At 41.5% G+C, this 128,813-nt stretch overlaps 1 protein-coding gene across 1 annotated transcript; it reads right to left on the reverse strand.

Annotated features, from left to right (window-relative positions):
- Window positions 1–233: 233 nt before the first annotated feature.
- On the reverse strand, window positions 234–84,938 carry KDM7A (lysine demethylase 7A). Its single transcript, XM_048212799.2, has 20 exons — window positions 84,675–84,938; window positions 46,138–46,223; window positions 40,670–40,787; window positions 36,559–36,719; window positions 34,596–34,737; window positions 34,099–34,285; window positions 32,730–32,892; window positions 29,222–29,309; window positions 27,858–27,964; window positions 24,953–25,044; window positions 22,655–22,744; window positions 15,732–15,941; window positions 14,148–14,272; window positions 13,782–13,936; window positions 12,442–12,539; window positions 11,810–11,958; window positions 11,465–11,673; window positions 10,027–10,112; window positions 7,537–7,810; window positions 234–6,890 (listed from the first exon to the last, which is right to left on the reverse strand). The coding sequence occupies exons 1-20, from the start codon at window positions 84,866–84,868 to the stop codon at window positions 6,796–6,798; spliced, it is 2,829 nt and encodes a 942-aa protein (XP_048068756.1). The 5' UTR covers window positions 84,869–84,938; the 3' UTR covers window positions 234–6,795.
- Window positions 84,939–128,813: the final 43,875 nt, after the last annotated feature.

Raw genomic sequence — 128,813 nt, forward strand, 5'->3', positions numbered from 1 at the left:
AGTGCTCTTAAATGTCTGTCAGTAAGCAGCCACATCCCAATTACCCTCTTTGTGTTCGTTCTTCTCTTTCAGCAACTCCTTCCCCAGCAATACTTTTCATAAAAGAACAGGGCACATTACTTTTCACATTTAAATCTTCAGAAACAGTAAGAAGCGTTAAGTTTGACATAGTTTTTCACATTCTCAAATCTCCTATGAGTTAATAAGCAGAAAAAGGGAACGGAAAGTCAGAATTGGATATAGAATTCAGATCTTTTTTTCTTTCAAAGACACATTTTATACAACTTTCAACATTTATACTTTCAAACAAAATGAGCAAAAAATACACCGAGTGCTAAAAAAAAATCAAAACAGAAGTAATACAATTTTAATTTCAATATTTTAAAATACAGAAATTGGAAAGTAAGAATACTAAATACAACTTTAAACAAGTCACTTGTCCTCCCCTATAATAACCAATGTAAGCTACTTAAAGACTTACAAATTTAAAAGAGAAACAAAATAAATACTGTACACTTTCCCTGCCTGCAGGCAAAAGATGGGAAATACTGTTATGAACTTAAAAAAAAATGCTCTTAAAGCTTCAGCATCCCATTTCCCAGCCACACCCCACTCTGTTGTCACACCGTGTGCTTCTGTATTCAAAGGACACACATGTGCACACATACTGACTGCCTATACAAACAGACAAGACACTACTCTGCAGACACCCCAAACAAGAAGGGTAACAGACACCTTGGACCATGGGCATAAAAATCAGTTAAGGAAAGTCAGTCAGGCTAGCAAAACATTACTACAAAACTAGTAAATACCATAGCCAACAACTGTCCCCTTTTCAAATTTCACAGATTTAAAACCCCTAAAACCAATACTACCCCTGCATCGCCACCCTCTACACCCCCATCCCCACCCCCAAAAAAACCTGCTGAAGCACTGGCAAAGTTAGACATTTCACAGTAAATGTGAAAATTCATATTATATAATCTCTTAAAATGAACCTTTTCACCCTCTTTCCACAGCATGAAACTGTTATGGCTTAATTTATATTAAAAGTAGAAAAGTCTTTTCGGAAGGAAATACAGTCTGCAAAGATGCATATGTGTTTCCTGATCAGTGCTATTTCATATCTAACAACTGCATGACTTGCTTTTGCAGTCAGAAGCTGTTTTTGAAAAATTGAGGTTATAGCTTTTGATTCAGTCTAACCATAAATGTAAGGCCCTTAGTTTGGTTTAGGTTTCTTTTGCAAGATAAAATAACCTTGGGGTTCACTTATCAAGTTACACCTCAGGTCCCTGACTATAATGTGGAAGTTTATATGTATGCTTTGTAAAAATAAAAGGTTACTTATGAATCTTAGAGGGAAGAAATGATTCTAGGCAAGGAATCAACTCCTCATTATATATCACACTTAATGCTGGTAACTGTTACCAACCAAAATCGACCAAAGAAATACAAGAGTATGTCTGGGTTACTTTATTCCTGCAAAATATTATATATTTCAGCACTTATGATCATTGTTTTGGTGAAAAATCTTGGGGGAAAAAGAGCTGACATTTTGAAAAGGAAATGGCCAAAATAAAACTGGGTGGAGGCAAGGTTTATCTTTATGATTAAGTTCCCTTTAGGACTGCTTTCTGAAATAAAGAAAAGTGAATTCAGAATGTCACAGGTCTTGCATAGGTAAACTACTTGGAGGTCAAGGGCTACGTGGTAGCCAGGGTTTATTAGTGAAATAGTGCAGAGCGGATAAACTTGGAAGAATCACTGAATACAGTTTCAAAAAGGTTTTAACAAAAAATTTAATTTTGCACTTATTAAGACAAAGCTTTAGGACACTAGCAAGGGCACCAAGGGTGAGTGTGAGAGTCTAAGGGGTAGAATGCAGGCAAGTGAGTATTATATTCCCTACCCATTACAAAGGGAAAAAATACCGTAAAAGAATAAAACCACAGTCACGACAAGCTAATTGCTTTGGAAATAGGCATTTGTCTTCTTAACGAGCTTACTTTAAAATTTGTTTATGTGAGGCTATCAAATATTTAATGATGTTCACTGAAAAACAAAGTAAAAGGGTTTTTAGTAAGGCTACAGTATTAAAATTCCATTACATTCCTCAGCAATGTAGTAAGTCCATTATTTGCACCCCTTTCTTTCCACCTGCCTCACAGTAAGCGTGTGACCATTCACCGCACTGGATGAGCAGAGCGTGTACAACGTCACACGACAGGGCCGGTCTGAGGAAGCAGGGTACCTGAGCTCTAGGGTCCACTGTGACCCCAGGCGGGTCACCGCGCTCCTGGCTTTCATCTGTCTCCTTTGTTTGCCGAAAACATTCTTTTCCTAAGCTCATGATTTGAAGCTCAACCTTCTCAAGACTGCTTTAGATAAAGGCCCAGGACATCTGAAAATGGCCCATGATTTTTAGCTTCTCTTTTTGGAGGGAGCAATTAGCTTAGTATTTACTGGGGGAAAATGAGCTTTTGAAAAATTTCCAGATTTACATTATTAAGTCCTCATTTCTTAATATGAAATTGCAAAATGCTTTACATACTGCAACAGTTACTTCTGGCAGTAGTCGAGTGGGCTGTACAATTACGCATCCACTCTTTGGGGAGTAGCCCTAGCGCTACAGAGAGCATCTCTTGAAAAGGGCAGAACGAACCTTCACCTTCGAAGATGTCAAGTCTCCTTTCCACCGTTACAGGGCTTTCTCCCTCTACCCAGCAAGCTGCTGGTAGCTAACCCTGAGCTGTCTTTGTTGGTTCCCACCTTCTGACCACCTTCTATTTTTTCCCTAGCTCCTTGGGTAGTTGCTCCATCATTTTAATTCCATGACTCACCTTACCTTTACCTAGTGCCTGGAGAGTAGGCAGAATCTGTGCAGCAGTACTGTCCTAATTCCTCTTCAAGCAAAACCTAAAACCATCCTGGAATTCCTTTAAATCATCTTGATGCTTACTTGGGGATAAACGTTCTCACTCTTATCCATAAACTATCTCCCTTCTTTCCACCCCCCCCCCCAACACTTCAAGCATGGACTCTGATTTTAATTCAACACCTTGTTAGAGGTCTTCAGATGTTTTAGGTAGCATGCTCTGGGCAGATACTTGATATGAAACAAATTTTGAGTAACAGTTTTCATTTAAGAAAGCATATAAATGTGCACTGTCCTTTGTAACTTAAATAATGATAAATTCTCTGCAAGTATAAAGTGTTAGTAATTAAGGAACGCTTTTCTATGTTTTTCTTAACCACATTTTTATCCAAACTTACAAATGAAAAAATCAAGACTCAGAAAGAGTAAGTGACCTATTTACAGTCACACAGCTGATACATAAATGACAGAACTTGGACAAAAACCCAGGTTCGTGCTCCCTTCCATGCCATATACCACGCCCCTCTATTACCAACATTAAACTATTGACTTTTGAAATGTTTCTTAAATTTTAAAAATTAAAAAAAAATTGACTTCCACTTCTACAGTTGTACATTTCAGTTGAAACTAATAAAGTTATGCTATTTTTCTTAATACACGGGCCCTCTTTTGCTTCAAGTTTGCTTAGAAATGAAAATAATACTGCTTATTTCTTGGAGAAGATACCTTCAAGAGCAGAGACCACAGCATCAGCTTTATATTCCCCCACAGTACTAAGCAGCGCTGGGCACACAGTCCTCTGCAAATACGTGCTGCCGTCATACGAGTCAATACAGTAGAGCTCATTTGAAAGGCAAAAGTCAGGATTATTAAAAAATAGATCAGATTTCAAGCTAAGTATTTAAGTCGTGACAACGATGGTCTTGTTTTCTCTGAGTTTCTATGATTTCAGTTGGAATTTTTAATTATGCTTAAAAATTAACTGATGCTTACGAGATTCAGTGTATTTCTAGGATGCTGAACTACTATAAACCGCCAGCTTTGGACTTTTTACATCATCAATCATTTCTGGAAAGCATATTATATGACATTATAAGTTACAGTACAGGGGATCCCAGGTTAACAGAAGTCACTTATTTGAATCAATACAGAAAATCATTATCTATTACTACTACTAAAATAGCGTATGTTAAGTTGCAACTGTTTTACCTATTTATCTGCACATAACTAGCTAAATGCCACCACTGTTGTCTCCTTGTCTAAGCTGCAGCACCTGTGTGGGAGAAGAGTTTATAAAGGAGACTGAGGAAAACATGGAAGGCTGTCTATTACAGCTGCATCCAGATCCTGGCTGCAGTCACCTCCAAGTCCAGCCACTTCCGTGAGATAAAGGGATGCATCATGGTCAGTAAGTTTAGAAGAAATTTGACTAGGCCACTCACTGGGCTAGTAGGCTGAATTTTCACCAGTTTGGAAAAAGATACAGGAATTGTTTCAGTGGTCAGATTATCTTACTGAAAGTTTTTTTTAACTTAGCCAGTTCATGGGCTAAACCTGCCAAAAATGAATCCACAGTACCTTCACTTAATACTTACATACTGGCTACTTAAAATTAGGTTTATTGGCCTAAGTACACAGGGCAGATACTGGTCACCATTTTAATTCATAAAAATAAATTGATTTTAATTTTTATAGCTAAAGAAAAGAAGTCAGGTACTTAAAAATACTTAGAGCTATGAAAAATGTAAAGAAAACAAAAGAACCCAGATCATGATGTAGCTGGAAGAAGGAATTATAATTCTGATTTCTTAAACCAAAACAAAATCATGTGAACTCTAACGCTAAAACGGTGTCTACAAAAAACCCAAACCATCACAATAATATATTGGGAGGTAGGAAAATCAGTCAAACCCCAACTTTTGACATCCTGAGATCCAATGACCAAGCAAATGACTGATTATACCCATCTCTTAACCAGTTTTGGCATAGTGTAGACAGAGTTTAAGTAGGCCCTTCACAGACATTTAGTATTTCCATAAAAATTATTTTTCCTGACACCTAGATAAGACCCAGAATTTGGTCCAGTCACTTGGACCAAAAAGGTTAATCCATAAGATATCTTGTATTTATTCCATGAGATATTGGAATGGAGGCAGAATAAGAAATATTTCTCTTTGAAAATACACATTTGAATGCAACCATGAAAGATGATGGCATAAATTTTTTTTCTTAGCGCTTCAAGTGATACTTAATACAGAAGGGAAAGTCCTGCTACCTTGCTGAGTAAAAAAGAGACAAATCCATAATATGGCCATATTACTTCTCCATAAAAATAAATTTAATCCTATTTGCCTCTATTTTCTTTGTAGAATTTTGTAAAATGTTCTTTTGTCAAATTTGGGAATATCTTCACCCCAGCCCCAGAAATCACTTATTTTTATGCCATGGGGAGGAAAAGGGTAAATATAAGCTATTACAAGCAACTGAAACCTGGCATTTAGTAAGAACTGTGCATATAGGAGAGAAATGATTCCTTAAAGCTCAACCAGATACTTAATCTCAATATGCACTGGTTAAGTTAGGACAGATGGAAGAAACTTAAAGAAGTACCCATTTTACTCCAAATCCGTATCTTAAGTAATTCTTTAGAAGGTTAAGAAATAAGAAACTAAACACACATACACCCAAAAGATCTACTCCAACATGCTTGCTTCTACACAACTTAATATAGTATAGTCCTATTATATTACGGCTTATTATGCAGATTTGAATATACTAAGTCAAACCACATCTCATTATTTTCCAACAAGTTAGGTACACAGAATAAAAGCATCATAAAATACAACCTCTGTGGCAGGTGCTCGCCCTGCCCTCCAACACCAGCAGTATGAAGAAGGCCCTCTGGAGTTACAAATGTATTTGAAAAACTATAAACATGACAATTTAACCAAACTTATAATCCTTTTCCCACAAGTAGGAAAAAGATATTAAAGCTGTTCTCTTTGGGACCCAGATATCCTCAGCAAAAATGAAAATGCGAGAAGCCTATTTTTACAGAATTAGAAGAAAACTGCAATGTCAAACGAAATGAGAAATGTGGGATCTTTTATGTAATTCTTACACATTGGCTGTGAAAGTGTTTCCCTGCAAAGAGGAGTCTTGTTGCGTCGTCACAAAATGATGGGGAGTGCAGAGGGAAGGTGGGATATACGGTGATCAACCTGGATAACAGTATGCACCTTGGATGTTAGCAAAAGCGAAGCTAATAGCTTATAAAAAACACATGAAATATATAAAATAAAATGATTTTCATATACATCTTAATTTAAAATAATTAATGCATCAAATCCCTGTTTAAGACTTTAACCTGAATATCAAATTTAAGAGTCCAGACTAGTTACTGTTACTGTGGCTCTTCCCCACACGTAACATACACACTATCAAAAATAATTTAAAAACTTTCACATTCTTAAATCTAAATTAGTGAGATATTTCTCCAGAAATCTTCCAAATAAATAGCTTTAAAAAAGAAAGAATTTAAAAGCTGTTAACTTTAAAAAAAAAATCTGTTAAATAAATTATTGATAATTCTTTACCCTACCACTGAAAATAAATCAAGACACTACCAACAACAAAATGAAATTCAAGCCCTGACAAGAGACCTGTTCCAGTTCAAGGTCTCTTTTTAAGGTTCTACCCTCCTTCTTCCTCTCCCCCACCAGGTCCCAAGCGGTTATTGCTGAGTGGGTGTGGCACAGTGAAAATGCAGCATCGGGTTCATTTTGTTCTTCAGGCAGTGTTCTCTACTGTACATGCAAACTGCTTCGGGCGGGGGCGCGGCGGCAGCTCCAGGCTCCCGCACCCCCCCCCAAACTAGTCTGTCTCCAAAGGAAAGAGGGGCCGCAACAGCAGCCCCGTCACACAAAGAATCGGGCATGGCCATTTCTGTTCAACTTCAGGATCTTCCCAAGACGTTGTTTGGCTGTTGCCATTCCTTTTTTTGGACGTTTACCTATAAGACAGCAACAACAGTGTAAATAATAGTGAAATCCATTCGTGACCAACAGCACCTGCAAGACTTAAAGGAAGAGCTGTACGGCAAGCAAGCCTTTCAGGTGGCCAAAGCGGCAAAGTCACACTCCTGGAATTCTGTTTCAAACCTCCCAGCTCAATCCGTGAGAGATAAAGGCCAACCTCCTTCACGTGACTTACCAGGCCGACCCACAGTCTGATCCCAGCCTCTCTCTCTTGAGCAGGAGCCCTGACCGAGAGTATCTCGCGTCAAACTGTGCCTCGGCCACAAAACTGACTGCAGCTTCTTAAATCGCCCACGGACTGTCTCTCACCTGGCTACCGTGGGCCATACTATCTCCCTGACCTTCAGGGCGGTCTACCCTGTCACTTCCCCAACCCAGCAGGGCTAAGCCCTTACCATCCTGGTCGGGACCTACCTCCTCCTCCTCTAGAAAGCCACTCCCAATCCTCAGGACTGACCTAGGTGGCCTTCTCTGTTCCCACAGTGACCTGTGCATACTGCCATCCCTGCGCCGTCCAGAGCGCATCAGGCTGGGAGCAGCTTGAGGGCAGAGACTGAACTGCCGCCGTCGCCGTCATACACGGTCAAAAATACCCTCAGCCTACAGACGTGTGAGTGTTACCTTTTGTTGCCTGGTTGCTGACAGGTGGTGGATTTGATGCAGGTCTCTTGGTGGGGTGAAGGGGCACTGAAAAGGAAGTTTCACCAACTGGCCTTTCTGGGCTTATGCTGCCATTATTTATCTGGCACGCCCCCGAAATCAAGCTTGAATTCTGCGTATACTTCCCATTTTGAGGGCCTGAGCCACTGCTGTCCACAGAATTCCTACTTTGTATCTTCTGACTGATTTCTGATGAACCCTCCTTTTTGATGCATTTCTGGCCTCTGCTTAGATCCTAAAAAAGGAAGGAAATAAGGCTGGATTTTTAGAGTTCCTTTAAGATAAGTGAGGTATTTAACCTCTCTATGCAATAGCAAGTCAAGAGAGAAAAGAAATAGACTACTGAACTTTGGTTTTCTTAACATGTAGCAGCCATAGACGACCACCCCTTCAGGATGGTCGTGTCATTCCAAAACCCGACAGCACGAAAGGATTCAAGCATTGAAGTTTTGCATCATAACTTAAGTCCAGAAGAAAACATTTTTGCTTGTGTGTGTGTGTGTGTGTATATATATATATATACTTTACATATATGTAAATTTGTATATTTATATATAACTATATATAATATCTAACATATATTGTTTATTATAATATGGCATTCTCCACATGTCATGACATGCCACAGAAGGAACACGTGACTGGGACGTGTGGGCCGACCATTTCCTCAGCATGTCACAGCTCCCGTGTTATCTCTCACGGTGTAATCCACTATCTTTTTTAGAATCTAACTTCTGTTAAGGTTCATCTCCACTGTATTTAAATTGCTTGCTAAAAAAAGCACCTAGGTGCTGAGCCCTAGGCCTGGTTTTTCTCTGACAATTCTTCCTTCAGTCCCTTTAAGAGATCACCGAAGGAACCATCAGGAAAAAACAAACAATGCTACTGATGGGTAGGTCTTGAAACCAATGGAAAGGGTCATGGCCAGAATTTTTAAAAAAAAGGAAAATACAAACTTAAAAAGAGCATGCTGAAGATGTGATGTTTCATGAAACTAGCATATGTGTGTGTGTGATGTAAAATAAATCCCGGATTCTGTAATGGTCAAACAAGTTTTAAAAACAACACTAGAGGCAAAAGAAATCTGATTTTCTCTAAGGTGATCTTGCTAATTATCTGTCCTCTACTTCTCTATTTTCAAAGACAGTTATAAAAACAACAGCTAGATTTAAATAATAGCTTACTTTTCTTAAAAAGATTTTATTTCTAAGTAATCTCTACACCCAACATGGGGCTCAAACTTACAACCCTGAGATCAAGAGTTGCGTGCTCTACCAACTGAGCCAGCCAGGCACCCCGATAATAGCTTACTTTTAATACTGAATCCTGTAATGCTAGTAAGTTATAAATGTTATGACCAGTGAGAGACTATAAAATCATATAATGAATAAATGAATTACTAATATTAAAGGATTCCTTCCTTGACCTTTGATTCTGGAGCATATTCTTCTATTAAAAGAACTTGTACTTACAAAATCTTGCCTTAAAAAAATAACTTGGCTCTTTTCTTACTGTAAAATGTGTAAGTATTTAGAAAACGTAGATAAACCAAATGAAGAAAATGAAAACCACCCACAAGGGGTGCCTGAGTGGCTCAGTTGGTTAAGCGTCCGTCTCTTGATCGTGGCTCCATCTCAGGGTCGTGAGTTCACGCCCCGCACTGGAGCCTACATCCCAGCATGAAGCCTACCTAAAACACCTGAGTCCACTACTCAGAGTACGCTTGGGGAAGAAGAAGTTAGGGGACTCTACTATGCAGCATGGTAATTTTGATCCTTTGGCTGGCATCTTCCAAAGTTTGTAGGAGGATGTCATATTGCTTTCTTGTTTGGTGCTACTGGTAAAGCTGTGGCTTTCCAAAAAGCTCTTTGGGGTTCATCTTGTTTGGTATAAGCATTAATACACTGAGATCCCAAGGCTTCAAGAGTCTTCTCTTAGAGCAAGGGCTCTTAATCAGGATTCAATGGACGGTCTGGTGTAAGGGGTGGGGCACAAACCATAAGAAAATGCTACGGAGAAATCAGTATTCATGATGAACATTTTTCTGGTAAGACAGTTGATAACTGTCATCAAATTCTTAAAGAAATTTACTGTCTAAAAATGTTCAAGAAACAATGTCAAAGATTAAAAAGAGATCCTTGTGGTACTTTCTTTTTTTTTCCTTCCCTTCTAGTCAGACATAACCTAGAAGTGTTGGCTGCCAGGAGTTTTTAACTTTCCTTGAATAAACTATTCTTTTCCAGATCACAGTCTATCCGTGAGCCTTGCGTTAGTTGTTACATCAGAATTCCTAAAAACGGATAGCTGTTCAAAGGTGCATTTAATTGTAAATTATTTTTTAGCTTTCCAGATCTAATGGTTATTTACTGGTTGCAGTAAAAAAATAGAAAGCAAAAAGAGAGTTAATGATGATCCTAAATCTTCTTTTGATGTTTCAAGCCTTGCATATACCTGAAGATGAAATCTGGACGTTGTATCAAACTGTTTAATCCAGGAAGAACTCCTCAAGTCTTGATCTTCGGTCTTGACATGGTACCCTAAACAGAAGTTTTAATTAAATTATCTCCACACAAACTTGATCGTAACTAGCAAAATTAACCTAATGTTTAAAACTAAAAGTACATTTAGGTCGACGTTTTATTAAAACACGAATATGTTAACTTATTATTTACTCATATACTTTTCACCACACTGCTTTCCCTCTCAAAAACAAAAGAGCACCAGCTCACAATCTAACATTTAATTCTTTCAAGTCTCTCAGAGACTGTCTTTATATGACAGGTTTTGTGCCAGATGCTGGAAGATCCAGAGTCAAATTCTATGGCCATCTGTTGTAGATGGAAAAGCCAAATGCAATATACTCTCTCTAAAACTGGTATATTTTTCCATATAGAATAAAGGCATATGTTTGCCTGAATTCTGTGGTATTTTCATAGAAGCCTTCTTTTCAAGTGAGGACCAAAGAAATCACAGGGAGAGAGAATGGTGTGGACAGACAAACCCAGACCTGAATTTGAGTTTTTCCATTACCGATGCATCTTTAGGCAAGTTATTTAACCTCTCTAAACCTTGGTTTCCTCTTACACAGTAAGTCAAGATTTTGAGATCAGACAGTCCTGGATTCCAATTCCAACACCACTGGAAAATAATAGCTAAGTAAGTACGGGCAAGTTCAATTAGCTTCATTAAGTCTCCTTGCCTCTACCTGTAAAAGTCTTACTACATACACCAAAAATGTGGTTTCAAGAATTAAGTGAAATGGAAGTCAGGTTGCCGGTATACAATTCACACAACTAGACCAGAATGAACACAATTTCTACAGCAGGCATTTGGTTTTAATGTGGTACCATCTTCTCTCCCATCCTCCTCAGACTTTCGGGCAACAAAATTTCTCCCAAAGGCACAGAGAACAAAACGCTACATGGCCGTCATTGGTACTGTCCCTGATTCTTCTCTTTCCAATACTTCTTTTTCAAGTAGGAGAGAGAATGTCCTCAACCAGAAACAGATCAAAACTTGTTTTCCCTCCCACAAAAGGAAAGAGGATTGATGGTTCAAGCCTAGTGGACCATGTAAGACATCTCAACACTCCTTCCATTCCGAAAAGCTTATGAAAGGGAATAAGTACTAAGTTTCTTGCAATAGCAGTGGTAGGATTACGCCAATGAACACAATTCTCTAGCCATTAATTCACATTTTGAGTTCTTATAACCCGCATCTTATATTTGTCAACATTATGTATTTTTTGGGCAACACGCTTAACACCATTTCCAACTACAGATGTGCAATTAACAGTTATTCATAATGTCTAACCTCAACTATGATTACAGAGCTCTGAAGCTGGGGGTCCTATGTTACTTTTTAGAGTCTGATCATTTACGTTTCTTACCACATTCCACTGGTTTATCACAGCGATACACCTGTCTAGCCTCCTGGTTACTGCTGTGGCAGCTGCCGGGATCCTGGAGAGAGTCTCTTTCGCCATTGCACTCTGTGCTTTGTATCTGCCTCTGTAAACATGTGGAGTAGTGCAACCCTGCCATAGACAACATGCCCTGAATAGCTTCTTCCTCTGTGCTCGTCGAGGTAGGACATTCCCTAAAGAGAAGGTAAGCAAAAGGACAAGAGCTTATTTCTTCTTTTGATATCTACGGTAAAATTTAAAATTAAAAAATGTTTTCATATAGTTTTTACATCACAATGTAATAAGACTACTAACCATCAGTAAGCCTACCTTTTAATTGGAATTTCACTTCTAGATGACTTCTGGCCCTTCTGAAGGAAGTTCCTCATCACAGTAGAGTCCTCCTTGAAGTTTGATGTTATTTCTTGTTTTTTTTCATCACCTGAACTTTCAGACTCTTCAGTGGTAAAATTATTTTTCTGAGATAATAAATAATTAAATGGAAGCAAATCTACGTAAGAAATCTGAGTAAGTCTCTACTAACCAAAAACATCGTATCAGTCTAGGCAAAGTTAGAATCTTAATTATCATGGAATTATTTCTGCATTTCCTATGACAGAGTTAAAATCTCTAGTAATTATAGTACGTAATTCCCTAGTAAAAAACATACAGTACAGGTTTTCTTTAAAGTAAAATGAAATATGAGAAATGTAAGAACAGTATCTCCATCTTCCCTCTCTAAAACCAGACAAAAGCTATGTTAATCAAATGTAAACAGTCAATGACAGGGTGCGTGTGTGCATGTGTGTGTGTGTGATTACCATTACAGGGAAGACCTTGTGCCACAAAGGTCATGGAGACAGGCTTTGGGAAAAGCTGTAGTTTATATTCCCCGCAGGTGAAGGAAAGGAGGTATCCTCTTTCCATCAAATAAAGCACAAGTCACAGGGGTTCAGGCCTACCAGTGCAGTGCAGTCAGGTCCAGAGTCTTCTGAATCAGAAATATCAGAATATTCTGATGATCGATTCCTGAGTTCTGATTTCACACTTGTAAAAAACCCTGCGAAGAGAAAGGAAGAGAGAAAAAGAGAAAGTCAGTGGAAGCTTAGGAACAGGGTAGTACCTTATGTCGGACTGGCTTCCGTGCAGGTCTCGACTTCTCCAGCTCCGTCCATTTCCAGTGCTTTCATCTTCTTCGTTCCTTTCTTCCCCCAAAAACTTTCTCCCAAATTGACCAAGATACAGATTGCATTGTACTCTTAAAACGTTCGTGGCATTTACTGAACATGATGATACATTCCTCATTTGCGTGGAAATTTTTTATTTCTTTCCAGAAAAAAACCTCCAACACTAAAATTGGCTACAAGATGCTCTTCACTTTCCCTCTTGCATTTTTTTCTCTCAACAGAAAACAAAAAAATAACTCTCCTAAACCTCAGAAGCACTCAAGTAGATGGTGAAATCCACAAGCTTCAAAACCAGGCTTTACCACTGCCCTTCTCTCCCACGTGGCACTGCCAAGTAACAAGTGTTTGCTAACTCCACTGACTGGCTGCCTTTCCCCTGGCACGTGACACATGCAGAGTCACCAACGACAGCAATACCCAATTTACTTAGAATTAGCAGGAACGGAGGTATTCAACACAGATGAAATGTTAATTTTTCTTGTCAAATTATCAAAGTATTTAACCACTTTTTAAAACAGAAGGGTATAAGAAGGCCCTGAAGAATGCTAAGAAATTAAGACTTCTCTCAAAGAAGAAGGATCTCAAGGAGGAGGAGGTGTTCCTATTTGTCACACTGATGATAACCAATCAGTTAGCAAGCAGAGGTCTTCCTGTCAACAGGCAATCAAACAGAACAATACACGATTACTAATAGCTTCAGATAGCTAATTATAGATGTCTCCTAATTCTGAAAACCATATACATGTTAGCTAAAATTATATATGAAACTGTATGAAACTTCTGACTATTTTATTTGGAATAGAGGCCCATAAAATGCACAAGCTATCATGTGACTCTTGTAAAAACTGTCATCTGACAAGGGTGTCACTGACCAGCACATACCCTCGTCACTAAAAAGACCTTCCTTGGGCACGACACCTCAGCTGGCATTCACGTTCACATTTCCCTGATGGATAAACTACTCAGAAATACTGCAGATGTTTCAAAAGAGTATTAGGGACATGACAATTTTCAATCCTACTACAAACTTAAGAACTTTAAAATTAGCAAGTGACTTTACATATTATCACATAGGTATAAGCAGACCTTTCAAAAGACCATTAAGACAAACATACTGTTAAGTGGTTTTTGAGACTCTTCATTCTCCATCCCCTCTATTCCCGAACTCTCTTCCAACTTCATTTTTGCCTTTTTTGTCCTTCTCTTGTCCTCCTCATTTTCACTATCTGCTGTATAAAGACTTGGATCTGCAAAGGGTTGTCTCTCATCCCTGCACATAGAGGGGAAAATAATCAAGTCACAAAACAGTGCAACATCACAGCCAAGTTCTATACCGTCCCCCTTAATCTCCAGTTGGAGTGCAGAACTGAGACACTTTCCCCACATCGGAGTCAGATGTGCACGGGTGGGGAGCAGGGATTAAATGAACAGGGGAATCAGTGAAAACTCATCTGTATGACACTTTTATCTGCTTTACGTACTTAATTATCCTTCCATTTGTCAGCAGTAATCGTAGATCATTATCTCTTGCCCTCCATTCAGGTACTGTGGAAGACGGCTGGAGATGTTTGTTAAATTTTCCATTCAGTTTAGAGCTCAAGATGTCCTTAAAAATATAAAAACAGAACTTAACTTACCATCTGCCCTCAGATATACCTGCCTGACTAAAGAAACCTGGTAGAGCGCCACCTCCCGCCACAGCCCTGCCTCCCAAGCTGCGCACGGTGTGCGGCTCTGACGCTAAGTGGGTCCTAAAACCAAAGCATGACTATGGTTCATCTTTCTGTACGGCCATTAACAATAAAGCAGAATGTAAATTTTACATCAAGTAAATTCAAAGACATCTGACTCTTGCAGAAAGCTGAAAAGCTGGAGGAGCAGCGCCTTAATGTGCTGGAATTCTCTTTTCCTTGTTCCTTCCCACTGAAGCACTAGCTGCTGGGTCCTTCCCGGTCATCCTACCCTTGACCTAAGCCCTCGTTCTTCACACGAGGCACTGTCAGCAACTCCTAGATCACCAACTGCTAGCCCTGGGGACAAAGGCCACTGTGTGACATAAAAGCACAACAACAGCTGGTTTTTAAAAAAGAGTATTTCCTTTTTGTGGAAATTTTTTTCCTTAATAATAAATAGAACCTTCCATAAGCTAAATCTTCTCCCAGATGGCTATGGGTTAAAGAGGTTCAGAACAACAAAAGCTTAAAACAATGTCAATACAATTATTTAAATGTAAAACCTTTAAGTTACCATTTCTATAGAATTTCTTCAAATATTTTAATTCAGAAATAATTCCATCTTATTCATTTTAAATTATTCCTGTCCTTTACTTAAGATGTGAAATGATGGATGATATGTCTTATCACAAACTCACTACCATGTTTTAAAAAGGCCCCGCCCCTCTCCCCTTTGTCCATTAAGCCAGCATTTCCCAAATTTGAATGTGTTTATTCTAACAGTTTCCCAGTCCAATAGGTGCCCATGCTAGTATTGCTGGGAGAGGAACAGGCTTTCTGCACCTGCTCTCCCCTCTGTTTCCTCAAAGCTTTGTATCCACTTGACTTCTTCCAGTATCCGTCAGCTCAAACGCCGCTACCCGCGAGGCCCTCTGACGGCCACGGCTAATGTAGCTGACCACAGCCCAGCCCCCTTACTCTCTCTCCCTCTACTGTTTCAGCTTCCTTCATAGTACTTATTATCGGAAATTATTTTAGTGTATGTCTTGTTTCCCATTCTTCCAACCTGAGCTAGAATGGAAGCTACACATTGGCAGAGACTTAAGTTTCGCTCACTCTGGTAACTTCCCCAGGGCCTAGAAGAGCACAGGGTTATTTAGTAAACACTCAAGATATATGTCCGCAAAGAAAATGAGATCTACTCAGCCTACTACACTGACGCCTAGAAAGCTGAAGCGTGTTCCCTGTCACGGACGTCAGTACTGTTGGCCCCTACAATGCTAAGCAGAGATTAGCAAACAAACATCACCAGACGATTCTTTTTATCATTTCTTTAAAGACCTTTCAAGAACAACCAAGTCTCTTTCTATAACCATGAAACATCATACTTGCCTCTTCCCATGGACACATCTCTAACCTCCTGAGGACCTCCCTTGTATGGAGCTCTAGGATGTCTAGGTTAGAAGGAGTTCGGACATTATGATCTCGAAGTTTTCTCATCTTTCGTCGGGAATGGTATGGGGAAGTTGCTTCATTTGAGGATCGTGAAACTGGACACACAGTAGGAATTCCCTGAGATTTAACTGGTTTGCCATTTTCCTCCTTTAAAAATTAAATTCAGAGTGTTTTTATTACAAGGGCACATATATACCTGACTCAATAATGGGCTGTAAAAATATTTTAACAAACAAAAACTATTCATATAAATAACAAAGACCAAATAGTAACACTCGTAAGATTCAACATAAGCTTTGCTGAGACCTTTATTCCCCTCTCTCCCCCACATAATATACTGTGAACATGTTTCTTTGATTTTAAATATCATTTTAAAAGCTGGGTAGTATTCCACTGTATAAATACAGCATAACTTATTAACCCAATACTTACTAGTAATTATAGGCTGCTTCCAGTTCTTTCCTATGATGAACATTCTTTCACATATATATTTGCATGAATCAGTAATTGCTTTTTAAATCAAAGTCACCAATCTGTGTAGTTTTAAAAATTAATTCTGTAAATGTATCATGAAAAGCAGCGGTATACTCTTCCCCATCCCTGATTCCCATTCTCCAGAGGCAGCCACTTGCAAGTTTCCTTTCATTGTAGTGACATAGACATAATTTTATGGCACATATGAGGTAACATGTAACTTACCATTTTAACATTTTTAAGTGTACAGTTCAGTGGCATTAAGGACGTTTCACACTGATATGCAACCGCACACCACCATCCACCTCCAGAGCTTTTTCATCTTCCCAAACTTAAACTCTGTGCCCATTACACAGTAACTCCCATTCCTCCTTACCACCAGCCCCTGGCAACCTTCCACTTTCTCTCTCTATGAATAGGACTCTTCTAGGAAGTTCATGTAAGTGGAATCACACAATAGTTGCACCTTTGTGACTGGCTTATTTCACTTAATGTAATATCGTAAAGGTTCATCCATGTTGTAGCATGGGTCAGAGTTTGCTTCTTTTTGCAGGCTGAATAATACTCCACTGTATGTCTATTATGTATATACCACTTCTTGTTCATTCGTTCCTCCATCACGGACAATTAGGCTGTTTCTACCTTTTGGCTGCTGTAAATGCTACTGCTACGGACACATGAGAAAATCCTGCTTTCAATCCTTTTGGGTCTATACTCAGCACCTGCAACTCTTATAGCTGTTTTTGTTGGTGGTGGTAAATTTGCCTCCAAATTTCTTTCTTTTTTTTTTTTTTATTAAAGATTTTTATTTATTTATCCGACAGAGATAGAGACAGCCAGCGAGAGAGGGAACACAAGCAGGGGGAGTGGGAGAGGAAGAAGCAGGCTCATAGCAGAGGAGCCTGATGTGGGGCTCGATCCCAGAACACCGGGATCACACCCTGAGCCGAAGGCAGACGCTTAACTGCTGTGCCACCCAGGCGCCCCCTGCCTCCAAATTTCTAGTATGTTTAAACTGTTATTTCTTGGTTTTCCAGCTTTATTATTTTTTTTAAGATTTTATTTTTAAGTAATCTCTATATCCAACGTGGGGCTCAAAACCACAACCCTGAGATCAGGAGTCACAGGCTCTACTGACTGAGCCGGCCAGGCCCCCTTTCAGCTGTAGACGTCACCGAACTCCTACTACACAAGATGAAGTTTCAGTCCTCGCACACTGCTCCTAAATGTACACATACTTCCTGTTCCTTCAGTAAACTGAACTCGGTAAAAATTATTTACAACCCAGTGCCACGTAATATATTATTACATTTCCTTTCTTTTACATCTTGTCTCAACTCTACAGCTGCTTTGTTTTCTATGTATCTATCACCAGTTAATCCCAAAATTCTTCACTGGGAGAATGCAAACATTCAAACACATTAGGTAATCTATCAATTTTCTATTTTTCTTTGGAGGCATTCCTCCTAGGCAGGAACGCCAGCTGAAGTACAAGATGCCGAGCTAAATCTGAATTTCAGATAAACAAGAATTATGGAGCCCTTCATCCTCCTGATCCAACCTGGAATGGCTGTTCTACGGGCCTGCACAGGTCATCAGAAACCTTTCCTGCCCCACTTGCACTCCACCACTTAAAACTGCACCCCCCCCCCATCGCTGGCTGTCACTCCGTATCTTTTCCCCCTTCTATATTTTTCTCCATAGCATTTGTCAATTCCTGATACATTAAAATATTTATGGCTAGCCTCTTCCTACTCCGCTCCATGAGGGCAGGGCCTCTATTTTCTTCAGTGCTCTCTGCCCATCTGGGTATTCCAAATTTGTTGGAAGAATTCCAGAGCTCCTTTTTTGGCTTATTTCCCCTCTTTTGGAACAGCACCCCTTCTAAGAGTTTCTTGAGAAGGGATTCATGGGAGGTAAATTTTTTGAGATCTTGCCTCTTTGACACCTTTTTTAAAGATTTCGTTTATTTATTTGAGAGAGAGAGAGCACAAGCAGGGGGAGCAGAGGCAGAGCGAGAAGCAGGCTCCCTGCTGAGCAAGGAGCCCGCTGTGTGGCTTGATCCCAGGATATACTCTCTTACACGTATTCTAAAATGTAACCACTACGTGGCACAGGTCTCTTCTCACTCACTGTACTGAGCATTCTGTAGGCAAGATGTGCCCTTCAATTCTAAAACATTTTCTTTGTTTATTCCTCTGATTATCTTCTCCTTGTTTTCTATGTTCTCTTTCTGGACTTCCTATTATTTTGATGGTGACTATGTAAAATGACCTTCAAATTTTTCCGTCCTATTTTAGTCTTTTTTTTTTTTAAACTTTGTGAGAGATTTTCCCAACGTTATTTTCCAATGATTTTACTAAATTTTTTAAGACAGAACGGAGTTTTCTTGTTTTTATTAAGATTTTATTTATTTGTCAGGGAGAGAAAGAGCACAAGCTGGGGGCAGAGGAGCAGAGGCAGAGGGAGAAGCAGGCTCCCCGCTGAACTAAGAGCCTGATGTGGGGCTCGATCCCAGCACCCCGGGATCATGACCTGAGCCGAAAGCAGATGCTTAACCGACTGAGCCACACAGCCTTCCCTATATTTTGTTTCTATTATATTTCTAGTTTCCAAGAACCCCTTTTCTTTCTTCTCTGAATGTTCCTTTGTTATAGCTGCCTCTTCTTTTTTCATGGAGACAATATTTATGTACTTTTTTCTCTCAAGGATATCAATTATATTTGGGTTTTGAGCTAAAGAACTTATTTCCTTCAAATACTTTTTTTTCTTTTTCTCCTTTATTTTTGGTCTTTGTCTTCAAAACTCTTCTTGGCTCTCCATGCATTTTAAAAGAGAAAGTATTAAAAAGCTAATTGGTTTCAAGAAATGGTGGTAAGAGAACTAGATAAACGTATGGGAGGAAAATAGTGCCTTAAATTTACCTTATGCTACACACAAAGATTCAAGATTAGCCATGCACCCAAATGTAAAGGCTTCCAAGGGCGGGGGAGTATCTTCAACCCTTGGGGTGGGCAAAGAATTCTTAAGAGAGGACACTAAAAAATACCAACTATAAATAAGAAAACAAATTTATAGATTGGACTTCTTCAAAATTAAAAATTTCTGCTCGTAAAAAGACACCATTAAGATAAAGAAAAGATAAGCCACAGGCTGTGGGTGAATATTCACATGAATGCGTGCATGCCAAATGACAAAGAACTTGTGTCTAAGATATATAGTGAACACCTACAAATCAATAAAAACAACATAATTTCTTAAATGGACGAAAACTTCAAACAGGTACCTCATAAGAAAAGATATACAAATAACCAACACACAAAAGGTGTTCAACATCATTAGTCTTTAAGAAAATGCAAATTAACACCACACTGAAATCATATTTCATACTCGCTACAAAAGTAAAAATTAAAGAGATGGAAAACACTGAACACTTGCAAGAATACAGAACAATGACAACTCCTACACACTGATGGTGACAGTGGCACAACCATTCTGGAAAACTGTGTGGCAGATTCTTATAAAGTGGAAATTCACTTAGGACTTGCTTGCTAACTCTACTCCCAGGTACTAATTACCCCCCAAAAATGAAAACATGTATTTTCCACAAAAAGACATACAAGGCTGTTTATAAGTTTTATTCATACCGGCCACATCTGTATATGACCCAAATATCCATCAACAGAAGGAGGGAAAACAAATCACGGTATATTCATTCAATGGAATACCACTCAGCAACAAAAAAAGAACTACTGGCAGATGCAGCAACATGGATGAATCTCAAAATCATTCTGTTGAAAGAAGCCAGACACAAAAATAGGATACACTGTATGATTGCCTTTATTTGAAATTCAAAAACAGACAAACCAACCTGCAACGAGAGCCACACAGGTTTGAATGGTGGTAGTTTATGGCAGTCTGACTGACCAGAAAGGGGAGAAAGGACTTTCTGGGGGTGACAAAAATGATTTATAGGCCTCAATGGCAATATTCGTTACACAGGCATCTGAGTTTCTGTCAAAACTCATGATCTGTGCATTTCATTGCATGTAAAAAGAAAAAAGCTAACTGGGAGCTCTGTGTGAGCAGGGCTTTGTCAACTGGTGGGTTTCACTGCAGGAAGCTGCCTGGGTGGAAACCTCCATTGGAAGGTTCCAAATGGTCACTCTCAGTGGATCATCTTCTTGGCCTGGGAGGTATAGGCCAGGGTGCCAGTGTTTGGAAAGTCAAGTGGAAAAAGAATCATTCACTATGTAGACTATCACTCAATCCTCTTGTTTTCAGTATGGTACCCATGTCCCTCAGCTGGGTTCAGTGTCCCAAAGTCCAGTCTCAAGTTCAATCTCTCAAACAACTAAACCTCTAGAGTTTTCAGCATGTGTTAAGATAGGGATTTGGAGATCAATTTGTTTCTTAAACAGACCTATAATCAATCCTGTTCTCAAGCCCACCTCCACTCTTACATTCAGAGGGTCCAAGCATCCCTAATTCCTGGCTTTTTGTTGGTTCTCCTGTACAAGTAAGACCTGCCTCTGGGCTTCTCCCTCTGCCCACACAGATTTTGGCTCTCTCTAGCCTGCTAAATCTGTGATCACTTGTATATTTGCTTTCCAGCTTCCAAAACTGCGCTGGAGTTCATCTCTATTATTCTCTTTGTCTTCAGGAATACCTTTTTTATTCTTTTTTTTTTTTTTAAGATTGTATTTATTTATTTGATACAGAAAGAGAGAGCAAGCACAAGCAGGGGGAACAGCAGGCAGAGAGAGAGAGAGAAGCAGACTCCCTACTGAGCAAGGAGCCCGACGTGGGGCTCAATCCCAGGACACTGGGATCATGATCTGAGCCAAAGGCAGACGCTTAACCGACTGAGCCACCCAGACGCCCCAAGGAATATCTTTTTTATTCTTTTACTACCATTTTAGTTCCAACAGGTGAGAGCAGGAAGCAGGTATGGTCCATCTACCAAGTTTAATTAGAATCCTCTTATTCATTTTATTAAAGGGAAAATGCTCAATTAAGGGATATGCCATTTAGAAAGCACAAACTAATTTATATTTCCTAACCAGGAGGACAAGAATATAGAATGTTATCTCTGTCCATTAGATAAATGATCATATGAAATCATAAATTATTTGGCAAAATGTGGCTGATACTTTTTCACACACTGAGAACATTTTTCATATCTTTATTGGATTGGCATTTCTATTTCTTCTTTAGTGAAATACCTGTTTATTTTCTTTGCACATTTTTCTACAGCCATTTTGCTTCCTTTGGACTCTCAACCCTCCAATTAAAAAAACAACAACAACACATTGTTGGCTACTTTTGCCCAATTATTCTTGCAGGTATAACTCAGCATTTTAAATGTGTAATGTTAATTTAGAATTGACGTACTCTAGAAATGACATTTATTCAACTACTGTTTCACTTCCCTTAGTAAAGATTTATAGTTTTTTTCATACAGACCCACACCTTTCTTATTGAGTTTACTCTTAGTTTTGGTTGTGATATTGAGATTTATATATTTATACATCTACATATATGTTTAAGATTATATATGTGACTTTTGATTTAAAAATCTACTTATATGCAATCACTACTACTCTTTAAAAATAGAAAATATTTTTCTGCCATATCTGAATAAACTGAAAATTATATGAAATATTCTATCCAAGGATATTAAACACAGCATTTCATTATTTCTTAGATATATACCTCCTCCACTCCCCAAACACAGCCCTAATCTGTTAAATTACCAGTTAGCCTCCATTCCTCCACTTAATTTCCTTTCAGTTCAAGCTAGACACTAACAGAACCACCTTCCTGAAGAATTATTTTAATTAAAATCTCCTTTAATACCCAGAATAGTTCCTAACTAATCAATTAAAACACCTAATCTCAGATTTGATGGGCTTTTATCAAGGGGTATTTACGTAACCAAGTTGTTCTAATACTTCAGTCAAGGGGGTCTCCTTGCCTCACTCCCAGCGTGAGGCATCCCAGGTTCCAAACCAGCTTCACCTGGCTCTACTCGCCCCACCTTACATTTTCTCTCTTCCTCTAATTCCTTAACACATATTCATCTCTGCACAGCAGAAATGAATGGGATCTGAAGTTTTGTGTATGCTGTATTTCTTATTCTTGGAGTAAGCTGAAGAAACTGAAGTAACTGGTAACTGCTTCCTCATTACTTCATTAGGATACAATACTCTCAATTTCTCTGTAGGACTCTGGAAGCCTGAAAACCTGAGATTCCTTTCCAAGATGCAGCTCATTCTATTTCAAAGACTATAAGGACTTTTGAATGTTTGTAATGTGATGGCAGATCCATTTGCTTCTCAAAGCAGACAGTAACCAGGCATTTAGATGATAGTTTCTACTCTTACCTCTATTGCTCGAATGACTTTTGAAAGTTCTTTAATAAGATGTCCGGGTCTGACATTGTCTGGGATCTCAAAGGCATGTTCAGATACAAGCTATATTTGGATTAACAAAGATAAGACAACCAAAGTTATTCACACTATAATAGATAAAAACTATTTACTAAACAAATTTTGGATTCTCTAGATTTTATAGACATAGCAAAATACTCGTAAGCCAGGTCTCAGAGCTCATGTAGTTGGTACAATACTCTTTAAGGCGATCCTTATTAACTTACAAAATCCTCTTAGCTTAAGTTAAAGATGGACAGTCTCACAGTGAATTTTGCTTTATACTGAGAAGTAACCCTGTACTCTATTCCTCAAAGCCTCCTGTGATTCTAACTACTACTATAATTAGTAAAGTAAATAAGTCCAACATTTAATTCATAATACATAAGGATTTATAAGTGGGAACACAGGCACTAAAAAATGATCGTATTTCCTATGGAAGGTCTAATTTTGAATAAATTTTTGTAAACTTTTTTCTTTTACTAGGAAAAAGATCCCATCAATAGGACAGATGAATCGGTGAGTTACCATATCTACCCAAATGCAAACTACTGTCATTATTTCTTACGTCTATTTCTAAATACTAACCTTTGTATCTAAGAACATTTTAATTTTTTAGACGCATTTAATATGCTAGTTTTTACTTTTGCTTTACATTTTCTCCTTGGTTTTAGCATAATTTGTTAAAACAAACTAGTAACAACAGTAACAGTAAGTGCTAACTGTGAACCGGTCAAGATTCTATACTGTTAAGCACTTAACGAGTGTTCACTCATTAGTCCTTTCAACAACACTATGACAGAGAGACTACTATTATTCTCATTTTACAATTGAGGGAATGAAAGCACAGAGCTTGGCTAGTCTATTAGCAGCACAGCTGAGGTTTGAATCCAAACATCTGACTCCAGAGTCCATGCTCCTGACCACTATGCTGAGCTGCTTCTCATGGTAGCACAAGGTGAACAGAGAGTTAAATGCAAACATGCTTTTAAAAGAGCACTTCAAATGTCATGATTAACAGTACTCATTACTGACAAATTTTACTGTGCATCAAAATCACCTACAAGGCTGGTTAAAAACAGAGGTTCAGATCCCACCACCGGTCTATTAAATCAGTATCTCTCAGGGAGGATCCAAGGAGCTTATTTTTTAAAAGATTCTGACAAACACACAGGTCTGAGAACAACTTACCTAAAGCCTTCAGCAGGTAACAAATGATATAGTTTTTGCAACACAGACTTTACTTTGTTATTACCCGGTTACACAGTTCTGTAATCTACTTATGCCTTTACTTGTCAGCTAGATGACGATGCCTCTGACACAGGAAGACCTGAGTTTTACTTTCCTGAATGCTTCCACAGTGCCTTGCTCTAGTGGGTACATAAGAGCCATGATAATAATGTGAAAGGAGTAAAAAATTACTGGGAGGGTAACCTATTAATAACTGTCTCCAGTATCTCTTAAGAGCAGGATTTTTATTTCAAGTGGACATTCAAAACATTAGTATGGAAATGTATTTTCATCAGCATACATATCTATCACTTATTAAAGAGTTGCATGTGACGTTCCAGGAGGGAAATAAAGAGAAGCAAGTCCCTGGTCTTTAAGAGCTCATAAACCTAATGAGGAGATAGGACATTACTTTTAAGTCCACTGGCACAGGAAATGTGCTACATAAGCATAAGGGAAGGACACGGACACGCTGACTCCAAATGGGGACCTGGGATGACCTCTTGGAGGTAGTAGGATTCAAATGCAAACATCACATTTATTAGTGAAAATGAAAGCTCCTGCTTGAACCCTGACCTCCCTTTCCCTTCATTTTTTATGAAAGTCTAGCAGATGGAAAGGCATACAGGCTTTGCAGTCAGAGGTCAAGCTTTAGCCCAAGGTCCGCCACAAGATCTTGGGCAAGATATAAAATTCTTTGAACCTCAGCTTCTCCATATATAAAATGGGGATAACGAAAGCAGATGTGAGCTCAAAGTTATTTATTATTATCCTATATCTACGTGTTCATTTCTTAGTCAATACCCTAAATCTACTTGAATTACTTTCTTTTAATGAATATAAACATACGCCAGCACACCCGTATACACTGTATAATAAAATGGAGGTTGTACCAAACCATGACTTCCATTCCCTCGACTGCCACCACTCACGTGCTGCCAAAGCCGCCTAAGGACTCTTGTTTCTGATCTTCCCACAGAAACGATAACAATAACAATTATTTCTCCAAAGAAAATGACTTACTTCTTTCTTCATCCATAACTTTAAAGCAGCATGCAGTGCTTTCACTCCCTGTACTAGGTAAGTTTGAGGCTGGAAACCATCTTCTCTCAGCTCTGTGGGGATGGAAGTGGGGTGGGGAAAGGAGTTAAACTGCCCCGAAGGTACCAGGGTTAGTTTCAGACGCTGAGCAACCAACAACTATCACACTGTGTAACTTCCAAATTCCCAGAGAGGGAAAAAAGTGAAATAGAAAGAATGAAAAAGACATGGAATGACATTAAATGTGGTTGTACCGAATGCTCCAAGTAAAAGGAAGCTCACAGACAGCGCTGAGTAAGAGACAAGGCATGGAACAATGTCTGTATGGATCTATTCACACGAACTCTAAAAACGGAAACCATGAAGCTATTTTATCATGTGTGACACAGCTGATAAAACTAAAGAAAAGGATTACCACAAAACCAGGATAGGGGTTCTCTTTAGAAGGTAGGGAGGAGGGTGCAATGGGAAAAGATGACTGGATGTTTCAAAGGTACTGGCAAGGCTGAGCCAGTGGTACGGGTGACCCAGGTGAGCCTTATAATTAATACTGAAACTATTAGGACCGTGTGTACGTACGCAGTGTGTGGTCTATACAGTCAGCTACAGGCATGGCAGAGTTCACGAATGTAAAGGCAAACACCCCCCCAACACACACACACACACACACACACACACACACACACACACACACACATCTTCTCTGGGTCTTTAAAAATTATCTGAAACTAACACAAAATATATTAGATACGGTCTAAAATAAATTCAGGTAAGTCAAAGCAAAAGCAAAAGGTTTCACTTCTGCTAATTCACTTACATACATCCAAAATTAGTTCACTGTTTTACGATTACTGACACTAAACACAGTTAAGTTTCATACAATCTATCCTCATTTAACCCATCATATAAGCCTTATAACAGCCTGAGAGCTGGTAAATAACAGGCCACAATGGGAAGTTAAAAGATCAGGGACAAAAGAGCATAATGTGGCATAACGAGACTACCATCCCTGCTTCCAGGATGAATGCCTAGGATGATGGCAATTGGTACAATGCTCATTTCGCCCCAGCCTTAGTGGGACTGGACTGACTCACTAGTATTGCCAGGTATCCTATCCTGTACTGACCCAGCTGATGAAATAAAAATATTTTAAAACCTGACCTACGAATATCCTTTTACAGTAATCTCTTTGAAGTCGTTAACGTATAGGATCATGTTTTCAATCAGACCTCAATATTTCTGAACTCTTAATGGCCTAAAACAAAGGCTTAATTATTATTCTAAGACTAAGCAGTCTGCTGTTTGCAGCTGGAAGAGGAACAGCAAGATTTTACCTTTCCGATAAATTCTTAATTTGTTCTAAAAAAGTTGATTGATGAACCCCTCTTGGACATTAGGAAAAAGCATCACTTGAGGGGTGGGTCTATGTTAGTGAGGAAAGAAAAGACGGAAAAAGGCTCTGAACTTTCTGAGTACTGAATTGCCAATCTCTTATCTGGAGGATTCATTAACTGGGTTTTATTTCCAAAACACAAGAACACTGATAAATGTTTTTGTAAATATTTGTAAGTGTTCCTGTTTTTCTAGGCTTCTACTTGGACAGGAGACTGAAACTTTACTGCCCAGTACTCTACTGGAAACTACATATGGCAATTTTACGTGTGGTCCACTATGAGATTCCTGCAGCCAAGACACCAAGACACGCTCACTGAAGATGAGGTGCCTCAGCCTCGCCAATACCTGAAAACACCGAGTGACTCAGGGACTCGGGGTAAGGATGCATTTCTGGAGAGAGAGTGGGCTTGTGGAGAAAGCAGCCAATCCTCTTCACCCATGGGCTCCTTCCTCCATCGTATATATATATACCTGTACCATGTCAAGACATTGATCTCTCTACTGCTGCAAGCTGTGCGATGGGGCCCTACTGTTCCTTCCAAAGACAGTGAGGTTGCTTTCTGTTTTTGTTGTTTGAGGAAAAAATCATAAATGAGTTTTATCATTTAACTCTGGGCGTGCTTCCCTGGGAAGTAAGTTACTGATTGTTTCTTTTCATTTTACCTTTTCTTCCTCTGCAACTTTTAAATGGGAAAAAAAAAAACCATATGTTTAGAACAGACTTTACTGTTTAATCTGTTTATATCTGTTCTTCTGAGAGTTCATTATAATAGTAGTCCGATTTGCAAACTGACTAGAAAAGTCAGACAACACAGAAACCAGACAAACTCTATTCTCATGGGCACAAGCGAAAGAACAGATAGAAGCAGACGTGACAATGTCTCCAACATGACTACTCGAAGATTATTAAACCAAAGATAAAACACCAAAATCTGAAATTCCACATAAAAAAAGGTAGCTAAGCTTACATAAAAGAATGTCCCCTCCCCAAAACCATTTTCTTCAACGGACTTGTAGCCTGACCTTTAGCTGGTCTGTGCTAACAGGTGCCTTGGACCGGCCAGCATCATAGTCATAATGGGAATGGCCAAGCACTCCCTGGTTCTCTCAGGACAAGAAAAATTCCCTCAATTTTTTAAAGGAAATGTTTGGGAACACATACGACAGTAACAGCTCCATAGCCTGAACCGTACCCTTGTGAGGGAGGCACTTTTACATGTCTGACAATGTGTTCAGGCTACTAGAGTCCAAGGTGAAATGAACATTTTTCAGTATTACCTGTGCTGTTCTGATGCAGCTCTTCATAGATCTGATTTTTAAGGCTATGGACCAGAGACTGATGTGCTAAAAAGGTTCCTGGCAGGGGGAAATCATGCATTTTAAAAAACAGGGGCAATAGCTACACCATAATGAAAAAGGGCCCCTCTTTCTATCAGTGGTCTTTCGTGAATTTACAAACATCATGCATCATAATGTACAGATTATTAATTACCTTTCAAGGTTTCCAGCAAATTTTTGGCTACAAACCAACATATGGCTTCAAAGAAAGGGAATTTGAAAAGATCTGGTGTTTTTAGCCTTTTCTCCATCTCATAACACCTAAAGAAAATTTGAAGAAATTTAGTATTAATATTAGCATTCAAAGTTAAATGGAGGCAACCAACTTAAGGAAAATAAAAGGAGCAGGCCACAACATGTAAGATCAATCAGGTAGTGTACCCTAACACCACCACATCTGAGTAAGAATGAACTGTAATCTCATCCAGGTGTGACCTTAACAAATCTGACAGTATACTGAAGATTTACACTGGTCTTCCAAAAGATCAGAACCTTGGGATTACATCGTGGTTTTAGCAGAAGGAATTTTATTTATTTGTTCCTAACAAATAAAACAGTATGTGTAGAAAACAGCTCCCTGTGTTAGCACCACAACACCCACTCAGGGAGTTTTCTTTAGGCTCTTCTAAGCATTCCAGCTCAAGGACACACTTGGTGCTGGTCAAGGTGAGAAGACAGGAACCAGAGCTTGCCACAGTGTTATTCTTCTGTGGGAGTCCTGGCAGCAGTCCCTACAGCCAGTAGTCATCTTTCCCCCAGGGACACTCCAGGTAAAGGAACAAGATTCACATTTGATGGGTGTGGGAGGTGCCCTGGCTTTGAGCTTCATGTCACAATTTCTCACAATACCTCCAAAGACACATAGCTTCCAGGGCTCCCCCCGGGGCATGCCAAGTTACAAGAGTCATCACATTCAGGAAAGCCCAAAGACATGGCTTCCGACTAGGTATCTCTAGTTCTCCCAGTCCTGATGCAGTTAATCAATCAGAAATCATTTTACCTTAAGCAGTGTTGCCTGGTAACATTCTACTCTCTTTAGGCTACCAGGGGACAGAGTTACCCAAAGGTCAATCTCAGACAGAAGGGAAAATAGCTGTTAATCCTTTACCTGCAGCAAAACTAACGCAGGTGTTCAGACAGCAATCCTAACTTAGGATTACTTTCCCCCAACACCATGTCACACCTGAGTCCGGCTGGATTTGGTTCATTTCCCTAACTGTAAAAACAGCCAAAGGATAGAGCACACATATTTTTATAAAATTTTGAAATTCAGGGATACATTTACTGTCAAACTGAATAAATGACTCTTTGTTTTTAGGGTTGAAATGCATCAATGAGTCTTCCTGACAAAATAGTAGGATAATACATTTGGTTTAAAGGTCCTATGCCTAATAACTCCTCAGGGCCTACCTCCATGAGATCGCAATTAAAATATATTGCTGAATTTGTATGAAACTTTAAAAATGATGTCTTATTTAAGAAAAAACAAAAGATCCTTTAAATACTGATGACACAAACCTGAGCTGCATGCCAATGTTAAGGTTGTGCAGAAAGTTCCCCCCAAAAGCCATACAGTCCTGAGATGTGAGCACAGCATGAATCCACCCTGGAATAGTTAAAACATACATCAGTGAGTTTTCAATATTTAAACCAAACAAATGTGATATCTACCTGTGAAATGAGAAACTCAAAATACCAACATCAGTTTACTTCATACTCCACCAGAGCTAGAGAAGTTAATGCCTATTATAATCTGTAGACACATTCATTCAAGTATTTATTAAATACCTACTATAGGCCAGACTCTGTGTGGAGTCTGAGGAAACAAATGCATTGATCCAATCAGACAAAATCACGGTACAGGATAGGTGATGGTTTTTGTGGTTGTTGCTGTTTTAGTTTTTTAGTTTAAAAACACAATCCAACTTCACACTGAAGAGGTTATTCTGAGAGGAGTCAAAAACGTGGTAAGAGTGAGGTGAGCACATTTCTGTTAAATGAACGTGGGACTGGCTGAGTGCTTCACTTCTTTAGTGTCACCCTGAAACGAGCAGTGCCCTGAGGCACTAAGCAAGGAGCAGGAGTGGAACTCAACTGGAGACCTGGTGCTAAGAAGAAAAAGGCAGATCACCCACACTTCACTGTGGAGGGCTATCGGTCCTAAGATACAAATGTTGGCAATTAAAATGATGTCTTATTTTCCCATAAAGATGTTTTCAAAGTAAGAATCATTTCTAAGAGATGATGTCTAACTTCTGAAAAAATATCCATAGACTGAACATAAAGCCTTCGTATAAATATAAATATATACACATGTTGGCATGTAAAACTTAGCTATTAAAATAGACCCCATTTTCTTAATAGTTTTCATCTTTTGCTCCCTCATTGTGCCGTGACGCACATGAAAAGAATTCCGTTAAAGACTGACTTTCAAGTGGTGCCCTCTGTGTGCTCAGGGACACAAAGCCTCCAGCTGCACCCTGAAATCACAAATGAACAATGTCTGTCACCTACAAATCCTACAGATCAATGGTTCTCAACAAAGGCAGCACTGCCTGCAAAGGACGTTCTGGAAAGTCTGGAGGACTTTCTTTGATTGTCTCAATGATCAAGAGGCTTTAGTGTCATTTCACAAGCCAGAGCCAGGGATGCAACGAGCAGGCTACTCCATATAGTAAGAACCAGTCGTGCATTACTCAGGACTCTCCACTGGGCATTTGCACAGGTACAAAATCTGTCATGAATGGTCTAAGTCTAGAAACTCTAAGTCCATTGTATGTGTAAGCAAAGTATTTTTTGCACAGTTTTGGCAAAATTTTCCAGGAATACAACTACTCTGTAAATTGAAGGAAACTATAGTTTGTCTGGAAATGTATCAGTTGCCAGCTACCCTGGGAAAAAACAACAGTCCCTAAGGCAGTGGTTCTCTAAGTGGGGTTCCCAGACCGGCAGCATCAGCCGGCAGTTGGGAACCTTTAGAAATGCAATTCTCAGCCCCCCGCCTCCCAGATATACTGAATCAGCACTGCTGGGACGAGGGCCAGCAATCCATGTTTTAATAAGCCTTCCAGGTGATTCTAATGGTCACTGACATTTGAGAACCATTAATCTACATCAATGCTATAGAATTTGAGTTGCCAATCACACACCCGTATGGGCAGGCACATTCTGAAATAGTATTTTATTATAAATTGCTTTTTAGTTTCTTCTTTCTATTCTAGTTAGATCATTATATCAATTTCAGGGGAAATAATTGGTATAGGAGGTTTTATCATGAATGAATCTGAATTCAAGATTTTGAAGAGAGCATAACAAAATATTTGTTACAAAAGGGAGCCCTGGGAAGAGGATTTAAGGGAGGAGCTGAGCCCACACACAATAAAAACACTGATACTTCTCTAGACTTATAAATTCTGGTGGTTCTAGGCATTTATTCAATACATATTTATTCTTACCCCAGAGGCAAGGCAAGAAAGCAAGGCCTGCAGCAACAGATCCCTGTGAACTCTGCAGCCTTTAAGGGCACCAATATCAGAAAAACGTAATGCTCAAACCAGTGGCTGGGAGAGTCCACAATCAGCATTCAGTCACATCTCAAAGTGACACGCCTCATTCCTATACTTGAGGCTACAGCTAAGGCTGGTATCAGTCCCTTCCCAGGGTCCCTCGAAATATACCCACTGCCTCCAATGTTCCAGGACAGCAGCCCAGATTCTTATAGCAGGCTTGGCCCTTTGATAGCAATGTAGAGTCGACCAGTTAAAACTGAAAGCATGTCATCAAAATTTTAAGATTTTGTGCAAAGGACGTTACAAAGAACATATAAAGAAAGTGAAAAGATAAGCCCCAGAATAGGAGAGTTACTTGCAAATCATATACCTGGATATGTCTAGATCATATATCTAGTATACAGAATATATCAAGAACATTACAACTCAACAATAAAAAGACAACCTAATTTGAAAATGGGCAAAGAATCTGAATAGACATTTCTCCAAAGACAGATATACAAATAGCCAATAAGCACAAGAAAAAAGTTCAGCATCATTATTCATTAAGGAAATGCATATCAAAACCACAATAAGATACCATTACTTCACAACTACTAGAACGGTCAAAATAAAAAAGATAATTACGGTGTTGGTAAAGATGTGGAGAAATCGGAACACGTATACATTGCTGGTGGGAATGTAAAGTGGTGCAACCATATGGAAAAGAGTTTAGCAGTTCCTCAAAAAGTCAAACATCATAAACTCTATGGCCCCACAATTTCATTACTAGGTATATATATAACCAAGAGAAAATGAAAACCACACCTCCACACAAAAACTTCTACACAAGTGTTCAAAGCATCACTATTCATAATAGCCAAAGAGTGGAAACAATCCAGTGTTCATCAATTGATGAATGGATAAACAAAATGTGGTCTATCCATACAGTGGAATATCATTTGGCCATAAAAAGTGAGGAAGCACTGACATGTGATACAACACGGATGAGCCTAGTAAACACTAAGCTAACTAAAAGAAGCTAAACACAAAAGGCCACGTATTTCACATATTATACGTGAAATATCCAGAATCGGCAAATCCACAGACAGAAAGTACATGAAGTGGTTGCCAGGGGCTCAGGGGAGGGGGAATGGGGAACGCCTATTAACTGGTAGGGGTTCCTTTTTGAGGTGATGAAATGTTCTGGAAGTGGTATGGGTGCACAACTTTGTTAATCCACCAAAAAACCACTGACTTGTACACTTTGAAAGGGTAAATATTATGGTATATGAATTTTATCTGAATAAAAATTAAAATGAAGGCAAATGACATAAAACACAATTCCAAAACAGGTCCTAACTACAAGAGAAGCCCTCTAAGGGACAAAGCAGTGAAAAGTCCAAGATCGGAATTATCTCTCAGGCTATGCAAAGCTATTTCCAACCATGTTAAAGCCAGAGGTTCTAATAGAAAGCCAACTCCACGTGACTGAGGATCAACTATGGGGAGAGGGGATGGTGGGATGAAAGCCTTACCTGTAGGAACAAATAAAGTATGTCCCTGCTTTACCACACATTTGTAGCATTTATCCACCTTATCTCCAAAGAACACCTCACTCTGGGTCACAGATGAACTCCAAGACTCATAGAGTGCCAAGTTTTCATCTGTTGGCTTTATCAAATAGAAAATCTTCTCACCCTAGAAGGAAGTAATCACACTATTTTTGAAAAAAAAAAAAGCCACTCTTAGGATGGCCTACATGGATCAATTTGCCAATATAATGATCTAAATTAAATCAGATAATCATCAGATTTTTTTAGGCTCGAGAGGACATCTTTCACAAACCTGGTCAGTTAACTATTGCCCTTAATAAGCATCTTCACAAAAGCTAAAGCTCCCCCTCCAAAAGACGACCAGGGGTCAGTAAAGTAGCTTTGGAGAAACAGTTACGAGAGAGGAGGGTAAACAATCACAAACATCTTAGTGATCTCATTTTCAAGGTATGGAAGCAAATACATGTTAATAGGCCCAGGTCACAGAGTCATCTCTGCAAACGTTGCCCTTGCCCCTAAAATCTATAATATGTTATTTTTTTAAAGACATGTAAATAAACTTCCTTTAATCAACTAACCCTTTGCCTTCTCATAGAGAAGAGGAATAGGAGCTCAAGGACACAGCACAGAATACAGTCCAGAGCATTGCAGAAGCACAGACATTGTATATAGATGAAGATCTAGTTCTAGGCCAGCATGTCCAATAGAACTTTGTGTGATGATGGAAATGTTTTATATCTGCACTATACAATACACTAGTTGTAAGCCACATGTGGCTACTGAGCACCTGAAATGTGACTAGTGCAAATAAGGAACTGAATTTTAAATTATATTTAATTATAATTACTTAAATTGAGCCACATGTGGCCAGTGGCTACTGTACTGAATAGTGCAATTCTAGATAAAACAAGGTGAATATAAGCTGCCAAGAAGAATTAGTATTTTCATGGGCATTTCTGACTTATTCAACTAGCTGTCCTGGCCTACCCTTAAAATCAGAAGCAAATATTACTGTAATTTTGCTGTAATCAGGTATCTGATTCAGGGATTAACTGACAGTTGGCTAGGGTGAAGAGGAAACAAAGAGACAAAAGGCTACAAGAGACCAATTTATAAGATGGGCACAAAAAGGGGAACCTAAATATAAATTAAAAACTCATGGTGGCCCCTCCATTACGTGAGATTAAAAAAAAAAACCACATAATGCTTAAAGATAAAATGCTGGATCCTACTTAAAAAGTACAAAAACTTCCCTCTTAATAAATGTCATTTACAGCAAATGAATGGATTCCTGGAAAAACAGGACTAAATGTTTCGTCAACAAGAGAACAAACAAATACCCCAATCTTACCCAGAGGACATGGTACCAAACTGAAGTTCCACCAAAGTCAATGTGGAAATCTGTGTAGCTGTCTTGAACTCCCATTAAGCAATATTTCTGAACAAATGGCTTGGGAAAAACTGAATCATCTGGCCAATAATTTTCCACCCAGGAAAGTTTTCTGGCTATATCAGGGACCTCCACCAATTCAGACATCCTTTAAAAAAACAAACACACGTATACGCACATACCCACATCATGCAAATTAAAAGTTCTTAAAGTTTCATCTCCCATCTCAACCCAAACCAAGAAATTAAATGGAACTCTAGGTTAACAACAATACTTAAAAGTTTAAAATTCATCATATTTCTAAATATTCTCTGTGCGTGCCAAAGCAAAATGTAAACATTGCTATTACTGGACCACTTCAGAAGTCATAATTAGGTTTCTTACTAAAATAAATTTATCATTTAACTACATTTAGCTAACACTGAGAAGACTAAACCAAAATGTCCAGAACTACTCACTTTGTATCTGAAAATTCAAGGCTGATCACATTTAACACTTTGGGTCTGTTAGGATTCGTGAAGTATTTAACATAATTGTGAAGTGTCATTTTGCTGTCTGCCTGCCTTGCCACATCAATGACATCTATCACTTTGTCACCACCTGCAGAGAAAAATTATAGTCTTATTATTGGGCTTAAGAGTTACAGCAATAGACGCCCTAAACAAAAATATTTTAAAGACTGTATTTACTTAAAGCCAACCATAAAACTGCATAGCCTAGACAAAGATTCTGCCTGTATCCTTACTTTTTAAGTCCAACTGGAGCTTTTGAAAAAGGGGGCCGCTTTGGAGGGAAAGAATAAAGCAATTAAGACAGAGTTACTAATTAACACGAGTGTGAAAACATAAATGTTTACAAAGTTTTCTACACACTAATGATTTCTCATGTGCAGCTCACGCTGACAAAAATGCCTTATATTGGTATGTGTGGACTGTGCCACGTGTTCTGAGTTTCCATGTCCTCATGCATAAAATGAGGGGACTGACTTCATCCTTTCGCTTCTATAACACCTAAGATTCTATCATTTAGAAAAACCAGTCAGTCACTGCGGAATTAGTGAACAACGCAACCATGACAATTTCTGCTTGCCAGGCAGTATCTTCTCTTCTAATACTCTGCTTCAAGAAAAAAATCAGTGGTTAGGAGGCAAAAATCAGTTCATATTAATGCATGTGAAATGAGTTCTCAATTGGGATTAATTTAGAATTTTCCTATAAAACCATGAGGTGTCTTTTGTACATCACTGTCCTGTCACCCTAGAAAGCATATCCAGTTTTGCAATGTCCTATAGGACAAATGGAATTCAAAATATGGTAACAATAAATCAGTCTGAGAGAGAAATCAAATACATGCCATTTTCTCACTTTAGTGTAACTTTATATTAACGCACTGCCTTTATACTTAAGAGGCAAAACAGTTCTGTTAACTGGAGCATTTTGCAGTGCTAAAAAGTAAACTAGGCATCTGAGTATTTTTTCCTATACTTATATTACACTAGCCACTTATTTTACAGTGCTACTGATGCAGACAGGCTCAGGTTAAACCTCAGCCTCATCCCCTAGTTTGTCAAATAATTCAAAATTAGCTAAATGTGAAGTCATGACATTAAACTCGCTTTCCTCAGTGAAGCAATTATCAATGAAAACCGTCACCCAATGGCTCAATAAAGGGACAAGTTCTCAGACATTTTATACTCAGGAGATAACGCACTGCAGTAAATGTACACTTCGGAGTCAAGGTCAGGTTGAGATCTAATCCTTAAAAAATCTCTATCTACAGCTGACAAGGAATGTGATCTACATATAGTCAGTTTCAACTATAGATACCATGATGAGAATGAACAAAATGACTGAAAATGTCAAGAAGACTGCAACAGAGAAATGGTTTTCTCCCTTGGTTCTTATATCCTCCTGGGCCTCCAAACCACACACTGAGTGCGGACACCATGAAGTGGCAATATCATCAAGTCATGAATATAGAAACGGGCTTGAACATGGTCTCCTCTTTCTTCCAGCCCTTCTCTAGGCACCAGAGGTCACTGACGCAGGATCCAGAAACTGAGCTCCTGAATGCTACAGAGTCCTAGAACCAGAGTCATTGCCCAGTGTCTTCCTCCTGGTATCTGCAGTTACGCCTCAGCAACTGTTTCTCCTAAGCAAGTACCAGAAAATTTGATAACAACAACAAAAAAATGGCAGGATGACACTGAGTAGATAAGAGATCAACGGTTTCATTCTTTTTCTGACAGTTGTAGGTTTGCTCAGAAGAAACAGTTTTCGACCTAGGTGATACTGAATTTCACTTCTCCTGACCCAGAAAACTAAACTAACATCTCCTCACTCAACTTCTAATGTAATTAGAACAATACTACGACTTCATTCCCCGCATTTTCCCAAGTACTTAAAGGAATCAAGTGCGTACCTACATAGCGTTCCACATCCATGACAGAAAAGGTAGGTGGAGGGAGCCTGAGGCCTAGGTCATCTAATTTGGGGACCATAATAGGAACTTCAAATCCATGTTTCTCCAGGTATCTTTGTGTCAGCTGGCTGCCATGCATCTTCACAATCATTTCATCGGCACTGAGGAGAACATATAAGAGTAAAATGTCATCTTTGCTGATAAGTTCATCTTTAAAAAATAGTTCGGTAATGGGCTGAATCATATACTATATTATTGTCTGTATCAGCAGTTCTCAATCTATCATACCCGATTCTCCTTTCTAGAACAAATGTTTTATCAAGTCCCTTTTACTCTTCTAAAGTAAAAGTCATAGATAATTACTTGAATACATATAATTTGAAAAATACATATATATTATATTAAATGCCTTCACCAAAACAAGAGAAAAAATTAGTTATAGCAAAATATATATTTCAAGATGTAAATGTTTAGGTAAACTACACTAGGAGAGATAATATAATACTAGGATGATTACAACATGTAATAAGTGACTGAGTTTAAGAGAAGTAACTAGATCGGAAGCCACCAAACACAAGCTGTGCAGGAAATCAGAAGAGCAAAAGGTAAGGGGGCACATTAGAATAAAAATTCTAATCGTTGGTGGGAATGCCAGTTGGTACAGCCACTCTGGAAAACAGTGTGGAGGTCCCTTAAAAAGTTAAAAATCGAGCTACCCTATGACCCAGCCATTGCACTACTGGGTATTTACCCCAAAGATACAGACGTAGTGAAGAGAAGGGCCATATGCACCCCAATGTTCATAGCAGCATTGTCCACAATAGCTAAATCGTGGAAGGAACTGAGATGCCCTTCAACAGATGACTGGATTAAGAAGTTGAGGTCCATATATACAATGGAATATTACTCAACTATCAGAAAGAATAAGTTCTCAACATTTGCTGCAACATGGACGGCATTGGAGGAGATAATGCTAAGTGAAATAAGTCAAGCAGATAAAGACAATTATCATATGATTTCTCTCATCTATGGAACATAAGAACTAGGAAGATCGGTAGGGGAAGAAAGGGCTAAAGAAAGGGGGGGTAATCAGAAGAAGGAATGAAGCATGAGAGACTATGGACTCTGAGAAACAAACTGAGGGCTTCAGAGGGGAGCGGGGTGGGGGAATGGGATAGGCTGGTGATGGGTAGTAAGGAGGGCACGTATTGCATGGTGCACTGGGTGTTATACGCAACTAATGAATCATCAACTTTACATCAAAACCAGGGATGTACTGTATGGTGACTAACATAATATAATAAAAAAAAATTTAAAAAAAAAGAATAAAAATCCTTGTCAGGATAAGTAAAACAGAGAAGATTATATCTGGCTACAAAATTCTTTTTTTTTTTTTTTAAAGATTTTATTTATTTATTTGATAGAGACAGCCAGCGAGAGAGGGAACACAAGCAGGGGGAGTGGGAGAGGAAGAAGCAGGCTTCCAGCCAAGGAGCCCGATGTGGGGCTCGATCCCAGAACGCTGGGATCACGCCCTGAGCCGAAGGCAGAAGCTTAACGACTGAGCCACCCAGGCGCCCCTGGCTACAAAATTCTACACAAATATTTGTTAGACATCTCAAGTCTCACGGACATAGAACAATTCACTGTTGTCCTGCACAACGAAGGACGACCAGCTCCCATGATCCCCATCCATTGAGATAAATGTAGAAAACGAACTTCCGATTTATCAGTTACAACCAGTATTTAAGTTTCAGTAAGTGGTCACCTTAAGCCACTGAAAAGGGATGCTCAGCCCCAGCTGCCCGCTCCCATAAGTACACATCATAAGCATCACACTTAAGTGTGGTTTGTCCCTTTCCACTGTCCTCTAACTATAAATCAAAGATCTCTTTTAATGGGGATGTTCTAGATTTTATCTCCCAATTGCTCCCAGAATGCAGCTGTTGCACAAATAAGTACAACACCTGCTTTACAGGTTAAAACACAACAGTTTCCATTTACACAATCAGAGCTTAACTGTCTTGCTGTCACCCGCAGCCTCGGCACCAAGGAGAAGACAAGAGGTACTGGTTCTCTGATTTACTGGGTTCTGATCTGTCCACCTTCTCAATGAGAAAAGGTCAGTTTGAAGCTCCCCAAAATGAGACAGACTTTTTCTGGATAGTCTTATATTTGAAGGGTTTAGATCTCCCTCATCTGACTCACCGAGTTCTGTACTGCCCTTTAGTTTCCCCACAAGCATATACCAGTCTCCCTCCTTCCCCAGGCTCTGAGACTCAAACAACTCAAACTCCAATCTGAGGGAGAACTTTGAATCACCTGTACTCCACGATCTTTAATGTTTGGTGTTTTACTTCCCCTGTCGATCAAAAATATACAAATACAAGTGCTTAAAAACATAGGTACATCATTATTTACAAGAGAAAAAAATTGGAGACAAACTAACCATAATCGTGGAGGGATGGTTAAGTCAATTATGGTGAATACACACAACCGCCTACTACAGCAGTTAAGGAGGGAGGTTAATGTGCGCATGCGTGGGCAACGATACCGATGAAACAGAACAAAAAAAGCAAGCTGCACATCATATGCATAACATAACCTCACTTTATTTTTTAAAAATTAGATGCATATATATATATATACACACCACATCCATACATCTATATAGATAAATATCTTCAATGTAATTATTTATGTAGAAAAATGTCTCAAAAGGCTCACACTAAGTTTTAAAATGGGGGGGGAGTTGAGATAACCCATTCACTTTATTTTATACATTTCTGTGTTAATCGCATCAAGTATGTGTAATTTAATTACCGTCACTCTATATATGGTTTTAAATGACGTGCAGGTTTATGGAGTACCTTTAATTCACGGTAATTACAGTTGAGACATGTGTGACCATCTCTATCACCTGCTCTCATTTGCTATTACTTTGGCACAGAAGCCACAGGCATCGCTCGCCAGGATTTTCAACACTGTTCTTTTGGATCACAAGCCTATTTGAAAAGAATAAAAGCTATGGCTCTTCTTCCCGAAAAATGCACCTTCACACATTGACACTAAATTGTTTATGCAGCTTTAAGAAACTCACAAGCCTGTCTGAAGCCAGTTCACAGACCCAGGCTGAAAACTCTGGCCCTAGGCTCCAAACCCATCAAGGAAAACAAACATTCCTCCAACCACTTTGAAACTGATAAAAGAGAGTATTTGAGATGAGGGCCTTTAATATCACAAAAGTCATGTGGAAACCAGTGTGGAAAGCTCAGCAGACCTGAGGGAGCCAACACTAGGTGCGTATCAATTATATGTTTCTGTTTAAGGATTAAGGGGGAGAGGGATAGACAGGAATGTTAAAGACTGAAGAAATAGCAAGGGTTTTATAGTTACAGGATCTGAAATAATTCCGTAATAGGCTGCATGTGATGTTGAGATTTAAATTTAAATTGTGCTTCCCCTCTTTAACAAGACTGGATATGATCTTCTGTAAAAGGCTATTAAGCATTATCGCTCTAAATAGATGTCAGGCAGCGAGCAGGAAATGATCTAAATTAGCATGATTAAATGCTGTGTAATACTTTTGACTCTCTCTGAGCCACAGATAAGTCAAACACTTTCCATTATCTTTTAAAAATCAAAAAGCCCAGTCCTGCTGCCACCAGAGAGGCTGAGCAATGGTTATGGGTACTTCTGACAGACCTAGCGTGGAGAGAAAGATATGAAAACAACATAAGAAAAAACTAGTCTGAAAATCAGAATAGGTGAGGTAGAAGGGGAAAAGAAGCAGCAGCTGCGTATCATGAGGAAACCAGTACTGGCAACAACTGCCTGAGATTAGTGTATTTCAAATGTTCTGGACAGAAATCAACAGTTAATGTATTTTTACAAGGTGCCCGGTACACATATATAACACGACAGTTCCATGAAACTGTGCTATTCACTCCGATTACTTACAATGCGCCAATATTTTCTATTTCATTAAAACAAAAAAAAGTAAAAGGCTGAGAATGGGTTGCAATCTGAAGTCTGAACACATTGCTTTAGATAATGCCACTTTATTAGGTAACATTCTCAAATTTTCTTTGGTGAGAACAAATTTCCATACCTTGGGAAGACTCGAGAACGTAATTCCTTCACAAAAGTTCTAGTCCCAGCTTGCACTGGTTTGGAGCCGTCATCGATTTCTGTGTAGTCGTGCCTGTGCCAGTTCCTCCTCTTTTTCACTGGGTTTTTAGAAGATTAAAAAAAAAGAAAACAGTTGTGATAACTGGTGATACCATGTACTTTCTAAAAAGTATATTCTATATGATCAAAAATAACAGCTATAAGTACAATAAAAACACTCCCTTTTTAATGCATTTCCAGGCTGAAGAGGTAAATTTTATATTGCGTAATGCCACAATTATAGGCAATTAACTGTGGATTTTAAAAAATCTACTCTTGTATGTTAACTAACAAGAATTTAAATAAAATTTTGGAGAGCATAAAAAATTTTTTTGAAGTCTAGTCTTTTTATTTCAAAAAAATTTTAAATCAACAAATTCAAATTAGCAGATGGTGCCCATTATAATATCCACACTTACACATACTGTAAAATACCACAATTATTTTAAATCGTGATTTTCACAAGACCATTAAGTCATAGTATGATTTTTACGGATCATCCAAGTTATTGACCCCCCAACAGAAATCTATTTTAACAGCACAGTTCCCTTCTCTTTTATGTCAAGATCTATTCCCAAAATAAGCATGCTTACACTGTCACAAAGGAAGAGCAGGTGGCCACACCATAATTAAAAGAAGAAAAGAGGAATAACAGAACAAATAACCTCACGATTAGTTCTAATGCTCAGATCCTGTGATTCTACAGCTCTGGGCTGCTACAGTCTTGAAGAGTCATGGCAATCAAAATCAGGAGACTTGGACTGGACTCCTAGTTCAGCCATAACTTACTCTGCAACCTTGGGCAAGTCATGTGACATGTCTGGGTCCAGTTTCCTCAAATGGAAATAAAGGGAGGAATGCTGCGTTTCTTCCTTCCTTCCTTCTCTCCTTCCTCCTCCTTCTTTTTTTTTTTTTTTTTAGGAGTGCTGTGTTTTAAACCATGTTGAGGAACCCTTAACAAAGGGGAAGGTGGGGAAGAGGCCAAAAAAGGAACTGTGGATCTCATTCTGCTTTCCACCAGGGCAGCACCACCTATAGCCCTTTCTCGAGCTAGCAATGTAAGATGTCAGTTTTACATCTTTTTTTAAGTTTGAAAATCACTCTTAAGGGACGCCTGGGTGGCTCCGTTGGTTAAAGGTCTGCCTTTGGCTCAGATCATGATCCCAGGGTCCTGGGATCGAGATCCGCATCGGGCTCCTTGCTCAGGGGGGAGCCTGCTTCTCCCCCTCCCTGCCCCTCCACACGCTTGTGCGCATACTCTCTGACAAATAAAATCTTTTAGAAAAAAAGAAAATCACTCTTAAGCCTAAAACCTTCACGATTCTGGGAAATGTACTAAAGTCTACAACTAGCCTATAAATGCATCAAAAAATAAGATGGATATATACATAAATAGAGGGATAGTTACACAGACTGTGGTAAAGCAAATAATGTAAAATATTAATAGTAGACTCTACATGGTGAGTTTGGAGGTACTCCCTACAAAATTCTTTCAACTTTTCCCGTATGTTTGAACATTTTCCTAATAAAACATGGGGCGGGGCAACTCTATGAGTCTAAATTATTCCAAACCTTCACCCTTAAAGATCATAACACTGGATCCTCATATGGATAAGGAGAAGTCACACTAAATAACCAATAGGGGAGGAGATTGGGCTTATTCATACCTAAGAGTTTAAAACAAGATTCTCAAGTAATTCATGGCAGTCAAACCCTCAATATGGAAAAGAGTAAATCCCATTTTTTAAAAGTCTCATGAGAAAAACTGAGACTCATAAAGCAACCTTTCTAGAAAATGCCATTAAGGCATCCTTCATGTGTTATTTTTTCTCATTTAAAATCACTTGTAAAATTCAAGGGTGTTTCATTCCAGGCTTCTGTTCTGCATATATATAGATACATAACCCCATTTTATTTTCAACTGGGATCATGATGTTCATCTTGCTCACCTTTCTTATTCTATCATGAGCATTTTCTCCTCATTAAATATTCAAAAGCAATTTAAAAGCAGCCTAGAATTTTAAGACGTAGATATAGATGCATCACTTTATAATCCTTTTTTTGATTTTTAAGCACTTAGCTCATTCTGAATCTCTCTTCAAACAAAGTTGAGATTAATATTCATATACATAAATCTGTTTCCCTCATTAATTCCTCAGGATAAATTCCTAGAAATGCTAGAAGAAAGACTCAGTATTTTTAAGATATTTGCTACATATTGCAAGACTGCCTCCAAAAAAGTGGTAGGTAACTCACATTCTTACCAGTATATATAAGCAGCCTATTGCAAAGCCCTGGGTCAACAGTGAGCATCACCATTAAAAAAAAAAAAAAAAAAAGGTGGGACGCCTGGGTGGCTTACTTGGTTGAGCATCTGACTCTTGATTTCAGCTCAGGTCATGATCTGGGGATCTCAGGATCAAGCCCTACATCAGGCTCCCCACACAGCAGGGAGGCCTGCTTGTCTCCCTCTCCCTCAGGCCCTCCCCTCACCGCTTGCACGTGCTCTCTCTCTCAGATAAATAAATAAATCTTTAAAAAATTAAATTTAATTTAAATTTAAGAAAAGAAAAAGAAAAAGCTACCCATTTGCTAAGTAAACTACAGTATTACATTGTTTTAATTTTCATTTTGGCAGAATAGATTAGAATTAGAACAGATTTGGGATTGGAAAGCTATGGGCTCAAACTCCAGCTCTGCCAAGTAACTACATGAAAGAGCTAGTTAGATAATTTTTCTCCCTCAATGTGTTACAAATATCGAAGGAAATAACATAGGTCAAGTACATCTTAGCATAGTTTCTGGGGCATCCAATAAGCTGCCAATTACTCTCTTTCCTTTTAAATGAGTAGATTTGCAGAATGTTAACAGAAGGCTACAACTGTCCTGTTAGGCCAACATGCTTAACACATAAAATCAGCCACTGTAAGAAGCTGACTGAATTTCTTGAAGGAAGGAATATTCTAGTAGTGCTCATAGGGAGAGAAAATTTTGAGTTTGGATTCCATGTGCCTGAAGAACACTGAGATATGTGTGTTAAGTATGGGGCTTTTTTGATATTTGCCCTTGAATAGAGTTCTTAACTCCCATTAAAAGGGTCAAATCTAAATTCACCATATCAAGTGAACATTATACTGTCTAAATAGTATCTACAAATAAGGATTCCTGGGAAATTCTGAGAGAACAGGAAGCCCTAGGTGGCAAGAAAGAGAGGCTTAACAGCACAGGGAAAGGGGCCAAAAGGAATGACCCAAGTTGAGGGTGGAGGGTGAGAGGCAGGGAAGGTGAGCCTTAAATCAAGATAAAACAAATTACTGGATCTTGGACATTTTCCCTGTGGGTATATAGTCTTGGACTTTTGCCCACAAGATAACCAATTCCTGATCTTATGGTATTCAAGCATGAGAAGTATACAAAGGGCCATGCAATAGTCAAGCTTCTCTCTGAAGCATCATTATTCAAAGTGCAGGTCGTGATCCATTATGGATTATGAAATCAATTTAGTGAGCATGACAAGCTTTTTAAAAAATTAAATCATATAGGAAAAACAGAAAACAGAATGCATCATATATCATAGTGATTTAAACACAACACTGTTCCATCTCATAGTAACCCACTTAATATTTCATAGAAATTAAAATGAAATTATTTCATTTGGGGATTACATAAATTCTAAACTAAAATTGCTATAAACTTTAGTTCTGTTTCCTTTCTTGAGATAACAACCCAATATTATTTATTTCCTCCAAGAATTACACTTGGTCAATAATTATTCCAAGTTATATACCACATACTTCACTGCTACATGGAAGAAGAACCTTTAAAAACATTTATGACAATAAACTGGCCAATTACACTAACAATTCTACCAATTTGCTAACCTCAGATTTTATACTGTGTAACTAATAAAATGGATAACCTGTATTTTAACATATTATGAAATTTAATGTAATATTTTGACATATTCTTATAGCTTGAATTTCTAAATCTTTTACAAAGAAACTAGGTAAATTACTAATATTTCTAACAGATGAGCAGTCAGTTGCTCAGATAAAAATTTCTATTTAAAAAAAAAAAAGTACTAGGGGGGCTACTAGGTGGCTCAGTCAGTTAAGAGTCTGACTCTTTATCTCAGCTCACGTCATGATCTCAGGGTTACAAGACTGAGCCCCATGCATCAGGCTCCTCGCTGGGCATGAAGCCTGCTTAAGATTCTCTCTCTTCCTCTCAAAAAAAAAATTTTTTTTTAAATAATAATGTAATAAAATAAAAGAGGTTGTATAGGCCATCTACGTCTCACCTAAATGTGTATCAAAGTACGTTCAGGAAAAGGTTCCTTCAGTTGTAAAATGACTAAGTCTATAGTTCTTCCCTCTACTTTTATGAACACAAAAATGTTAGCTTGCAGTCTAAATTTTTTAAAAAAGAAAGTTACAGTATCCTTCAAAGTTTTTTTTAAATGTTATCTCTACTTTCCAATCTACTCTTCCGAAGCATCTGTAAAAGGCTAAGGATAAATACCATCTTAGGTGATACTGGGACACCCCAGAGGGCGCACGAACTTCCCAGCCTGCCCCTGGGGCAGAATAATGCAGGCACACATGTGCTCTGGGCGTCTGCCTTCCCGACAGTGGGACTGGGATGGGGGTGTGGTTTCAAGTTGGGCAGAACTCTAGGCCATGCTCAAACTGATGACCAAATTCAGAAAATAAAGTAACATTTCAGCATAATGATACTTGAATTTCCTCCTAAAAATATAATGCATGTGTGTGCATTAAAGTCTTACCCTATACACTGTCCCAAGTATTACTGGAAGTTTTTTTTTAATTTATAAAGAGATAAAAACATTTGAAATCAGTTTCCAGAATCAGAAAACTTTACTTTTCCACACTTCTCAAATTGAAAACTTTGAATATACGTCCTTAAGTTTAGAGACTTTGCACTGGCAATTAAGAATGATAGTATTTTGGGGGCACCTAGTTGGCTCAGTCGGTTAAGCGGTTAAGCGTCTGACTCTTGATTTTGGCGCAGGGGTGATCTTGGGGTTGTGGGATCAAGCCCCATGTCAGACTCTGCGCTCAGTGGGGAGTCTGAAATTCTCTTCCTTTCCCTCTCCTTCTGTCCCCCCCACTCACACATACTCGCTTATTCTTGCACTCTCTCTCTCTAAACTAAATAAATAAATCTTTAAAGGGAAAAAGAAAGAATGACAGTATTTTTTCATTTTATCTTCTTGACTTATTAAATGTTATTCAATAATTCAGAAAAACCGTATTCTCAGTATCTTCAGAAAAATATTCCCTATAGTTCTTGTTGGGTGCAATATAACTAGTCAAAGCATTATTAAAATATTGTCATATACACATTAAATTCTAAACTTTGTTTTTTATTTAAGTTTCCAGTACTTACTCAAGGAGGAACCATGTAGAACTGCACAGTTGGGACAGTGATAAAGGTCAATGTCAACAGCATGATGTTCTTCTACACCAACACAGCTAAGATAAAGAAAAACAGAGTCAATACGTAAATAAGTTGAAAATCTTTACAATAGATGGTCAGAATTTAGCTGGGAAGTGTACAACAACCTCACCAACAAATTCTATAGATTACAGAAACATATGCAAAGATAAATTTTATTCTCTTCTCTATACACTTACTAAATAATTATGGGGAAGAATATGCCCAAATACACGGAAAGTGATTCACTATTATCAACAGTAGAGACATCAGAGGTAATGTAATTATAAGCCATAAGACCCTCAACCATTATGTAAATGCCACCTAGTATGGACTCATTGTTTGTATCCCCCCCAAACTCACATGTTGAAGCTGTAACCCCATCAGTGTGGCTGTCTTTGGAGATAGGGCCTCTCAGGAAGTAATTAAGATTGAATGAGATCATAAAGGTGGGGCCTTGATACAACAGGATTAGTGTCCTTAGAAGAGACACCAGGGGCACCTGGGTGGCACAGTCACTTAAGCATCCAACTCTTGGTTTTGGCTCAGGTCATGATCTCAGGGTTGCGACCCTGGGGTCATGGGATCGAGCCCTGAGAAGAGTTCCACATCAAGCCTCCAGGCAAGCCCCACATTAGGCTCCATTCTCAGCATGGAGTCTGCTTGAGATTCTCTCTGCCCCTCTCACTCATGCTCTCTCTCTCTCTCTCTCTGTCTCTCGAATAAATAATAGATCTTAAAAAGAAGAAGAAGAAGAGACACCAGAGAGTTCTCATGCTCTCTCTTCTCTTTCTCTCCCCTCCTTCCCACCTCTATCCCCCTATCCTAGCATTCTATTAACCTAGCATTCGGTATTCAGTTAAAATATGTTTCAAGAAGGAGAGTGGAGAAGTATCTTAGTCAACCAAAAACTGGGAGTTCCCCTCCAGCTAACCCACAGTAAAGGAAATGCAAAGGACATACTGCTGGCAAAAGGAAGATGATCACAGAGAGGTCTGATGCAAGAGCAAAGCTTAAAAAAGTAAGAAGAGATATATGGGTAAATTTACATGGCTATTCCCTACATAAAATAATGTCATGTGGGATTTAAAAATGCACAAAGAACTTAAAATACACGACAAGAGCAGCATCTGAGTCAGAAGAGAACAAGTGGAGTTATAGGGTCCTAAGGCACTTATCCTGGAAGGAGAGGAAAAGGTGATGATTAACACTGGACTCTGTAATAAGAATGCCTACTAGAATCTCTCAGGAGACAACTGAAAAAAAGGGAAATAGAAAGTGTAACTTCCACACTATCACCAGGGTGGGGACAAAGAATTTATTTTAAAAATCAATTCAAAAAAGGAGGGGAGAAAAAAGAGAAAAAGAAATGGAGAGACTAAAATAAAATGGGAGGTATAAATTCAAATATATAAGTATTATAATTATATCATATGCAAATTGATTAACCTGCTCCAGTTTAGAGACACAGATTACCTGGCAGGACTTAAACACTACAATTCACTGGTTATAAGAGACACACATAAAACAAGGACACAGAAAGACTGAAAGTAACAGGATGGGCAAATAGTAATTTTAAAAAAGTACAGCTATCTTAAGATTAAGCAACAGAAAATCTAAAGTAAAAAATATGAGATACACATATTCAGTTTAAAATTTTCAATTTCCCAGGAGGATATAACAGAATGACTATAGTCGGAGATTTTGACAACTCTCTCAGTATCTGACAGAATAAGCAGGAAAAACAAAAATCTATGAAATATACAAGATCTGAATTTCAAGATTAAAAAACATGGCCTATGAACACATGGTTGGCTCAGTCAGTTGAGCATCGGACTCTTGGTTTCAGCTCAGGTCATGATCTCATGGGTTGTGGGACTGAGCCCTGCACTGGGCTCCAGCCCAGCACCGAGCTCCACACTCAGGGGCGAGTCGGCTAGAAGATTTTCTCCGTCTGCCCCTCCCCCAACTCACATGCACTCTCTCTCTCTCTCAAATACCTCTTAAAAAAATAAAAATAATAAAAAATAAAAAACATGGCCTAATGGACATTCATGGAATAATATACCCAACATCTACAGAACATACTTTTGAGCATACATGGACCGACCATTCATACCAAGCGACAATACACTGGGCCACAGTCAAATTCTGAAGGTCTGAAATCCAGAACTCTCTAGCCATGGTTCAATTAAGCCAGAAATTAATAACAAAAAGTTAAATGGAAAATCATGTATTTAGAAATTAAGAAATAAACTGCTACATAACCCACGAGTCAACAGATAAATCACAATGAAACACTGAAAATTATCTTGAAATGAGCACTAATAAAAATGTTGCATAACAAAACTTGTGGGATGCAGAGCTTAGAATCAGCCTATCAGGTTCCACAGATTTTGACTGGGATTAAATTGAATCTGTGAATCACTTTGCAGAGAATTAGTATCTTTACATTATTAACTTCAAATCCATGATCATGGAACTTAAAAACAGAAATGTACAGTTTTAAAGCATGTATTAGAAAAAGAGGCTGAAATCAATAAGCTAATAAACATCTGCCTGAAGAAGTTACAAGGATAGCAAAATAAACCTTTAAAACATAGAAGGAATAAAAAAGCAGAACTGATGACACAGAAAACAAACCATGCAATAGAGCACCAAAGCCAAAAATTCTTTGAAAACACACAACTGGCAAACCTCTCTAGCAAACTGAAGAAATAAGCCACGAATAACCAAAACTGGGAATGAAAAGAGGTACAGAACTATAGATTCTGTAGACATTAAAGGCCAAAGAGAGCATTATGAACAATTTTATGCTAAGAGACTAGAAAATATAGATAAGATAGGCAAACCTGAATCACAAAGAAATAGAGTATTTGAATATTCCTGTAACTGCTACTTTGTAATTTTAAAAATTGCTCCCCCCAACACACACAAAAATCCCAGTCCCAGATATACTCAAGAAGTAAGTAATTCCAATACTATATAAAACTTGCACCAGAGACTAGGACAAAAAGACTTACTCCCTAACTCATTTAGGATAGCACAGCCTGATACTAAAACTTGGAAAGGATGATACATTTATGTATCATTTATGAGCAAAGATGCAAATAGTAAGTTTGATCTATCTCAGGAATGCAAGGTGGTTTTAACTCTAAAAATTTTAATCAGTAAAATTTGCTACAGTAACAGGTTAAAAGAAAAAACTCTTGTGACCATTTAAAAAGGTACAGGACAAGTACTTGACAAAATTTAACATTTACTTATGATTAAAAAGCAAAAATTAGAAAATTAAGACTAGAAGTACACTTCCATAATGTGTTAAAGGGTGCTTCTAAAAACTTCTATGCAAATGACATGAAATTGGTCTGATAAGAACAAAAGAAGAATGTCTGATGTTACCAGTTCTATTGAACACTGGCTAATATCGTAAAATAAGAAAAAGAATTAAAAGGTACAGGAATTAGAAAAGAAAAAAAGCTGTCATTTGCAAATACTATGCCTACATATGCAGAAAACTCAAAAGAATCTATAGATAAATAATAATCAATAAAAAGGTTGCTACATATAGTATCATCACATAAAAAGTAATCATATTTCCACATACAAACAATATAAAACTAAACAATGAAATAAAACACCATGTACAATTGGATAAAAAATGTCAAGGAGCACCCGGGTGGCTCAGCCAGTAAAGCAGCCTACTCTTGATTTCGGCTCAGGTCATGATCTCAGAGTCATGAGAACAAGCCCCACATCAGGTTCCACATTCAGTGTGGAGTCTGCTTGAGATTCTCCCTCTCCACTCCCCCCCTCCCCGCTCTTCCCCGGACTAGCACTCAATCAATCAATCAATAAATAAATAAATAAATAAAATCTTTTAAAAATGTTGAGTACACTGGAATTGAACAAAAACTATGCAAGACCTCTTTAAGGAAAATTATAAAACATTATTAAGTGACTTTAAAGAAGATGTAAATGAATGAAGATACACATCACGATCATGGATTTGAAGTTCAATAATGTAAAGATACTAATTCTCTGCAAAGTGATCCATAGATTCAATTTAATCCCAATCAAAATCTATGGAACCTGATAGGCTGATTCTAAAATTGATACGGAAATTCAAAGGGCCAAGAATATGTAAGGCATTTTTGCATATACTCTACCAGGTACCAAGATTTATTTTAAAGTCATAGGAACTGAGGCACTATGAAAAAGATGCAAGAGCTCAAAAACAGACTCATGCACATGTGGACAACTGTGTATTACATGGGAGGCACTGCAGAGCATGCAGCAAGGACAGATTTTTCACCATAAGGTTCTGAGACTTTTATATATCTATATGAAGAAAAAAAATGAAATCAGGCACCCAATTCACAACATTAAAATTTATTGCAAAGTAGATTAGAAATTAAATACACATGAAAGTGAAACTATAAAGGTTGTAATAAGATAATATGAAAATAGGGGTGCCTGGTTGGCTCAGTCAGTTGAGCATCTGACTCTGTCTTGGCTCAGGTCTCGATCTCACAGTTATGAGTTCAAACCCAGAGTTGGACTCTGTGCTGGGCGTGGAGCCTACTTAAAAAAAGAAAAAAGAAAAAGAAAGATAATATGAAAATATCTTTATGACTTTGTGCTGGGATGGGTTATCTTAATCAAAATATAAAATGCCCTGTCCATAAGGGGGGGGGGACCTGGTAATTTCAATCATACCAAAATAACTTCTGTTCATGAAACTATAAAGAATGAAAGGATAAACTAGAATGGAAGAAGACGTTACAATACAGATCATCACCAAAGGAACTATATCTAGAATATAATAAATTCTTACAAATAATAAGAAAAAAAAAGAACCCAACAGAAAAAATGGCCAAGGGGCACCTGGGTGGCTCAGTTGTTAAACGTCTGCCTTCAGCTCAGGGCGTGATCCCAGAGTCCTGGAATCCAGCCCCGCATCAGGCTCCTCTGCTGGGAGCCTGCTTCTTCTTCTCCCACTCCCCCTGCTTGTGTTCCCTCTCTCGCTGGCTGTCTCTCTCTGTGTCAAATAAATAAATCAAATCCTTAAAAAAAAAAAAAAAAATGGCCAAAAGAGTTGAAGAGGCACATCATAAAAGAAATTCCAAGTGGCTAAAATACACATGGTGAGGTGTGCAACCTCATTAACAACTGGGAGAAATACAAATTAAAACTGCAATATAATACCACAATACACCCACCAGATTGGCTAATATTAAAAAGTCTGATGCCACCAAATGTTGAAGATGATGTGGAACAGTGGAAACTTCCATAAACTGCTGGCTGGAGTAAATCTAGTGCAGCCATTTTGGAAAACAGATTTGCAACAAAACTAAAGAACAGTATTCTATGACCAAACAATTTCTCTTTAGGTAAATGTATCTTAGAGAAACTCATGCACATGTGCACCAGGATACCTATCTAAACAGGAATGGTTATAGAATCATTATTTGTAAGAGTCTACAGCAAAGTGAATGAATCATAGTACATTCTCAGTTACAGTATACACAGATATAAAAATGACAGAACTGTTGCCCCATGCAATATATGAACAAATTCTATAAATAAGTGATCAGTGTGTTAAAAAGAGAGAGAGAGAGAGATAATATATACAGTGTATCCTATTCATAAAGTTCAAAATCAGACAAAGTTGAACTACAGTGCTTAGGGATTAAACTATAAAGAGAGCAGGAAAAGAGAAATCAGAATAGTAGGATCATGATTTCCTCTATGGAGCTACAATCTGGAAAGGTTTGTCTTGGGGCCCGGGGTGGTTGTTATATATTTTGTAATTATTTGTTAAACTGAAGATTTATGTTTTAGACACTTTTGTGTTATTTCATAATTAAAATGCTTTTAAGGATAAAATTCTATCCTATTTTTACAATCATGTAAAAAAAATTAAGCAAACAAAAGCTTTAAAATGTAGTAATCTAACAACTATAACAAAATATTTAAAAAAATATCTTAAGAGGTATCTGGATATCCCAAAACAAGCCTACTTTCATGGGTGAACTCCATCCAGTACATTTCATACCATACAGTTTTTGAGAATCTGAGGAGAGCTCACTGCAATCAAGACAAAAAAGTCAAAACCAGTTGTCAAAAATAACATGACATTGCCATTCAAATATTCAATCCGTGTAACTGAATCAAGTAAGCGCAATTCACTTTGAGTAGAACTGAAACTTGCTTTACTTGTCCAATTTAAATTTATTTCATTTATTTCCACAGAGAGCAAAAGGTGAACATGCTCTTTAAAAAGTTTTTTTTTAATAATTTTTTTAAGATTTTATTTATTTATTTGAGAGAGTGAACAAGAGAGAGAAAGAGCAGGGGGAGGGGCAGAGGGAGGAGCAGGACCCCCACCCCCACCCCCCACCCGCTGTGAGCAGGGAGCCTGACAGGGGCTCCATCCTGGAACTCTGGGATCATGACCTGAGCTGAAGGCAGACGCTTAACCAACTGAGCCACCCAGGCACCCCAAAAAGCTTTTTTCTTTTTTTAACTGAAAGACTGTCAATTTCCAAATTAATAAAATAAACCCTAGGCAAAATTTTCTACACATTTATGTACCATGTCCTGGGCCCACAGTTTCTTGTACTCAAAAGGGTTTCCACAACCCAAAGAAAAGGTTAACAATTTTTGGATAGGGGATCCAAAGTTCCAAATTTCAAAACTTACATACAAAACTACAGTAATCGAGATTGTGTGGTATTAGCATAAGAAGAGACGTACAGAATGCAACAGAATTGAGAACCCAGAAATAAACCCTCACATTTAGGATCAACTGATTTTCAGTGACAATGCCAAGACCATTCAATGGGGAAAAAATAGCCTTTTCAACAAACAGTCCTGAGACAAACATACAAGCAAAAGGCTGCATGTGGACCTCCGCCATACACATAAATAAAAATTAACTCAAATGGATCATACACCTAACAACTTAGTAAGAACTAAAACTATAAAAACTCTTAAAAGCAGAGGAATAAATCTTTGTGGCCTTGAATTAGTACCCAACCCCAAACACACAGGAACAAAGAAAAAAACTGATAAACTGGACATCACACTATAGCCGGAAGGTTTCTGTTTTCTCAACTTAGTCTGGTGTGAGAAAATCAGCTGAGTATGGAAAGTGTGAGAAAAGAAAGGGGTGAGGTGTGAGGAGCTAGGAAAGAAAGTACAGAATCATTGATCTGAAGAATGAAAGACCAAGTAACACAGTAACATTGCCAGGCAGGGCTGAGCGTCCACCTGAAGTGTGTGATCATGAATTCCACTTCTGCACAGTTGTGTGATATGTTTTCAGCAATGTTCAACACAGGCCCTAGGGAGGAGGCTGGGTCTGTCCAGAGTTGGGGTTTTGTGGACAAAGACCAGAAAGAGAGCTGAGGATATTTACGGGGAAGTTAATATAATGTTGGACCCTGAGATCCGAGCTGCTGGATGAAAGGGGCATGAAGACAGAAGATAGTGAGAAAATGGTGAGATGGTCTGAGGATCTCAATGCCTCCTATCACCGACTCAGCCGAGGCCTCGAACAAGTGATCTGTAGGGGGCAGAGATTATGCTCAAACAGTGGAATGTTCAGAATCTGAAAGAGCTGAGGTAGTATATTCCTTAACAGTGATAAGGTCTAAGTATAATAACAGCAGGCTAAGATGGAGAAGAAAGTGAGATGTGCGAGAGCCATCTCTGTATTCAATCAGAGTTCCAAACCAAACCTTTCTTTTTTTTTTTTTTTTAAAGATTTTATTTATTTATTCGACAGAAATAGAGACAGCCAGCGAGAGAGGGAACACAAGCAGGGGGAGTGGGAGAGGAAGAAGCAGGCTCATAGCGGAGGAGCCTGATGTGGGGCTCGATCCCATAACGCTGGGATCACGCCCTGAGCCGAAGGCAGACGCTTAACCGCTGTGCCACCCAGGCGCCCCCAAACCTCTCTTTCAAAGTGAGATTCATTAGGTGTCAGTAGTAGGGGCTACACTGCAACCAGAACAGAAAGTCAAAGCCACAGAAGCCAATTTGACACTTCCAGAAACGCAAACTTGTCTCGTCATACCTTGACTATGGCCATATTCCTCATTCTTAAAAAGTGATGGCTACACCAAATTAAGTAAGAAAACAATGTTAGACGTGGCCTGGAAAACCTAAACCAGCATGTAACATAAACTCATCTATCAATATCTAAGATACATAAATAAGGGTGACTTCCACAAGCTTAGGAAGAAAAGAGAGGATAGGAACATTCAAATTAACTCAGGATACTTTGGGCAAAACTTAGCTAATAATCCTCAAAGGTCCCTGGTTCCTCTCTCCAGCTTCTTTTTTTTTTTTTTTTTTTTAAGATTTTATTTATTTATTTGACAGAGAGACAGCCAGCGAGAGAGGGAACACAAGCAGGGGGGTGGGAGAGGAAGAAGCAGGCTCTCAGCAGATGAGCCTGATGTGGGGCTCAATCCCAGAACGCCGGGATCACGCCCTGAGCCGAAGGCAGACACTTAACGACTGAGCCACCCAGGCGCCAACCTCTCTCCAGCTTCTATTCTACTCTTCAGCCACCATCCCCACAACAATATAATCTCTTATATTAAAATATTAGTGATGTCTTCAGGTTTTGACAATTATAAACATTCTAACAACATTCAAGTTTCAGAATTTCACAGTAAATTTGGTATGTTTACTAATTTTTTATGACAACAGTAAATAAATTAGTAAATATTAGAAACTCCTTAAATTAATCATACAAAATATAATTTAAAAAAATCAAATTAAACATAAAAATTAAATGTTCCTAAACCAAGAAGTTTATTTCAGATCTTTGAAGGGCACCAAAGGGAACTACTACATATATTTCAGTTTCTTTCCCACCCTTCAACCTACATTAAAAGAACTCTACAATCACTATAGCTTCAACAGGTATGTTAAAAGCAAAATATAGTAGGACAAACAAAATACAGAATTCTGAAAGCAGAATTTGTAAGAATCACTTTCAACCCTTTAGAGTCTCTCTCACTCCACTTATTTCTCTTATAAAACTTTCCTTCATATACAAATGGCCCTACTTTTTCCTAACAGCAAATGTTCAATGTTTATTAGACCAGTGTGTGTACGTGTGTGTGTGTTGGGGGTGGTTTTCTATAGGGGTGACAATCTGACCTTTGCTGAATAGCTTCCATCTATAGAAGAACAGCCCCATTGCCTATTGGTGAGTGGGACAGTGACAACTTTAGCACTTTCTATTGTCTTAATCTTCTGAAATTGTTGCTTAGCTGGCTTTTTTTTTTTTTTTTTTGGACACTTGACAAGAACAGAATTGAATTAATGACTAACCAGAATTCCGTAGGATCTGCCAAACATTCTCTTTTTTCCTCTTGGATAATGCTCCCATTTATATTCTCTACTCTTGTTGTTGGAAGGGTGGGTGGCCAAATTCTTTAAGATCTTACTGTCCTGTGGACTTCATTAGATATTCCTCTGGCTTCAAATTCTCTCCCCATTCTTCACCAAGCAATCCACACTACCTAGTCTTCAAAGCCCAACTCAAATTCCAAATTCTTCGCTGGATCAGCCACAGAAGGTCCTTTGACATTTTATTGATACACATTTCTACATATTGGTATTGAGCTATTTTATATACTTTATTTCCTGAATTGAGCTCAAGACTTCTCTCAGCACGAAGTACAGCCTGCCCACAACACCATGATCACAGTAAATTTCTACTGATTATCAACTGTGCAGAAAACTTATTTGAAAACCAATACACTGTGGTAAAGCTACAAGCAACTTTTATTTTAAAAGTCCATTCAGCTTACATTCTTTTTAAGAATTTGGTGCAGGAACTAAAGGCAACAAATAATTGGTAAAAAGGGAAAGATCCTTCAACCTAAGAATCAGTAGGTTTCTCATCCATCCTTGGATGATAGATGGCTATAGTAATGAAACTCATTCATTTAAAATTTTCCTTCCTTATAAAAGTTTTTACCTAGGTATCAAAAGTCCACCTTCTTACCCAAAGCACCAAACTACTGACTACAACCTTCAAACCCGACACTAACACCACTGGAGAGGCTGCGAGTGGCCTTTGAGGTGAATTACCTCCAGGAACATAGAGGACAGTTCATAACCTGCTCTTCATATTTCCTTTTATATCCTAACTCTGGGGTCGGTTAGCTCTTGGGACAGCTATAAGCCAGGCAAGACCTACCCAGCCTAGTTCCTTGCCACGAGATTAAACAAGTGCCAACCAGCTGCAGTGAGATGCATAGATATTGGAATTAGAAAGACTTGGTTTGATTTTTAACTCTGGTAGTCTTGACTCTGAGCAAGTTTCTTCAACTCTCTGAGCAGGAGTTCCCCTAGGATTAAACAATTTGTGTAAATATGTAAGGCACAAGGCTTGGCAAATAGTAAGCAATGGCACAGTACATATTTTAAGTAATAAATGGCAGCCACTACTATTATTACATTTCTATTAGATGGCAGTCATAGCTCATACGTAGCTCTGGGCTTATTTATGTGGTTTGAGCCTAAGCAGGAAACTTGGCTTAGTATCTTTTCTTCGGGATGGCTCTTCAGAGCACACTTCACATACTCAAATGGCCATTCTTAAAGGGTGGGGGGGGGAGAAAAAGATAATTTGTTTTCAATTTTTTATTAATTTTGATGGTTAAGTTCTCTGGAGTCAAGTCTGCCTATGTTGGCATCCTGGCTACTTCACATATTGGTTGTGTGACTTTGGCAACTTACTCTGCCCGTTTTTTGTCTTATTTGTGAAGATGGAGATAATGCTATTTGTCTCCCTCAAACAGTTAATAATAAAATTAAGTTAATATACATAAAATGCTTAGAATGAAACCGTAGAACAATAGTTTTGCTGGTCCAGAAACCCTATTTTGCTAACCAGTATTGACTTAATAGGCTGATGTTCCTACTAAAAGTACAAGGACGCCAATAGGCATTTCTGCTTTTAAATTATGTTTTGTGCAGTGTGTTAACCCTGTGATACTTTATTACCAGATATCTGCTAAAGTGAATTTTTACTTTATTATAAATTTTTATAATTTGCACATATGAAAATCAAACTGGTAATTTATGATTAACTCTGCAGTTCTGAAAAAGCCCAACTTCTGTTATTTTCTTGCTGACATATAAAATTATTTTCATAAAATTAAGTGCTTTTCTTTTAAGTTGAGTATGGCATATTTCAACTTTTGTGAAGATATTATTTTTGACACATTAAAGCTATTTATTGGCATATTATGTGCTTACCCATGTTTAACGAGGGTTTTGAATGAAGCACATACTCTGAACCAAATTCCTTCAGTTCATAATAATCTCAGAAAATTAGACACTTTTTCTACCTCAAACAGCTGGCTGATGCTTCCAACTGTTCCAGGGCTTCCAAACTTCTTTCCAACCAGCTGACTAAGAACCTCTATGTTACTAAGGAACTGAACAAAGAACATGAGAGAAAAATAAGGGGGCTGAAGAACCAATAGGTGTGCTCCCTGGTACAAAACGCACTCCACCGCTCAAAATCCGAACTTTCTGTACCAAGCTTCTAGCAAAACTTGTTCCAAGGTAAATTTGTGAAATATACACACCCAATATATATTTTTTAAAAGATTTTATTTATTTATTTGACAGAGAGACAGCCAGCCAGAGAGAGAGGGAACACAAGCAGGGGGAGTGGGAGAGGAAGAAGCAGACTCCCAGAGGAGCAGGGAGTCCGATGTGGGGCTCGATCCCAGAACACCGGGATCACGCCCTGAGCCGAAGGCAGACGCTTAAAGACTGAGCCACCCAGGTGCCCCGCACCCAATACATTTTAAATGCTGATACATTACACTGTTTGCTTCTTGAGTGCAGAAAACATGCCCCTTCTGCTTGTCGCTGTGTGACATCTAAGCACAGAGTAAGCAGTGTAAATGGTAAATGGATTAAATGGATCTTTACAAATAAGCACAACTAAACCATTCTCTCACAAGGGTAGTAATTTTTTTAAGATTTTATTTATTTGTCAGAGAGAGAAAGCACAAGCAGGGGGGCAGCAGGCAGAGAGAGAAGTAGGCTCCCCACTGAGCAGGGAGCCTGATGCGAGACTCGGTGCTAGGACCCTGGGATCATGACCTGAGCAGAAGGCAGACACTTAACTGGCTGAGCCACCCAGGCGTCCCAAAGGTAATAATTTCTATTAGAATGTTCCAAAGAAAGGAAAGGTGCTTTAAATTTCTGAAATACCCAAAGAGCTAAACATATTTACCTTTCATCATCCTATGGTCATTCCACTAGCCATTCAACCTCTTAAGCTAATACCCATACTTCTCTTTGGTAACCTACTTTCTGCCTGTCTGGCTATGTATGAGGTATGTCTATAGCGACTAAGAGAAGCTATAATGCAAAGATGCCCAGTGGATAAGCTCTTTCATGGAGACAGACTATACTTCTACCTTTAGCAGTGAAACAGCAAACAAATGCCATCCCAAAATGAACATTATGTGAAAATTTAAGAACCCTGCGAATTATCTTGGGGGAGAACAAACTTGCCAGGTCAGTAAAGGATAAACAGTAGCAATTTCATAAAGGTTTGCTTGGCAATGTTCTTAAGTTAATGAAGGAAGGAATTTAAAAGTATGTTATCAGTATGCATATCAATATATACACTACTGCCTTCATGTATTTTTGACTGATAAATTTTACCTAATAACCATAACAAGTTACAAACGTTATGTAAAAATTTATTTTAAAGCAACCGAAATCTAGAAGTACATGAAATGTTTGCTGTGTCTAGTTCCTTGCTGCAGAATGCAAGACTCTAAAGTATTCACATTTCAAGAAAACTTTTTCTAAACTCCTTTAATAGTCTTTGTGACTCCCAAACTTGGCTGTGCAACAGAATCCCCTGTAGAACTTTTATAAGCTGCTAGGAGGCAGCCTTTCAAAAGAATGACGAAGCTCTGTAGGTAGAGAGAGAGAAAGATCTTTAAGATATGCCGGAAAGCAACAAAAGCCAGGTGCAGAACAGTTTGTATAATATGCCCCCACCCCCCGACCAACCACACATGCATGTCTGTAAATGCATGTTTACTCTAAGTCTACAACAACATGCAAAAAGTTGGTCGAAGTGGCTGCCTCTGGGAAAGAAACTGGGAATGAACGCACACTGGAGAGGGAGAATTGCTTTTTACCATATAGCCTGTATCTTTTGTGCTGTGCATTGCTTATTTTTAAAAAGAAAAACACATTCGTGAGCCTCCCCCCTTAGATCTACAGGGAAAAGTTAATGGGTGGGGCCCAATAATCTTTATTTTTAACAAGCTCCCCAGGTAATTATTTGCAGCCAGCTCAGCAAAGAAATGGTATTTGGACACAGAGGCTAGCACAATACCTTATTCACAGTTGCTTCCTATGGAAACTTTGTTACTCCAACTAGACTTTAAGCTCCTTAAAGACATGAGTAATATTTAATAATTCAGAATTTCCTATTCCCCATAGATCTACCTGAAGTTGATTACATAGGGGATGCTCACAAAATATTTACTGACTGACACAAAGCAGGAATTCCAAGCACATCTGGGAGGCATTTGTTTGGGCTACTATCCGGAAGCCTGTTTAAATATGAATTTTGCAAATACATAGGGGTCGAAAATGGATGTGAAGGGGAAAAAATAAATAACTGATGAATTTTTGAGATCTCATTTTGAAATGTCCATAGTTTATGTCAATGAAAAAGGATGCAGTATTCTTGACTACTGAGGTTCAGTCACAGGTATAATCCTGTTGTACAGAAAGGGTCCCTATTTGTTACAGATTTATATATTATGACCACTTATTTTGTTTTCTTTTCATGTAGCTCCTAAGTGTCCCTATCTTGATTTTCCAAATAGGGTATCTATTTAAAGAACAGACAGATTAAATAGATTATAAATAGAAATGGATTTTTTAAAGATGAACCAACAGCCATCAGAAACATTTCAACCCAGTTGACAGTCCTATTTCCCACTGTGAGTATGGGAAGGAAAGCTATATTCCTGGGGTCTAATGACACCTACAGAAGATTTAATATATTCAGGGCTAAGAGATCACACCCTGGGATAAAAGATAACAGCAAGTCATAAACTTTTACACTGAAAACACTTAGTGATGAATCAGCTACAAAAGATAGAAGTCAACTCAAACAGATCTAGTTGCTCATAACCTTTCTCCTCTTGTAAAATCTTCAGTGCCCACACCTACAGGCAGAGACCACATAATCTACGCCAAGCCATGAGAAAGGATTCCTATCAGAGAACTTCTTTTTGGGACAGGATCTAAAGTAGCCTTCTGAGGGGGACCACTAACACCTTTAGCAGGCTTCTTCATTTTCAATGACGGATGAGCTGGAATAAGGCTTTGGACCACGGAAAACTTGACATAATCCAGAACAAATGTTCCTACATGGAATTTCATGTATTATCCAGAAGATCTGAGAGAATTTCAATTCAATTAAATATCAGAAGTACCCATCAAAAGTGAAATGGCGGGGGTGCCTGGGTGGCACAGCGGTTAAGCGTCTGCCTTCGGCTCAGGGCGTGATCCCGGCGTTATGGGATCGAGCCCCACATCAGGCTCCTCCGCTATGAGCCTGCTTCTTCCTCTCCCACTCCCCCTGCTTGTGTTCCCTCTCTCGCTGGCTGTCTCTATCTCTGTCGAATAAATAAATAAAATCTTTAAAAAAAAAAAAAAAGTGAAATGGCGGCTCGTGGGTGGCTCAGTCAGTTAAGCATCTGACCCTTGATTTCGGCTCAGGTCATGATCTCAGGTCCTAGGATCAAGCCCCATGTGGGGCTTCATGCTCAGTGGGGAGTCACCTTGAGGATTCTCTCTCTCCCTCTCCCTCTGCCCCTTCCCCCCACATGCTCTCTTTCAAATAAATCTTAAAATAAAAAAGTGAAATGGGTAGCCCTGAGTTGTCCAGAAAAGCTCAACAGCAAAGACTAGACCATCTTGTTTCCAATCATACAAGTAAGGGTAATTTAAAACATTATGCCATGAAACTTGCCTTGACTAAGTTTCTCTGGCTGTGTATCTACAGTTTCTCAAATGGCGTCCGTGTTAACATTTCTTCCATCAGTTATTTATTACTGCATTTATGCACAATTTAAATTGCACTTCCAGAATCATCACTTGTTTCTGCTGCACTTTCCCCTTTATTAGCACTTCCTCTTTTGATAACCCAGTTTTGCCATGTGTCATGTGCGTTTATCACTGGGAGGCACAGAAGCAGCACAACAACATGCTTTCCTGTGTATGAACTGAAGAACAGACGTGCACCTGTTATCTACACACAGATTCGCAGACCACATATGGAAGCGCTAGCAGCAAAGACTGTACTTTATGCACAGTTAATATATCATGGTAGCTAAAATTTGAATTGTGTTACTGGGGAACTAGTGTTATTTAACTGAACCACAGTGCTGAAGTGATAGAAGAAGAAATGTGTATTTGGTCTTTGTCCCTGGCTCCTGGCACTGGAGTGCAGAAAACCCCTTGTTATTTTCCTGACGGGTGAAAGTAATGCCTTTTGTTGTTCCTAACAAGCTCCCTTCAATCGTGCCTGAGTGTATGCTAATGAGATGACACTTGGTGGGCTCCTAGATAGCTTCAAGATGGGGACTGGCTGCCAGAGGAACCAACCATGGGATCCGAGGGTTATAACTTTTAGCTCCACTCCCAACCTCAGAGGCCAGGATAAGGACTGAGGATTGAATTAACCACCAACAGCCAATGGTTTAATCAGTCATGCCGATGTAATGGAACCTCCATAAAAACCCTAAATGAAGGGTTTTGGAGCCCTTTGGGGTTGGTGAATGCATCCACATGCCAGAAGAGTGGCACATCCCAAACCCCAACAGGTGAGAATCTCCTGCATGCGGGACTCTTCTGGACCTTGCCCTCAGTACTTCTTCATCTGGCTATTCATTTGCAACCTTTACAATATCCTTTATAATGAACTGGTAATACTAAATGTTTCTTGGGTTCTATGAGCCATTATAGCAAATTATCAAACCTGAAAAGGAGGTCATGAGAATCCCCATTTGCAGCCACATCAAACAGAAGTGTAGGTTACCTAGGAACCCATTATTTGTGACTGGTGTCTTAAGTAGGGGGACAGTCCTGTGGGACCAAGCCCTTACGGACCAAACCTTAAGTGGGTTCTGCATTAACTCCAGGTAGCTGGTGTCAGAACTGAGTTAAATTATAAGGCACCCAACAGGCAACTGTAGAGAACTGGGGGACTGCTTAGTGTGGAAAATCCACACATTTGGTGTTGTAAGCAGAGAAACAATTTTCCTTTACACGGTAACTGAAATCTGTGCACATCAGAACCATGCTAAGTGGGACTGCCTATACAGCATTCTCCAAAAGAGCATTTCTTTTTTTTTTTTTTTTTTCAAAAGAGCATTTCTTAAACTGTCCCACAGGAGTTAAGCTTACTCACAGCCTGATTCCACAGTCAAATAAGCCTCCATAAGAAAACACACCATACCACTAGTACAGCCAGCTGAGTGTCTTCTGGGTAAAATTACCTATGAGCCAGGACTCCCCCTTATTCACCAGGCAGAGCTTCTGTCCCAGGCTTATAAGAATTCAAAGCTACTCTCCAGCTTCACAAGCACTCTGACTTAAAAAATTCTAACCTTGCCTGCCAGACCTATTTAAATGATATCTGCCAAATCCCTTCTGTATAGTTTGACTCCATTCCTGGCTGGGCTCATCCCTCAAATCTATCGGAATGACAGAGTGGGCAATTTAAGAAGACCTGTTGTCTGATTCCCCACTGAAATCTTAAGTTTCTCTCCGATTACAAAAACGCAGAAGCAGTATGTAAGAGAGAGCAGGAAAGTACAGAAAGGAAGGAGACGAAACACTACCAAGAAATACCTCTGGTCTGGGGCAATTTAGGACACAGTCCAACACATGCCGGCAGCCCATACAGCACGGCAAACTAAGGTCCATGACGCTTAGTCGTCAGAAATAAATAGTGCAATATTCTCTACGAGAGCATAAGAGATCCACCAAAATCCTTCTACAGATAACTGACATATGAGGAATTCTATCTCCTGAGCAACTTTTCACAAGGAGAATCTTCAGTCAGAGGAAAATTTTATTCCAGCAGACCACATCATTCCTCAAAGATGGCAAAGTGGTTGCTAGTTTGTATATGCTGAATAATCTGTGAAAGGTTAACACTTCATTGCAACTGTACCCATGATAAAGCTTACTTACCACTACACAGAATGTTTCTAGCATTTTGAAAAAGAAGGGATTTGAAAAGAATAAAGGGAGAAACAAAACAGTAGCAAACAGCTTCAAAGTAAAAATATATCACACATAAACTTCAAGGCAAGACATTTTTTCCATGTAGCAGGACCAGAAAACTATTCAATGAGGTAAGTAAGCGGCTTCCAGATTCTACTTTGTAGGTCACGTTCCCACTGCATCTGCACATAGATACATGTAAAGGAATGCACACTTATTACACAGTCATTAATACACAAATATGACCATCACGTAAAAAATCTGTTATCTGCTATTTAATAAAGGGAATCCAAACTCTACTTTCAAACCCAGTATCCCTCACTTATGACCCTTTTTCTCATTAATAATTTTCTCCGAGACGCAGATCCTGATACACAAATCTGAGTGCAGATGCTCACATGGCAGGTGATCCCCAGAAGCACTAGGAGAGGAGTGTAAAAGTGAGCCAGGAAGAAGCCATAATGCGTATGCACCCTAATGAGCACTTACCCCTTTGGGGACGTCTGGAAGAGTGTGTAGAAGGGGCCTGGTCCGACCCAAGGGAAGAGGAACCTAGGTTATTTATCCAGTTTCCCAAAAGACAATGGTTGATGGCTATCCTAGAGGCATTAACCTTCTAGCATTTCCAGCCTGCTGCAAATGCAAGGGGCTGAGCTCCTACAGCTGGAGAAAAGTCCTGGGGTCAAGTCTTAAGTGCTTTCAGCAAGAAGTCTTCAAGAGATAAAGACAGAGACAGAAATAGAGAGGGAAGCACAGAGAGCCAAGGGAATAGGGTGGTGGTGTTCCTACAGAGCCTGCCACATATGTAAAATTCCAGTCTAGCCAAACTACTACGCATACCCACTTAACTTGTTCATTCTTTGTATACATATGTATGCTCATCTTAATACTCACTGTGAAAAAAAAAATACTCATTGTGTTCTTCACCCTTCATATTATTCCTCCACCATCTCTGGGATAAACACTGAACAAGTATATACGTAAAATACATACAATAAGGTTATCACAGGTAAATAGGTATAGATTAAATAACACTAACAAGTAATTAGTTAATAAGTAATATTTAACACTTATTTCCCAAACAAAAATTAAAGAAAACTTGTCCAACTTGATGAAGAAATCTGCAACTGATTTGTGTAGGAAGGGAAGAACCATCACTGGACTTCAGTAATTCTCTGAAGGGAAAAATAATCATTCCTAGCAACATATTATATATCGGTTCCAGAGACATACATAAAATTGATGAATCTTCAAGACAAATTCTATTCTGCCACTGAGGGCAGTCTCAGCGCCGGGCTGAGCCACCATGAATCTCCTATGAGTCTGGGCCATCATGCAGAAGAACAAAACGTGGAGCAGATGGAACGAGGGCAATCTTTTAGACAAAAGGCTTAAAATACCTTAGCTATCTTAAGCAAAGTTCCACAGAGAAAAGTAGCACTTCAGGAACTATTTTTAAATGAAGGAAGAAATCATGGTGATGACTAAGGAATTTCCAGAGACTTATGCTTAAGAGGAAAGTGCTACACTAAATTACATTTATGTATGTGTGTGTGTGTGTGTGTGTGTGTGTGTGTGTGTGTGTGTGTGGCGAGGGGGGAAGAAGAGGGAGCATATGGGGGGGAGGGGACTCTGAGAAAAGAAAACAAAAGAAGCTAGGATTGGGTAGAAGAGATTAGGTACAAAGAGACCCCTGGAGGGCAATGTCCAACCCTGGACGTTGAGAGCAGGAAAAAGAAATAAGAGCAGGTGGAGGTGGAGGTGGAGGTGGAGGTGGAGGTGCAGGCCGTAAGACTGGTCTATCAGTTTAGCAGCCATAACATCATACGTGGGTAAAAGACACACTTAACACCATCTTCTTTCCTTCATCAAGGGATAAACTTCGTACTGTAAAACGAACCCAAAATGTCTTCTATGACTCAGCCCTTCACTCATTCAAAGCACTATCAGGACACCTGAAATATAATCATGACAAAACCAAAAAATCAAATGTCTACACTCTGGAAGCTTACATTTTATTGGGGAGAGACAGAAAAACAAGTAGCCATACGATATATGTCTGATAATAACAAGTGCTATGGAGGAAAAAGTGTGCCAGAGGGTAAGGGATTTTCTATTTTCTACTAGAGTAGTTAGGGAAGGCCTTGCTGAGAAGATGACAATGAGGAAAAAACCAAGGGGAAGCGTGGGAACAGGCCCTGGGGTGTCTGAGGAAAGATGCTCTAAGCAGAAGGAAAAGCAAATGCAAGTGTGAGGCCCGCGCAGGAAATGGAAAGCAGGCTGGTGCGGCTGCAGCCGGCGAGCCAGGGAGCAGGGCAGGAGACACAGTCCGCAGGCTCTTACAGGCCACGGGGAGGCTTTTACTCTGGGTGAGATGGGATTCTTTGGAGGGTTTCCAACAGAAGAGTCACACCACACCTAACTTATATTTTAAAAGTGTCACTCTGGTTCGTGTGCTGACGAAAGAAGGGGGACCAGTCAGAAAGCTACTGCAATAATTTCAATTTATATAAGGGGAGTGATGTGAAGGGATGAGATTACCAAGCTAAGCCAACTAGATTTTGCTGAAGAATTTAATGCAGATTATAAGAAAAGAAGTAAGGATGACGCCAAAGATTCTGGCCTGCACATCTTGAAGGAGTTGCCGTTAACAGAAGACGCAGGAGGAGGAGCACGGCTGACTGGGAAGGGAGTTCTGGCTTCGACTGCAGACACACCAGAGGGTGGGATGACTACTGCTCGTCCGAGGAGAGACATGAAGTCGGCAATGACATATTCAAGACTAGAGCTCAGGGGAGAGGTCTCTGAAGGAGATAAAAATTTGGGAATCATCCACATACAGATGAAAGTTGAAGTCAGGGGATCAGATAAATGCTAGAAAAAGAGAACTACTGAGGACTAACCCCTGGGGTCCTCCAGTGTTAAAAGATCAGGGAGAGAAGAAGGGATTGCAATGAGGACTGAGAAGGAGAAGTAATGAAGCTGAAGAAAACCCAGTACAGGGATTCCCCCGAAGCCACCTAAGGAGAAGCTCCCTGGTCACTCGGACAAGACTACTACCACCGAGTAGTGAAGATCAAAGTCCGATCAGGTTCAGAGAGAATGGGACCTTACTTAGGAAAAAAGAGAAAAAAGAACAAAAACAAAACTGGAGACCGTAAACATGGATACTTCTTTTGATGAATTTTGCTATTAAGGGAGTAAAGAAATGGGGCTGCAGATGGAGGGGGAATGTCAGGACAAGGATGTTTTCTTCTTTTTTTTTTTTTAATGAAGGTTATGTACTATTTGTTAGTGAGAAAAAAAAATTATGGGGGGGGGGGCAGGAGTGCAATTACTGAAGCCATGTCCTTGAATAGACGAAAGGGGATGGGTTCTAATACACCTAAAGATAATTCCCAATAACTTGGCGTTTCCTTTTCTTTCTGAAGCTACATTTCCAGAAATTTCCTAAATCTGAAAATAGATCTCTCCATACTACAGCAAACTTTGGCAACTGTGTCTCACATATAAATGGCTGATGCAAGATGTGTAGCACTGACACTTCAAAAACAATGATTAGAACAGAATAGAAAAGAAAATAGGGGCGCCTGGGTGGCACAGCGGTTAAGCGTCTGCCTTCGGCTCAGGGCGTGGTCCCGGTGTTCTGGGATCGAGCCCCACATCAGGCTCCTCCGCTATGAGCCTGCTTCTTCCTCTCCCACTCCCCCTGCTTGTGTTCCCTCTCTCGCTGGCTGTCTCTATCTCTGTCGAATAAATAAATAAAATCTTTTTAAAAAAAAGAAAGAAAAGAAAATAATGTCATTTATATCAAGATAACATGCTTTCTGACAAAACAGATATGCTACCTTTCCTCATTTAAGGATCCCGTCTTTCCACTGGGTGTGTGTACACACCTTCTAGTTACTTTTGATTGATCCAGCTCCAGGTCTACCAAGGTGTAGGGTTATGCATACCTGGAGGAAAAGGAGTCAAGCAGGCTTAAAAGCCTGCTAGGAAGATGGTACATCTGAGAAGCTGATCTTCAAGTCACCCCACCTTGCTAGAAATACTGAGGAACATGCTACGGTTGAGAGCAGTTTCTCACACTTGCTGGGCAGGCAAGGTCACCCCTGAAGCAGGAGGCACCCCAAGAACCCCAGCACCATCATCACCATAAGGACGGCTAGACCTGATGGGCTCTAGTTCCCAGATGGCATTGTACTGGTAACGGGACATGCTTATGAGAACTAAGGGCCAGGACAGTTTGTCCTGCCACTGGGCCTCCTGCTGCATAAAGCCATTCTCATTCCCTTAAGTTCTAAACCTTACTTCCCTTAAAGAAATGTGTATTCTTTCCCTCTGTCTGTTACTATCCTTTCATCAATCACTACCACCCTTCTGACAATCTCACATGTACACATTTTATATAATAAAGACTCTTTATCTTAATAACTATGTCTTTTCTCACAAATATTAAAATATGTAGTGAGCATCACAAACGTGATTTAACAGATAACCTCTGTTTAGAACAAAATTAAATTTAAAAAGTCAAATCCATTTAAAGTTGTTTTAAAGAAAAATGTTAAATAAATATCGCATTACAGAGATAGGTTAGAAACCATGATGGTGGTCATGAAACAAAAAAATCAGTGATGTGGTAGAGAGGAAGAGCTAGGGAGGGTCATATCCTAACATGACTTGATCTTAAAGTCCTCAGAAGTTTGTGTCACAGTCTTCCTCTGCTCTGTCCAAAGAAACGGAAGAATTTCTCTGAGCACTGGAGCTGGTGAATGATCCGTGCAGCAGGCCTGGGCCAGGAGTAAGACTGAAAACTAGCACTCTGCAATTGGCAGGAAGTGAGTAAGTTCGTTCCCTGGGTAGGGTAACATTCCAGAAGAGATGGGCAGCCCCAACAAGGTGATTCTGAGAGAAAGAGGTATACAAAAGACTCTGGGTAATCAATTTTTTTTTTAAGATTTTATTTATTTACTTGAGAGAGAGAGAGAGCAGAGCAGGAGGGAGAGACAGAGAGAGAGGCAGGATCCCCACTGAGCAGGAAGCCCAACGCCACACGGGGCTCGATCCCAGGACCTTGGGATCATGACCTGAGTGGAAGGCAGATGCTTAACCGACTGAGCTACCCAGTGCCCCTGGATAATCGATTCTAACAGGGGTTCAAGGAAGATGGACACTGAGAAAAAAAATTTCACATCAGGTGATCTGATCTCTCCTACCACAGGCTGGATGCCCACAGAGAGGCAAGAAGAAAATTAGGGAGCAAAGTCCAGCACTGACTACTTGGATGGTTGGAAAAACAGGTTTGAGAAAAGAATTACCCGAATCAAACAGAAAGGACTCTGCTCTCCAGTAACCAGGGGATCTGATCCTTTGATATACAGAAAATAAGGACAGACTAGCAAAAAAAAAAAAAAAAGAAAAAAGAAAAGAAAAGAGATTCAAGGAACCAGGCACACAGAAAATTAGCTTTAAAAAAGTACTGAAATAGGAAAAATGTAAGAGAGAAATACGACTCAGAGCCGTGACAAGTTAAATTAAGTAAAAAGACTCAAATTCCTCTAATCTGCAGATAAAACTATTTATACCCCAAGATTACTTGAAAAAGCAGTAAAGTAAAAAGGACTGACCACATGTCCACAGCGTCGTGTGTGTGATAGGTGAGGCACTGCGGGAGTTCACAGAGAACAGGAAAAACCCATGAACCCACAAAGCAGTCTCTGGGGGAGAAGGCTCTAATGTGGTCACCACAGAAAGTTTCTGACGTCACTGATGGGAACTGGCCAGAAAGCCTCTGCTTCCAGGGTGCCTTGTGTCCCACATACTGTCACTCACTAAATCGGTTAGGATGCTAGCCAAACTGATTCTTTGTTCTGACTTTAGCTCATGTGTGTGTGTGTTTAATAGTCTATGGAGTTCTTGAGCAGTGAGACTATCTCCAGGGCCTCCAGGCAGATCCCCGGGACCATTTAATTTTCTTTTTTATACATTAATACTAAAGTATCAATAAGACACTATATAAATCAAAAGGACCACAACAGACATCATTCCAATTTCTTTGTCAAACAGTGACTGCTTATCTAAAAACAGCTTTTGCATGTAAAAAAAACACCGAATTATCTACGATGGTATCTCCCAGCTTAAACAATGTCGTAATTTACCGCACATGATGTCAGACTCTTATGATTACTAAATGATAAATAGGAGTCAATATTGAATGTTTTAAATTCCTGTTTGGTGCTCAAGGAAAACCATACTTCTAAATTACAGAAGAAAAGTTCTGCACTTCACAAAACATTCTGAAAGTGTTTTATTCCCTCTCCCCATAATAAAATACAAATCAGATATGTCACTGTATGTTCCCTAATATTGGTTTTTGATGTATTAGAATTAGCTGATGAATGCAACTTACTGCCCTGGTAAATCAGCACCTTAAATCTGCATAGTTAGTATGGTTAAGCTCACAAACTTATATTTCAGTATCAGTGTTCCTTATGTCCCTTTAGAACATAAATTTTAAAATATGACTACAGGGTGCCTGGGTGGCTCTGCCTTCGGCTCAGGTCATCATTCTGGGACTTGGGCTCCCTGCTCAGCAGGGAGTCTGCTTCTCCCTCTGCCCTTCAGCCCACCTGTGCTCTCTCCCACTCTCTCAAATTAATACATAAACTCTTTTTAAAAATAAAATAAGACTATAGATAAAAAATGTTTCAAAATGTGTAACGCTGGGAACTTATTTTAAAGATACCCAAATGCTTGTCAAGAATAAAGATAAACACACAAAAATATATACACTACAGCACTAAGTACTAAGAAAAAAAGAAAAAAAAGAGAGAGAAACCAGATGAGGAATCCATCAACAGAGAACCAGGCTAATTATGGTAAATCCACAGAATGGAGCTACTAAAAAGAATGAGATATCTGTATATGCTGATACAAAAAGCTCTCCTCAACCTCCAGGATATTTTAATGAAAGAAAAAGAGTACAGTATAGAATCAAGTGCACAGTATACAATCCCTGCCTTCTGGGATGGAAACCCAAAACTGTTAATGGTATTTACCATTGGAAAAAAGGACTGTTGGAAGGAGACAAGAGATTTTTCACTTCTCCTTTTTTTTTTTTTTATCTTTCCATATCGCTTGAATTTCTCACTAGTTCCTTTTTTTGGTTTTGTTGTTTCAAATTACCGGGTATGTAGTCAAAGGAGACATGAACCCTTTTTTTTAATTCATCTTTTTACTTGTCTATATTGCTTAAAGCTAATAAATATTATTAAAATTTTTCTTTAATGAATAACCAACAAAGAATGCTAATGAGCCAATTAATTCCAAAACTAGTTATAAAGGGAAAGAAACCTTTAATTCTGCCTCTCTTATACAAACTGTACCACTAGGTAACCAAAGAAGTAAGGAAAAATCTTTAGAGAAGTATTCTAACTAGTAAATGAAAAAGAATTATATAATTAACCATTCATGAATAAATGAATGGATATTGGCATTGGTCAATGGCAGCAAACATGACAAAAAAAGAAAACCACCAAACTTTCTGCCTCCTAATGGAAGACTATACCACCCACTCACAAAATATTCTTGAGGGAAAAAACCTGGATCTGATCAAGTTCTCTAGATCCAACTACCAATTTACAGGAAAGAGAGGAATATGTTAAAAGATGCAGCAGGGATGTAATAAGCAAAAATTCAGAAAGTGGAAAACTTTGTGGGATAAACAACCACTTGCTACCAAAAAGAAATTGCAAAGGAAAAATGGTAACTATGAGGAAAACCGATGGCTCGGGGTCTTCCAACACTACGGACACTCAGGGACAGACAGCCCTTCCTCGTGGGCTGTGCTCTGCGGGGTGTTTAGCAGCGTCCCTGCCCTCTGCCTACTAGACTCAGTAGCAACAGCCCCCACCCCAAAAATGTTTCTAGACATTGCCACGCATCTTCTGGGGGGAGACGAAACCCATCCAGTTGAGAAATACTGCTACAGATTAAGACTTAAAAGACATATGAACTAATAACAATGTGTGGACTGTATTTGGATCTTGAATCAAACAGACAGTATAAAAAGTTATGACATTTTTGAGACAAATGGAAATTTGAACAATGAATATTTCATGATATTAAGGAATTGGCAATTATGTTTAGTTGTGATAATGGTATTTCTTCTAAAAGAGACCGTATAGATATACGTGCTGAAATATGCACAAATATAATGAGATTGTCACATATTTGCTTCAAATTAACTAATGCAGGGGTGCCTGGAGAGGTCAGTCAGTAGAGCATGCAACTCTTGATCTCAGGGTTTTAAGTTCAAGCTCCATGCTGAGTGTAGAGATTTCTTAAAAAATTAAGAATCTTGAAAAAAAAAATAAAACTAAATGCAAGGGAAGGAGGAGGGTTAACTGAAACAAGAGTGCTCATGAACTGATATTCACTAAAGTGGAGTGATGGATAACATGGGAGTACATTATACTATTCTGTCTACTTTTGTGTATGTTCGAAATTTTCTCCCAAAAAAAAAATTTTTTTTTAATTTAAGTCAGAACCATCATGGTAGCTAGCAGCACTCAGCTGAACGACAAACCAACCCAGTAACTCAATGTTGGTAACATTCAACTGATTTACACTAACCATCCCATGAATGCTTGTTCATATATACACGCAGAGGCACTCAGGCTAATTCATTAAAAAAAAACAAAACAAAAAAACTTGTCTTTTTATAAGACAAATTAAAAGAAATGAACTCCCAGGATACCTTAAACCCCTGGGGTTCACAAAACACAGGTTAGAAAATGCTGCTTTAGAGGAATTCCTGAATCATTAATGCTTTAGAGATTCCTATTATATTTATTTGTATACATATATATACAAATATATATATAATATATAAATATACATATATAAAAAGTATATATAAATACAAACATATATGTATATGTGTGTGTGCGAGTGTGTATATATATATATATATATACACACATATAACTTGCTCAGTGTTTATTTGTTCCTCTATGTCAGTTCTATTTGTCAATTTTTTATACTAAAAATAAGCAAAAGCAGTAGTATTTTATTTATTTATTTACGTTTTTATTTATTTGAGAGGGCGAGCACAAGTGGGGGGGGGAGTAGCAAGGGAGGGAAGGGGCAGATGGAGAGAGAGAAGCAGACTGCTCCCTGAGCCCAACTCTGGGATTGATCCCCGCGATCCCAACCTAAAATGAAGGCAGGCGCTTAACCGACTGAACCACCCAGGCTCCCCAGGCAGTGGCATTTTAAAATCTAGATACAGAATAACATTTTTAAACTTAGGTACAAAGTATCACCAGAATACAATTTAAGTATCCAATAGTGAAGCATGCAGTGAAAAATATTTTTACATGAGGCTGTCTTCACAGCAGCTAATGATAAAGTACACTTAAGAATATGTTCTACGTATATTAACAGATGTAAGGGGGGAAAGCATATGGTTCTCTTCATAGATGCTGAAGAAGTCTTTTGATAAATTCAAACATCCATTCATGATAAAGACACTAAAAAATTTAAGAGGCTTTTTTAATATGATAAATTATGCCTAAAGCTAGTACCTAATATAACAAGAAAATAGAGGCATTTCTGCTAAAATCAAGAACAAAGAAAGGATATCCACAATCTCCACCACTATTTAACATGTAAGGGATATAATAAGCCTGTGCGATTAGGTTAGAAAATTCATTTAGAGACAGAATAGGTAAAGCAGCAGAAAAACGACACTCTATTTGCATACGATAGAATTTCTAGTGAACTGATACAACAAACTCTAACAATTCTTTTCATAAAATAGCAGGAAATAAAAGTAACATTCAAAAGTCAAATCTTGGGGCACCTGGATGGCTTAGTCGGTTAACCATCTGCCTTCCGCTCAGGTCATGATCCCAGGGTCCTGGGATCAAGGCCTATGGGACTCCCTGCTCAGGGGAGAGCCGGCTTCTCCCTCTTCCTCTGCCCCTCCCCCTGCTGATGTTCTCTCTCGAGATCTCTCTCTCAAATAAATAAATAAAATCTTAAAAAAAAAAAGTCAAATCTTCATAGATACAACCAATAACCAATGAGAAAATGGTAGAGAAAAGCCCATATATAATAGTAACAAAGAAAACAATACATAGCAATAAACTTATTAACACATGTGCAAAATCTATAGAAAAAAATTTTTTAACTATATCTGAAAGTCACATTAGTAGACTTAAATAAAGAGACATCCCTGTTCTTGGACAGAAGACTCAACATCACATAAAGTCAATTCTCCCTGAGTTAATTTAGAAATTCAATGTAACACCAATAAAATACCAAGAAGCTTTTTTTTTCAAGTTTTTATTTTAATTCCAGTTAGTTAGCATACAGTGTTATATTTGTTTCAGGTGTACAATGTAGTAATTCAACACTTCCACGCATCACCCTGTGCTCACAGGGACAAGTGCCCTCCTTAATCCCCATCACCTAGTTCATATATCCCCCCACCCCCCTCCCCTATGGTAACCATTAAATTGTTCTCTACAATTAAGAATCTGTTTCGTGCTTTGAAATACCAACAAGCTTTAAAAAAAAAAAAAAGCTTTAATTTATTTACTTACCTGAGAGAGTGTGCAAGCATGAGAGTGGGGGAGGGGCAGAGGATAAGGGATAGGGAGAGACTCTCAAGCCAACTCCACGCTGAGCTCAGAGCCCCACCCAGGGCTCATTCCCACAACCCTGAGATCATGACCTGAGCTGAAACCAAGAGTCCAATGCTCAATCAATTGAGCCACCCAGGCACCCCAAAATATCAACAAGATTTTAATGAAATTAGGCAAGTTGCTACTAAAGTTCATATGGAAAAATAAACCTGCAAGAATAGCCAGATAAACACTGTAAATAACTAACTACAAGATTGAGATTAGTGTTACCAGACTTAAAAACATACAGTAAGAGTCTCCATAATTAAAAGTGTGGTAGTGGTACAAGAGTAGATAAACAGATCAGTGGAAAAGAAACAGAAAGTGCAGAAACTGATCCAGAAAGAGAATTTCAGCATATGACAAAGATGGCATGTCAAATTACTGGAACGAAGGTGAGCTTTTTTTTTTTTTTAAGATTTATTTATTTAGGGACGCCTGGGTGGCTCAGTTGGTTAACCGCTGCCTTTGGCTCTGGTCATGATCCCAGGGTTCTGGGATCAAGTCTCCCATTGGGCTCCCTGCTCAGCGGGGAGCCTGCTTCTCCCTCTGCCTGCCGCTCCCCCTGCTTGTGCGCTCTGTCAAATACATAAAATCTTAAAAAAAAAAAAAAAAAGATTTATTTATTTATTTGAGAGAGAGAGTGGGAGAGAAGAGCAGGTGCACAGGAGCAGGGGGAGGGTGAGGAGAAAGAGAATCCCAGACTTCGCCCTGAGCATGGAGCCTGAGGCCAGGCTCCATCCCAGGACCCTGAGATTATGACCTAAGCCAAAACCAAGAGTTGGAAGCTCAACTAGCTGAGCCACCCAGGTGCCCCTAATATAAGCTTTTTAATAAATAGTGCTGGGACAGTTGGGAAAATTTATTTAGAAAAAAATAAAATTACATCCCTATTTTTTACCATATACAAGAATAAATTCCAAATGGACTAGGGATCTAAATGTAAAAAAAACAAAAACAAAAACAAAACCCAAAAAACAAACAAGCAAAAAACCCCAGAAGTATACAAGTTCTAAAAGAAAACACAGGTAAAAATCCTCTTCAACCTTGGAGTAGAGAAAAGCTTGCTAATCATGACTCAAAACCCAAAGCCAATAAAAGACTGATAAATAGGACTGCATATTTTTTTTAATTTGCATGGCAAAAAAAAAAACCCAAAAAACAAAAAAAAAAACACAACACCATAGACAAAACGAAAAAAAAAAACTACAAACTTGCAAAGAATATTTATGTATGTCACAAAGGCCTAACAGCCCTAATGTAAAGAGCTCCAACAAAGCTCTGTAAAAAAAGAGCCAGAAAAAGCTATAAACAGATAATTTTTTTAAAAAAGAAAATGGCTTTCAAATACATGAAATGTTGTTTAAACTCATTTGTAATTAGAAAATGCAGATTAAAACATACATACCATTTTTCACCTACTAGATTGGCAAAGACTAACAAATTTGAAAACACAGTCTCATAACAAGAATGTGGGGGAAAACGCATGTTCATACACTGTTGGTGGAAATGCAAACTGGCCCAACTATTCTGGAGGGAAATATGGTAATCTTAACAAAACATATGCACGTATCTTTTGACCAAGTAATCCCACTTCTAGTAATCTACCCTGAATAAACCTCCAACAATATGGAAGTTATGTTTTTTTGTCACTATCTGTAATTGCAAAATATTATAAACAACCTAAACGCCCATACACAAGAGAATGGATGAATAAAACAGGGAACATCCACATGATGGAGTACTATACAGCTATTAAAAAGAACAAGGAAGAGTTCTATGAGCTGACATAGAATGATTTCCAGTATATATTATTAAGTGGGGAAAAAAGCAAAGGAGAGTATTTATCATAAGCTACCCTTTATGTAAAGGAAGTAGATATAAGAAAATACACATTATAATATCTGCCCATTTGTGGGAAAAGAAACAAAAACTCCACACCAGATAGCACTGGGTGTTATACACAACTAATGAATCATCGAGCCTTACATCGAAAACCGGGGATGTACTGTATGGTGACTAACATAATATAATAAAAAATCATTATTAAAAAAATAAATAAATAAATAAATAAATAAATAAATAAATAAATAAACTCCACACCAGATAAACCAGAAACTAAAGAGAGGTGGGTGGAAAAGGGATGGAAAAGCATTCAAGAGATGAAGAGAGTGTGACAGTTCTGAGTATACCTTTTCATATGACTCTAACTTCTTAGAACCCTGTATTATTTTACATACTCAAAATACAAACCAATAATTAAAACCAACCAGGACATGGGAGGAATCCAAAATGCAACACAAACAGTAACAAACCCAACTGTATTACAAACAAATGACATAACACACTGAACTGGGGGAGAAAAGAACAGAACCTAAGTTAAGTGTGGAAAACAGGGGCTGACTAGATGTTATAGATAACTGGAAATTATAGGCCAGATATTACAGATATATATTAGATATTGTAAGGTGAAAGATATTATAGATATAAAGCCGAGAACAAAAAAACTGATAAACAAATACTGTAATTTAGTCAGTAAATTTATTACAAGGGTATGGGTTAGCAAATCTAGAACTACTTTATGTATACACGAAGATGGAACAAAACATAACTATATTGTAGATAACGAGAGCGGGATTTCTCACTGCTGGACAAAAAAGTTACAAGTAAGGAACCGGGTAGTATTGGATTAGAATCAAAGTTATCATTTTGAAAACTCACAGGTTTTAAAACAGACAGAACAAAAACAAAGATGTGTGTGCATAATAAATTTCCTAGCTCTGTCCCCCGAGAAGGCCTACAGCAATGAAGCCCCTAGTGCCAGGCCTTGGTTTCTAAAAACCATTCTTCAGTAAAAGAACCAGAGCTCCACAATAGCTAAATCGTGGAAGGAACCGAGATGCCCTTCAACAGATGACTGGATTAAGAAGATGTGGTCCATATATACAATGGAATATTACTCAGCCATCAGAAAGAACGATTTCTCAACATTTGCTGCAACATGGACAGCACTGGAGGAGATAATGCTAAGTGAAATAAGTCAAGCAGAGAAAGACAGTTATCATATGGTTTCTCTCATCTATGGAACATAAGAACTAGGAAGATCGGTAGGGGAAGAAAGGGATAAAGAAAGGGGGGGTAATCAGAAGGGGGAATGAAGCATGAGAGACTATGGACTCTGAGAAACAAACTGAGGGCTTCAGAGGGGAGGGGGGTGGGGGAATGGGATAGGCTGGTGATGGGTAGTAAGGAGGGCACGTATTGCATGGTGCACTGGGTGTTATACGCAACTAATGAATCATCAAACTTTACATCAAAAACCAGGGATGTACTGTATGGTGACTAACATAATATAATAAAAAAATATTATTATAATAAAATAAATAAATAAATAAATATCATTTATTAGAAATCTACAGCAAATACACAGAATGATTCATTCCTAAGGGCATTTCTATTAAAATTATTATCATTACAAAGACATTTGTTCCCAAATTTACTTTATATAATTTTTCTAATGAATTAAATTTAGAATTAAAAGTATAAGTACTAGAAAGAAAAAAAAGTTATTAATTGCTAACAACATTAGCATCTACCCAAATTTAAGAGAATTAGAGAATGAAATTTTTAAAAAATGAGTAAGTAGGAGAATATTTACTAGGTACAAAATCAATGTAGGCAAAGTTATATGTATGAAGATTTTTTTTTATTATTCACTGTAAGTCAAAAAAAATGGAAAAAATGCTTCATAAGGATATAATGAAATCATTTTGTTATAGCATGCCATGGAATATTATGTAAACTTTAAGAGAGTAAAATAAATCTGCATATACAACATGAAGAAAAAAAAAAAGAACCAGGGCTCACAGAAACACATACTAAAATCATCCAGGTTACCATTAAATCACACTATAATTAATGGCAAAAATTATAGTGTTAATATTAGTGGAAAAGTAAACAAGCACTATATTAATAAAATGTCACTTCCAAAAAGAATCAGAAACTTGGTAGCAGCTGCAAGATCAACACTGTCCAACTGTTCAAAAGCTGTGCACATTATCGTGGAGTTTGAATTGCTCAAACCAACCAAAGTTTGCTTCATAATCAAATTCCTCTATACCTGTTTCATTATTCTTGAGCCCCCACTTCAGATTATCAAAAATAAAGGCATTCTCCCCCCTGGATATTCAGCAAATTCAATTTCATACATAAGAACACAGCATATGAGAGCATACCAAGGAGAAATCTGCCCCAAACTTAAGAGTTTAAAAAAAAAAAAAAAAAAAAAAAGCTTGATGAGAGGACTATACGTCACCAAGCAGCCTCCAAGCAGCCTGAGATGAGACTCCCACAACAAAACAGATTTTGTTCAAATAGCAAGATCGAGTATATATATCCACTTTTATAAGTGAAACACATGAAAAGAATGCTCATATATTTTTTTATGATAAACTGTAATTTAAAAAAAGATATTGAGAAGTTCTCTGTTTGTTCTCTTATAGGAAGATAAATGTTCACCTAGTAAGTTTATGTCATAACACTGAAAGTAACTTTATCATTACAGGGAAAAGCATACAAAATCAATTTTAAAAATAATTTTTATTCCTCATTTACAAAATAAAAACACACTCCAATAAGAAATCCATTATAACAAAGATGAAAACAGAGTTAAATTATAAAACTTCTCAAATAAATATTTTATAAACTGTTCCCAAAGCAGTTATGATCGTTTTTAACATATTCACCCTAAAGACGGTAATTTAATAAAGAGCAGGGGCGCCTGGGTGGCACAGCGGTTAAGCGTCTGCCTTCGGCTCAGGGCGTGATCCTGGTGTTATGGGATCGAGCCCCACATCAGGCTCTTCCGCTATGAGCCTGCTTCTTCCTCTCCCACTCCCCCGGCTTGTGTTCCCTCTCTCGCTGGCTGTCTCTCTCTCTGCCGAATAAATAAATAAAATCTTTAAAAAAAAAAAAAAAAATAAAAAAAAATAAAGAGCAAAAACAAAGGTACATGGTTCTAGATGTATCTCTCTGGGACCCTGTGGCATCTGTTCCGCCTATGCCCCCTTACACCCCAGGATAAAGACAGACAAGGAGGAAGAAACCCAGTACCATCTACTTATTGGTCAAGAGAGTGAGCTCAGGAGTCAACCCACCTGAATTCAGATCAGCTAGCTCTATGACCTTATAGTTTTGTGACCTTGGGCGAGTTAATGACCTCTCTAACCCTCAGATCCCATCTGTAAAATAGGAATAATAATAACACTTATCCAGCAAAGTTAAGAAACAGAAGTTGATAAATAGATGAACTAATTAATACATCTAACACAGTCAGAACAGTGCCTCCTCGCACTTGGTATAAAGCATTCAATAAGTGTCTGTGTGAATTCCAGGACTCCACAGTGAGTCCCTGAGAAACTGCTACCCAAAAGCACTACTCTAGATAAATATTTCTATTCTCATAAATGAAGCTCTTCACTCATTCAAGCTTCAGGAATAAAAATTAACATGCATTTGAAAATTAACAAAACTGACTCCAACTTTTAAAATCATCTCTCATCTGGATGATTACAATAGCCTTCTTCCTGGTCAGCCTGTCATCTTTACCTCCCTCCAGTCCATTCTCCACGTAGCAGCCAGAGCAAACCTTGTAAAGGTTAAGTCAAAGTCTTTACTCCTCTACTCAAAATACACCATTTGCTCTGAGTAAAATCCAGAGTATCTTGTGTTCAAACGTCTCCTTCTCAAGGCCTTCCATAATCTCACCATGTAAAAGTGGCCTTATACTATCCCCAGGCCTTACTTTTCTCCTAACTCAATTTCCTTTTCTTTTGTCATATATATTTATCTATCTTCCCCCACTAGAATGTAAGTTACAAGAGAGCAAGAACTGTTGTGTTCACTGCTCTATTCCTAGCACCAAGAACAGCGCCACACACACACTGCAAACTCTGGGCGGAAGCCAAGATCACACTTAACAATAAAACACAAGAAGCATTGTCCCATTAAAGACAGGGACAAGAAACGAAATCACAAAATACCACATGCCAGCTACCAAACTGGCAAATTATTAATTTTTTAAACTCTGAAGTACACTTCAGCCATTACAATAGTTTTTAAAAATCTCCAGCGCACATCCATCTCAGTGAATTTTTACATCTGCGTACACTATGTAACCACCACCCAAGATCAAGATTTAGAACGTTTCCTGAGCTTCAGAAGCTCCCTTGACTGGGCCTCCTCTTGGTAAATACCCCCGCAGAGGTAAGCACCAGTCTGACTTCTCTCACCCAATTAGGCCTGTACCTGAACTTGAGTATAAGTAGACTCAAACAGTATCCGCTGTTGTGGCTGGCTTCTTTTATCCAACCTTGTATCTGTGACATCTGCCCATGTTGCTGCATGTATCAGTCATGTACTCTTTGTTTAATAACTGGGTAGCATTCTATCTTATGAATATACCATAATTTATCCAATCTACTACTGATGACATTTATGTTGTTCCACTTTGAGGATGATATGAATAGCACTACTGTGAACAATCCTGGGTATGTCTTTTGGTGGAAATATTCATTATCTGCAGACTGCAAAGTGTTTGCTTGGTTTTTGGGGGGAGAGTTTACTAATACCTTAGATTGGCGATGATGCAGGGAACTAGAAGTGGGCACTGCTGGTGAGAGTATGAAGTGGAATAACCTTTCCGGAAGACAGTCTGGCAACAGGCACCATAAGCTTGAAAATATCTCTGCCCTGAGACCAATAATTCTACTTCAAGGAAATTTCTTACTGAGTACCTACAAGTGCCAGATCTTCTAAGTGTTTTACATGTATTAATTCATGTGACTTATTCTAAAGAAATATTAGAGATGCTCACAATGGTTTATAAGGATGTCAACCATCCATCACTAGGAATTACAAGAAGTTAATAGTAAAGAAGGTAAAAACAACTAACAAAAGGTGAATGATCTTTATAATATACTGTACTTGGGTGAAATTAAGCATTATGCAGCCAATGAAAATGTTTTCAAAGAACATTAAAGACACAGGAGAAAGTATATGTTAATAAAAGAAGTTAGGTTCACAGTGGAATGCACAAAATGAATTCCAGTTTTTTTAAATATATGCATATACCTTAAATGTTAAAGTAGTGGTAATTCCTGGAAGACATGAGTACTTTCATATTCTTAATACTTTTCTGTACTTCCATTTTTTCTATATTAATTTTGTCAATCAAAGAGAATACGTGACTAAAAAGACTAGTAAACAAAGGTTTTTACATTCAAATGAGGAGACAGAAGACGTTATAACACAATTTAATTAGGGCAGTGATGCAGTTTTGTATAGGATGATATTAAGAGTACTAAGGAAAAACCTCCAGCCTAGAGATTAGGGGTGGGATATTATCAGGAAATATCTCCATTGTCTTACTTCCACCAAGGGCCCAGAGAGGAAGAACTCCTTGTCTAGGTTGGAAGGAACCTTCCCAGGAAAATCCTGTTAATTTCTCAGCTCACTGTCCTCAGGATATCAATTACACATTGTACCTTGGCAAGTGTTCTTCTCCCCTCCCACTTAGAAAAAAGCCTTAGGCAGACTGAGGGATAGGAATTCCTGAACATCAAAGACGCAGGAGTTCAACAGCCTCAAACCTGGAGGAAGCTGGTCCCGTTCACTCCGCCGCCTGGCTGAAAAGCATCAAGGAAGGGCCTCTCCTTCCCTGTCAGGTTGAACGAGGGCAAAAACTTTCCAGATTTCCAGATGTCAGAAACTTCAGGCAGAGTAAACTCATATTTATGCCAAAATTCACTGACTCGAGTTTAAAAAATTCTTCTACTTGAAGTAATAAAATCATCAAGAAATTATCCTGGCAATGGTAATTCTCTGTAACAGCACTCCTACTCCCCCCTTCCTTCCCTGCAGATGGACCACCCCTGGAAACCAAAGGAAAGTGGAGCATGGAGATTAAAACTATACCTTAGTACTTGAGGGGCCAATTTTCACTTAAGCAAATTATATTTGTTTAATAATTAATATATGAGGAACATTTTGATGTGTTCAATCTGTTAAACAATCACTCACGTCATAGTACAATAAATGTTATTTTCTCTAACATTATCCAAATTACTCATACTTCATTAAGAAACCTGATAAGAAGATACTGCTTTTGCAATGACAGGGCATTATTACTAAATTTTCTAATTCTTGACATCTGAACCACATTAAATTGTCAAGCACTGCTGGTCAAAAAAACCACATATTTCAGAGTCACCTGCACAGATATGAAGTCACACAAATTTATGTAGAACAGACTTGTTTTGGCCTCACTCTCCCTTCTTCATATATGCCCTCTTTATTTTCCCTTCAAACTTCTTCTGTTTTCAGGTTTATACTTAAATGTATTACAAAGTTTTCCATAAACTACCTGCAGTTTTTCATGGTTATAGTGTAAAATTACCTAAATTAAGGTAAATAAAATTCTAGTCTAAAATTTATTAACATTGCACAATAAAACAAGTTTCTTATGCAGCTAAAACAGTTCTTTGAAAAAAGTAAGTATTTACATAATCACCAGGGATTCTGGTTTTATCCTATATGTAACCTAGATTTTTGGATAATCTACTCTGGTTGCCTAGGGTATATTATGGGAACAGAGGATATAGAAATAGAACTGGCAAGATGTGGTATGTTCACATTTCAGTTTCTCATGTAATCAAAATACAGGGGGGAAAAACCTATTTGGAGTAACAAAAAAAGAATTTTAGATAATATATTCTTAATTACGTGTGGCAAAGTTGTCATAATATTTCCCGAACATAGACGAGACTGTGAACGATTACCTGATACACAAAATTAAGACTCTGTCTCTCTTGTACAGTGGTACTTATAGGGTTTTCTTTTTCACTGTTGTTGCTGTCGGGATTGTGCAACCTGATTAAATAAATCTACTTGAAGATGAAGTAAAACTAAATGTACCTAGCACTAAACGCTGGAAAGAACGCTGTAACGTAAGTGATTTTATCTCCCAGGGCCAGTAGAGGGAGACTAAGACATCTGGCCTGGTCGTGCAGTGTTTCTGTAAAATTGGGGAGGGGGAGCGGAGGCTGTATTTAAATGTCCTGCTGTCAATCAAAGGACACTTCCTACAATCACAGTCACCATATCTGCTATTAGCCGTGAGCGTACTCTCGTCAAGATACAACACCAAACGGTGCTCGCGTAACCTGCTTCACCTAAAGGTGACCGCAGGCTTTGCCACAACACCCAAATAAGGACTTTGGGAGCCCAACCCCAACTAGTTTCTTTGTTTAAATGCCTGCGAATCCCTCCCACGCCGGAGTCAAGAGGCTGTGGCGCCGCCCTTTATTAGCCTCACACTTTGATTACAAAACACACGAGTCGACGGCTTGGCGGCGGAGGCGGCCCGAGCTCTCACAAACGTCAAACCCGAAACGCAAGCGGCTGCGGAGGCAGAGGGCGACGCTCGCCGCCCCCGCCACCCGACCCAAAGTGCCCACCGGCCGGCGAAAGTTCGCCCGCACCAGGGCCCCGGCTGCGAGCCCCCGGCAGTTCGGGTGTCGCCGGCCCCTCGGGCGACGGGAAATTTCACTCTTTGTAAAGTTTGAGCCGCGGCGCGGGGGCGACGCGGGGGCTTGGGGACCCGAGGCTGTCCCCCTCCCCCGGGCCCCGCTGCCCACGCCACCGCTCCACCCCCGCCAGGACACGGTGTGCCGGGGTGGTGGGTGGGGGACACGGTCCGAACCGACCTGCCGGCCCGCCCGGGACCCCCCGCCTCAAACTTCCGACTGGCATCTTTTTAAGTCCCCGAGAGTGCCTCATCTGTTGCTCTGTTTACTCCTCGGAGCCCCGCCGGGCTGGCGCTGCCGACGCCCCCGTCCCAGTGCCCCGCGGCCGAGGAAGTTTGATAAAGACCGGGGAAGGGGGCGCGACGGGGACGACGGGGGGGGGGGGGGAGAGGGCAATTTCTGGACACCCGGAGCTGGGGCGAGCCGGTCGCCGCCCGGAAGGAAGACGCTGCGGCCGGCCGGGGAGGGCGGCCGGCCGGGCGGCGACTCCGGCCCGGAGCCCCGGCCGGGCGGGGCGGCGGCCGGGCTGCGGGCGCGGCGAGGGGCTGCGGGCCGGCGCTCCGCCCGCCGCCTCTGCCGGCGCCTGCCCCGGCCGCGTCCCCTCGCCCCGGTCTCCCCCTGCCAACTTCTCGGCCGTCCCCCTTTGTTCCCGTTTGTTGTGGCGACTCTTCTCCTGGCCGGGCGATCCCACCAGCCCCCCTCTGCCCGCCCGGCGCCCGGCGAGCCCGGGGCCCCGCACGCCCCGCTGCCCGGGCCGGGGGCTCCACGCCGGGGCCCCTCGGCGGCTGGCGCGGCGCGGCGGCCGGGCGGAGGGGGGCGCGGGCGGCCGGCGCGGCGGCGGCGGTTGGCCCGTGGCCGGCGGCGGCGGGGCTGGAGGGGGTTTATTTACCTGCCGTGGAACCAGTCCTTGCAGATATCGCACTCGATCATGAAGCGGTTCACGTCGTACGGCTGCCGGCACACACAGTACACCGGAGGGGGCGGCGGGGGCGCCGAAGCCCGGCCCGGAGCCGCCACCGACACGGCTGCCGCGGCGGCTCCAGCTGCTGCTCCCGCGGCCACCGCCGCCGCCGCTCCGGCCATCTTTAAAAAACACACACACGCTCGCTCGCTGCTCCGCTCGCCGACTGGAGCGAGCGCAGCCGCCAGCCAGCGCCGCCTCCTGCAGCAGCCGGAGCAGCAGCCGCGGCGGCGGCGGCGGCGGCGGCGGCGCCTCAGTGCGCGCGCGCGAGGTCGCAGCCGGGGCCGGGGGGCGGGCGGCGGCGCGCGCACGACGCGCGAGGCTCCGGCCCGGCTCCTTCCGGCGCTCCGCGCGGGGCCGTGCGTCTCGCGCACGTCGCCCCGCCGCCGGCGCGCGCTCCCCGCTCCTTTCGCGTCGGCCGGGCGGAGGGACCGGCTGAAGGGCACGCGGGGCGGGGGAGGCAGAGGGAGGCAGAGGCTCCCTGAGGACACGCGCGGCGGCGCAGGGAACGCAGCCAGAGAAGGAGGACGGCGGGAGCGTGCGAAGAGCCGGCTTCAGCGTTTCTGAGAGAAAGCTGAGGCCGGGGAAGTTCCTGCGCAGTGAAGAGCGGCACACGCTGCGTCTGTGTCCTGAGAGGGAAACCGAGAAGTTAGAGCCCGGCCAGGGCCACCTCCCGACGAGGGGAGAATCCTTAGGCAATTAGCAGCCGCCCCGCGACCTCCGTGGGCCGGAGCCGAGGGTTAGCAGCGCGCCCTGCCGAGGTGCAGGAGTGTGCTGGGGAGTCACTCAGACTTCGAAAACGTCCCACCTCAGTTCCCACCGACTGGCTGGGGAATTAGTGTTGATGGAGCCGCTGATAGGTGAAGGAGGTGGTTCCCAAGAGGAATTCATTAACGTCTGCGAGCCGAGAGGGACCAGGGTGAAGTGTGGCTGGTGCAGAAAGGACTGGAGAGGACCCTGGCGTGTCATCAATAACACGACTTAGATGCGAATGCTTTCGAGTTCCAAGTTTGGAAGATAGGGACACAATTCTTAATGGCAGTGACACGTCGGAAAAGGAATCCTACAAAAGCCGGATAATACGGTCGTTGGCACATAATAGGCCATTAATAAGTATTTTTGAATGAAGGGTAAGATTGATAAGAATAAAAACATCTAACAAATATTGAGTAGAGAAAGAATGCCTTGGAATCATGCGAGTTGGAAGGCATGTTAAGGATTATTGAATGAGATGTTTGTAGCGGAATTTCGCAGGCATTTCTAACATCGGGGAAAGCCCTACAACTCCCATATCACCCAGCCCCAGGCAGAGAATCGCTGATCTAACCTCTTTTTTATAATTGAGGAAGCGAGTAACTTGCCTGAAGACTTGCAAATCTAAGCTGGAGCTAAACTTTCCATTTCTTGATTATGCACCCACTCCTTTTTCAAAAAATCCTTTTTAAATGTAGAGGTTGTGTGTAGGGGGACAGCAGTGTGTAAGGGAAGGGGAGGCAGCAAAAGCTGTCATGTTGGACTTGGGATGAGAAGGGCGTCCACACAGGGAAGTGGATTGGTATAAGTGCCCTCCTCACCTTGCTGGAGGGGCCATCTGGCCTTGGGAATTCAGCATGGGTAGGTGAAGAGGGCAGCCAAGCAGAGGAGGGGGCAATATGGGTGGTGGGAAATTGGTTATGTACAAGAGTATTGATCCAATAAGTAAGGGAAATGGGAATCAAATTTCTTACTGTTGAGAGGGTTACAATGGAAAGAAACTAGAATGAACCTTTTGGTAGTAGACTGATAATGGAGGTATCAATATTTATATAGGTGTATAAGTACATATATACTCTGTACACTGAGAGAGTCTGGGAGTAGTGACAAAACAAAACAATGAGTACAGATCTTGGCTTCTCAATACCATTCTCATTTTCCTTTTTGGCAAAATGGCTGATTTCAGCACTGGAGAAGAGAAGTACAGGATGAGCCTGGAGCCTTTAGTTGTGCCAGAAAATGAGGACATGCTCAAAGACTGATGCGGCATGTCAAAAGGACACAGGCCGACTTGTCCCACTGGCCTAATCTTTGACAAATTGAGGTTCAAAATTAAAAATGATAATGTATTGTAACCCACTGAATAGCATAGGAAACCATACAGATGTAAATAAACATAAATTGAAAATCTGAAAAAGACTGGAATATTTTACATACCTTCAAATTAACTTCCCATAAAGTTTTTATTCATCACAAAGGGAATTAGAGTAATCTTACAACAGAGAGAGTCTGGCAGACACCATCTTAATCACGTGGTCAAGTGCCATCAGTAATGGGGCAAATCAAAATTGTGCACCAGCTGACAGGATCCAATGAGAAGCATACTAACATCACTTTTGTGTATTTCTTCCTGGTCTACTTAGATGAGTCTAGCTTGGAAATGCAACATCTTAAAAGTACATCAAGAAATCAGCATGAATGAGGGACGCCTGGGTGGCTCAGTTGGTTGAGCATCTGCCTTTGTCTTGGTTCATGATGCCAGGCCCTGGGATCCAGTCCCTCAGCAGGAAGCCTGCTTCACTCTCTGCCTGCAGCTACTCCTGCCTGTGCATTCTCTCCCTCTCTTTGACAAATAAATAAAATAAAATAAATAATAATATTTTAAAAAAGAAATCAAGAATGAAAACACGATAAGGCACACAAATCTGTAAGGAAAGGTTAAAGAAATTGTAAATACAAAGATTGACCTTGAGAAGAAAAGGATGAAGGCTAGAAGTCTGAAAAATGCCAAAATTTTAGTGACAAGCTCCATGCATAGTAATTAAGTGCATATGCTTGAATTCCACAATCTACTATCTCTGTGACAACTTACTATTGGGTTTTAGTTTTCTCATTTTAATGGGGATGATAAGAATATCTACCTCACAGGGTTGGTTTCATTAAAGGAGATAACAAAATGCTGGCCACAATTCTTAGTACATAATAACCCATATAGCTGTTAGCTATAATTATGTATAATTATTTTGCTTGTTTATTAATAATAAGACTGAAGAGCATCTAGAGAATTAGAACAGAAGCCTAGGAGAGTATTATCCCAAAAACAAGGGGAAAAGAATTTCAGAAAGAAAATATCTCGAAGAAAGATACCCAGCTCCATGCCATCATTGGTTGGCAATGACTGTGGGGCTCCCTCTGCCTTTCTCCTTTGCAAGAACTCTAGTACCTGCAGTAGATCTTTAATTTTCATATCAAGTCTAAGCTGCTCTGTTGTCCACTACACTTGTCCTTAAGCCCTCATTTCTCTGAAATGTATTCTCCAACCTAAAACTTTTCTTCCTACTGCTACCAATACTTGTCTATCTCCATGACCATGTCTGCTATTCTCCCTTTTTCTTCAAAACGCTGTTCAAAACCGGGCCTCTGACAATACTGTGTACCTATATATATATAAATATAATTTGCATATTGCTTGTGTGTTACTCAGATTTTCAGTCAGTGCCTATACTTTTTTTTTTTCCCTAGGGGATAACTAATTTCCTTCTAACAAATTCAGGAACTGAAAGAGCCTGTTTCCAAAAAGCTTTACATATTACAGGAAAAACATGAATAATGAGAAAAAAATTTTAACAAAAGAAGGGATATTAGTAGAACATTTAGCAGTAGCTCTGGATGCTTCTGTGGTGATGAAAGTTAGAAACCATTTGTCCTATGCAATTTATTTGGGGATCCTGAAAGAAATTACCTATCCCAAGTGGTTTACTTCATCAGCTTGCCAGGGTGCATAAAAGTCCCACGTACAGAGTCAACCCTTAAAGGGTCTTCTCTCCTCAAGGCTCCTGAGCAAACACAGATATAAGGTGTAAGAGGTATCCGACTGATAGTGATTCTTGTCGAACAGTAACACTAAGAAAAATTCTAGGGACTGCGGGTTTCTACAGTCAAATGTTTGGACAGGGCTACGTTAAACAAACAAATAAACCTAAAACCTGTGTAACTTTGGCTCAGCATCTCCCAAATTCATTTGACCTCTTAAGTTGTTGAGGTTCTTTGTTTTGTTTTGTTTTGCATAATAGCCATTAATATCCCATGGAAGAAACCTATTTTGGGAACGCTACATTGAACCATCAACATGTGTTAAATGATAGTATTTGCTCTTGTATAGCACTTTGTACTACTTGATTTTCACAATTGCCTGTGCATCAGATTAACTAGAATAAGAAAGGAACAACCTGCCTAAAGTTATAGTGAGAAGACAGAAATTTTAATTTTACAGAGCGGAAGGGGAAAGGAGATGTCTAGACAGAAAACATGACTCAGGGAGAGCAGATCCTGAAGCGGTAGTACATTGCTGGTGCTGGGAGGGAGAGCACTGCCCCGGGAGAGGAGACAAGACCCCCAACACATGAAACTCAGCAGCTTTATCATAATCAGCCTGATTTTTCTTTGCTTCTGTCCCAGGAGCTGGGGAGAATTCTAAACTGACAGCCCAAGATTAGGATATTATTAAAGGAGGACTCATAGTGTTGAACATATTTGATCAAAATGCATATCTGAGAATAAAAAAGTGATGAGAAAGTAGTATAAATGAAGACAAACCAGGTAAGTGACATTAAAGTGAATAAAAAATGTAGCCTGAGGGATATGGTATAAAGTACATAGCATCCCTTATGAAGTATTCTTGCTAAAAGTATTTAACTTGAATGTAATTTAGCCTTTAGACTTAACTTCCAGCTTACAGGACATTTGGGAGACAGAGCAACAAGTTGCATGATGCCATAGGGAATTCAGACCTATCCAAAATGTGAAACACTCTACAAGACAACTGGCTCAGTTTCTTTAAAAAGTTGTCAGAAGGAAAGGAAAGGAAAGGGAAGGGAAGGGAAGGGAAGGGAAGGGAAGGGAAGGGAAGGGAAGGGAAGGGAAGGAAAGGAAAGGAAAGGAAAGGAAAGGAAAAGAAAAAGGAGAGAGTGAAGGAGCACTGTTATAGATTAAAGTCTTGAGAAAATAACCAAGGGGTGCCTGGGTGGCTCAGTTGGTTGAACGTCTGACTCTTGGTTTCGGCTCAGGTCATGATCTCAGGATCCTGAGATCAAGCCCCAAGTCAGGATCTGTGCTCAGTGGAGAGTCTGCTTGAGATTCTCTCTCTCTCTCCCTCTGCCCCTCCTTTCTCTCCCTCAAACAAATAAATAAAATCTTAAAAGAACCAAATACAATTCATGAACCTTAATCCAGATTCAAAAAAGAAGTAGCTATAAAAGATAGTTTGGGGGATAACTGGGGACATTTTAACATAACCTGGGTATTAGATGATGATAAGGAAACATTCATATTCTTTGGTGTGATACAATCGTGTGTTTTTATAGAAGAATGTCCTCATTTTTAGGAGATGCATGCTGAGGTTTTAAAAGTGAAGCATTTTTTTTAAGAGATTTTATTTATTTATTTATTTGAGAGAGAAAGATAGCGAAAGAGAGAAATAGGAGGGAAGAGAGGGAGAAGCAGGCTCCCTGTGAGCAGGGAGCCCGACATGGGGCTCGATCCCAGGACCTTAAGATCATGACCTGAGCCAAAGGTAGTTGCCTAACCAACTGTGCCACCCAGGAGCCCCAAAAGTGAAGCATTATTTTAAAAAATAAGTAAATAGGGGCACCTGGGTGTCTCATTTGGTTGAGTGTACGACTCTTGGTTTCAGCTCAGGTTGTGATCTGGGCTTTGTGGGATCGAGCCCCACAGCAGGCTCCTCACTCAGCCGCGATCTACTTCTCTCTCTCCTTCTGCCCCTCCCCTTTGTTTGCACTCTTGCTAGCTCTAAATAAATAAATAAATTTATTTTTAGAAAGTGAAGCGTTATAATGTCAGCACTTGCTTTGAAAGATTTAGGAAAGGGTGCCTGGGTGGCTCAGTCAGTTAAGGTCTGACTATTTCAGTTCAGGTCATGCTCTCAGGGTCCTGGGATCAAGTCCCACATTGGGCTCAACACTAGGCATAGAGCCTGCTTAAGATTCTTTCTCTCCCTCTCTTCCTGCCCCTCCTCCCCCCACCCAAGCTCACACTCTCTCTCTTTAAAAAAAAAAAAAAAAGAGTAGAAAGATGGAGGTGAATGAAAACAATACAATAACATTAACAATTTGTCAAATCCGGGTAATCGTGTATACACAACAATTCATTGTACTCATCTTTCAACTTTTCTGTATTTTTGTAATTTTTCATAAGTTTAAAAATACAACCCCTTTCTTGACTCTGTTCAGAACTGAGGGCTTCAGAGGGGAGGGGTGTGGGGGATTGTGATAGGCCGATGATGGGTATTAAGGAGGGCACATACTGCATGGTGCGCTGGGTGTTATATGCAAATAATGAATCATGGAGCATTACATCAAAAACTAAGGATGTACTGTATGGTGACTAACATAACATAATAAAAAATTATAAAAAAAAGTTAAATGTTATTTATGTAATCAATGATTTCCTATTCTGAATATCTCTACAGTTTATTATAATGCCTTCTACAGTTACACCTGTCTTCCAGAGATCAAAGTACTATAGGATCATTATTTTGTTAAGCTCTAAAAGCCAAATATGGCCCTTCTTTTTTTTTTTTTTTAAGATTTTATTTATTTATTTATTTGACAGAGAGAGAGACAGCCAGCAAGAGAGGGAACACAAGCAGGGGGAGTGGGAGAGGAAGAAGCAGGCTCCCAGTGGAGGAGCTGATGTGGGGCTCGATCCCAGGACCCTGGGATCACGTCCTGAGCCGAAGGCAGACGCTTAACAACTGAGCCACCCAGGTGCCCCCAAATATGGCCCTTCTAAACAGAAACAGGGAGGGACACATTTTTAGGCTATCTATATACACATCCAGAAAGTTTCCTAAGTGCTCCTAACACTGTGCCTCCACCCCTCCATCTGTCATCTAATGGGAGATGTCACTCATGGGTGTGTGCCACATATATGCCCAACGTGGAAGCAGAAGAAAGTTGATAACCACCATGTTAGATTGTGTCTCCTTACAAAAAACTCTGCCTGTGCACCAGTCTAACCATGAGAAAAATATCAAACAAATTCTTGTGGAGGGACATTCTACAATTCTGACCGGTATACCTAAGATGGCCAAGATCATGAAAACAAGGACAGCCTGAGAAACTGTCACAGCGAAGAGGGTCCCAAGGAGATATGACAATTAAATATAATGTGGTATGCTAGATCGGATCCTGGGTGGAGGGACAAACACATTAGGTTAAAACTAAAGAAATCTGGGGGCGCCTGGATGTCTCAGTCGGTTGGGCTTCCAACTCTTGATTTTGGCTCAGGTTATGATCTCAGGATTGTGGGATCGAGCCCCGTATCGGGCTCTGCATTCATCGAGGAGTCTGCTTGGAATTCTCTCTCTCCTTCTCCCTCTGCTCCTCCCCCCCACTGATAGTGCTCTCACTCTCTCTCTCTAATAAATAAATACATAAAATCTTTAAAAAAAACCACTAAAGAAATTTGTATAAACCATGGGCTTTGGGTAAAGATAACATATCAATATTAGTTCATTAATTATAACAAATATATCAGACAAATGTAGGATGTTAATAATAGGTAAGACTTGGTACTGACATATGGAAACTCTGTACTACTCAATTTTTCTGTAAACTTAAAATTGTTCTAAAAAATAAACTTTATTCAAAATTAAACAAAAAAATTTTATCTTTCAGAGGCCTAGAGCTTAGAGCTAACCGAATTTGTATATTACTTTGGTCTAGCAAAACACTGTTGTGTACATTATCTACAAAGTCTGCATGTTTCTAATACAAACCCAGCTGCTTAAAAATAGTTATGCAGGGCACTAGATCATGGTTTCCCATTCTGAATTCTGAGGTACTATGATGCAGTTTAAGAAGGTATACCTAGTGGGATGAGCAACATATTATTAATGATTAGATCTGGAAAATTACGGAGGCCTGTGTATGTGTAGCATTACTAGCCTGAGGAATTGGCTAAATTTAAAAGTAAAGTACCTTATTTATCCATCCATTTATTCATCATTATTCATCATTATTGAGTGGCTACTACATATATCTGGGAGTTGCTAAGAATATGGGGATAAAAGACACATCCTCTATCCTCAATGGGATCTCACTGTAAAAGAGATAAACAAGTAAATATAAAACCGTAACACAATATGATAAGTATTGTGGTGGAGAAAAACACAGAGCTGTGGCAGCACATAGGAGGGACAGCTAATCCAGACTGGGGTAGATCAGGGCGTGTGCAGCTCTAAAGGGCAGACAACATTGAAAGTTCTATGTCCTTCACCATCCCTATCTCTGAAATATTAAAAATTTTACTTTCTAAGCAGTATAAGGAAGTTTTACACTCCCCTCAAGTAGATATATATATCAAGTAGATATATACATATGTTATAAATATAGATACATATATATGTCAAGTATATAAATACAAATATAAGTATACTTTATATATAGATACATATATATCAAGTACATATATACTTATATAGACACTATACATAGATATCAAGTATTTATATACTTATGTATAAACTTTACTAGTATGTATATACATGTGTGGTGTGTGTGTGGCTATATATATTATATATATGTGTGTCAACTATATATATATATCAAGCATATATATATATGTGTGTGTGTATATATATGTGTATATGTATATACATATATATATATATAGGTTTTGAGTTTTCAGGTTATAAGAAGCAAACCAAATAATCAAGGTAGTACTCACTAGTAAACGAGTTGGGGTGCGTATCAGGGGACTGAATGAGGGGCACCTGGATGGCTCAGTGGGTTAAGCGTCTGCCTTTGGCCTACATCATGATCCCGGGGTCCTGGGATGGAGCCCCAGATTGTCATCCTCGGGCTTCCTGCTCAGTGGGGAGTCTGCTTCTCCCTCTGCCTCTGCCCCTCCCCACTGCTCATGCTCTCTCACTCTCGATCTCAAATAAATAAAATATTTTTTAAAATTAAAATAAAAAATAAATAAAGAGGACTGAATGAGAGTCTGGCAAAGTCACTAGTGTATCAACAGCCACAAACACTTATTAAGCACTGAAGGCAGTATGTTTAGCAAAACTGCAGATAAAAAGAAAAATTGAATAAATATTGTAATAGAAAATTATGGACAAAGTCTTAATAAATTTTGTTTCCATTCTTAGTTTAGGGGTGATTCATCCTCATTTCTAATTGATAACAATCAGTAGTCACTCCTCATAACCTATAAATATTTCCAAAATGTGAAGAATCTCTTTCAAATTGAACCCAAATGACAAGTAATTCTTTTCTGACCTGAAAAGCACAGCATTAAATATATATGTAATAAGTTCAGATATTGTTCATTGTCATTAAATTCCTCATATATGACCTACGGCCTATGCATAACTAACTTATAACCTATTAAGTCTGTAAATGTAGTTAAATTGTGACTCCTGCTTCTCGAATTTATCACCCCACAGATTTAGTTCTCTCTAGGTCTGAATTGAGAAATTAACATTAAAACCAAAATCGAAGTTTTAGTTTTGTTTTCTAACTGCTCAAAAGCTGTAAAATACCACTGAAGATCTTTCTTCATAACAAGAGACAGAGTTCAGAATTCCCAGCTCTCTTTTGCCTAAGTGCATAAAAATAGTAATTAATGTATAGTCAGCCTTAATATTTAGGGCCAGCTATGGGAAAGAAGTTTGCATTTTCATGTGTTTGAGAAAGAATGGCTTTAAAGATGCTTTTAACAAATGCACTAAGAATTACCTTAGCGTATAATAACAAAAATAAGTTGGGTTAATAAGATTATACTGAGGTCTGCTTCATGGAAAGGCACTATGCTGGAGGTCATGGAGAGAATGAAAGAAATATACAATGGCTCCTGCTTTTAAATAACTTATAATTTACAGGAGTAAAAATAGTGAGCAAAGGGCTAATCGCATGTACACAAGGAGCCCTGTAAAGCCAAGATTTTCAGAGAACTTGGACAAAGGGACATTCAATCAAGAACAAACACGGAATGGCAGCACAGACTTGTATAAAAGGTGTGAGGAAGATTAAAGCATAGGATGAGCTGGACCTTGCCAAAATAAGTCCAGGACAACTAAAAGGACTCTTTAATCTATATTTAGAGCGAGAAAAAGAACAAGGTAGGTGTAGGTATGATGTTTGGGGCTGATGGTGTAATACTGACAGGTGATAAAGCAAAATTGCTCAATATCTATTTCGTTTTCATCCCTCTTATCAGAAGACGTCTTTGAGCTAGAAAATACTCTCTGCCAAAAAAGATGGCATGTGGGATTAAGTACTGATCTGACCCACTTATTTGTAGCAGGATTGGGAAGACTAGACAGGTTCTCTCTTTAAAACTAGATTTAGCTTCTTGAGTGGGCCAAAGGGAAGTATCAGAGTATGGAGAGAGGCAGAGGCAGGTGGTGCCAGAGACAGAGCCAGGTACAGACGCACAGGGCGTCAGTTTGTCCAAAGGAAACAGTAAAGCCGGGTGAGGCAAAGGAAGCTGTTTAATGGTGGGATCAGAGGCAAGGTCATAAGGAATGGAGAACAGAGCTAGTATTTCTGTGCAGGAACAACCCTAGATGCATAGTGTCGCTCTTATTGAGAGTAGTATGGTCTCTGGACTTTTCTAATGTGGAAAATAAGACTTAACTTGCAGGTTAAGTTGAGGCAGCAAGCGAAAGGAGCAGGTGAGGTTTTATCCCAGGTCCGTATGACTTCGTCATCTCTTCCTCTATATGCTCAAGATGGCCGAATAATGTAGCATCTAAGGGATAACAAACTCCAGAATCAGCGGTGCCCAATGGCGTCAAGGAAGTCCGTGAGCAGCTATGAGAGCCCCCTTCTTGGGCCTGGAGTTTGGGGGGAGGGTGGCCTTCCCTGGGCAAGAAGACTGGTAAGAACAAAGCGAGGTACTAGGCCTACGTTGTCTTCGATATATCAAAAGAGTGACCTAATCACAGGGACTAGGCCAAAGGGCCAGGAATTTGATGTACAATTCAAGGAAGGATGACTTGATGCTGACCTGCTTAAGTACTTCCTGTTAAGATTCATGCAACGTGGGAGAATAGTTGAGGGAAACCCCAGGACCGCACTGAGCAGAAGCCGGCCGAGCAACCTGTCAGCCGGAGAGGCGGACAGAGAGCTTCAAGAGGAAGGTCTCCAGGGATTACAAACAATGAAACTGACGGATTGCTGGAAATGGCCTTTTAAACAAACAAACAAAATACAACTGATGAGAGCATGACAAACATAGTGGAGTATTTCCGGGAAAAAATTAATAAATAAGCCCTTGGAAAAATAAGCAAAGTCACAAATAAGTTGATTTTAACTTTAGGATAAACTCAGACTGTAGGAGAAAAACAGAGTACACTATGGGGTTCTGTAGTGAATCCTATTTAAACTTTGGCTATTGGGTTGTTTTTTTTTTTGAAAAAAATAGTAATATAAGTGTACTTAGAAGACAGGCCAAGGAGAAAAAAGGGTGGATAGGGTGAAAGAGTTACAGTGCTCAATAACAGTAACAGGAAATCAAGATGTAATGTCCAAAGTCGATAACTTGAGAAATAGCCGTATAAGTATGCTATTTAGAAATACAGAGTGAAGGGGCGCCTGGGTGGCAGAGTCGTTAAGCGTCTGCCTTCAGCTCAGGGCGTGATCCCAGCGTTCTGGGATCGAGCCCCACATCAGGCTTCTCTACTAGGAGCCTGCTTCTTCCTCTCTTACTCCCCCTACTTGTGTTCCCTCTCTCGCTGGCTGTCTCTCTCTGTCAAATAAATAAAATCTTAAAAAAAAAAAGAAAGAAAGAAATACGGAGTGAAATAACAGCAAAGTAGCTGAAAGAGTTCGAAGCAGTTGCCAGTAGAGAATGGGTCTGGGTGGTGTGGGTGGGGGCCACGGGGTGTAGTGATGTCGGCAGAAGACCCCTTTTTTCATCGCAAGTCAGTTTGTACTCTTTGATTTATTACTTACATCATTATGACGAAATCGCTAATTTTTTTAAAGCAGATGGGATCTGATCAAAAAAGAGAAAGGAAACCACACCGAAAGTAATTGTGAGTCACCAGTCAACGCATTTAAAGAGAAGGAGTGAGCCAGGGCACAATCAGCAGAGTAACTCATTGACCAACTTGGGAAACAGCTGGAGCAGGTGTCCCCTCCCCTCTCCTCCTCCAAAACAGAGAAGCTGGAGGCAGTGGCCTTGCCCTAGGCCAATAGGTGTCAAACGATGGGGCTTGTTTTGGGGCTTGTTAAAACCTAGATGGCTGAGCCCCACCCCACCCCTCAACGCCCAGGTTTCAGTAGGCGTAGGGTGGGGCTCAGCAAAGAATTTGCATTTTGAACAAGTTTCCAGGTGATGCTGCTGGACTGCTGCTGGTCTGAGACACCCCCCCCCCCCCCCCCGAGAACTGGGGATCCAGGCTGAAGCTACAAGGGCTCTCTAAAGAAAACAGGCAATGTGCCTAAGGAGGGCTCTTAATAAGGGGACTGAGGGCTGGGACGGAAATGCAGCAGAGCTCCAGGCCTCCACAACAGCTGCTAGGAAGAAGGAAGAGAAGAAGGAGGAGTAAAAGGCAAGGATAGAAATACACTAAAGTGCTATTTTTGCAGAATAAGGCCTTTCTTACTTTGATAATTGGAGAGGTCCCCAGCCTGTTGGCCTGCTGCCCACATACCTGACCGGGAGAAGGCCTGTAAACACTCCTCACCAACTGACCTAAAGCCACAGTCAGGGCTCCCATGAGGGAAAGAACCATGTCAATAAACTGCAGAAAAAAAGCCCAAAGCAGCTACACACTAACAAACAGGAACATGTATTATAAATGTGAAGGGATAAAAAGACATGTGAGGAAAATCAACAGCATACAAGAGAAGGATTAACATGAAAAACACACACAAAAACAACTCATCCTAAAAGAAGCATAATTCAGGAACATAAGGGAAATACTTTTTCTTAATTCCAGTGAGTATTCTCAGAGATCAACTTGAGAGGGGAAAAAAAAAAGTGAATGAGCAGAGTAACAAATGAATAAAGCTAAAGGCTGAATTAGTGATCTGGAAGATAAACCTAAGGACATCCCCAGAAATGATACAAAAGGCAGAGAAATATAAGATATGTGAGGGAAAATGAGACAGAAGATGAAGGAAGTCCTAGAGTCATCAAATGAAAGCTCCTCAAGGAAAGAAAACAGAGAAGGGAGTTAAAAATCAGAGAAACAAGGAAAACATTCCCTAAGTTGAAGAATGAACGATTTCAGAGTGAAGGGGCCCACAGAATGCCAAACCAGAGCAATGTAATAACATCCCGAACTAGGTGCATGCCGGTGAATGCCCTGAATAAAAGATTAAATCATCTATGAGTTTGTATGTGGGAAGTTTCCAGAAAAAGAAAGCATGTTACCTACTGAGGAGGAAGAATCAGTCTGACTTCAGACTTAGCAACGCTGCTAGATGCTCGAATGTCTTGTAAACAAGGCCGGCTTTATAACTTGCAGGGCTCAGTGACAATGAAAATGTGGGACTTCACGATAAAAAATGATTAATAATTTCAAGATGGCAACCATAGAATCTTAAGCCAAACGGGGGTCTGGGGGCAGGGGGCGCTTCTAGGCACAGGGCCCTTCTAAGCACTTCCTTTACTTCCTGATCCTTCCCAGAGACCAAGGCTTATAGTACTTCACGCGATTTTCTTTCTTGGAGAGCACAGGTCCCATGCCAATGGAGGAAGCCCTGTTTCCAAGTTCGGAGAGACAAAGATTTTTGAACCTAACATTCTCTATTCAGCCCAACTGTCGACTGAGTAGAAGGGCAAACAGAGATGTTTTGGAACTTGTGAGAATTTAGAAAATTGACTTGATGCCTACCCTACCTGAAAAAGGTATTTGACTTAGAAATTCCAGAAAAATAAAATCAGGACTCCAAGAAATAGAGTGGCTTAAAATACCAGACACAGTGGTAGCTGGGGATGACCTAAAAGTAAAGGGAGATGAAAAGAAAGCAGGGGGTACATTAGGTATTGAGGCTTAAGTGACTTTTCTTTAAGCTTCAAAGGCTTAGTGACACTGGATTACATTCCTTCTCTCTGGAGCCAATCATTGTTGGTTCAATGGTAAATAATATTTATTTTTTTTTAAAGATTTTATTTATTTAGTTGACAGAGACAGCCAACAAGAGAGGGAACACAAGCAGGGGGAGTGGGAGAGGAAGAAGCAGGCTCATAGCAGAGAAGCCTGATGTGGGGCTCGATCCCATAACACCGGGGTCACGCCCTGAGCCAAAGGCAGACGCTAAACAACTGTGCCACCCAGGCACCCCATAATATTTAAATAATTATAATATTGTCTTGGCTTTTTCAATGGTTTTTATTCTTAGAATCAGTCTATAGTCAAAACGTACCAAAAAAACCCCATCATTATGATTACAGAACAGAATGTAAATATTATAAGCTTTGGCAGTGTAACATAAGAAGTCATATAAAGAAATAAGAGGCAGATAAGAAAAGCAGAGAGTCAATAGGATCGGCCTGAATTTGATAGACCCAGAAATAAAGGTTTTAGTATTTTATTTGAAGTTGTAAAATACCCGAGAGAAAAACTAAAGAACTAAAATAAATATCTAATAAAAACTGGTCAGGGAAAGTAGGTGGCATTATAAGATGTATTAGAGTCTTCATTTTCATTTTCATAGCAAGGAATTAGTAGACCCTTTCTACACTGAGAAATCAAGAAATAAAGGTATAAGCAAATTATTCCAGGTTCTATAATAGCTACCATAAAAATTTTAAACAGGAAATCTTGACGATGGGGGCTTCTGAGGAGTGAAACTGAGGGAGAAGTTTGGAGAAGAAATATAATATTTATTTTTCATTTTATACTTCCATCCTATACTTTTCTGTATCATTCCAATTTTGCCACGTGGATGCATTATTTCTATAATTAAAAATCAGTTCAGCAAGAAAGGAAGTAGGAGCAATAGGAATCAGTGGGAGCCAGTATGGCTCAATGAACTTGACTTTCTTCCTGGTTACTAGCCTGCTAGATCAAGGGAACTCATTATTACCATGTTTCAGATCCTCTTCGAGGAGCTGGGGAAGCAGTAAGTGATCCTTAAAAAGAGAAATGAAACAAAAAATTGTCCTCATGGAACTTACATCCAAGTGTGGGAAGTTGACATCCTCCACGATAAGGTCTAAAGAAACTTCAATTCGGGAAAGGTCAAGGGATGCCTGGTGTGTGGCAATTTTGCATTGGGTGAGCAGAGAAGGCTTCACAGAGAGTGATTAAATGACTAAAGACGTGCAAGTGATAAGGGAGTAGCCAAGTGGATACCTGAGGGGAAGTATTCCAGATAGAATAGCCAGCGCAAGGGCCCTGGGGCAGGAATTTACCCAGGAAGCTCCAGGAACACAAGTGGGTGGGGTGGAGAAAGCAAAGGGGAGTGCTGTAGGAGATGATATGAGAGAGGTAAGGGAGTAGGGGCAGGTCACACAGGCCTATCTGCTCTTTGAAGGACTTTGGTTTTTCATGTGAAAGAGTTGGCAAGAGCCCTGTGATATGGTAGAGCACAGAACTTCTCAAACATTAACAAGCACTTGCATCACCTGAGGGGCATGTGAGAATGCAGAGTCTGATTCAGTAGACTTGAGGTGGGCATTGATTCTCCAGTTCTTACAAGCTCCCTGGTCATACAGCACTGTTGGTCTGAGAACTAGCAAGAGTAGCCCACCCGAGCAGAAATAAGCCTCATTAGACAGCTTTCGACAGAGGGAGACGTGCTACTTTTAACATTTCTGAGCACTAGAGACTTTATTCATATGGCCGGATAGAGTTATTTTTCCCAGGTAAATAACACCTAAACAATGAACGGGTTCTTTCATTTGACTCCAGTCAAAAGCCAGCAAGAAACTGAGGTCCTCAGTCCAACAACCTGTGATGAACTGTATCCTGACAGCTACCACTTGAGTGAGCTTGAAACAGAATCGAGCCCCCATCAAGCCAACTACAGCCCTATCGAATACCTTGATGGTAGCCTGTGACAGATGCTGAGCCAGAAGACCCAGCCAGGCCCACAGACACTGTGAAATAATAAATGTGTGCATTTAAACCACGAAATTTCAGAGTAATTTGTTACACAGCCACAGAGAACTAATACACCATCAAAATTTTCTTTTGATATAGGGGGCATTTAGAATGCTCTAGCTTACATTATCAAGCATGTTCTCGATAGATTTTAATGAGGCTTTGATGAGAACCCAATCATTTGTGTAAAACGTACATACCTGAAGATTGAAAGAATTTTCCACTGACTGGCCTCTGACTCCATACATTAAAAACAATACAAAACAAAAAATGAATTTCTTCTCCCTTATTCACATATTTTGTATCAAATTACTAACTCTAGCCCTGAACCTGCATGCCATAAAACAGGGCGAATCAGCACAGTGGGTGGTCAGAGAGCTCCTGGTTCTCAGCGGTGTGATGGAGCTGGCTTCTTCTGGCTCACAAGAACCGTTAGCTTTTCAGGAATGTGGGGAGGCAGTTGTTAATCACAGCCACTATTAAAAATTAAATAATATAATCTTGACATTAAATCAGTAATCCTAAAAACAAAGATCACACATTCTCAAAACTCATCATTTCCTACTTACACATTTTACTCTGACTGTGCTCTTGACGTTACCTACATCTATAGTATTTCAATGGTACCAGTGCAATATAATGGTGTCTACTCTTTCCAACCCTGCGTACAGGGCTGACACACCAACAGCTTGAAATCATTGGGAGTATTTATACCACAGAAATCAGCCAATATTACCAATCTGGTTCTCAACATTTACAGGTATACCACTGCCTGGTACCCATTCCTACTCCAGGACAGCTAGCTATAGCATAACCAGACACAGAGCTAACCACAAGCCGTGTAAGTATGTCCCACGAATCCAAATCAACTCAAATTTCCTCTAGCTGGGCGCCACTCCTACCCAACTCAACAGGAGGATACGTGTGATGGAGAGGAAACTGGAGTGGAAGGAGATGTCAGTTTTCACCAATTGCAGTGAAAATATCTTTTTGCAAATTTGTTCAAAACAAGGTATGTGAATACCTTGCTAGGGCCCCACCTAAGGCCTTGGAAGAAGCTCCAGCATGTCGGAGGTCCTGAAGCTCAAGCTTCATTACTGGCCTCATGGTAAATCCACCTCTGCTCCAGAACTTTATGGATGCTTCCATCGCCCCTCAGTGGCTCCCACCATGGCTGACTCTGAGCTGGGGAGCATGGGGTGGGGGACATTGAGAGCACCAGCATCTGACATGTTCCTGCATGCTCTGCTCTAGTGCTCACTGGGGTGGGCTCTCACCACACACACACACACACACACACACACACACACACTCACACACACACTGGAAGCATCTCCCCTCCAGTCTTCCCGCTGAAAGCAACTGCCCTGGAGGTATGTCTTTCCCATTCCGCGTTGCCAAAGAGCTGTTAGCTTGCTGGGGCTGCCACAACAGAATACCGGAGACTGGAAGCCTTCGATAACAGAAATGAATTCTCATCACTTCTGGAGGCTCGAAGTCTAAGATCAAGATGTGGGTCGGTCTGTTTCCTTCTGAGGCCTCTTTTGTTGGCTTGAAGACAGTCGTCCTCTTGCTGTGCCTTCGCATGGTTGTCCCTCTGGGCTGTCATGTCCCCCTGGGTGTCTCTGTGTGTCCAAATTCCCTCTTCTTCGAAGGACACCAGTCGGATTGGATAAGAACCTACTCTAAAGACCTCATTTCAACTCAATCATCTCTTTAAAGACCTTATCTCCAAAGACAGTCACATTCTGAGGTACAGGGGTTGGGACTTCAACACAGTAATTGGGGAGGGAGGAGACACAATTCGTTCCATAACACTATCCTTCCCAGAGATGCTAAGCTTAGCCTCTTGGCCTAGCATTAATAGTAATGAGACTGCTGGGAAAAGACCTCATTTACCAAAAAGGAAAATACAGCGGGGGTGCCTGGGTGGCTCCGTCGGTGAAGCGTCCGCCTTTGGCTCAGGTCATGATCTCAGGGTCCTGGGATCGAGCCCCATGTCAGGCACCCTGCTCAGGGGGCAGTCTGCTTCTCCCTCTCTGACACTCTCCCTCTTCCTGGCTCGTGCACTCTTTCTCTCTCTCTCTCTCTCTCAAATAAACAAATAAAATCTTAAAAAAAAAAAAAGGAAAATGTAGCAGCATTGCAAAAACTATCATTCTGTTACAGAATTATTCAAGAGATTCAGAGAGAATAGGGATGAGAAAGAGGACCCTGTGTTTGGAAGCTACAGGTAGACAGGGTAAGAAGGTGTGAAAGTCCCATGCAGAAGTGGTAGGGCCTGGTACCCAAAGGGTCCCTCTGTCACTTGATGCATCAGAGCGAGAGGTGCCCAAGCAGACACTGGAAAACCAGTCCCAGGGTACTCATGCACTAGATAGGGTTTTAAATTAGATGACCTTCAAGACTTAACCACCCCCACGTTCTCCAATTTTTTCATGATCAACATGGCAACCATGCCACTAGATTTAGCAAATCTTTTATTTTTAAAAAATGTGGAATATTATAATTCAAAGTATACTTCATAAACTAGAGCGATTGCTACGGAGCTTTCCTTTAACATTCTATCTGGAAAGGATCTGAAATGATTGAAAGGCAAAATAAAAACAAAAATTCCCCAAGCTCCAAGATTTGAAATTCAAGAAAAATGTTCCAGATCTCAGCATGAAATGATCCAAAATAGGCAATATAATTTTCACATCTCTTGGAAAAATACTGAGTCATATTGCCCACCCACATCTTACAAAAATAACAGAAATCCAGTGATTCAAGCAAGATACACTCTGCCATTGTCTGAAGCAAACATTTGAGTCATTCAGGAAAATGAGGAGCAAAGTCCCCTTGGTGAAAAACATTTAAATTCCATGTCCCAAGGGAAGCTTTGTAATAAGGAGTTCTTTCCAGCACCAAACATTCCTTTTTCTCACATCCTGGGATACCTTCAGGCCAGAAATCGCCTGCTTGGTGAGAACCACAAACAGCCCTTGACCAGGCAGAGAGCAGTCACATGTTCAGTGAGCGGTGAGCAGGACTCGACCCACAGTCGCCTGGGACAAAGGTGGGAAAGGCTCCCCAGAGACTCTCACGACCTACAGAGCAGGAGGAGGCCACACCTCGGCCACCTTCTGGGTTCCCATCACCTCCCAGCTCATGCGTCTTTCTCTAGACTCAGCAGCAAGCAGCAGGCTCACCCTCCACCCATCATTCATGCCCCCTGCTCTCCCACTTCTTGCCAACCCTGCTCTGTCTGTGCCTTCGCCCCCTCCTTGCGCATCCTTCCTTCGCTGCTCCCCATTATCACCACCCCCCTCTTGTCCTGCCAGTCCGGCGTTCCCTGTCACTGCCTAGCGGAGTGTCTGATGGCAGTAACTGCTCAAGAAAGGTCTGACCGGGGACAATGACAACACAAACAGAAGGAATTCCAACTAAGCTGCTCCTGAGCTTGTCACTCCTAAAGAAACCGGCCCAGCCGACCCCCTCCTTACCCATCCCCCTCCAGTCCCTGGGATTGTGGTTGGCACCGCTAGGAAATTACTGAAAGGGCTTCCAGAATGGTACCAAGGACCCACTGATGCCAAACGAGGGCCCTTTGCCCGCCTTCAATCTGCTCAGTCTCTGCAACACTGGGCAGCAAGGATGACTCACTCCCTGAAAGAGGTGTCCTTTCTTGTCTGCCGCAGCAGCCCTGGTTTCCCTCCCAATTCAGCCAAGCAACGTCTGCTCGGCCCTTTTTCTGCATCACCTTCTCTTTGGCCTGGTCTTCTTTGCCGACTCCTCTTTCTTTCCACTCTCTGCACACCTCAGACCTCCTCTCCCTTCAGAGGGCTCCCCCTGGAGCCTTGAAGCCAGCCTCTGTCCCCAACTCTGCTCAGACATGGGCACCTCGCTTCCTTGTTCCTGTGCATCCCTGCCCTCCGGTCATGCCCCTTCAACTCTTGCCTTCTGAGCTTTTCATCAAACCTCGCCACCCCACCTTCAATGCCGTCATCCCAGTCACATGAATAAGAAATAGTCTTCACCAGGCCCTATGAGTTCTTTCTTTAAAACTGTCTTTCCTACTGACCCCTGCCTCCCTCCCATCCTTTTCCTGCCTTCCTACCGCATGCCTGGATTCTCTTGGTTTTGGCCTCTCATTCCTCCAGCCCAGCTTGAGACATCTTCCTAAGGCACCTCACTGATCCACACGGCTCTGCTGTAAAACTTCAGCGGGTCCCCATCATCCCTTGAATATGTCAATATATTTAGAGAGAGAGAGAGACAGAGAGAGAGAGATGGGGGAGGGAGATTCAGTCTAAGAAACTGGCTCATGTGACTGTAGGTCATAGAGGCTGACAAATAAAAAATCTGGGTAGGCTGTCAGGCTGGAGACTCAGGGAAAAGTTAATGCGGCAACTCGAGTTTGAAGCCAGTCTGTTGGCAGAGCTCCCTTTCTCTCTGGAGAGGTTAGTCTTTTTCTTAAGGCTTTCAATTGATTGGGTCAGGCCCACCACATTATGGAGGTAATCTGCTTTCTCAAAGTCTACTGATTTGAATGTTAATCCAGGGGCGCCTGGGTAGTGCAGTCGTTAAGCATCTGCCTTCAGCTCATGGCGTGATCCCGGTGTTCCCGGATCGGGATCGAGTCCCACATCGGGCTCCACCACTGGGAGCCTGCTTCTTCCTTTCCCACTCCCCTGCTGTGTTCCCTCTCTCGCTGGCTGTCTCTCTGTCACATAAATAAATACAATCTTAAAAAATAAATAAGTAAATAAATGTTAATCCAACCCCCAAAATACTGAGCTAATGAATTTGCGCTTCTATGACAAACACCGTGGCTGGGGGGCTTCAATGACAAACACTCAATTCTCATAGTTCTGGAGGCTGGGAGGTCCAAGATCAAGGTTCCAGCCAATTCCGTTCCTGGTGAGAGGCCCACTTTCTAGTTTGCAGTTGGATGCCTTATTGCTGTGTCCTCACATGGCAGAGAGAAATTCTCTCTCTCATGCTCTTCTTATAAGGGCACTAACCCTATCATGAGAGCTCTGCCCTCATGACTTAATTATCTTCCAAAGGCGCCACCTCCAAATACCATCACACTGGGATTAGGGCTTCAATGTATGATTTTTAGGAGAACACAAAATTCTAGTCCATACCAAATGCCTTCACAGAAATATCTAAAATGGTGTTTGGACAAATATCTGGGTACTGTGGCCTACCCAAGTTGACACATAAAATTAACTATCTCAGTCTCTCCAAACTCTGACGTTGGCTTCCTCAACTCAAGACACCACTAGGCTCTGTTTGGATTCCTCTTCCTTACACAGCAGGTAAGAACTCTCTCCAGGTCGTAATCTGGGAGAATTTAATGGTGCCCCTCATTGGTTTTAATTCTTTCAGGTATCACCATTTTGCATTGCCTGGTGTACAATGTCTGAAAACTGTTCTCTTATATATTTTGTCTGGTTTTTAAATCATTTTAGGTGGGAGGTAAATCTAGTCCCCTTGGCTCCATTTTAACTAAAGGCAGAAGTTTATTTCTACATCAAGCTGTGAAAAGTGCTTTGTTCAGGGGCTCCTGGGCAGCTGGGTCAGTTGAGTGTCTGACTCTGGATTCGGCTCAGGTCCTGATCTCCCAGTTGTGAGATCGAGCCCCACATCGGCCTCCTTGCTCAGCACAGGGTCTCTCTCCCTCCCTCTCTGCTTCTCCCCCAGCTCGTGCTCTCCCTCTCTCTCCCTCAAATAAATAAATAAATAAAACCTTAAAAAAAAGAGTGCTTTGTTCATCTAAGCTCATGTTCATAAAATAGCATTTTTAATTTAAAAATTAATCTGGGGGCACCTGGATGGCACAGCGGTTAAGCGTCTGTCTGCCTTTGGCTCAGGGCGTGATCACGGCGTTATGGGATCAAGCCCCACATCAGGCTCCTCCGCTATGAGCCTGCTTCTTCCTCTCCCACTCCCCCTGCTTGTGTTCCCTCTCTCGCTGGCTGTCTCTATCTCTGTCGAATAAATAAATAAAATCTTTTAAAAAATTAAAAATTAAAAATTAAAAAAATTAAAATTAAAATTAATCTGCTTATCATAGAAAACATTGTAACTACAGAAAAATACAAAGGAAAAAATAGTTTATGCATAACCTCCCACCTTTGGCTGCATATTCTTCCTCTCTTTATGAATATATTATTCTCTTCAGGAATACATTTATGACAATTTTATTATTATCAGGATTATTATGATCTCGATAAACACTGCTGAATGAATACGTGTGAACTGCTGCTAAGATGGTCAGGGATCACACAGGCACGAGTTCTCAGAGAAGCCCCTTTCCTCCTAAGTGGGAAGCAAATCACTACTAAGCAGGTAGGTGCACCTGCTTGACAAGGAGGCTCCTCCTGTGGGAGGCTCCTTAAGGAGTTTGGACAACGGGAGTCGGAATAGAGAGCCCAAACCTGATCAGCTTCTGAGGTGTGAATTGCTCTCGTTGGCAGGCCCCCCACAGATGTTTCTTCCCAGAGCAAAAACTACTCCCCATCCAGCAAAGGAAAACAGGGCGTCTGGTTGCTTGCTAAGGGAGTCTAGTCTGAAATGGCTCATTGGAAGGAGGGGAGAATAGATCTGAGAGGTCAAAGGTGCTCAGTCCTGCTGCCGAGGCGATGCCCCCACCACACCCCAGGGAGGAAGGGACGTTCCGAGTTTCCTGACTTCATGGGTATGATGCCCTCTCTCCCTCCTCTTTGTGTCTTGCTCATCGAAGGCCAACCATGATTATTGGTTGGAATAGTGAACAGAATATATAAATAAGATACCAGAAGGTCTCTGAGAAGCCAGATCTTTTTCTGGAAAGCTTTGTCTCTCCCTGACGGTTTCACCTTGGCAAAGTGGTTTGGTAGTTCTGCCAACACAGGATCTGAGGTGTCTTATCCTCATTGCACAGGGATAGACGTCCAATAATTAATAGGTTCACAGATGCACAAGTTTTTATAACACTTTCAGTGTACAATTGTCTGACCCTCAACCATCATTTAGGGGACCAGCCCAGTGTCCTTTGACTCCTGCCACTGACCTATGACCTCTCAATTGCTTTTGGTTACTCTCTGGGAGTAGCAGGGGAAAATACGGGGTGGGAGTTCAAGTGTCTACCAAGCAGAAGTAGATTTCATTCTCTTTTGATAAGAATCCAATAAAAAGCCTTAAAATGTATAGCAAGAGAATACAGTGGGGGTGAAAGAGAGATAAAGAAAGAGAGAGAACGAACCAGATCCTTTTTTTCTGCATTGAACACCGGTGACCCTGAGGCTGGAGACAGCCAAGCAGCCTCAGATCAAATAAGCTCAGCTGAGCACAGGAGAACACCTTACATGGTAATAATATCTCAGTTCTCAGGGTGCCTGGGTGGCTCAGCTGGTTAAGCATCTGCCTTTGGCTCAGGTCATGATCTCAGGGTCCTAGGATAGAGGCCCGCATTGGGTTCCCTGCTCACCGGGGAGCCTGCTTCTCCCTCTGCCCCCCTCAACTTGTGCTCGCTCTCTGTCTCTCTCAAATAAATAAAAATCTTTTTTAAAAAAACTCAGTTCTGGGGCGCCTGGGTGGCACAGCGTTTAAGCGTCTGCCTTCGGCTCAGGGCGTGATCCCGGCGTTCTGGGATCGAGCCCCACATCAGGCTCCTCCGCTATGAGCCTGCTTCTTCCTCTCCCACTCCCCCTGCTTGTGTTCCCTCTCTCGCTGGCTGTCTCTGTCTCTATCGAATAAATAAATAAAATCTTTTAAAAAAAATAAAAATAAAAATAAAAAAAATAAAAATAAAAAAACTCAGTTCTCATTGACAGGGCTTGAGAAAGAGTCCCCGTTTTCCCTCTTTCTCATCTCAGTCCCAGAAGGTAGGCAGGATATGAGGGTAGCTGAGGGCATAGGCTCATAAAGTTACACCCCAGAGTTTGCACGCTGCCCCGCCACCTAACACCATGGTGACCTTGGGGAAGACCCTCCTGAGCAAGGGGGAGCTGAATTCAGTAGCTCCTACCTCATGAGGCTGCAGTGAATCCAGTGAGGTAAGGCATTTAGAATGGCCCTGCTACTCGGTAAATCTCAGGAAATCCGAGCTGCTACTCTTTCATTGTCCAGATCTTTCTCCTTGTATGTTCTTTTAATTACCTGGTTTCATTTAAAGAAATGATGACAGTAGCATTGAAGATTGTTACCGAAGACTGAAGATGCGGTGACACAAACATTTCCGGGGGAGGGGGGAAGGGGAGGGAAAAGGGAAACTGGAGGGAAAGAGAAATACATAAAATGGGAAAGATACAAAATGCCTTTTGAAGAATTAAAATCACTTTGATGTTTGGGCACATAAACATGTCCGGTGCATAGCTTGCTCTTAGAATGCTTTATACAGCAACCGTAAAAGCATAGCTTATCTCAGGGTTAACTATAAATCTATCAGTTGACTTAATTACTCTATGTCTTGAATGCTTGTTGTGAATGGGGCTACAAGACTTTGAAGGAATCTGAGTTGTCAGTTTGTGCCTATTTGCGAGAATCAGACAGAATCTAAGAACTGGGGGAGAAAGTCAGCCTTACAGTAAAACAAAGAAAGCCATTATGTTCTCTGCACTCAGTGTCCCTCCACTGTTTCAAAAAAGATACAGAAAGCCCTGGTTTCCAGAAAAGGAGCTGAGAATAAAATGCACCCAGATTCACAGAGATTTTTTCCCCACCGCTCTAATTAGTCTTGTTTTGTGTGTCACTAACATAAATGTCTGCCTTTTCGTTTCTTTTTTATCACCTTCAAGGATTCTGGAAGAATGAAGTTTTGTCCCAACTAAAATTAATCGCCCTATCTTTCCCATGTTAGATTATTTCTAGAACAAATACATGTAATTTGTTTGTTCACTCAATAAATATTAAGTCCCTCCAGTGTGGCAGGCACGTGGTGGGGGGCATAAGGACACACATAGCCCCTGCCCCTGAGTTGCTCATGGGCTGTTTGGGACAGAGGCTTGTGAAGAAGTCAGTGTCCTGGAGAGTTATGGGAGCAGTGCCTGGTGCTTAGAGGGGGGACACTCAGGGACAGTGCCCATTCAGAAGGACAAGAGGCTGAGTCTACCCATCAGTGTGAGGGTTAAGGAACATTTTTCAGGGGACACATCTGATGACTCCTTTTCAAATATACTTTCCAAATAGACCTCCTTCTTTCCTATTCTGTAGGACTTGGGGGTCCCTGAAGTCATCAGGGACCACTACTTTGCAAAGTCCTCAGAGATATGTGGGAATACTTTTACAGTCTCAAAATTAACTGATATCATCAGCGTTATCGGTTAAGAAATGGCAGACAGAGATGCTCAGCCCAGCCCCTCCTTCCTCACCCAGTGTTTGTTCCATTCCCTGCCTAGCACCCCTGCAACTAGTTATCCTCATTTCCTTTGGGGAGCTCCCCAGGGTGAACCCCAAAGTTGTTCTTCTCAAGGACAATGATCCTTCTTCTATCTAGAAGTCCTTTGGGTACCTCACATTTAACTTTAAAGCACTTCTTGCTTTTCACAAACACTCACAGCACCTTATAGGGGACCCTGACCAAGATTCACTACAGAGTTCCAGTGTTGGGTTTGTTCACAGATACTTTTTTCTTTGTATTTTTTCTTGAAAATGGCGGCTACCTGAGTGGCTTTTATGGGGATGACCAAAGGTCATGGCTGAGGAAGGGGGTGCAGGGACCAGGAGTCCAGGTGGAAGGGGGTGGGCAGACAGTCTAGGTCAAAGTCCTGGAGAGAGCAAGCTAGGGAACCTCAGTGGGCCACCAAGGTTCCAGGAGCAAGGAGCCAGTACAGAGCGGGTGAGGAAAGGCAGTCAGTCTCTGCCACAACCGTCCACTTCCTCCTCCATGTGAACACCAAGTGCTGAGCACAGTGCCCTCCTCTAATTTCTAGAAGCATTTGTCATCTGTACTAGCTCCCTGGATTTAGGGACAAACAGGTTTAGGAATCGGGTTCCCAAGCAATCAGACCCAGAGATGGCCAGGAAGGTGACTGGGAACAGATGGGGAGTGAGGGAAGCAGGACCGGGCTAGGGAGGCATGGAGCTGTGATACAGTCATAACAAAGGTTTCCTCTGCCCCACAGGGAGCTCTGCAGCTGGGATGGCCCTTCAGTGTCTAGAATAGGGGCAAAGGAGCCATATCCCACCATTGACCAGTCCACGGATGTGGGCTGCTCCGGGAGAAGGAGCTGACCTTGAGCAAGGACGGCAATTTCTGCAAAGGGACTCAACTCAGCCATCAGCCAGCTACTCGCAGCAGCTGGGAGAATGAGCACGCACAGACCCCACAGCTGAGGGGGATGATTACATAATAAACAATCCCTCGTTACCTGAACTTCTCACTTTGTCCTTATGTTGGATGATAAACATGCTGTGGAAAGACTCGTCCTTCCAGCTCTAAGTCTCCCCCACAATGCCCTGCCTCTTGAAGGCTCCCTGGACGGGAAAACCAACTGGGCCTATGAATACCAAAGTCCTTTATGCTACAGGGATGCTAGCCGTGATCAACGGGCACGCGGAGGACTGTCCTCCTGGCTTGCGGCGCCTCATCTTCCTAGAACCCTAAAAATCAGAACCTCAAACCCTGCTGATCTAGAAACTCCTACAGTGGCTCTCAGAGTGGGCTCCCGGGCCAGCAGCCTCAGCATCCCCTAGGAACTTGATAGAGATGCGAGTTCTCGGGCCCCCACCCAGACCCACCGAATCAAAAACTCCAGGGGTGGGGCCCCGTGATGTGTGTTCTAACAAGCCCTCCCCGTGACTCAGGCTCACTAGTTGGAGAAGCACGGTGTTAGTAACGTGGCACGGTACGTGTGGGAGGCAAGAGAGCCTATGAATCAGGGGAGCCTATGAATCATGCATCCACAAGGGCTCACACCTGGCCAGAAAGAAGAGAAAGAGGAGAGAGGAAACGACAGAGTCTCGAGGGTCACTGCATCCACTAAGAACACAGTGTGTCTTCTCTGGCCCAAGGGACAGGGGAAGAAGTGAGGCGGGCCCCGCCACGCAGCCCACACCTGATGCCACCTGAGATGAGGTGTGACAAAGGTGGAAGGGTGTCTTTGTTGGCATCCTGACTCTCGCTGCGTTCTAAGGGTCTCTGGGCGGGCTGTGGTTTCCTTATTGCAGTTGAAGGGAGGTGCACCGGGTGCTACTTCCTTGGCAGAGAAAAAACAACCTTGGCCCAAGCCTCTCCCCTCTGTGGGAAGGAGAAGTGAAACAGGCTGTGGGCTGGGGAGGAAGGAGGGCTGACTGGGGTTTCTGGAGATGCCGAGACTCTCTGGTTTAATCGGACGGCACCACCTCAGCCACGCTGCGAACACAGAAGTGGCTCCCTTCATAATCTGCTCAGTGTCTGCAACTGCTCACATAGCCAGGATTTACGGAAACCTGTGTGCGCTCCCGTCACAGAAGACAGAGCCCTGTCTGATGGGTGCAGGCAGCCCAGCTAGAGAGGGGGGTCACTCACCTGCGAGAGCGACACATGGGCCCAGCCCGTGTAACTAGGAGCTAAAGGATGTCATGGGGATCTAGGTGGGATCTGCCGGGGAGGAGCATGCCTGAAGATTGCAGAAGACCCCACGGAGGAAGCCTGAAGGAACGACAGGCCCAGGAGGCCAGGAGAAAAGGAGAGGAGAGGGGCACCTGGGTGGCTCTGTCATTAAGCGTCTGCCTTCGGCTCAGGGCATGATCCCAGGGTCCTGGGATTGAGCCCCACATCGGGCTCCTGCTCTGCTGGGAGCCTGCTTCTTCCTCTCCCACTCCCTCTGCTTGTGTTCCCTCTCTCACTGGCTGTCTCTCTGTCAAATAAATAAATAAGTAAAATCTTGAAAGAAAGAAAGAAAGAAAGAAAGAAAGAAAGAAAGAAAGAAAGAAAGAAAGAAAGAAAGAAAGAAAAGGAGAGGAGAAAGCGTGGGGGCCCCCATAAGTGCACGACCAGAAGCAGGGAGGCCAGGGAGGAAACAAGTCCCACTGGACCAGAGGGCCTGGACATACTAGCCAGCTGATGGGTCAAGGCCAGCCTAGGGAGCCTCGTCAACAGCGCTGCCAGATAAAACGCAGGGCACCTCGTTCAACTTGAATTTTAGATAAACAGAGAATCATTTTTAGTAAAAGTATGTCCCCAATATTGCAAGACTTTTTGTTCTAAAATATCATCTACTGTTTATCTGAAATTCAAATTGAATCGAGCCGCCTGTATTTTTATGTGCTACCTCGGGCAACCCTGCTCCGCAAGTACTTCTATTTCACTGTTCCTCACTCGCTCCTCAGTGTGAAGCGGTGCTGTTGTCGCCATCATCCCCATTTTACAGACGCGACAACGACGTTGCTCGTGGCCACACAACTAGCAAGGCCGTTCCCCCAGCTTGTGCTCCTAACCTCCAGGCTACCATACGGAGTTTGGAAACCCTCAGACCTTCATTCAAAATCCGGCTCTGCCAGTTACTAGTAATGACCTAGCGACAGTGACCTTTGGCAAGTCGTTTAGCCTCTTCTGAGCCTCCGTTTCCTGATTACCAGTTCCTGCCCTGTAGCGTTTTGTGAGAAGTGAGCACTCAGTCAATGGTACTTGGACACCGATGATCACAGTGGTGGTGATGACAGCGAGGAGCCTGGAAACCCCCACAGAGGAGTCCCTGACAATGCTACAGAAAATGAGGAGCCACGGGCAGGCTCTGGGATGGCAGCAGGAGCGGACATGTCTTCTCCCTTCTCAACCCCCCCTCCTCCTTAGTACCTGGTCTGCTCCATTCTCCAACTGGGCTCCCTGCCCCCCACCCTAAGCCCCGAACCAGCCCCTCCCAAGTGTGTCAGAGGCATCCTGCCCAGAGCTCGCCTCCGAGGCCAGAGTCCCTGTTGCTGGTGGTCGGGGTTCACAGCCTGCACTTCCAGCTTACGTTCCCGACTGTAAGCAGTCCAGGCCTTTCCACTTATCTGTCAGCTCCTCCGATCACCGCCCAGATGTGCCTACATCCCAGTTCTTGCTGCCATCAGGGGGAACAAATACACCAGATGGAGCATTTTGCACCCATCTCCAACCACATATAACAAGCAGGTTCTCCTCCCTCTTACATAACTCAGCCCAATTCAGACTGCCAGCACGCATGCTCTGAATGCCTTTCATCGACAGATCTACTGAGTAAAATCAAGACAGAAAATATCTGGTGATTAGGTTCAGTGTTAGTCATTTCCTGCCTTCTCGGGTCAAGTCAGGTAAAAGTTCGTTCCTGGCCCCTCAGCTTCCCACTGAAGCCCCTCACTGCCCTGGGTCTGCTTACAGCGGGCCAACCCAGACAAGCTGCCTCACCTTCCCCACCTGGGTTAGGTGTCCAAGGTGCTGGGAACCAGCCCAGAGCAAAGATGCTTAGTACCATCGCTGTTTACCTATTCCTTCCTTACGATTTTTTACCACTAGTACTTCATGGAGGCATCAACTCTAGTAAATAAACTAAAAAAATGCACGGCCTGTTCTCTCCTTAGAATTCTCTCTCCTTCAGGGCTGAAAGAATCACCATCACCTTGACTTTCAAGTTGCCCTCCCGATTCTGGCTCTCAGTCTGACCTGTGTGACTCTCCTGTTCCAGGTCATGACCAGAGTCCTGCTCTTATGAGGCAAATAATATTTTTGACCCAGATTCCAACCATGTGGTCACTCCTGGTCTCTATTTAGCTCCTTCTCTTGACTTTTAGAACCAATGGCCCCTGGCTCCACATTGCTCACCAGGCCCTGGCTCCATGCTTTCCTAACTGCCAACGCTGACATATATCTCTGGTCTCTGTTCCCCTGCCCCCTCACCTGGGTGCCTGATGTGAGTTTCCAGACTCTTCTTCAGACTCTCCCAGTCCTCATGCTGAGCCCTACCCCCAGGACCCTCAGCCACCCACCCGGCAACACTGATGATGCCCGGAGTCCAGCCATCTGTCCCTCATTCAGAGTCCCTGGCTCCATGCCGAGCGGCACCACGGATTGGCACTTGGTTCCCTAGGAAACTGTAGACTGAACTGGCTGCCAAGTTCAATGGAGGGTTTCAGCCGTGAGGTTGGCCACCTGGGCAGAACCCTTGCTGATTGCTTTCTTACCTATCACTTCCCCTTTGTGAGCTCTGAAGCCCAACCCTAGCTGAGTCAGCCGGGTCTTAAAAACCTGTTCCTCTGGAGTCATGTGCAACTTGGAAACCCAGTCCTTCTGGGTCACGGGCACCTCAGACATCTGATGAGTGTCCTGAGTTAATTAAGTCTTTTTGTACTCTGAAATATTTCATCTTGTTCCTGGTGTTCCTCCAGGATGTCCTAGGCCTGTGAGAGCTGGACTCCAAGAACTGGTCACCCCGTCCCTGGAACCCAGGTCTCTGAGTCACCAGAATCTTGGTGATTTTCCCTGGATCGACAAAACCCTTGTGTCAGAGTCCTGCCTTCATTCACCCACCCACCCCTGCCCCGTTCACCCACTTATCCACTCACAAGTGTTTATAAAGCTTGTGTTTGGAGCCAGATAATGTGTTTGTTCAGGTTCCCAATAAGGAATGGGCAAGACATGGTTTCTGGACATAATTCTCCTTTACCCCTAGATACTTCTCTTGGTTTTTCTTTAAAAGGGCATTTTCTTACACCATAACAATGGTCAAACTCAGAAAAACACTGATATAGTGCTATTGTCTAATCTATAAACTTCCTTTTATATGGTTTCTGGAGCTCATAGCACAGTAGGAAGCATCAAAATAGATCTAATTCATTTCAACCATGTAAACAGTGTTACAGTTGGTTAAGCTCAAGGTAACAGGGAGCACCTGGGAAGGGCTTAGGGACTGTCTCCCACAGGGAGTCTAAGCTGAACCCTGAATGGCAGCTAGAGCTGGTGAATGAGTCCAAGTGGGAGGTGGCACTCCAGATCTCGGGTGTGAAAACTCAAGGAAACAGAGAAACTCAAAATGGGAAATGAAAATCGTCAACATGACTGGGGCAGTTGGAGAGGCAGGCAGGGCCTGACCACCCAGGTGTTGGTTGGTATCCTGAGGGCGATGAGAAGGCACTGAGGGATTCTAAGTAGCCCCTACCTCACCCACTCTATTCTTCATGCTCAGGTCCACACTTTGGGAAGCTCACTCCGCCATCATGATGGAGAATAAATTAGAGGGAAGGCGAGGTTCTGGGCAGGTGGAGGTGACTGCGGCAGGATTCCAAGCCTGTGATGATAATGGCCTGAACCAAGGAAGTAGTAAAATGTCCTGGGAGCATACGATCAATGGGATTTACGATTGTGCACGAAGTGGGAGGGGAAGGGAAGAGTCTAGAATGATGTGCAGGAGTCCAGGATGGGAGCATGGTGATGTCACGGACTGTCATCAGAGGACAGAGGAGGAAGGGGTCAGGGGAATGGGAAGCAGAAAGAGCAGCGCTGAGGGACATCCTGTGAGGGAGCTGTGTCTTCATGAGACATCTTGGCCAGACAGACTTCTGAGATAGAGCAGCGAGAGAGGAGGAACGGAAGCCATGAATGCAGGTGAATGGGAAGAGCAGAGGCTGACGCTAGAGCCAAGGAAAGATCAGCATTTAGGGAAAGACAGAAATTCACATAGTCCAAATTATCTCCCATACATGATACTTAGTAATTGTGATGAGAAAAAAGTAACTTTACAAGGGAGAAACCTGGCAGACGCCACTTTAACCAAATGATCAACATTACCATTGCCAGTCATGGGACAAGTAGCCGTCACATCCTCCGAATATGATGCACTGAGAAGCACACAACATCGCTTCTGTAATATTCCTGCCCAAATTGCAGAATCAGAGTCTAATTATCTGGGAACATCAGACAAACCCTTACTGAAGGACGTTCTACAAAATAACTGCCCCGTGCTCTTCAAAGATGCCAAGATTATGAAAGACAAAGAAAGAGGGGCACCTGGCTGGCTCAGTTGGAAGAGCATGTGACTCTTGATCTTGGGGTTGTGAGTTCAAACCCCACATTGGGTATAGAGATTACTGGGGAAAAAATTTAAAAAGAAAAGAAAGGCTGAGAAATTGTTTTGGGTTAAAGGATACTAAGGAACAAACATAAAAAACTAAAGAATTCAAGTATAATCCTGGATTAAATCCCAGACCAGAAGAAAAAGTCTTTTAAAAAGTTTACTACTTAATGTTACTTTGTGACAATTAGCAACATTTGAAATAAAGTTTATAGATTAGACAATAGCACTATATCAGGGTTTTTCTGAGTTTGACCATTGTTATGGTGTAAGAAGATGCCCTTTTAAAGAAAAACCAATAGAATATCTAGTGGTAAAGGAGAATTATGTCTGCAATTCACTCTCTATGGTTCAGGAATAAAGGTAATACAGACAGATAGATGGATAATGATAAAGCAAATGTGATAAAATGTTAACATTTCCAGAAGCCGGGTACAAGTGGACTGGAATCCATTGTGGCATTCTTTCCAACTTTTCTGTAAATCTGAAACTATTTTGAGGTTGTATTAAGTGCTAAATACTTTTTAAACGGAGTTGAAAACTGACTTGTTTCTCTAAGAACAACTTCCATCTCTACCACTTCTCCCCTCTTTGCAATGTAACTATCCCCTCAAATAGCATTCTTTTTTAAAATTGTGGTTAAAAATATATATATTTTTATAATGTTTATAACGTTTACATATATATAACATTAAACTTGCCATCTTAACCATTTTTAAGGGTACAGTTCAGGAGTGTTAAGTATATTTACACTGTTGTGCAACGGATCTCTGTAAATCTGAAATTACATTTTTTAAAGATTTTATTTTTAAGTAATCTCTACACCCAATGTGGGGGCTCGAACTCACAACCTTGAGATCAAGAGTCTCATGCTCTACTGACTGAGCCAGACAGACGCCCCAGTCCAAAATTAATTTAAAAGAAAAGTTAAGAAAAGAAAAGGGCAGAAAAGGCACCCAAGGAGGAGACAGAAAGAACAGGCATGGATGGAGGCAGAGGAGAAACAGCAGACCGTGAGATGGTAACAGCCCAGGGAGGAGAGTGTCAAGGGGACGTTTGTGGTCTGAGGGGTCAATGCTGCGGAGAGGCCACATAAATGTAGGGGGGAGACAAGACAAACAAACCTCAACCCCACAAGTTTTGCTCTAGAAAAGCTCTCCATTCTCCATCCGTGGGTATTACTGGTAGGGAGGGAAGACTAGAATATTCTTTGAAACCACTGACTCCATGAAAGAAAAGATGGCTTCAGAGTTTCTGCCAGTGTTCCCTGTGGCTGAAGGTGGAGTCCAAGGGATAGCCTGCATTTTGGTTTGGAAGAAGTCTCATGGGCCTACAGCTCACCCCCCAGCTCACCCCTTACCACCCTCACCTGAGAAGGAGAGCTGAATCCAAAGGGAATTGAAGTTACTCGGTGTAGAGCTGGGTAAGGGTTATTTATTTCATGGGCCCTTGGTGTCTGAGAGACCCTGAAGAGGCAACTTTGGGATGGACCTCAGTTCTATGGGAAATGAATGAATGTGGGAGGAAATTCTATGTAGGGAGCAAGAAGGCTCCAGCAACAGCGCAGGAGACCAGCCAAGAAGAGAGGCTGCTGGGAAGAGGTTCCCCTAGGCCGCTGGCCAGCAGACGTCAGGAACGTGGGTTCACACCTGGTGTTCTCCACACTCTCCATGCCATCATTCCCAGGGAGCATCTAGAGACTTTAATAATAGTCTCTTCCACCCCGCGCTGCTGAGGGTAGTGGCCTTGGACATGAAGACAAGGGGTGTGTTTATATCTGGGAACGACTCGAATCGGAGAGTGAGGCTTGAGACAGCCACAGGAAAAGGACGGGAACACTTTAGAGAGAAAACTGCAAGAGTTTAAAAACATATGCAAACCATATGCCTTCAAAAATATCGGGGATCGTGCCCCACTTATACATGTTACTTACACCCACATGTGGAAACTTCTTTTGTTAACGTGAAGAGTGACCTCGGGAAGTCAAAGGAACTGGGACATTCAGGCCACAGATCAGAAACCAGTTATTGGAGATGTTCATGACCTCGGCAAGAGCAGATTCAACAAAGAGCTCAGGCACAGACCCTCTCACAGACAGCCAGCAGAGCGCAGGTGAAGGGAAAGGAGAGGGAGCCCGTGTACAACTCATTCAAGGTTTACGGCTGTGAAAAGGAGGAAGGACGTCACTAGCAAGAGTCATCTGCCTAGAAATAGAATTTCGTTTCAAGATGAGGAAGACTTCGAGTGAGGCGGAAAGCCAGTAAGGAGGGAAAGACTGAAGATTTCGGGGAGAAAGTAAACAACAGCAGTGGGATTTGGTTGGTTCTAGGGCACTGCTCGTTGGAAAGAACGCCAGACCCCTGCAGGATAGGGGCTCAGTCCAGAACCCGTCAGGATGATACTCCAGGGTCCAGCGTCATCATTTTTACCTTGAGCCTGGGGAACCGACTGCCTGAATTACTAAGACCAGGCCACTCTACCCTACCTTTTCTGTTTGGTGGGGTGGGACCCTCTGCTCAACAGATGACACCGAAGAAGACTAACGCCTCCTCATGGCCAACCTTTCATACTTGATTACATTTAATTCTCACAGCAGCCCCCAAGTAGGCGTTATTACCCCCATTTTATAGATGAGCATGTTGAGGCTCAGAGAGATTGAAGAACAAGCAGCAAATAGCAGAGGAGGAAGACAAGCCTGGAGCTTATCCCAAACTTCATTGTTTCTCTCCAGTCCTTAGGAAATATATTCTAATGCACCCAAGTTAAGAAAATTATGTCCGGTTACCTACAAATTCAATAGTATTACCAAGCTTTTTAGCTGACACCTCCCTGGGTTTTCCGAATCACTGAAATAGGTGCTTCTATCTCTTGAACCACAGAAACCCGAGCCCACATAACCTGCTCGATTTGCTTCTCTCGAAACCCAGAAACTTTTCACCATCGCTCCTGAAGTTTCTCCCAGGGGCCATGGAGCTTTTAGTACTGCCGAGAGAGCAGATAAAAGAGGAGCAGGTCCTGGAGTGGGCCCCCAGGGGCTCCAGCAACAGAGCAGGGGACTAGCCAATAAGTCACAGCTCTGGGTACTCCTGTTGACCTCGGAAGCACCTCCGAGAAACCCCAGGACTTCATGGAACACAGGTACGATCTCCCCACACCTTCTTCAACCCCTGCACGGGCATTAGACCAGAAATAACGACCACCGAGGGGCTGCTGAAGCCTAGCTTTTCCTTTTTTAGTGCAGATACTGAAGCTCGAAGAAGTAAAGTGATCTGCATAGGGCCCGTCACACAGAGAGTTAAGTGAATTACGAATCCCAATAGCCTATTTTTTTCACAACTACGAAATCCAGCTTTCTCTGCTAGAGATTGCTAGATGCCTGCCTAACCCAACAACAACGCTGTTTCTCCCGCTTGGTAACAGAACCCCAAGTTTCTTCAGAGTAGCATTACTCCCTGCTAATGGACTAATTCTCCCACCTCCCTTCAGCTGGGTCTGGCCATTAAGTTCTAGCCAGTGAGTTGTTGGCAAAAAGTATAGTATGGTTCTTCCAGGAAAAGCTCTTTAAAAGAAGGTATAGGTCTTTCTCCCCTTCCTCTCTCCTGCTGCTTAGAAGTCAGGTGTGATGGCTGGAGCCGCAGCAGTCATTGTGGACCACGAAGGATGAGGCAAACAGTCTAGGGAGGGCAGACAGAGTGCTGGAAAGAACCCAGGTCCCTGATGATGGTGAAGCTGACATAATACAACTAGATTGTGTACATGAGAAGCGATTTAATATGTCTGGATTATCTGCTATAGTGGCAGCTGAATCTAAACTAATTGCTAGCAATCAGGTGCAGTCCTACTGTTTTCTCTAAGCCATGAGGACAATTCCCAATGGTAATGCCCGGAATGTATATCTGGGGCCTGTGAAGGGATGACCAGCAGCCTTCCATTCACTCTCGAAGCCTCTGTGTGCTGCGTTTCCAGAGGCAGGAGGCCAGCCCAGCAGCATTACTCAGTCCTTGGAGGATCAGATCATCCAAGCTGCCAATTCCCGCTCATCGAGGATTTGTAAATCAATGTCTGCGCTCTATCTCCAGAACTTCCAAAGTCCAATCACTTCCTGAGCCTTCAAGCTGCTGTTTTCTCTTAACCCCAGAAAACCCCTGAGGTTGTATGGTCATGAACTCCAAACAGGGGTCACTGAAAAATCCCAAGAAGTCAGGGGGAAAAAAAACTATGTAACTTTGTTCACAGAAACTCAGTAAAAATACACTTAGTAGCATGAGTGAGGTAAATATGAAGAGATTAGAATCCAATAGTGATGGAAACAGCTAGAATGGGATCCTCAAGACTTCACTAAAGAGTTTCCCATTAAAGCAACAAACTCAGTCTTGCCTGGAGGGAGCAGAATGTAGGACATTTCCATCCACTTCCCACCTATCAGAAGCACTGAGGACACACAGCCCCTGTCTGAGGTCAGCAGCCCCTCAGTGGTCGTTATTTCTGGTCTAATGCCCGTGCAGGGGGTGAAGAAGGTGTGGGGAGATCGTACCTGTCAGCAAGAAGACATTCAGCAGCTTCTTATCCTAGCTGCCTGGGAGACTGATGGGTCATAGGAAGAGCTGTATTTACGAACCTGAACCAAAAGGAAGTCTACTTCCTGACGAGGCTGAACTCATGAGCACATCTGCAACCATCTCAGGCACAAGGCTGCACCAGAAGGGCACTGCCCCGTGGAGGAGGCTAGCCGCAGTGAAGGCGGTCCGGAGGCAGGGGAGAGGCGCCCTGGCCCCCAACACTGAGCACGTTATGGTGCACACGGGGCTTCTCATGTGGAAAATCTAGAGAGAACTCTGCTCGCTGACACTGTCCGCACCGATGGGGGAGCGGTGTTGTTGGCAAAAGTATAGTATGAGAAGCCGAATACGCGGACGGGACATCATGCCCTACACCCTCTCTCTGCTCCAGCTGTTGCTGCAGTGACCAGCTACACAGGGTGTCATCTATGACACTCTGCCCGGATCTCTTGCTCTCTGCCCGGGGTTTTCTCCACTGTCCTGTGTGGAATTGGTAGCCTGCAGGAATCACCGTGGGACAGCTCTAACCACTGGGAGATAAGAACCAGTGGGTATTCTCCTCGCCCTTCGCCTGGGCAAATGAGTCTCAGGCATGATCTCCATGGCTCCTTGGAAGGCCCCCAGCAGGACTGAGCTCCGGTCACTCAAAGCCAGTCGGATTGACCTTTCCCTTTCCTCTTCTACCTCCCCTGGTCCTGTCTCCTGTTCCTTGGGATCACGTCCCAGAAGAGACGGCCCACATGCAAGTCCCCTTCTCAGGCTCTGCTTCCAGGGGGAATCAGGCTAGAAGGACAGGAAACAGACAGGTGCACAACTGTGGGAAGATATCAGCCTTGTGAGGTGAAGGCGGAGCAGCTGTGGCCTTTATGAAAATGCCCAATGGGAAACCGATAACTCCAGGAACTTGGGAATGTGTTCAAGGGCCAGAGCCGGGACTCTGGGCTCTGGGATGCTGGTTTGCATGCATGTGTTTCAGGCTCCATCCTCTCTCTCCAACTCCTTGTCTCAGAGCTCCTTTGCCCGAAAGTTTTCATGTCTACACTGAACGAGTTCCAAACACTGTATCAGTACCAGTTCCATTTCTCACCCAGACCCCGGGGTTAATTCCAAGGCACCTCTCCAAAGGCATCTTCCTAAGAACCTGTCTGCTGTCTGTAGGAGAAACATCTGTCCTTCCCACTTTCTTCTGTGAATGTGCAACTACCAGGCTTGAAGGTTCAGGATTATCTTCCTACCTGCTGTCCTTCCCTCCTGCCCCCCACATTCAATCAACCAACAAGTCCTTTAGAGACATTTTTTTTTAAGATTTTATTTATTTATTTGAGAGAGATAGCGAGAGAGAGAGCACGAGCAGGGGGGAGAAGGAGAAGCAGGCTCCCCGCTAAGCAGGAAGCCCGACTCAGTACTCAATACCAGTACCCTAAGATCATGACCCGAGCAGAAGGCAGACGCTTCACCAACTGAGCCACCCAGGCGCCCCTAGAGACATTCTTAATATCTTCACTCCTTTCCCCACAGCCTGGCCCTGGGCTCTGGTGCTCTTCCCCGCAATTCCTGACACAGCTAGGCCACGCCAGTAACGCCATCTCCAGCACCTTCCTCCACGAATCCGAATCCGCCCTGCGCCCTAGGGTGGGGCAACACTTACACTGTGTGTGGCGTTCATGGGCTCATGGGGCTCAGAGATCCTGGGCTCTTCCTGGAGGCAGACAGAACGGCCCACAGCAGCCCGGTGTCACCGGAGCCAGTGGAGACACGGACCCCTAGAGCTGGCTCTCCAGCACTGACTGGCTGCGCTGCTTTCCCCACAGACTCGGCTGCAAGCAGTTCAGCAAAACCCTCCTTCCCAAAGAAGAGCTTAATTGCTGCAAAGTTTTTTGTTATTTTGGGCCAACATTGGGGTTACTCTAACTTCTGCCCACGGGCTCTTGTCTGCCCCGCTGGGTGGTCTCCGCTTTGCTCTGGACTTACAGAAATCATACTCAAAGACCACTTGGTGCTTTCCTCCTACCTGAAAGCTTTCAGCTCCTCCTGCTGCTTCCTACATAACTTGGTGTCTAGGCCTTCCGTCAACCCCAGGATTCATTCATTTATATAATAAACAATGATCGTGCACCCAGTCTGCGCTAGGTCTTGTTGGGCAACAGGATATAACATTGAAAAGGACAGACTTGATCTGTGTTCGTGAAGCTTATTTAAGGCGAGGGAGTTCTCGAGTTTACCCTTGTTCCTTTTAAAATGTGAAACTCATCCTGAATGTAATAAATCCTTCGTACCGAGGACCAGTAAATTGTACAATGGGGCTGTTATGTCCCCTGGGACCTTCCAGCAACTTGAATTTTGTGTTCAGTGGAAATAGAAAAGCACTGGACCTGGGGTCTAATTCCATCTCTGTTGCTTAAAGACATATGCCTCTTTGAGACTTTGGTTCCCCATCCATAAAATAAGGGTAAACTACCTTGCCCATCTCCCTGACTCACTCTGAAGAAACCATGCATGAACGCCCAGTTTCCAGAAGCCTGGGGTGACATCAGATCCCTTTTAGATTGCTACTCCAGATCACAGGGATTCTGAGGCCCTGGGAGAATGTCGGCACTCAGCCCCACCCCTAGAAGTCTCCCCTGGGTCTTTCAGGGAGTCCTCAAAAGGGTCCCCCAATTCATCCCAGTCATGACTGTGTCCTTCTGTCCTGGCTTCTGTGGCTGAGGTCCATGGCCCCCAAACCACCACTAGGAGCCTCAGGGCCACTACTGCTAATGGCACAGTGCCCATGGTGAGGCTGTCAGGCTCCAGGCCCGGGGCACCATTTCCATGCCCTAGAGCCCCCACACCCTGCATGACCCACCCCACAGGCTGACTCTGGGCAATAGGTGCAGGAAATGGACCCTCCACCCTCGTACACTCCGCATCTCCACTCCTTCTCCACCCACCTCCTTCCCCCCAAGAAAATAAACCAACCAACAAGAATACCAATTTTCATTAAGAGTGAGTTTAGGAATCGCTGGCTCTCCAGCCATTTGCACCCCTGGATTCAGACCTGGCTTCTCGGGACAGATGATTGACATGCTCAAACCAGAACAGTGAACCTCTGCACTCAGGTGAGAAGAACAGTGAGCGGCTTGCCAGAAGCTTCCCCTAGGACAACAGAATGCACCGGCCTGTCCTGGTGGCCTTCATGAAACAAAGAGAGACTGCCCCAAAGGTGAACTGAAACATCCAGCTCACAAAACCAGAAAGCTGCTAGCCACTTTAAAAGACAGCTCCTCCTCCTTCCCAGCACCCGGACTGCTCTGCGGCCTGTGACACGGGTCCACACTGGAGCAGGAAGCCAGAGGGCCCTGCCTAGGGAAGAATGAAGGGCAGATGGCTAGGAACTACAAGGGATGGTGGTAAGGCAGAAATGGCAGAATGTGTGGGGAACAGAGAGGGGCAGAGAAAACCAGGTGAATGAAAAAAAAACCAAAGCTCCTATTAACCCCAGTGGGAGAAAAGGGTTGTAGGAGAAGGGAGTGTGGTAAGAGGCCAACGGTATTTGTCTAAATCCTGATAGCGGGAACACTGACCATTTCATCAAATGTTATAACGGAGGGAGAGGGTAAGGGGCTAGCTCCTCGGCTACCATGGTGGGAAGTCAACAGGTGATGTCCAAAACTGAAGAATCAATAGTCATCTAAACATATTATTTAGGAAAACAGAGGTAAAAGCCAGGAAAAAGGCTAACCAGTTGAGAGTCATTTCCTCTGGGGCAAAGAATAAAGGCAGTTGTTACTTTTTATGATAATAAATATGTCTTTCATTTCACTTTTAAACTATGCACGTGTGTCATTCTGTTAGAGAAGATACTTTTATCTAAAACAGGTCCTCTCAACTTCTACTAAGCAAGGTTTCCAAAATCGAAGGGCTCTGCGGCCCCCAGGGCAGCCGACCGATGTGTGGCCACGTGCATTACTGCGCGAGAGCCGTGACCACCGAGCGCAGCACACGGAGTGGCTTAGCCAGCAGAAATGTACTGTCTCAAGACGGCCCAGTGTTGCTTTTTCTGAGGGCTGTGACAGAAAATCTGGTCCAGGCCTCTCTTCTCCCTTCTGCTGGCTTGTCAGCCATCTTTGGCCTTTCCTGGCTGGTAGACACACCACCCTGATCTCTGTCTTTGTGCCCACACGGCGTTCTCCGTGTGTGTGTGTGTGTGTGTGTGTGTGTGTGTGTGTGGTGTCTGTGTCCGAACTCCCCTTTTTAGAAGGACACCAGTCATATGGGATTAAGGGACCCACCCGACTCTGGCATGACCTCATTCTAACTTAGCTAACTATACCAGCAATGAACTTATTTCCAAATGAGGTCACATTCTGAGGTCTTAAGGGTTAGGGCCTCAGCATCTGAACTGGGTGGGAGGATACAATTCAACCCAGAACACTGTGTTATAGAGGTGACGTGTTACTGTGATACGTTGAAACAAATTGGCCACCCTGCAGGTCCCACCTCTTACTGTGGACACCTTCCTATGATACCTCAACTCCCGTGCTTGCCTTCCTCTGCTCCTGTCTGACTCAGCAAGGGCCCATCTCTCTTTGTCCTTCCCCAAACACACACCACAAAAAGGCACTCTTGCTCCCCCAGCGGCGATCCAGTCATGGTGTTGTCCCACCGTGTCATCTGTCCAGAGCAAAACACTTCCATCCCCACGTGTCTGCTGACACGGCCATGAGCAGGAGCGCTAGCTGGGCCACTTACCCTTCCTGTAGCTGCTTCCTTAGCTGGAAACTGGGAATAATTACAGTAACCTACTTCACAGGGCAAAATGATGAGAAGTGGGTGAAGCCCCTAGCACAGTGTCCACAGCATGATAGGTATTCAAGAAATACTCTTTGCTATTATTTTCTTATTTTTCTTCAACAAATACCATGTGTTACTCTTTTATACCTTCCTCCATCTTTTCATGTTAAGAGCAAAAGCCTGGCTGGGCTCGACCTCCCACCAGCCTCTGACTAAAGAGAAGCCTCATTGGGCCTTCACCGTGCCTCAGTTATCAGTGTTTCTGCGGCTCCTGCCTCCTCCCCGTCCTGTCCTGCAAAAAGCCAAGCCACGGGGCAGCTCGCCTGTCCTCCTGGGTCTCCCAAGGCACATCCGTCCCCAGGACGGTACCCACTGCATCGCCTCACTCAGATGATTCCTAGTCGTTCTCTTAACTTGGAGGGGCCTTCAGGAGGACCTCTCCACTCCCAAAGCAGCACTTTTAAAACACTTTTTTGTAAAAAACAAAAACAATCAAACCAAAAAACCCCTACTATTTAAAAAGTAAGCAATTTGGTGAATCATGTTGATTTGCTTTGTGAAATTTAAGGACAAAGCCAAGTTACCTTACCCGTGTCATTAAAATACACACACACACACACACACACACACACATTCCATTCTAAACTCACAGGCATCAAAGCACCCAGCTGAGGTCTGAACAGCATGTTTTTGCTAACGGTCTCCAGTTGGGAAGGAAGGACGGATCAGGTCTGGGAGCAAATCTCTGTGGGAAAACTACAGTACAGTTTGTCTTGGAGCAACTCGCTCTGGAGTCCAACTCCCAGTACCATTTAGAGATAGCTCTAACCAAGGAAAAACAAAACCCTGAACATTTCCGAAACAATGCATCAAGGTCTACTGCCTACAGTCACTGCTGAACTGGCCTATCACGATAGACAGAACTTCTATGCTTATTCTTTGTAATGATAACATCGATCCAAAGAAATCAGTAACTTTTCACTGTGCGTTACTGTGTGCCAGGCAGTGTTGTGCTTTTGGGATTTGATTCATTGGATTCATGCAATTAACTTTTAGCGGAGGAGGTGATCAAGAAGAAAGGTTCTGGGGGGGGGGGGGGGCACCTGGGTGGCTCAGCCGTTAAGCGTCTGCCTTCAGCTCAGGGCGTGATCCCAGGGTCCTAGAATCCAGCCCCGCATCAGGCTCCCTGCTCTGCTGGGAGCCTACTTCTTCCTCTCCCACTCCCCCTGCTTGTGTTCCCTCTCTCACTGGCTGTCTCTCTCTCTGTCAAATAAATAAATAAAATCTTAGGAAAAAAAAAAGAAGAAGAAAGCCTCTCGGGTCACTGGGGTGGCTCAGTCAGTGAAGCGACTGACTCTTGGTTTTGGCTCAGGTTATGAACTCGTGGGTTAGGTGATCAAGCCCCAGCCGGCTTGTCCCTCTCCCTCTGCTCCTTCCCCTACTCACTCTCTCTTGCTCTCTCAAATAAACAAATAAATAAAATCTTTTTTAAAAAGGAAGGAAGGCTCTCAGTGGGACAGCTGTGTGACCGAACCCAGGCCTTCAATTCTCCCTCTATAAAGTGGAGGATAATACCAACCAGGGACAGTGGTTGTGAGGATTAGATGAAATCATATAGATACAGCAGGTGAGCCCAAGGTTTTCCACTGTCATTTCAGAGGCATTGAGAATTCAATGATACATTTGAAAAACGGGAACTATATTAATTTTTAAAAACACAGCAGGAAATGGAAAAATTTAAGATTCTAGGGTATTTCAGTCTGCCCTTCAATATGTCCGTCCTGCTGGAGGTGAACTTGGGAGTGGTGTTTGATCTCTTGGTCCCAGGAGCCAGTCTCTGCTTCGCCTGGCGTCATTCCACATCAAAGGAGACAAGGAGTAGTCAGAGGAACCGAAATGCTGCCCACACTTCAAAGGGAGTTCCTCTTCCGGAAGTTGTTAGGGCCTCTCAAGGAGGGTAAACAAGAGTACAGCTCCGGAGACTCACAGCGAGGTACAGCGACATCCAACCGGCTTCCACGCTGGGACCTGGAACTTTCTGGGGTCCAAAGAGCACAGCGGGGAACGAAGGGGCCGCTCTGTACAGAGAATGGTGGCCCCGATGCCTTCCTCCTCCAGTAGGGCATTACCGGGCCACCAGCAGGCTCCATCTCAGAGTGGACCATCAGTGATGTCTCGTCCCCTGCAGGCGGTGGCCCCTCTCTTGCCTTCTGCGCACCGTCAAGTCCACTCGGACAGCTTTGATTCCCGGGCTTCCGCGGGGGGGCGGGGGGGGGGGGGCGGGCTGACACATGCAATGGCTGGGTTTCAAACTCACAACCAGAAATAAAACACTCCCTATTTTTCGGCGGAGATGGCGGGGGTGGGGGGAAATGAGGGAGCAGGGGTGAAGAAGGTGCCTGAAATGGTCTGCTTTCTCCCGCACAGGCGCTCTGCACAGCCTGTGAAGTCCCCCTCCCCGGACCCCCGCCCTCCTGCCCTGGGCCCTCGGCTAAGCCGATGGTGGGCGACAGACCCGTCCCCACCGTGCGTGGCCCACTTTTTAGTGACAGAGATGGACAGAGGCTGAGGCGGCTTGGGGAATTTCTCGGTGCTGCCCTAATTGGTTAGGGAGGTGCCCAAGCGTCGGCTGACCCTCTCGTGGGCCTCCCTCGGCGCGCCCCCGCCCCACCAAGACCCTTAAGCATCCCCC

This window comes from Ursus arctos, unplaced genomic scaffold, assembly GCF_023065955.2.
Source record: "Ursus arctos isolate Adak ecotype North America unplaced genomic scaffold, UrsArc2.0 scaffold_3, whole genome shotgun sequence".
NCBI classification, from domain to species: domain Eukaryota; kingdom Metazoa; phylum Chordata; class Mammalia; order Carnivora; family Ursidae; genus Ursus; species Ursus arctos.

What these genes read in the sequence shown, in the direction of transcription:
- KDM7A (XM_048212799.2), bottom strand. Translation starts at nt 84,868, where the DNA reads ATGGCCGGAGCGGCGGCGGCGGTGGCCGCGGGAGCAGCAGCTGGAGCC. An exon ending in GACCTGACTGCACTGCACTG is followed by an intron (nt 11,959 to 12,441) that starts GTAGGCCTGAAC and finishes TTATTATCTCAG; the next exon opens with AAAAATAATTTTACCACTGA. An exon ending in AGTGAAATTCCAATTAAAAG is followed by an intron (nt 11,674 to 11,809) that starts GTAGGCTTACTG and finishes CCTTCTCTTTAG; the next exon opens with GGAATGTCCTACCTCGACGA.